Consider the following 130,402-nt stretch of genomic DNA (forward strand, 5'->3'; position numbering starts at 1 on the left):
CTGCACACATTGGATTAGGTGGCATTTCTACCTGCTATTTTTTGCAAAGAATTTCCTTCCTACTTATACGCTTTTCTTACAATACCTGTTTCCCTGCCCATAAGGGTTTGTACTCTGAAGGACATTAAATGCTATCTGTTGCTGAGGTTTCCTCCCTGAGTAATAAATGCTTGCTCTCCACCCACTTCTTTTCTTTTTCACATTGGAGGAAACCATTCGTCAACTTGGGCAGGGCAGGGAGTGGAGAAGGAGGGCAGAATATATGTTTTTTTCTCCCTTGTTATCTCCAGTACAGTTTTTCTGCCGATGTAAGAAAGTACTTATTTGCTGCTCTAATTATTAATTAGATCTTTGCTAAATTCTCACTCCCGCACACAGTGGTGGGATTCAACATTTTTTTACTACCAGTTCTGCGGGTATAGCTTGGTGAGCATGGCTTGGCGGGCTTGGAAGGGAAAGGATACTGTAAAATCTCCATTCCCACCCCACTCCAGGGGAAGTTTACTACAAAATCCCCATTCCCTCCAGATCAGCTGGGACTCGGGAGGCAGAGAATAGATGGGGGCGGGGCCAGTCAGAGGTGGTATTTAATTGTTCTCCAAACTACTCAAAATTTCTGCTATCGGTTCTCCAGAACTGGTTAGAACCTGCTGAATGCCACCTCTGACACTCACCATTCATACCCATACAGTTAAGATAGAGTCTTTAAAATATAATGTTTTTTTTAAGTAACCTTACATACATTTCTAGGGTGTACAGTCTATTAGTTAACTTAATGATGCCGAAGTATACAGTGTACCATATATTGGGTGCCACTCTACCAGGTTCCTAGATTTAGCTAAAAGCAAGTTGTAACAATTCTACATATGTGATGTACAATCAGCTCATTGCAGTTTTGCGATACTAGTAGAAAAATAAAGATAAACTTTTGCCGAAGTTGAGCTTGACTGTTGGGCAGAAAAGCCCAACATATTTTTTTTATTTATACCCTTTTTGAAATAAGTAGTGGCAAAGAGCAGAAAAGGAAAGAGATAAATTAAGGACACCTAGATGAATCTAGTTTATACCAACACCATTCACTGCATCTCTCCAAACTTTTCTGTCCTTGCAATCCATTACTTTCTCCCAACTCCATGCAGTCCCTGTTCTTTAAGTTTCTCACCTCTTTCTGAAGAAGGTATAAGCTCCATCTAACCACGAGTTTCTCACTCTTCCTCTCTTCTTCTTCTAACCATTTAGTCTCGCTTCAAATCCTTGTTTTGTAATTTAGTTCTCCTCCTCTATTTGAGTTCAAATATTGACTTTATTTGAATCCACAGACCTTCTGTTCTTCAATGTCTGATACAAATGGTTCTCAAATGATAGCTTGTTATTTCACAGCTTCACACCAGGTGGTTATATTTAACTTTTCTGCACTCTAAAAAAAAATCCCACTTCAATGTGGGGTGGGTTTTGGTGTTTTTTTTTTTGATAAACTATTCATTTTGTCATTCAACCTAATACTCATCACACACTAGCCTCATTCGTTTGTGGGTTTTTTAATGGCTTACTTTTTTGTACCATCTCCTCTTCTTCCAAACTACTTTTTCATGTCATGTGTGTGTACTGCTTATGTGTGTGTATGTATATACACATCCATATGTACATACTTATCTATCTAGTTCAGAGGTCAGCAACCTGTAGCTCTTTCATCCCTCTGCTGCGGCTCCCTGTCGCCGGTCAGCTCCACAATTGATAGGGCTTTCAGTTAGGACAGGTAGAGGAAAAAAATGTCATGCTAGGAGGAGACTCTATGGTGGGGGAACCGGACTTCCGGTCAGCTCCAGAATTGAACAGGGGGCTTCCAGTTAGGACCTTTGTGGCTCTTTGAGTGCTTAAGGTTGCCGACCCCTGATCTAGTTATATATACTACATATATTATTTGATGTACCAATATTAAAAAGTTTGCACTTCACACCTATATCTCAAAAAAAGAGAAGTCCACTGTATTATAGACTAGTTACCCCACACATTACTTACTATTTATAGTAAGTGGGACTGATATCAGTTGAGTCGCGACAATGTATACTATTATTATTATTCAATTTTGCAGTGGGACTCCAGTAGCAATCTATACAATGTAATTAAAACACATTCTGTTATGCTAATTCTTTATTATAGTTGCATCAAAACAATATAGTTTGATGTATATGTCCCAGATTCTTTGTTTTATAATATGTAAACATCACTAGATGTTGTATTTTCAATTTTGAAAAATAAGATTAGTGGCTATGTGGTGGCACAGTTTAGAGCCATGGTGGTGCAGTGGTTAGAATCCAGTATTGCAGTTTGACTCTGCCCATTGTCAAAAGTTTGATCCCAACCGGCTTAAGGTTGACTCAGCCTTCTATCCTTCCGAGATTGGTAAAATAAGGATCCAGATTGTTGGTTTTCAATCATCCAGGTCATGGTTGTCCCAAAGGTGCTTTTTCAAGAGGCAACTGGACTTTCCTTGTTTTTCCTTGAAGATGTTTTCAGAAAAATATCTGCCTCCACTAGGATCGAATTCACAACCACCTGATTGTGAGGCGAGAACTCCACATTGAGACCACTGCACCACTCCAATATTATACTGATCCTGAAACAGGATGTTTGCTGTTTGCTGCAAAGAGGCAAATTGCTGGGAGGCAGAGGCCAAAGGGTGGGGGCTGGCAGGTTGGTGTATAAGACACTCCCAAATTTTCACCCTCTTTTTTTTTGGGGGGGGGGAAAGTGTGTCTTATACTCCAAAAAATACGGTAAATATTGTAGTTGGGGATGGGGGGGAGGAGATAATAAGAGAGCACAAGAAAGAGAATAAGAGAGAGAAAGAGAGATTTAGCTGTATTTATTTATTTATTAAGATGTCATTGAGCCCCTTTCCATTGAAAAGCATACCTCCAAATCATGAACAATTTTAAAGCAGACTAATGCAATCAGAGCAAATTAAGTGCATATTTTAAACAAATTAGAAAGAAAATTAAACCTGAATGAAACAAAATAATTATCTCTCTTTTGGGAAAAGGTAACCAGAAAAAAGAAAAAAAATATTGGGTAATCTTTGATTTTCTCCCTGCAGTCTTCTCTGTCAAAACACTTTTCATTTCCCACAGAATTTGCTGCTTCTTGATTTCACATTATAAATCAAGAAAGCCCATTCAGATTTTAGTTTATAAGATAGTCATAATTGGATATGGTATGAGGAACGTAGTCCACATAGTTAGGTGTGTGGAACAATGTGTGGTCATTGCCATGGAATCATGATGTCATGCATTTATGTTAATTAACTAAAGAAGCCAATAAGACAGGTGAATTCTCATAAAGAGCATGCTTTTTTTAAAAAAAAAAATCATGCTTTTTCTCACGACCTTATAGAAACTTGTTTGCACCTCCATTTCATAATTTCCCTTTTTCTGCATTAAACTTAGAGCTCAAGGAACCAAAACGAAATTGTTTTTCCTATACGTGTGTGGTACAACCCTGTAAAAAAAAAAAACAACCCAGCTTTTGCTATAATAAATGTGATTAATGAAACTGCCTTAGATGGAATGATCTGGGAAATTGTTAAATTTTAGACCAAAGTCACCACTCCACCTATGTTAGGTATTTAATCTGGATCGTCCAGTTATGACTGTAGGCCACTTGACTCATCAGCGGCATTGCGTCTATTTTTGATTTATGGCTATAGCTATTCCTAATGTATTCTTAAAGCAAACTGTACCCAACACTTGCTTATTTAGTCTACTCAAAAGAAGGACCAGGGGAGACACGATAGCAGTCTTCCAATATTTGATGGGCTACCACAGAGAAGAGGGGGTTAAGCTATTTTCCAAGGCATCTGAAGGAATAATGGATGGAAGCTGATCAAAGAGAGATTCAACCTAGAAACAAGGAGACGTTTTCTGACTGTGAGAATAATCAACCAATGAAACAGCTTGCCTCTGGAGGTTGTGGGAGCTTCATCATTGGAAGCTTTCAAGAAGAGACTGGAATGCCATGTGTCAGAAATGCTGTAGGGTTTCCTGCTTGGTCGGGGGTTGGACTAGATGATTACAAGGTCCCCTTCCACTATGTTAATCTCTTAATTTACTTCTGCATTCAGTATTTATCTGGCTATACAATATTACTCAGGGGTGCTTGGGATAGGAGTGGAGCGTCTATGTTTGCTCCCTTGGACTTCTCCAATACATTCTCTAATTGATCCCAAAAGCTCAGCTGTGCAGTTAATTAGTATCAAGAAGATCTTTGAGTTAAGGTCAACTCCTGATTATTATGTTCTTTTTTTTTAAAGCAATAATACAGTGTTTCCCCGAAATTATGACATGTCCTGACAATAAGGCTATGCCATATTTTTCCTGTGGGCAAAAATATACGCCCTCCCCCAATAATAAGCCCCCTGGACAACCCCCCGCTCCAGCGAGGCAGAGCACCACTCACCAACCTAGCGATATCCAGAAGGCGCAAAGCCGCAGGAGCCAGGGGGAGGGGGGGCAAAGACACTCTCATTGCTTGACGCCTTTGGGATAACGCTAGGTTGGTGGGTGGCATTGTGTCCAGCTGGAGTGGAGGGTTGCCGGGAAGCTGCTCTCATGAGCAACCGCCGGGCAATGCTCATTTCCATCCAGGCAGAGCGCCACTCACCAACCCAGTAATATCCGAAAGGAGCTAAGCCGCGTGGCGCTCTGCCCAGCTGGAAAGTGCGAGCACTTGTTCTGCCTCCAGCTTGTATGCCTCCCAGCCTCACCATGCCCAGCTTTCCCTGTGGGACAGAGAGTCTTCCCACAGCCAGTCCACAACCAAAGAGTGTAGTCCCAGAGCGGCCGCTGCCGGAAGACTCGGCAGCGGATCTCCGGAGTTTGGAACCCGGTTATGCTCGGAGCATGGCGGCGGCAGCAGGGCTGCGGTAGTGGCGGTGGCAGCAGCAGGCCACGCTGCCGGCAGCATCCTGGCCCAGCCCTGCAGGGAGAGCTGGGCATGGTGAGGCTGGGAGGCAGAACAAGTGCTCGTCAACCTCTTTCCAGCCGGGCAGAGCACCATGCGGCTTAGCGCCTTTGGGATATTACTGGGTTGTTGAGTGGCGCTCTGCCCGGTTAGAAATGGGGGTTGATGGGTGGCTGCTCATGAGGGTGGTCACCTAATGGCAGCTTTGTTGCGCTGCTGCGACAGCGCAACATAGCCGTTTGACCCTGAGGCTGTGCCTGGCTCTTAGGGTGTCCGCTCGCAAGAGAGCAGCCACCCAGCAACCCCAAACCAATAAGCCCCTCCCCCCGATAATAAGGCCCAAGCAAAAAAATTTTGGGGGGTCAAAAGAAAATAAGACCCTGTCTTATTTTCGGGGAAACACGGTACAAATATTGCTTTTCTCCTGTACGTTTTCCCCCCCTTCAAATTCCCAGCATTTGAAATCAGCCAAATTTCGATTCGATGCACTAAGCAAGTTTAAAAAAATGTTTGCAAGCATCTCCCATACTGAACTGCAGATGACTATAGTTGAATATAGATAGCATGGGTGGGTGGAGAGCTCTAATCCCGATTATTTTGACAAAGGTAACCTTGTAAAAATATTGCTTTAGGTGGACCTACCTTTAAGATTTGTCTTTGGGATATCTTAAAGTTGAAACATTTCAATAATGTATTGGTTTTCATGAGTTGATTTTTGTACTGTTGAGATCCTTCCCTCCCTCCCTCCCTCCCTCCCTCTCTTCCTTATTGAACTATTGTTGCAACTGCCATCAGGCCTTTGATCTCCTGTTAGCATGTTATGACTTAATTTTCATCCCTCCATAAAAGTAGGCAGATTAAACACGGGACTCATATAAAGAAGGATTAGGCCGTTACTATTTAGGAAGTGAGAGCTTTTTAAACTCCTCTACCTGCACATTCTTGTATTTCAGCATTTCTGAGGTTTCATTCCAGTCTACTTAGAGATAAACTTGTATGGACGTTAATTTATCTTTGAGGTTGTTTGCAAACCCTCCTTAAGCCAACCACTGTTTTATTGCTTCACTGACAAGGTGTGCCAATACCTTCTCTGTTGTAACTTAAACAGAATTGTATGAACTTGCAGGAAATGACTGCACACGTCTACTTCACCGGGTGGAGCTTCTCATTCTGTGTCTGGTTAAGAAAGCACGTAGATCAAGTATAGGAAGACTATAGGGAACTTAAGGAAAATGTCTTTGGGCTTGTTTGCTCTTCACCATATTCCGCTAAAAAGGCTTTGAGGATCACATTTTGAAGAAATTTAATGAAAGGATTTCAAGTGACAACAAAAGGAAAAACATGGGGATACTATATTCACAGGTAAGTACTCTGTAGCCATTTACTACTATTTAAATGGGCGTCAACAGTAGCCATTAGGCACTGCAGCCAGTTTGATTTTGTTTTATCAAATTGAAGCAATCTGATAAATTGTCAAGTCTAAGGAATTGCATCTTTATAGAGAATCAGTTGTTAGTGGAATAATCAACAGTTTTCCATTAAAATATGAATTGAATTGAAGTTAGAAGGGGGAAATATTTGAAATTGGGTTGTGTGGCTTATGGAAATCAGAAAAAGTGGCTCATGAGACCTCTTGATCAGGGAGTTTGGAGCTGTTGGTTAAAGTTGGTAGTGGGAGATACAGCAATGAAAGTTCTATCAAGTGCTTGCTTGCTACCAATAAGAAAAAAGCAGATTTACATTCTCTGTATCTGTACAAATTAGTGAATGTTCTAATGACAAATCTAGTCTTTTTTTTTTAGTATAAGAAAGGGAATTAAAATAGAGCTAGATATTTAAAGCATATGCCAGTCCCTAAAATAGTCCAATAAGGACATAACCTGTTTAAAGCACTCTAACAGGAACAGCATGTTGAATTTGAGTTAGCAAAGAAAAATGTATAAACATAATAATGAAATATCTTGCTTCATCACCCTAACTAAAGGTTTCAGTTTACATTAGAAAGTATGAGCAGTATCTAAAACAGAAACTTAACTCCATGGTTATAGGTATATTGCCAAAACCTCTTCTAAGTTCCTATGTCTACATTTAATTCCAAACCTGATTATGTGCCATCAATTATGTATTCACTCTTAGCAGCCACAATGATATATTTTCTTCCTGATCCTTCACATTTTCCAATGGTGCACCCATTATTGCTTTAATGAGTCTTTCTTTATCTCCTTGTGAATAGTTGTCCTCTTCTCTTTCTCTCTATCTTTCCCATAACTATAGGCTTATCCAGAGTTACATCTTTGCATAATACGTTTCATATTATATATAGATATATATGTATGTATGTATGTATGTATGTATGTATGTATGTATGTATGTATGTGTGTTACAACCCCTGGTATGACTAAAAACAACTGATAAGGAACAGAGCCCGTGGCTTAGTGGCTAAAACTCCTGCCTAAGATATATACAGCCCGGGTTCAAATCCCAGTAAGGGTATGGCTAGCTGATGAGAGCTAATTAGCTCGAAATAGATCTATACTAGTCTCCCTTTATTTATTTATCAGTACAAATATAACACAAATTATATATATATATATATATATATATATATATATATATATATATATATATATATATATGTGTGTGTGTGTGTGTGTGTGTGTGTGTGTGTGTGTGTGTGTGTGTGTGTGTGTGTGTGTGTGTGTGTGTGTGTGTTTTCGTAGATTTTCACGGGTGTAGGTATGCTGGTTTTGTTGTATTCGGGTCTTTTCTCGTGTAAGGTTGAGATTGTCTTTGCAACGTTTCGGCAGGATCTCACCTGCCATCTTTAAGCTGTGGGCTTAAAATTTTATATTTTATATATATATTTGCATACTTTGTGCCTGGTCATTTGTGCTTTAAGTGAGGACTCTGATTATTCACTGTATATTTGCTATAGCTATATTTATATAGCTATCCCTGATATTCCCTGGAGTCTTCCTGGAGTCTTCTCCATTAATACAGTTCACAAGTATTCTTCCTTTTTAAAATCCAACTTTCACTTCCACAGAGCCTTTATTGATTACATCAAACTGGCTTACAATTCCAAGCTTAAAGAATAGTAAAAAGGTATGTGTATTTTGGGATTTTGTAATGATACATTACAAATCAGGGAAGCGGCGGCTCGGTGGCTAAGACGCTGAGCTTGTTGATCAGAAAGATTGGCAGTTCGGTGGTTTGAATCCCTAGCACCGCGTAACGGAGTGGGCTCCCATTACTTGTCCCAGCTTCTGTCAACCTAGCAGTTTGAAAGCATGTAAAAATGCAAGTAGAAAAATAGGAACCACCTTTGGTGGGAAGGTAACAGTGTTCTGTGCACCTTTGGCATTTAGTCCTGCCGGCCACATGACCACAGAGACATCTTCGGACAGCGCTGGCTCTTCAGCTTTGAAACGGAGATGAGCACCGCCCCCTATATTCAGGAGCGACTAGCACATATGCGCAAGGGGAAACTTTACCTTTTCCTTTAGTATGTGGCAATGATCTTGGGAGACACGAGGAAGAGCCACTGTCTGATAAATTAAATTTTAGTCTAAAAGAGGAGGTATGGTAAAAGAATCTCAGAAGGAACCATCCATAGTTTTTGGGAAAGTAAAAATGAGGGATGGAAGATGTGTTTTCAGACTTGCAAGATTCTGCTAATGCATTTTTACAATAAAGGTTAAGCTAAAATTCCTGGCTTTTTGCCTTGATTACCTCACAAGGTTAACAGATACAACTCTCTGTCGTTGTTCAAGGAAAATTAATTTTACATTTAAAAACTTATGAAAACTCTGTAACTAGGGGAGAAGATCCCTATTTGTTAAAAGTAATGAGAGAAAATCCAATTTGGATTCCGAAACCCACTTATCTATAAACACACCTGTTTGTAGTATACGCATATCCAGTTGAACTGCATTCCATTTCAGAAATGATTTGGATTTCTGAATCCTTCACCTGGGTTATTGTAGCTTTTGTTCATCCGCTGTCTTGAAATGCAAAATGAAGACATGCGGTGATACCAAAGCACAATCCATGCTGATGAAACTCTTGTATATAAAACATTCCCAGGTAAAAGAGACAGTCAGGATGATATAAAGATAAAAGTAAAGGATTCTGCTTGCACATATCTGCTAGTCGTTCCTGACTCTAGGGGTCGGTGCTCATCTCCGTTTCAAAGCCGAAGAGCCAAGGCTGTCCGTAGATGTCTCCATGGTCATGTGACCAGCATGACTAAATGCCAAAGGCGCACGGAACGCTGTTACCTTCCTACGAAAGGTGGTTCCTATTTTTCTACTTGCCTTTTTACATGCTTTTGAGCTGCTAGGTTGGCAGAAGCTGAGACAAGTAATGGGAGCTCACTCCATTATGCAGCACTAGCGATTCAAATCTCTGAACAGCTGACCTTTCTGATTGACAAGCTCAACATCTTAGCCACTGAGCCACTGTGTCCCAGGATGATATAAGTGTCCTCTAAATTAGAGGGGCCCACACCTTGTCACAAAGATGCCAGAATGATGAAACATGGTTTGTGTTATTATAATCCACCATTTCATATCAGTGTCATGACAAGGCACAGTAATACATAAGGAATGGACTTTATTTCCCATCGTTAGGCTATTCCAACAGTGGAGGTTTTTAAGAAGATGTTGGATAACCATTTGTCTAAAGTGGTGTAGGGTTTCCTGCCTGAGCAGGGGGTTGGACTAGGAGACCACCAAGGTCCCTTCCAACTCTGCTATTCTATTCTATTTCATTCTATTCCTGTTCCTGTTCTGTTCTACCATACTCTACTCTACCCTACCCTACCCTACTCTATTCTTAATTTTTGTTTCTTTGGAGCTTTGCCATTCTCTTCCACTCTCCTAGGAGAGAACATGCCACCAATATATCTTTATATCATGGCATAAAAAATAACCAGGATAAATGTTGCCTTTCTTTTTCTTTCTGTAAGAACATGCCATTGAAAAATGCTGCCACTAAGCAGTGTCACCGATTCATTTAAAGTATTTACAGCTGATGATTTTTCCTTCAGAAAAGTTAGTTACCTTTAGGTGGTCCTCGACTTACGACTACAATTGAGCCCAAAATGTCTGTTGCTAAGTGAGATAGTTGTTAAGTGAATCTTGCCCCATTTTATGACTTTTCTTGCCACTTTGTTAAGTAAATCACTGCAGTTGTTAAGTTAGTAACGCGGTTGTTAAGTGAATCTGATTCCCCCCCCCTTGACTTTGCTTGTCAGAAGGTTGCAAAAGGGGATCACGTGACTCTGGGACACTGCAACCGTCATAAATATGAATCATAAATATGAATTTGGATCATGTGACCATGAGGATTCTGCAATGGTTGTAAGGGCAAAAAACGGTCACAACTCACTGTTTTCAGTGCTGTTGTAACTTTGAACCATCACTAAATGAACTGTTGTAAGTCAAGGACTGCCTGTATAGTTCAAAATGAGATAGCCCTACGCTAAGAGGATGGAGAAAGAAAAAAAAAAGAAAACTGAGATTCAAGTTCTTCATCCTTGGTGGGATCTTATAATTGCTGGCATTACGGCTGAACTGAAAGTTATTATGACAATTGACTTGAATTTGAATAACTCATAGAGTCAAATTGCTCTGTTCTAGAGTTGCCTTTATGTAGTTTCCTCTTTTCTTTCTCTCACAGAGATGGGCAGTCCATTTTGGACTGAAATTACGCAATTTCTGAAACCTACCGTATTTTTGGGAGTATAAGATGCACATTTCCCCCCCAAAAAAGAGGGTGAAAATCTGGGTGCGTCTTATACACTGAATACAGAATTTTTTGCCTCCTGAAACCCCGCCCCCTTCAATAAAATGTCCGTGCAAAGCCTTTAGGAGGCTTTCAGAGTGCTCCTAGGAGCTGGGGAGAGCAAAAACAAATGAAAATGGGCTGTTTTTTGCTTGTTTTTGCCCCCCCCCTAGTCCCCGGGAGTACTCTGAAAGCTCCTAAAGGCTATGCATGCCCTTTATTTGGCAAAAAACAGGACCGTTTTTTGCTTGTTTTTTCCCCAGCCTCCAAGAGCACTTTGCAGGTCTCTCAAACTCTCTGCATGCCCCGTTTTTTTTCCACCAAAGAATGAGACATGAGAGGGTTTGGGAGACTGCAAAAACTGTTTTTTTAAATTTACCTTTTCAAAATCTTGGTGCATCTTATACTCCGAAAACTATGGTAAATATTATAGCCTTGGAGAGGAGAAGGACGGATGGGCGTTTACCTTTTGATTGGTTATGATAAAACAACAACAGTTCTCACGTAACTTACAGCCTTTTTCACCAGCCTTTTGTTAAGCAGTTTACATTCCTTAGAGGGCTGCCAATTTCATATTCATTAACATTAGAAGTCAGGGCTCTCTGCATGGCACAGCCGATTAGACTTACAGATCTTGGAAACAACAGTCTATGTGTATGAATTGGAGACTACAAATCTTCGTTATGGCACGTGTTGGCCAGATTATGCCTTGTGGGAATGGCAGCCATGCCAAGCCCTGAAGTTCATGTGTCTAGCTTGTTGCATACTTTCAAAGAATAATCCTCCTGCTGCTGCTGCTTTTAGCTATTGTATATCCACTGCAGGATGAATGCCTCTTCTGCATGTTTCCAGTGAAGAGGGTCCTGAGCTTTCTTTTACCAATCAGGCCTGCAATGTTTGCTGATGTCGTCAATCCCTCATTGAAATCCCTCTCTGTTTTAGATCTTTGGAAAAATAGTTGCCCTTAAATTAAATAGTTGCCCTTAAATTGATTCCAGATGGCTACCTGCTTGAGTTATCGAAACGATTTTGGGCCTCCCAATCAAGCGTATGTTCTTGATGATTTCTTGATGGTCTCTCCTCCAAATAATAACCAGATCTAACCCGGCTTACCCTGTTTCCCCCAAAATAAGACCTCCTGGGATAATAATCCCAATTGGGCTTTTGAGCGCATGCGCTAAAATAAGCCTTCCCCTGAAAATAAGACCTCCCTGAAAATATTGCAACGCTGCAGCAGCCATGAGGTGACCACACTCGCCACCTCCTGCACTTCAAAAATAATAAGATCTCCCTGAAAATAAGGCCAAGTGCTTATTTCAGGGCGTCAAAAGAAAATAATTATCCTGTGCTATTTTCAGGGAAACACGGTAGGTATCTTTTTTTTTCAAAGTCATCTCAGTGCTGCCCTTTGCCTTAGTTAACTATGATGGACCTTATATCATGATCAGTTGTACAGTTTGCAATAGTAGTTATTTCCCAAATGACTCAAGAATTCTTATTTGGAGAATGGATGCTAAAGCATGAAGATCTCACTGTATCCTGCCCATTGGGCTTTACAGTGGGGGGGAAATGATTCAGGAAAAAACAAGAGTGATTGGTAACTCAGAGGTCACACCAGTAATTTTAGATTAATTGTTAATGTATTGGCACCACTTTGTGGATTTAATGTGGAACTGCAGCCTTAGTGCAATACTTATTCAAGTGGTCCCTAAATTGCACACTTTTAAAAACTATTTTACTTTACTTTAACATGTATATTAATTTCTTCATTACACATTTCTATCCAGTGTGATCCCTATTTGCATTAATTCTCCTGTGATATTTCCAAAAGTGCTCATCAAGTGCTGTGCTGATTTAATTTGATTTTAAAATAAAACAAAACGATGAAATAGAAAACGGCATTTTGATAAGATGTTAACTTTATTTCCAAGACAGTGTTTGGATACCAACAAAGACCCCAGAGCCATTCTTTGGAAATAAAAAAAACAGGGATGTTTGCAGTTTATTTATTTATTTTTAATTTTTTTGGGGGGAGGGGGTTCACCAAGAATTTGTTGAAAGCTGCAATCCCTTTTCTCCTCTCTTTTGTTTCTTTGTCTACCTCCAAACGTTTAGGATGACCCTGCTTGGTGTAAATCAGTTTGGTGGTAGTGGTTAAGGCATTTGGCTAAAATTTGGGAGACCATGATTTCTAGTCCTGCCTTAGGCATAGAGCTAGCTGAGTGACCTTGAGCCAGTCACTTTCTCTTAGCCCTAGGAAAGAGGCCTCTTGGAGGGGGACATGCTGGTATCAGGGTTTTGAAAGTTAAAAAGCTTTCAAAAGAGCAAGTTGTATATGCGTGATAAGACCCATGTGTATTAGTTTATAGACACCAATTTGTTCTTTACCTCATGGAAGTGGTAAAGAACTTTCAACTTACAGTAATCATCTGTTGGTGAAAGTTCATTTATTTAGCCTGCATTAGAATTACAGGTACTGTATTTTTCAGACAATAAGATGCAGTGATGTATAAGATGCACCAGATTTTGAAGAGGTAAGTAAGAAAAAAAGTTTTTGTCCTCCCTGGCCCCCAGGAGAACTCTGCAGGCTTCAGCACGGCTGAGGGAAGGCAAAATGCCCCTGTTTTTCACCAAAACCTGCAGAGTGTTTTGGGGGGGTAGGGGGGAAAGGCAAAAACACCTCTGTTTTGGTGAAAAATGGCCCGTTTCCACCCACTTTTCACAAAAATGGGATGCGGGGGCAGGCCTTTGGGAGGCAAAAAATGGCTGCATTCATTGTATAAGATGCACCAACATTTCCACGCTCTTTTTGGGGTGGGTGGGGGGAAGGTGCGTCTTATACTCCGAAGAATATGGTAATGCTAAACTTACGACCACAGTTGAGCCCCAAATTTCTGTTGCTAAGCAAGATGGTTGTTAAGTGAGCTTTGCCCCATTTTACCACTTTTTTTGGCAGAGTTGTTGAGTGAATCACTAGAGTTGCTAATAAACCAGTTGTTAAGTGAATCTGGCTTCCCCATTTGACTTCGCTTGTCAGAAGGTCACAAAAATGGATCACATGGCCTGGAGACACTGCAACCATCATACATATATGCCAGTTGTCAAGAGTTTGAATTTTGATCATGTGACCATGGGAATGCAGCAACAGTCGTAAGTGTGAAAAATGGTCAAAAGTGCCATTGTAACTTTGATCAGTCACTAAATAAATGCTTGGAAGTCGAGAACTAAGTGTATGTTGAAAAAAGTATGTGTGTTACAATTCGAAAGGGTGGATGAATGTGATGAAGTAAAGGTAAAGATTCCCCTCGCACATATGGGCTAGTCATTCCTGACTCTAAGGCGTGGTGCTCATCTCCATTTCAAAGCAGAAGAGCCAGCGCTGTCCGAAGACGTCTCCATGGTCATGTGTCTGGCATAACAAAATCCCAAAGGTGAATGGAACGCTGTTACCTTCCCACCAAAGGTGGTTCCTATTTTTCTACTTGCATTTTTACATCCTTTCGAACTTCTAGGTTGGCAGAAGCTGGGACAAGTAACAGGAGCTCACTCCGTTATGCGGCGCTAGGGATTCGAACTGCCGAACTGCCTACCTTTCTGATCAACAAGCTCATCGTCTGAGCCATAACCAACAATATATTTATCGTTTTCTCTTAAATCAAAAATTGTTGAAACTCCTTACTGAGATTCTCCTGCCTTTCTCTCTTTCCTTCCCTCAGCCCATTTGCCAGGCAGCTTACAATAATGACTTCAATGAACTTCAGCTCCTATTGGAAGAAGACAGAAATAATTTGAATATCCAGGACTATTTTGGTGGAGACACACCGTTAATCTGTGCATGCAAAAAAGGGCACAACAGAATCGTCAGTTACCTTCTGAAAATGAATGCTGATGTGAACATAAAAAATAAGGTGAGAGCAGCTACTGCAATAGGACCTCTTATTAGGTTGTTAAAACCAGGACCGTTGTAGAAAGAGAATAGAGGAAGGGTATGCTAGCTGAGGAATTCTGGGAGTTGAAGTTCACACATCTTATAGTTGGCAGGTTTGAAAAACACTGCTTTAAAATCATCTCTAAGCAGTGGTGGGATTCAGCCAGTTCAGGAGAACCTACTGTTAACTTTCTGAGCAGTTTGATGAACTGATTGTTGGAAGAAATCATTAGGGCAGAGAACCGATTGTTAAATTATTTGAACCCCACCACTGCCTCTAAGTTTTGGGGGCATATAGATTTCCTTTCTGAGTTCTGAAAGGTGAGACAGGAAATCCAGACACAGGCAAAACAAAGAGACATAACTAATATGTGAGGGTTCCAAATAGCATCCAAAAGTAAATCAGACTCCGAGGCAAAGTATTGCTCAAGGTTCCAATTTATTAAGAGAGCCATGTGGGCACATCTGGCAAAACCCAAATCTGAAGGCTTCCCGGTTTTCTCCACCCAATTGAAAGTCCAAGATCTTGCCCCTACACCCATGATTCCATCACATGGTCCAATCTTCCACTGCCATGCTGGTAGTTCCACCCATCCAGTTCCGGTCAGGTGCAGAGGTGCAGAGACAAAGGATGACCTTGGCTTTCTAGAAAGAATTTTGTTATGGCTACATAGCATCAAACTCGGTACAATTTCCCCTCCCATTTCCCCACAATAGAAAATGCATAGTAGAGTAATAGAAAGTGTGGCAGGCCAAAGATCCAAAAGAAAAGATGGCTGCAGACCTGACATAATTTTTATGGTAACCTCTATCTTGGTTTATAGATAAGATATGAGAAGAAGAGATCATTTGTTGTATTTTAAGAGATGGCTACTAAAATTCTTTATTCGTTGTGAGGAAAGGGAGAAATCTTTTCTTTTTCTTTGCTGTATTCTTATTTTTTCTTCCTTTTCTAGTTTCTTTTCTTTTCTGCACCTTCTATTTTTTTCCTTTTAATTCTTTTTAGTTTGTAGTATTTTTCTATTGTAATTATAATTTCTAATCACATCGTTAAAAATATCTAGATTTGTACATGTAATGTACGTGAAGCTTGCAACAACCACAACAAAAAGAATAACGTTTCAATTATCCAATTGTGGCTTTCCAGCTTTATTTTTTTTAATTATGGTTTGATGCAGTCAGCCAGAAGTTTAATCTGCATTTGGCCTTTTTTGTCCATCTGCTAAGTCTTTCCCAAGGACCTGAGATAGTTGTTTAATAATATTAAAAGTATCATTGTAGGATGTCAGTGGTTCTGAGTAATGCTGTCTTTTGCAATTGACTGATGGTGATTTTTCTCAATGTTGATGGTGTTTTTGTGTGGTGCTCCAGGTGTTTTGGAATTGCAGCCAAAGTACCTATTACTATTGCTGTTATCCATTATTATTATAGATGGTTGCACAGTTAGCCAGATGTTTAGACTGGATGTGGGATTTTTATACATCTGTAGGGTTCTCCCTAGGAATCTAGGATAAACCGATATTGTTTGATGGTGTTAAAGATATTATCGCAGGATTATAAACTGTTCCAATTATAGCTGACATTTGCAATTGACTGCTGGTGATTTTGTCAATGTCAGCGGTGCTCTAGCAGATGTTTTAGAATATTTTTTGCTTTGTTTTGCTATAGTCATTCTATTTCTATTTGCAAGGCTTTGCATTTTGTGATTTACTCCAGTTGTGAAGTCCTGGATGTTTTGTGGAAGGTGCTTGTGTGTTTGAATTCTAAACCCCCACTTTTATTATTCCTTTCTTATGAATGTTTCTGGGAAACGGGGGTACAATATCATAACCAGCACTAACAAACATTGCGTTTTCACGCAGGTTATTGTGATGCCTTGTCTGCCTTGTCATAATTTCATTTTAATTATTTCATTTCTTACATTACCTGTCTTTTGGATATTAATGGTTTTGTGCCCCAGATAGAATCCATAGGACCTTATTTGTTGGACTATTGTAATGTGCTCTACATGTGGCTACCCTTGAAGAGTATTTGGAAGCTACAGCTGGTGCAGAGTGTGGCAGCAGAGGGATTTTTGCCCCCCCTCCCCCGAATGGCCCCTGTAACGCCATTCCTCCATGAGCTGCATTGGTTGCCCATCTACGTCCAGGTGCAAATTAAAGTGTCGGTGAATGTCTTCAAATGTCTTCATGGCATGGGCCTAGGTTTCTTGAGGGACCATCTAATCCCACTGGAAATGGCCCATCCCCCTACTGCTGGCAGAGGAGGCATTCTGTGGGTCCCATCAGACAGATTATTCTCTGCTGTTGCTCCTGCCCTCAAGAATATCTTGCCTCCATCCCTGATGTGATGTTGGCCCCATCCCCTCTCTCCTTTCGTAAGGACCTAAAGACATGTCTCTGCCAGTTGGCCTGGGGCCCCAATGGGGAAACAGCATAGTGGAGGTGGTTGATCGAATAACAATACATCCCATCTCCCCCTACTCTATTCTGCCCTCCCCACATTTTAATGCTTGATTTTAATTTACTTATGTTTTAATGTATGTGTATAGACACATTTTTATGATTGTAAGCTACCCAGAGTTACTCTATGGTATGAATGGGTGGCCAATATACTGTATTTTATAAATACATTTGCAGCTTTCAGAATTTCCTTTGGTTATGCAATCAAAATGTTTTAGTAAAATTCCAAGAATTGGCAGAGGGCTTTTGCTTTTAAGAATGATTTAAAGAGTTGTGCATTAAGACAGATGACAACGATAGGAAATGATTAAAAATTTGAAAGAGAGGCATTTATAAATCCCCCTTAAAGTTGATGTAATATTTGTACTATGTTGAGAAATAAATTCCATGGATGTGGAGTAACCATGGGAAAATCTTGGCTCTGGTGACTTGTTGGAGCTAAGCTTTGTAGGATCTAAGTGGGAGATGCTAATCTGCAAGAAGGCATTCTTCAGAGCTCCTGAGGTCAAATCATTTGAGGCTTTACAGATAATAAGAACTACAGAAATAAATCAAAATTGCAACCATGCTGCAACATGGTTACTATGGGGACCAATCTGCTGCAACACTGTGTACCAGCTGAAGTTCCAAAAACACGTAAGGGAAGCCCTACGTAGAACATAGTAGAAAAATAAAACTTGGAAGTTATCTGTCCATGCACTACTGTTTTAAAGCTAGTTGTATCTAGGAATGGGTGCAGCTATCACCCAATGAGTCTTTTGTTTCCTTCTGGGGGATTAGGAGAGATCTAGATTCAGAATTACTGCCCAAGTGTATATAATCTTTTAGGAGAGTATGATCCCATTGAGAAAGTTACTTAGTTTACTTGATAGTCATTGCACCTTGTACAAGGAAATTAAATGCCACCTTCAGTGTACGTTATACATAGAAGAATAAAGCACAAACAAACATCCTTCACATTCTATACAATTGAATTGAAAACCCCTGATATTGCATTAATATTGCACTCTGCAGTAGAATTCAATATAGTTATTGCTCTAGGATAGAAGCTGTTTTTCAGCCTATTTGCCCTTGTTTTTTTTTTAATCCGGTACCGTGTGCCAGATGGTAATAGTTTAAAAAAAGGGTGCCCACAAAGAGATAGATTTAAGAACAGTAGTGGGATTCAGAAAAATTTACTACCAGTTCTGTGGCTTGGTGGGTGCAGAAGGGGAAGGATACTGTAAAATCTCCATTCCCTCCCCACTCCAGGGGAAGGTTACTGCAAAATCCCCATACCCTCCTGATCAGCTGGGACTACAGAGGCAGAGAATAGATGGGGGTGGGGCCAATCAGAGGTGATATTTACCGGTTCTCTGAACTACTCAACATTTCCGCTACTGGTTCTCCAGAACTGGTCAGAACCTGCTGAATACCACCTCTGTTTAAGAATGTTTTGCGCTTTCTTAAGGCAGCAGGAGCTATGAAGCTCTTCCAAAGAGGCAAGAGGGCAACCAATGGTCCTCTGGGCAATGACGTTAACCCCCTGGAGCTCTGTCCCATCTGCCACTGTGCAATTAGCAAACCATACACAAGTGCAGTAAGTTAAAATACTCTCTATGGTGCAGCAGTAGAAGGTCACCAGGATAAAAATAAATAAGGGAATTTATTTCACTTATCTGAAGGGGATGGAATGTTAAGAAATATCATATGTATATGTATATGTATATGTGTATGTGTATGTGTATGTATACGAATACATGAATGAATGAATGAATGAATGAATGAATGAATGAATGAATGAATGAATGAATGAATTGGCTTTCTAGAGCCAATTTATTGCCCCTCATCCAGTCTATTATTTTAAAAAAGAGATTCTTGAGTCACATTATTGCCTGATGAATCTGGGAAAGAGATATTGCTTTGAATGTTATCATAGCACTCAGTGCAAACATCTGATGCTATCTCCAGCAGTTTCATATATACAGTATGTTTCAAAATATCAGGAAGAAAATAGCTGTCAGGCCTGTCTTGGCTTGGATATTCAGGAAAAGAAAGACCCTCGACTCCATTTTTAATGAAAGGAATAATTTTTACTGAAGACAAGTGGTTTCAATGTAGCAAAGCCAGATCTGAGGATTTTCTGCACAACCTTGGTGATTTTTCCTTCTCCCGCGCCCTCTCCCCTTGGTCATCTTGGCTGTATCCAATAAGATTCCTATTAGGTGTTTTGGTATCAGGTCCATATTTTACACCCCTTTGAATGGGCATTTTGCTTTCCCAGGCTTGTGTCCTTGGATCTGTCAATTGTTGTCTCTAGATACCGTCTCTGGATCTTGTCATTTCCCCCTCCCTACCTTCCCATTCCTCCTCGCCACATTTTATGGCAGGCTGCCATCAAAGCAAAGCAAAGCTGGGCTGAAGCAGTTTGATACCAGATCTGACAAAAGCTGCTAGGCGGGCCAACATAATCATACTCCTTCTTTCTCTCTCTCTCCAAATGAGCATCATACATCAAGATGATTAAGGCAACCTGAACCTCATTGCCTGCTAAAACTTGATTCCATCTAGCACTGCCTGATAATTGATTCCACCTAGTACTGCCTGAAACTAAGTAGACACCACCTTTGATTGCTTTGAAAACATGGAACTTTAGAAGCTCACCTTAATTACATTATTTAAGAGATTAAGTGAGGACTTCTTGAAGATGGCTTTTAAAAGGATGAAACCTCCCTTCCCTAGAGGAGATATTAATAATGTTTGTCAGGCCAACTCCCAGAGCTTTCTGGTAAATAGATACAAGCCATGTGAGGCAAGGATCAATATAATTGAAGTTGTGAATGCCCCAACACTGGAAGTCTTTAAGAAGATGTTGGATAGCCATTTGTCTGAAACGGTATAGGGTTTCCTGCCTAGGCAGGGGGTTGGACTAGAAGACCTCCAAGGTCCCTTCCAACTCTACTATTGTATTATTGTAATATGTGTGTTGTGACCCACCAGCGGCCAGTGGAGCTTGCAGCAGATTAGGACAGTGAGAAGGTTGAGGAGGAACATGGGCGGGGGAAGGAGTCTGGGGAAGGTTCTGATGATGGCTCTGTGCCGGAGGCAGAAAGGGGGCCAGAGCCGTATGCCAGTTATCAGCTGCCTTCAGAGTCAAACATCAGTGAGGCAGGTGAACAGCTGGAGCCCGTTCCCAGTGTGCACATGTGAAAAGTTGCCAGATGAAGAGAAAACAGCTAAAAAACAGGGGTTGACTTGGGAGTAAGGCCACAGGTGGACGATGAATGGCCCCTCCCAGAGGAAATAAAAGAGGAGCGAAGGGGGAGTGGAAATTGCAGGAGACAATTAGTTCACTTAATTGGTTCATGACTCTCCGAAACTCCTTGCCAAGTTTTGCAGATATTGGCCTATCAGCTCTCCAAGCCAGATAAGTTCTGTGACTGTAAATCCTCCCTTGAAAGACTTAGCTAGATGTGAATGAGCAGAATTCACAATAAATCAATAAAAGGGTTTTTTGTTGGGACAAGGAGTTTGCTCCATGGTCAGAACAATGTGGTAGATTTTAGTTCTCTGAATAAATTATCCAGGTCCTCAAAAACATGCAAATTTTAATTTATACATTATTCATGTATGAATTAGGAAAAAAGAAGAAGGCTGCAAGTGGGTCTATGAGAATTCACCACTGTCAATCCACCATGGCCAACTTGCCATGGCCAACTTGCCGCAGGACAGCTTGCCATGGCCATCTTGCCATAGGACAATTCAATGTGGGACAAGAGTTACACTCATATCAAAGAAATACTGGAATAGAATAAAAAAGAATGTAAAAAGAAGGACAGAATGAAATGTGAATGGCAAAAATTTATATAATTTTTATTTTAAGTAATTAAATAGAATTGTTCAATTGTCCTGCAACATGTTGGCCCATGGTGAGTTGGCCGTGGTGAATTATCTCACAGTGAGTTGGCCATGATGAGTTGGCTGCAGCAAGTTGGCCATGATGAGTTGTCTTGCAATGAGTTGGCCATGATGAGTTGGCCATGAGTTGGCCGCAGCAAGTTGACTGTGGCAAGTTGTCCCATTCCCACTGCAGGCTGATAATAATTCATGTAAGTTCTAGTCTTTCCTCGATTCCTTATTCCTTATTATTATTTTCTCAATCAGACCCTTATTTCTTTCCTTTTAACTGAGAGTAACTCTCCTGGAACCGAGAATATCCCCAGGGTAATTTCTGCAGTGGGAAAGCATCAAAAACCTTTCCAAACTGGCATCAAACAAATCACAAATAATTTATGGTAGATGGAATGAGAAACTGCCTTCAAACTCTTTCCTTTCTCTCTAGAAAGAAAGAACCTGTTTGCACTACGCAGTCAAAAAACGATTTGGTTTCCTTGATTATTTGCTCATCATACTTTTAATGCCTGTTATGCTACTAGGATATCTTCTCATGGTAAGTTCCAGGTCAAACAAGTATCAAATGATGTCTACAGTTATATCCGTGTGCCCTGTTCTGTCTACCACCTAATCATGGTTGTTGAAGTTACATGTTTTAGATTTAGATTCAACTCAGCAAGGAGTTTTGGTCTCTAAGGGTACCATAATTCCTTTTCCTGACTCAAAGAGGAAACTGTGATTTATCTCAATGAAGCACTTCATATTGTTTCCATGTGAAAATTAGTCCTTACACAATACAGTCAGTCCTCAACTTACCACCAACACCAAGCACCACAATTTCTGTTGCTAAGCAAGATAGTTATTAAGTGAATGTCACCCCATTGTACAACTTTTCCTGCAGTTCTTAAGTTAGTAACACAATTGCTAAATGAATCTGGCTTCCCCATTGACTTTGCTTGTCAGACATTTATAAAAGATGATTACAGGACCCCTGGGGCACTGCAATCCTCATAGGTGTGAGTCAGTATGTTTGAATTTCATTCATGTGGCCATGGAGATGCTGCAAAGGTCATAAGTGTGAAAAACAGTCACTTTTTTCAGTGTTGCTTTAACTTTGAACACACTGTTGTAAGTTGAGACTACCTGTAGTGAAAAATTATATGATAGCGTTGAAAAAGCAAAGAACAGATGGGAAGAAACCAGTCCACTCAAAAGACAGGGCTAGATAATCTGATATATAGGACAAGACTGAGAAAAAGGTTTTCTGGGAGATTGGGATTTTTTATATGTATATACTTCACTTTTGAAAGTTGCAGGGATTCTTGATAATGACTTTCTCATTTTTCTTATTGGAAGATATTGGATTGCAATGATCTTCTAATGGATTCTAATGATTAGAATTTTCTCTGCTTGGTAAAATCTGCCATTCAGCCCTCCCTAGAGTCTCTTATCTCTTGCTTCTGTCTCTGGCAAAACTCCCAAAAGGCTTTTTGTAGGAGCTGCACACTGTATTTCCACAGACTGTTCCCAGTTTTTTTTTAAAGCACCAGAAATTTAGAACAGCCTTAGAGCATCTTCTTAGCATTAGCCAGCTCTCTCTAAAATCAAAAGAGGTTCCTGGGCATACAGAGAAGACCAACAGTGATGATGAGGGTCTGAAGGCTGAACCATACAATGAATGATTGAGGGAACTAGATATGTCTAGTCTAATGAAGAAGAGGACTGGGGGAGATGTGATAGCAGTCTTCCAGTACTTGAGGGGCTGTCACAAACAAGAGAAAGTCAAGTTATCCCCCAAAGCATCTGAGAGCAGGAGAAGCAGCAACGGGTAGAAATTAATCAAGGACAGATAAACCTTGAACTAAGAGGTTTCTTGAGAGTGAGAATAATTACCGTATTTTTGGACTATAAGATGCACCTTTTTGTGAAAATGTCTGTGTGTCTTATAGACCGACTATTGCTGAAGCCCTGCCCAACCACCGGCCATTTATAGGCCTCTGAATGCCCTGTTTTCAGGCCTTTTATGGCCGTTTTTGAGGATTTTTGGGGGCGTTTTGGAGGCTTTCTCAGCCACTTTTTAAGGTTTTTTTGACCCATTTTGAGGCTTTTTTCGAGCCATTTTTGAAGCTTTTTTCAGGCTGGTTTTTCCCCCCCCCAAAAAAAAAGAAGCTGAAAATGGAGCTTGGGAGCCCTTTCTCACTTGCAGAGTGCTCCGGCCACCACAGGCACCCCCAACATGAGTAACATTGAGCTGGTCGTGACCCCCTGGTGTCCCCCCCCCCAAGATCAAACACAAACCTGATGTGGTCCTCAATGAAATTGAGTTTGACACCCCTGACCAAGATGTCCTCAGCTGGATTTGGATAAATGTATAAGAGAAAGTCTTTATTAGCTGACTGCTTGATATGACAATGTTACCCATTTCCCAATAATGTTCCATTTTTTTTCCTTTCGCACCCCTAAAATCTTCTAAACAGATTTCTAAAAGTAAGCAGAATGAACACCTCATCAAGATGCTGCTTAGAGCTGGTGCATATGTTAACGCTCAAGATGATGTAAGTGCATCTATTCATATACTTGAACTGTATCTAGATTACAGTTTGGGAGGTAGCTGGATGTGACACATAAAAATCTCTTTGTTTTCCTAAGGATGAGGCAGGACAGAACCATTTCCCCCCTATGATTTCCCCTATATCAGGCCTGTCAGACTGGTGGCCCACAGGCCTGATGCATCACGTACAGGCCACACCCACCCCAGCTCCGCAAAGGCAAAAAATGTTGTGATATGTCATGCTACATATCAGATGACACGATCGAGTTTGGCAACTGTGCCTTATATGGAGAGAAAATGCGAGCAATTGCTTCCTTCTTTTTGTCTGGAACCCAAGCCAACCAACTTACATGAGCTCAATCGGGTTCAAGTAGACTAAAATATTTCACCCTGCCACCTTTTCAGATTTTCTCCAACTTTGCCATTTCCCTGGCCCATTGTTCAGATGTTATTTCCCCCCCCCTGGTTTTTTTCCTTAAACCCCCCCCCTCCACAAAATAGAAAGCAACCAGGGAAAATGGGATCCAATTAGATCCAGTTGGCTGGCTGCCAGTTGTGCCCTTCCTCTTATCAACCAAGTGGCTCTGGGAGAAGTACATCAATCAAAATACTTGTGCAGTACTGCAAAATTACCACAGAGGGTTTGAAGTGTGAGACTGGTGCTATTAGATTTAACAATTTTATATGCAATAGGATAATTTAACATGTTTTCTCAAGGGCAATTAGATAGAATGAGGATGTCTTCCAAATACTGCAGAAGTCTACTAAATAGTCATGTAGTTAGGTTGCAGCAGAGGTGGGTTCCTGCTGGTTTGGACTGGTTCAGCCGAATAGGTAGTAACTCGACCAGACATGTGACCGTACCGGTTCTACCCTGGGCACCGCCATCTTTATTTTCTGTTTTGGCGCAGAACAATCTTCATTGAAAAAAAATGTATTTTTTTCTCTTTTTTAATGGTGTGCGAATGCGCAGACCTTTTAAAGTGCAAATGCGAACCCACCTGGAGCAAATATTTTTGGGCACCGAACCGATTGTAATGCTGGCAGGAACCTACCCCTGGGTTGCAGGTACTGTTCTTGAAAAAAAGAAAGTGCTAAGTTTCTTTTTCATTAAAACCCCAAAGCAAAACAAACAGAAGAGGTGGTGAAGAGTTCAGCTCTTTAGCAATTAATACTTGTCTCCTTGAACAAGTTTACTTCTGCTTGAACTGTGTGGCTTCACCTGCTCCAACTCTCTAATTAAAACCACACAATATTGCATAGTAGGATTATTCAAATCAGAGTCAAATCTTATTTTTATTTCAGTCTGGAAATAATATAAGAATATCGTTCAATCTGTCCTGGTATAATACTCAATTTCAGGACTATGATGAAACTCTCAAGGCAATTAAGGAATACAAGTTAACAGTTGCAGAAAATAATACAATTGAACTAATTCAAAAACAGTTGGCAGGCCATGTAAACTCATCCTTGGTTGCAATCTAATGCATCGTTTGAAGAAGTTGCTAAATTTTATTTTTAATTTTGCAGCCCAATGAAGACTGTTTAAATTCTGCAATATATATTAATTTTTTAAAAGTTTTCATTTTTTAATTTTTTTAAAAAATCTAGTTTATTTTATTTATAGAGCCATTTTGCAGTAGAGTAGAATAAAGTTACCTGCAATATATCAATGGCGAAACTAAAGGTGGATGAAACAATAGACCAAAAGTATAAATACATGATAATTCAAGAGCTTGTGTGAAAGAACTCCTTTTTTTTTAATTTTATACCTACTGAGAAGGATATTAGGGTAAGGGTACAACTTGTTCCTGAAGAATACTGTATGTATTATGTTTTTTCTCTAGTCAGGACGGACCTCTCTCCACTACGCTTGTGAAATGAAGAACCAATCCATCATTCCATTATTAGTTGAAGCAGGTGCTGATGTTTCCATAAAGGACAAGGTATGAAAAAGTAGTCTTATTACAATTTTGATCTCTAGCTCATCCTCTGTGATTTGGACTATTCCTCTACTAAGAAAGAGGAATCTATTTTTTTATTTTAGAAAAGAATATATAGATATAAGTGGGGTTCTTTTTTAATGGAGCAGTACGTTGGCTCAATGGTTAATGGTTAAGATGCTGGAAAGCTGACAGACAGGGTTGAAGAGCTGTGTGAGCTTTCATTTACATCACCCCAGCTCCTGCCAATTTAGCAGTTCTAAAGCATGCAAATGTGAGTAGATAAATAGGTACCACTTTAGTGGGAAAAGTTTTTCTGTTCTGTACTTTCATGCAGGCCACATGATGACAGAAGCATATCTCAGACAATGCGGGTTCCCTACACTGAGAATTAGAGATAACACAATTATGCAAACACAAAGGAAGTGGTTGTGTGATTAACAATAGATCCCACTTCTCCCACAACCTGCCCCTGTCCTCCCCATCTTTAATTGGATCATAGTGTTTGGCTTGTTTTAACTTACTTATGTTTTATTATGTTTATATTTATCATTCATGATTATAAGCTGCCCAGTTTCCTTGTGATTCGATAGGCGGAGAAAGAAAGGAAGGAAGGAAGAAAGGAAGAAAAAGTAAGAAGGAAAGAAAGAAGGAAAGAAAGAAAAAGAAAGATTGGTTATTACTTCCTCCCGGAACTCGTAACATTTGCTTCAAAAGCCATTATTGGATACTATCCAAAAAAAAAACCATTCTTCTTAAGTTACAATGAAATCTTGGCAATAGTACTCTTTCAAATATCTAAAGTTGGCCAAGTAAGATATCTGTGGAGATTCTCAGTCATCCAGGTCATGGTTATCCCAAAGGTGCTTTTTCAAGAGGCAACCGGACTTTCTTTGAGGACATTTTGCTTCTCATCCAGCACTGACTAGATGGGGGGAATGGAAGGATAGAAAGACACTATTCTGTTAGAATTGAAGAAGCTTGTTGGATGAGAAGTGAAATGTCTTCAAAGAAAAACAAGAAAGTCCAGTTGCCTCTTGAAAAAGCACCTTTGGGTCGGCCAAGTTAGATTTTATCTATGTTGATGGTTTCTTCATTCATTATTTTCACCTTTGTTCATTTTCTCTCTTTATTTCAGGATGGAGAGACTCCATTGGACATAGCAAGAAGATTAAAGTTCGTCAACATAGAACACATATTAAAGAAGGATTCTTAGATCATTACATCAGACATTGTTAGAAAAGCTGATTCATGGGGCCGATTCATTGCAATAAATGTAATTCCTTTTACAATTTCAAGTGACATCAAGCAGCTGATAAGCTTATGCAAAAGAATAGACTGCATTAAATCCTGTTGTTGAGGGTGATAAAATGAAAATGTGAGCATCAAAATGTTGTTTTTATTTTCATGATTGTTTTCTTACTAAAGTGCAACATTTGTAAGAATGTAAGTCAGTGTTTTCCAAACTTGGCAACTTTAAGATGTGTAGACTTCAATTCCCACAATTCCCCAGCTAGCGGAAATTTAAACAGTGGTTGTCAATTTGAAAACCATTGGTATAGTATAAGCCATATTATTTATTTCATTAGTATTAAAGTATGCTATTTATATGTGTTGCAATCCAAAACAGATTTAGCAATAAAGATTGTCAGCGTTCCAAAGATCTGTTGTAAGTTGACTTTTGGCTTGACAAAAGGCGTGTGTCTATTTTGTTCTGAATATATGGAATAGTAATGGAACAAGGAACAAAGGTAGAGAAGGGAACAAGGGGATCAGCCATATTGAACTTAATTCTCACTAACAAAGAGCAAATGATAGAAGGTGTTGAAGCTATAGGAATCTTGGGGGCAAGTGATCATGCAATACTGGAATTCAACATTATGCAAACACAAGTAGTAGAACAAAGTCAAACTAGAGTGTTGGATTTTAAGGGAGCTAATTTCAATAAACTTAGAGAGAGCTTGGGAAGGATTCCATGAATGAGAATCCTCAAGGGGAAAACAACTCAAGAAGCTTGGGAAATTTTGAAAAATGAGATTATAAAAGCCCAGTCTAGCACAATACCAATGAAGAAGAAAAATAACGGCTCCCTAAAGAAACCAACATGGCTGCAAATAGAACACTCTGACAAATTGAAAGACAAAAAGGATAAATATTAAAAGTGGAAAGAGGGGGACATAACTAAGGCAGAATATCAGCAAATAGCCCGAGCCTGTAAAGATGAAGTAAGGAAAGCTAAGGCTCACAATGAAGAAAGACTTGCCACAAAAGTAAAAAATAACAAAAAAGCTTCTTCTAACATGTTAAAAACAAGAAAAAAGTCAAGGAAACAATTGTTCAATTGCTGGGAGAAAGTGGCAAGAAGGTGACAAGCAACAGGGAGAAAGCAGAACTATTTAACTCATTTTTTGCATCTGTCTTTACACAAAGGGAAAAAACAGTCCAACCTACCAAAAACAGTACCACAAAAATCAGATTAGGAAAACAAGTTGAAATAGGGAAGAAAATGGTAAGTAAGCACCTGTCTACCCTAGATGAGTTCAAATCACTAGGACTGGATGAATTACACCCCAGGGTACTGAAGGAACTGGCAGTCGAGATCTCAGAACCACTGAACTATATCTTTCAGAGATCTTGGAGCACCTGGGAACTGCCACAGGACTGGAAAAGAGCTGATGTGGTTCCCATCTTCAAAAAAAGAAAAGAAAAAAAATAGATCCAGGAAACTATAGACCTATCAGCCTGACCTCAATACCAGGAAAGACTCTGGAAAAAATAATCAAGCAACGAATTAGCAAACACCTAGAAGTAAATAAAGTAATAGCCAAAAGCCAACATGGGTTTGTCAAAAAAAGATCATGCCAGACTAATCGTATTGCATTCTTCAAAAAAGTGACAAAATTAGTGGACCAGGGGAATGCCATCGGTATAATTTACTTGGACTTCAGCAAGGCATTTGATAAAGTAGACCATAACCTACTACTAGATAAAGTAGAAGAATGTGGGTTAGACAGCATCACTACCTGATGGATTCGTAACTGGCTGACCAACCACACCCAATGTGTAGTCCTCAATGGAACTGCATCTACATGGAGGAAAGTATGTAGGGGAGTACCCCAAGGCTCTGTTTTAGGCCCAGTACTCTTCAACATCTTCATCAATGATCTGGATGAGGGGATAAATGGGGAACTCATCAAATTTGCAGATGACATCAAGATGGCAGGAATAGCCAAACACTCCAGAAGATAGGCTTAAGATACAGAAGGATCTTGACAAACTTGAACATCGGGCACTATCTAACAAAATGAAATTCAATGGTGAAAAAAGTAAGGCTCTACATTTAGGCAAGAAAAACAAAATGCACAGATACAGTATAGGTCAGAAAAGGCGAACCTTTTTTGGCTCGCGTGCCACAAGTGGGGGGAGCGCAGGGGGGTCGTGTGCGGGCGTGCCACACCCATAATGCAACGTGCTATCCCCCCAGTGCGCATGCGCGCACAATGCGTGACCCCCACCATTTTTACATGCTTTTTTCGCCCTCCCCAGGGTCCAGAGGCTTTATAGGAGCCTGGGGAGGGCGAAAAGAGCCTCCCCGCCCCCCGAAGGCCCTCCAGAGGCTTCAGGAACCGTCCGGAGGCTTCCCTGAAGCCTTCGGAATGCTTAAAACCACCCTCCGAGCAAACCGGAAGTCACTTCCAGTTTGCTCGGAGGGTGGTTTTAAGCACTCCGAAGGTGTCAGGGAAGCCTCCGGACGATCCCTGAAGCCTTCGGAATGCTTAAAACGACCCTCGGAGGGTGGTTTTAAGCGTTGCGAAGGCTTTAGGGAAGCCTCCGGACAGTCCCTGAAGCCTCTGGAGGGCCTCCAGGGGGGCAGGGGGCTCTTTTCGCCCTCCCCAGGCTCCTATAAAGCCTCTGGAGCCTGGGGAGGGCAAAAAATGGTTTTTAAAAAGGTGAACTCAGCTGGCCAGCGCACGCATGCGCACTGGCCAGCTGACAGGGCAGAGCCCCGCGTGCCCTGACAAATGACTCCGCGTGCCACTTGTGGCACGCCTGCCATAGGTTCGCCATCACGGGTATAGGTGGTACCTTGCTCAATAGTAGTAACTGTGAGAGGGATCTTGGAATCCTAGTGGACAACCATTTAAATATGAGCCAGCAGTGTGCAGCAGCTGCCAAAAAAGCCAACACAGTTCTAGGCTGCAGAAACAGAGGGATAGACTCAAGATCCCGTGAAGTATTGATACACTTTATAATAGCTTGGTAAGGCCACACTTGGAATGCTGCATTCAGTTTTGGTCGCCACAATGTAGAAAAGATGTGGAGACTCTAGAAAGAGTGCAGAGAAGAACAAAGATGATTAGGGGACTGGAGGCTAAAACATGTGAGGGACGTTTGCAGGAACTGGGTATGTCTAGTTTAATAGAAAGAAGGACTAGGGGAGACATGATAGCAGTGTTCCAATATCTCAGGGGTTGCCACAAAGAAGAGGGAGTCAAACTATTCTCCAAAGCACCTGAGGGCAGAACAAGAAGCAATGGGTGGAAACTAATCAAGGAGAGAAGCAACTTAGAACTGAGGAGAAACTTCCTGACAGTTAGGACAATTAATCAGTGGAACAGCTTGCCTCCAGAAGTTGTGAATGCCCCAACACTGGAAGTCTTTAAGAAGATGTTGGTTAGCCATTTGTCTGGAACGATATACGGTTTCCTGCCTAGGCAAGGTCCCTTCCAACTCTGCTATTGTATTCTTGTAAGCAGTCTAAGTGCTTTCACTCCTGGGAGTTGCCAACTTCACATTGGAATGGAGACAGAACAGCCACACCGCACCAATTCCTTTTATCTTTGTTATTTATCATTTGAGCAAAATGGCACAATCTCTTTAAATGTTGCAGAATACTCAAAGGCACTCCAAGGGATATTGTTGAGATTTTACTGCTTTATCTTAGGCCTACTCCTTGGTTGCCAATTCATCTCCTGTTTCATTTCCCATTGTTAGTTGATGATCCCCCCCCCCCCCCATTTTGCAAACTGCTTTTCTAAGACTTTCTGGTTGTGGATGATAATAAAGGAATTGACATATTATATTAAGACAGGGAGAGATCCCAAGAAGTATTTGTGTTAGGCAGTGAGGCTGCACAGCAACATTTTTTTGCCGATTTATCACTATCTCCATCCGCATCTCCATTTCTGTCTTCATTTCTGTACAGGGTGGTTTGCATTAAAAAAAATGGAAAGCCTTTAAGTGTTAAACAGCTAAAGCCATAGTAAAACCAAAACTAATAAATGCAATGACTGAAAGCCTGATTAATTGTTGTGGCCCATCAGCTTCCAGCCCCTTCATCAGCCGTATCAGAAGAGGAGGAGGCATCGGACTCAGGATCAGCATCAAGGCAACTTGAGAGCTTGAAGAGGGAATGAAGCTTGCAGAGAGAGAGAGAGAGAGAGAGAGAGAGAGAGAGAGAGAGAGAGAGAGAGAGAGAGAGAGAGAGAGAGAGAGAGACGGAGCCTGGGCCGTCTGTCAGCTCTCAGATGGAGAGTCAACAGCCCCCAGGTGTGCCTGATGTGCAGATGCAAAGAAGGCAGAGGAGAGGAGAGCAGTGGAAATCTGTGGGCCGATCCTTGGGAAGGAAGAACCAGCACTGCTAGCGAAGCCCCTCCCTAGCTTTGGCGATAAAAGGCAGGGGATGGAAATGTATAGATGTGGCAGACAACTATTCATTTTCCTGCTGGACAGACTTGTTAGCTTGCGTTGAGAGACAAACCTTTTGCCGGGGCTTCCGCACTCCTAATTAATGAAATCTTTGAGTTCACTTCAGAGGGTTTGCCGTGTTTGGGGAGCTGGGTTGGAACACTAATATTATGAGCCTTTATAATTCTTTCAAAGACCTTTAAAGGAGATAGACTTTGATTTTCTGGTGGTTTCTGTTTCCAATATAGCTTACCTAGAGTAATTTTGGTATCAGGGTTTTCTAATTCTCATCAGTCGATCAATGAAAGCTGCAAGAAAACCCTTCCTGAATTTAGGGTAAAAAAATTAGAAGGCTTGTTCTCAAGTTGATGACAGATGTTCTGGGAACTCTTCTGATTCTTTTAACAAACACAGAGTTAACACAAATAAAAAAATTACCTTGCTACTTTATTTTTTTACCAAGAAGTATATTAACCAACTGTGATAAGTTCTTAAGCATAACAGCTTAAGAACAAACATCACACAGCCTCTCTTAACAGATCAATGTCGCTACTGCATCTTGAACTAACTTGTCACTGTGTTTATTTGGTTTGCCAGCTGTGCTTATATTCTGAGTTATATGGTAGAATGAACTGACTCTTATCTCTAAGCTTCACTGCGCATGTCACACATTCTACATTTTTTTTCCACTTTACTTTCTTTTGTTTGTCTGCCAAGGCAGACAGGAACTCTGCCAAAATGTAATAATTAGCTTAGTAAGTTTTGTTTTATTTTTCTTTACAATAAAAATGTTTTTCTTAGAATATATCTCGGGTTTATTTTGCTTATTTAAGAAGTATGCTTCAAGGAAATGCCACGATTCATACCTCGTTAATTACAGGGCTCAATTTACCCCTGACAAACTAAACTGTCCATGATATGTATTGTAATAGTCATATTGCCACTTTGTACAATGGTGTTTACTGTGTATGGACAGTCCTCGACTTACCACGCAATTGAGCCCAACATTTCTGTCATTAAGTGAGACATTTTTAAAGTGAAGTTTGCCCCATCTTATGAACTTTGTTGCCACTGTTGTTAAGTGAATCAGTGCAGTTGTTAAATTGGGTAACCTGGTTGTTAAGCGAATCAGGCTTCCCGCATTGACTTTGTTTGTCAGAAGGTCACAAAGGAGGATCACATGATCCCGGCACACTGCAACCATCATAAGGATGAACCAGTTGCCGAGCATTTGAATTGTGATCATGAGGATGCAGCAAAGGTCATAACTGTGAAAAACCATCATAAGTCACTTTTTCCAGCTCTGTTGTAACTTTGAATGGTCACTAAACAAACTGTTGTAAGCCGAGGACTACCTGTACACTGAATGAGTAAGAAAGAGAGTTGTGAAAATATCTACGGACCCCTCACATCCTGGACATAAACTGTTTTAACTTCTACCCTCAAGATGACGCTATAGATCATTGCACGCCAAAGCAACTAGACACAAGGACAGTTTCCCCCCGAATGCCATCACTCTGCTCAGGGGTGGGTTCCAGTAGGCACTACTGCCAGTTTGCTCATGTGCGCGCTGCGCATGTGTGCTTCATGTGTGCTGTGCGGGCATGCACAGTGCAATTAAAATTGTCCTGCACATGCGCAGAACCAAAAATCAAGATGGCGGCACCGACAGAGAATTGGTTTGGGGGCCATGGCAGGCCTGGGTCACTGCCAGTTCCAGAGACCCAGACTGCCAAACCACTGAACTGGGCCAAACTGGTAGGAACTGGTAGGAACCCACCACTGACTCTGCTAAACAACTAATTCCTACAACACTGTCTCATGCCCTGGAATGTCAAACCACCTACTAGAGCTATATTCCTATTATCCTTCTCATCTTTCCTATTACCTATCTCTTTAGCTTCTCAGGTCTATAACTTTGTTGTTTGTATCTTACAATTTATGTTGATTGCTTATTTAGTATCCTACAACTGCAAACTGAATGTTGTATCTTATGATGATGATGATTGTATTTTATGATTATGATTTATCACTTGTTGTTTGCACATACATTGAGAACTTAATGCACTGGAGGCAAATGCCTTGTGTGTGTCCAATCACACTTGGCCAATAAAGAATTGTACTTCTCCAGTATTTGAGCTAAAACCTGGTAAGCTTTTGCTCCAAATGTGCCATTTAATTTATTACTGCTACCCCATTTTGTTAGCGCTATAACTTAGTAGTGCTACTATAATGGGCATCGGAATAAAAAAAGGAAATCTCTTAATTGTCTATGAAAATTTAATTTATTTCTCAGTTACAGACGAATAAGGAAGAAATGGGAACAGCTTGAAGAAATGATTGGTTAATGTAAATATTATTTGGAGAAATAGTGCTAAGTCAGATTGCAAACTTCAAATAATTCATTGACTCAGCTGCATTAAGGTTTCAAAGCAGCCTTAAGGTGTGCTTTTAAATTGTCATCATTTCAAGGTGTGTTTATCATCACAGCCTTAAGATGTTTGTTTTTTTAATTGTCATTATGCAACATGATTTCTCTGTACTTTTTCATTATCTCAATGATAGGCATGGATGGATGGCAACCGACTAAAACTCAACCCTTCCAAGACGGAGTGGCTGTGGCTTCCGGCCTCCCGGTTCAACCAGGTACTTCCATCTCTGGCCATCGGGGGCGTCCAACTAGCCCCCATGGAACAGGTGCGCAATTTGGGCGTCCTCCTGGATGCCCGGCTGTCCATGGATAACCATGTAACAGCCGTGGCAAGGGGGGCGTTCCATCAGGTCCGCCTGATGCGCCAATTGCGCCCCTTATTGGACCGGGATGCCCTACGCACAGTCACCCATGCGCTAGTGACGTCTCGCCTGGATTACTGCAATGCTCTCTACATGGGGCTTCCCTTGAGATGCACTCGGAGACTACAGTTGGTCCAGAACGCGGCCGCGCGGGTGATTATGGGGAGGACTAGATTCTCCCCTGTAACACCTCTCCTGCGCGAGCTGCACTGGCTTCCTGTGGTCTACCGAGTGCGTTTCAAGGTTTTGATTATGATCTTTAAAGCGCTTCATGGCACAGGGCCTAGTTATATGCAGGATCGCATCCTGCCCCACACATCCCTACGACCAATTCGCTCACACAGAGAGGGACTTCTCCGGGTGCCGTCCGCCAAACAGTGCCGGGGGGCGACACCCAGGAGCAGAGCCTTCTCTGTGATGGGCCCAGCCCTGTGGAATGACCTCCCCCGTGACATCAGGATTACTTCCGATCTCCGCTCCTTCCGTGTACAGCTGAAGACCCACCTCTTTCAATTATCTGGCCTGGCTCAATCGCAATCGTAATTTTCTCATTCCTCCTAACTGTTTTTTAAATTGTTCTTAAATATTAATTCTTAACTGCATATTGGGTTTTTACAATTGGGGTATTTTAAAGCTGATTTTTAACTGTCTAATGATGTAATTTGTTTCCTCCTCCGTGTATGTATGTATGTGTGTTGTGTATGTATGTACGTTTTTGTGCTGTTATTTATCTTTTATGTTTTATGCTCCATTGTACGCCGCCCCGAGTCCTACTCGGAAAGGGAGCGGCTAATAAATCCAAATATTATTATTATTATTATTATTATTATTATTATTATTATTATTATTATTATTATGTACATAACCTCAGTTGCATCAAATCCCCAAATGTAATCCAGATGCTGCCATTCAGGAACATGTTGGTGATGTATGACATTACTCAGCCGTGCTATTAATGCCTGGAGGTCTTTTATGTTCACAAGTAAGTCATTTCCCCCAGACCAGAGTGCAATGGGTATTTTTATATCTTCAATCTTGCATACAGGAGGAGTCATCTGGGAAGAAAAGCAACACATTTAAACAATTAGTCAAAAACTGCTCAGGAAGAGATGCAACATATAAAACATTGCAAATTACCACTTTTAAAAAAGTCAGTGAGCAATCAAAGTAATAGAACTCAGTGCAAAGACTAAACCTGAGACGAAATTGAGGGTGTTATAGATTGAATGTGTTTTTTTTAACTCTAATGTTTGCCTTCAATACATAGCTGATCAGGTCAGAGCCTGTTATGACCCAGGTGATCAAGGAAATGCAAACCTTTAGAAAGTCCTTTTTTGCCCTCAAGACATGTTCAACAAATAGCCCTCCAATGGCCAGTAAGGCTCCACCCAGAGGTGGTATTCAGCAGGTTCTGGCCAGTTCTGGAGAATCGGTAGTGGAAATTTTGAGGAGTTCGGAGAACCGGTAAATATCACCTCTGACTGGCCCCACCCCATCTATTGATGGTGACTCTGTCTTCCGAGTCCCAGCTGATTGGGAGGAAATGGGGATGCTGCAGTAACCTTCCCCTGCAGTGGGGTGGGAATGGAGATTTTACAGTATCCTTCCCCTGCCCTGCCCACCAAGCCACATCCACAGAACCGATAGTAAAAAAATTTGAATCCAACCACTGGCTCCACCCCATGCTACTCTGTAGGCAGCTTCCCTCAGTCCCCCCAAACAACAGACCAAATATTACCAGGAAAGTCCACAAGGCAAAGTCCAGGCATAAGACAAATGGCAATTCTCAGGGCAAAAACAAGGTACAAGGCAAAGGCAGTTCTGAAGGTAAAGCAAAGAAAAGGGCAAAAGCAGGACACGAGGCAAGGGCAAGACCAACCGCAATCCTCGAAGCAAGGCAAAAAGGCATGAGTCAAAGTCGGGGCAGTATAATCCAAAATAACCAATTGTTCCTGCCAAAGACTAACTCCTCACGTCTTCTCCTTAAGTCATTCCACTCCAGGTGTTTTCCTTGTGATGAGGGATGGGGCGACCTTTTCCCATGTAGCCTTGCTACCCTTCTCTGAGCTGGCCACTCCGCTTTCCATGCATTTGGATGGAGCGGAGGATGCAGTTGTTCCTCATCAGAGGAGATCTGCTGCCTATCAGCACCACTGTCTTTCAGCAGCCGATCCTCCCCTGTGTCTATGAAGGCAGGCAGCTCTCCATCTGGTCAACCATCTCCCTCAATGCTCGAGGGGTCCGGGACAATATCGTCCTCAGACGCTGGCCTCTCCAAACATGCCAAGGGAGATGTGCCATCCTGTTAGATGGTCCCAGTTCCAACTCCTCCTTCGAATCAGGCTCCGATGGAGCCATGACAGAACCCCAGAAAGGAGAGGACATTCTACTATTGGTCCAAAAGAGAACATATTGGCTTACATTATTCATCTAATGCATTTGCTGATGTAAAGGAGCCTTGGTGCAGGCAAATTCTGATTTGACTCAGATTCCCATCCTTCTGAGGTTGGTAAAACAAAGACCCAGATTGTTGGGGACAATGTGCAAGTAATGCTTCTATATTTTAAACCACCCAGAGAGTCTGTAAAACACTATGGGGTGGTATATAAGTCTAAATGCTATTGCTATTTCATTGCTAAATGACTTGGCTGGGCAGGAAAGGTAGTCTCAAATTTAGGTGTTGACTGTCTTTAGATCAGGAAGGGCAAGAAATATTTCTCTGCACTTACAATCACTTTGATGACACTTTCCTTACTTTGCTCAACCTCAGCCTGCAAAGTTTGAAACAAGGTACAACCCCACCCCACCCTACCAATCTACAACTCATCTAAGAGGGAAACCATTCTGATCTAAAAGCTAGAAATGAGGAACAACATATTTCACATGAAAGCTGTTTTATTTTCATACCTGGTTATACCTCTCCGTATTCTTTTCCTTAGTGCCATAGTCATATGCTTGAAACACCTTTTTAGTATAGATCTACAATGAATAGTATGGAATTACAGAACTGAATAAAGGTATTACCAGTCATTTTGATAACATGATGCCACTTCTATAGAAGCTACTGTACATTGGCTTCCAGATGCAACTCATGGTGCTGGTTGTCTCCTTTATAAGTCTTCAAGGCTTGGGACTGAGTTACTTATGGGACCGTCTCTCCACAGTGGTCTCTATGAGGAGGGCCTGCTCTGGGTACCATCAGCTGTGGGCTGGATTGGTCCCAACCATGTAGATCTTCTGCAAGACTTTGAAAACTTGGTTTGCTGCCCAAGAGTGTAGTGCTGGGTGAGTGACATAATTCTGACTGTGCTGATAATTGTTTGGATAATGCTAATGTTAGGTGAGATATACATAGAGTACATACACACACCTGTCATTAGCTCAAATTTGTACATAAGCCAGAACAGGTTTATTGTATTACTTAAAATACTGTATATGTAATATTGTGCAATGAAACTGATCCATTGTAAGCAACCAAAACAGCAAGCTCAGTTCTTAACTATTTTTCATCTTTCAACCAGGACACTCTTAACTTGGAGACTTGCTATGGAAATAATAAAGATTGCAGCTTAAATAGAAAAGCTGTATGCTAACATCACATGCTGAATGAGCTCAATGTAGTTCCAGTTATTATAAGCTGCTGATTATTACCCCCAAAAAGCGGCAGTTTGGGGTAATGTCACAAACCTTGCAGTTCTAGGTTGCCTTCTCTGATCTAGTGCTGTTCTTCTAAGCCAGATTTTTACTTTAAATTAGTCAATAAGGCTTAATCAATTTTTAATTTAAAAAACCCCGTAAACCTTAAACGCCTCTGTGGACTGTATAGTTTCAGATATTCAATTTTTTTCCCCTTTCTGTCACCAGATGATCATGAATGGTTCACCTTAAGTATAATTTTATTATAACAAGGGAATTTATAAATCATATACTTAAATATATTTGTTTGGGAAGTTTCTTTTTCCTGACCCATTCTATTCCATTCCACTCCACTCATTAACTTCTTCTATATTTCATTAGTTCGAATTTGTACATAAGCCAGGCAGGTTTTATTACATAATACTTTTAAAGTAATACTTTGTAATGAAATTGAACCATTAAAAGCAACAAATACAGTAATCACTGTGATGATCATGAATGGTTCACTTTAGATATAATTTTATTATAACAAGGGGATTTAGGAATCATATGCTTAAATATATTTCTTTGGTGGGCTTCTTTTACCTGATCTGTTCTGTTCTGTTCTGTTCCATTCCATTCCATTCCACTCCATTCTGTTCCATTCCACTCCACTCCACCCTACTCATTAACTTGTTCTATTTGTGTCTAGTACTGCTAGCAAAATGGGGTTAATGTGTATGCATGTGATTTATCGTTTATGATTGTCACTGATGCTTGAAATGTTTAATAAATTCACACATGGCTCCACTGCATCCAGATTTAGTCAAAAGAAATCCACATATAGTACAATGATTAACAGATCTCTTTTATGTATGATTAGAACTGGATTCAATGTGTGGTACAAAAACCTACCTGTTTCCAGTGAAGAAGTTTCTGTACAGATGTTCCAGCAGGAGAATGTGCTACATACACGTCCATACGACTCTGAAATAAAACAATTGTTTATCTTAATTCCCTAATTAATTTCATCTGCTGTGTAGCAAAAAATCAATTAGAGTCTATTGTAAATTTGCGGGTCTACTTACATTCATGAGTAGACCTGATACAATAGATGAACATCCGCAATCCAGGATACTCTCTAGTAATGTGCAGTGCAGTAGATTTAATTTTCATAATTTGGCTGGAATTACTCTATTCATTTGCTATATCGTTACGTTGTATTTTGAAGTTGAATGCATATACATCAATAGTTTTGGATGATTAGAACCATTCGTTATCCTGCAGCTAGCCAAAAAGATAAAGGGGAAGCTCAGAATGCAATCTATGTACTTTGTTTATACATACCATGTTGATATTGGGAGTGTTAGGACCAGCTACAAAAGACATTAAAAATCCGCAGAGTTTAGGTTGAAAATTACAAAGTGCCACCATAAGTTTTTTCATACTGGTGGGATATTGCAAAAATCCTTTGTAGCCATACAGTGGCTGAAATATATTAATTAATTAATTAATTAAGCCAAATCAAATATCATCCCAACCCCACATCTGCTGTTAACCATAGGCAGTTTCTCTCCCACTATAAATTTAAGAAAAACTCTGAAGTTCAGGAATACGCAAATTGGATCTTTGTATGATACATGAGAGTTGAAATTCCAAAAGGTGGACAAGAAAAAATAAAAGCTGGTTTAATTTAGGTGATTGTAATTAGAACTATATTAATAAAACGTAAGTAATGTGAGAATCTTCACATATCATATCATGATTTTTTATTGTTTCTTCTTAAAAACAACCCATAGTCACTTTTGAAGCTTTTATCTCATTTTATTTTCTTTCAAACATTTATATAGCCACCATCTTTCAGCCAACTTTGGTGGCTCCCAGAGATTCAAAAACATAAAATATTTTTAAAAGTTTTTGTTTATTAGTTTATAATATAAAATACAAATATTAGGAAAATAAGGGAGGAACGGGAGAAGGGAAATGTGTGGGGCAAAGGAAAAAAATAAATAAAAGGCATTGACTTGTAGTAGAATAGCATCAAACTTCAACGTTTTACTTTTACAAAATAACATTTAGATTAATATACCACTTCACAATACTTTACAGCCCTCTCTAAGCGGTTACAGAGTCAACATATTGCCCCCAATAATCTGGGTCCTTATTTTACCGACCTTGGAAGCCTGAGTCAACTTTGAGCAGTGAGGTATCCTGTAGTACTGTATTCTAACCACTGTGTCATCACGGCTCTTATAATAGTATAAACTAGCCATTTCGATAACAACAAACCGATTAATCGGTAAAACCCAAAATCAAAGCCTCATTTTTTTCCATCTCAAGTGCAACGAGGTTTCCAAGTAGAAACAAGAGTAATTGTATTTTTTAAAAAATTTTATCAAAGCATTAAATTTATCCAAATTAAAAACATAAAATCTTGTTAAAAACTATAAAACACAACCAGTGAAAACATAAAAATGAATGCAATCCATGTTAACGAGCCATCAGTTAACCTTCTCCTGATGCTGGGGGGCGGGGGGGGGGGAGAGGCAGGTCTTTATGGCCTTAATGAAAACTAAAAGGGGGGCCCTTGAACTTCAGGTAGCAAAGCATTTCATAGGACAGGGGCTGCCACTGCAAAGGCCCATTTCCTAGCTCCCCTCTGATGGCAGTGTTGAAAGGATTCTAAGGGACCTGGTAGAATGAGTAGATGTCCTTAGGGAAAGGTAGTCCTGCAGATAGCCTGGCCCTGAGCCAAATAGGACTTTAAAGATGATGACCAGCACTTTGAATTGCACCCAAAATGAAACTAGAAGCTAATGCAGCTCTTACAACAGAAGTGTTACATGGGCGAACCATGGGGCTCCCATTATTTTGCATGCTGCTACATTCTAGACCAATGGAAGTTTCTAGATGAATGTCTATGCAGATTTTTCAATCATCCAGGTCATGGTTGTCCCAAAGGTGCTTTCTTTCAAGAGACAACTAGACCTTGTGGTTTTTCTTGGATTACGTTTCCTTTCTTATCCAAGAAGCTTCTTGAGCTCTGACTGGATGGTGGGAAATGGAAGGATTTATACTCCTTGCAGACAGCTGGTCATTTACATCTTTTCAGTGGGTCATTAAGATCACCTGAAGGTGTATCTGTGTCATCAGGATCACCTGAGTGGTGCAAATTGGTGTGGAGCTTTCTTGGAACTGTTGAAAGGACTGAGTTGTAGATGATGTTGTATCCTTCCCCCTCTGTTGAGAGAAGGCTATTCAATTTTGATATAGATGGCCTCTTTAACCCCTCTTGCAAATCAATAATCCTCTCCTATCCAAAATATGGACTTTATTGTCTTCATAAGAGTGGCCTTTGCCTTTTAAATGCAGATGGACTACTGAATCTAGTACTGATGTGTTTGTTCTCCTATGTTGTGCCATGCATTTATGAAATGGTTATGAAGTGGAACAAAACTTTCTTTTCTTGCCTTCTGGTGCTTTGGAAAAGATGTTGACCCCTTCTTCTTTGTAACAGTCCTTCAAATACTGGAATACTGCTATCATGTCATCCCTGGTCCTTCTTTTCTCTATACTGGCCATACCCAATTCCTGCAAACCATTCCTCGTATGTCTTAGCATCCAGGTGATCATGAGTAAGGCATCCTGATCAGGGGTGAAATGCTACTGATTCTGGCTGGTTCGCCTGAACCAGTAGTAAAAATGCTACTTGTTCGCCCGAACCGGTATTAAAAATGCTTTAAAAAGTAAAAAAAAAAGTTCTGACGATCAGCTGTGCGACAATCAGCTGTGCTGCATGATTGCTGGAACTTATTTTTACTTTTTAAAGCGTTCTTAAACTACCGATTCTCCTGAACTGGTAGTATAAAAATGCTTTAAAAAGTAAAAAAAAATCTGAAGATCAGCTGTGCAACAATCAGCTGTGCCGCACAATCGTCGGAACGTATTTTTACTTTTTAAAGCATTTTTAAACTATTGGCTTGCCTGAACCTGTAGTTAAAAAATGCTTTAAAAAAGTTTTTAAAAAGTTTGGCATGCAAGCAAACCAATAGCAGTCTTCAGAGCATTTCACCCCTGGTCCTGATCTAGGAAAGGGCAGAATTGGTACATCAGACAAATGTGTGCAAAGCCCTCCCAGCCAGGTTTTGGGAGGGAGGTACTACTTGTGCCTCCCTGTCTTAGACATCAATATCAGAAGAGGGTAGGATAATTGCCCTCCTTTCCAAGCTATACCTATCAGTAGCTTTCATTACTTTAGTGTAACTTTACCCAAAACACTTACCCGAAACACTGGACGATACAGCCAGATGTTTACTATTGGACTTGTAGCATATGTTACTGTGGCTACAGGTCCCATTCCAAAAAAGACCTTGATTTTTTCAGCCAGTTCTGGCCAAGAAGAGAATGAGATTAAACTTGGGGGGGGGGGAAAGCTTTTGCAAAGAAACTGAATCTCTTCAACTGTGTAGGAGAGCAAACAACTATTATTTTTGTTCTTGCTCCTGCATTTCAGAATTGTGCATTCTGTACACAATGCACAGAGGAGACTTGCATCTTTGGATTGCAATCAAAGAGCTGGATTGCATGATGAGTGTGAGATGCAGAGGAGGGAGAAATAGCTATTTCTTGTTCTCATTTTCACAATGGGAAGATGCATCACATGATTCAGGTGCCTTCATTGATCAGCCAGAAGAAAATTGCTGAAACACAAGACTATCACTTCATGCTAGGACACATTGTTTATATGCAAAAGTCATAGGCTTATCTTTGTGTAGAGTGTAGAAAGACTAATTGCAGAAAATTCTTAGCGAGGAAGACTGGGTTAAATGAGCCAAACATTTCAAAGTGGCTCATGATTCATAGAAATTCAAAAGTTGATTTGTTCAATTCTTCCTGCCTTGGCCTCCTCCATAAACTATTTGCCTGGAGAGATTCATTCTCAAATTGTTCACTGCAAGCTGCACAATTGAAATGTGTAGACTGTATTGGTTTTCCCCATTCATCCCTGCTCATGGATTTGCCTCTATAACTTACCAGCAGCTGTGCCTTCTGAATAGCCCACATAATAAAGCTGCTGCTGTTTGGTTTTGTTTAGGATAAAGTTTATGATGGCTGGAATGTCATAGTATCCCATCTCATGAAAACTAGGAAGAAACAAAGGAAGCACATTGCTTTAGAAATGCCAGCCTAGATCATCTTGCTCAGAAATTGGCTCAGTTGATCACATGGAAAGGATCACAGGGTAAAAAGCCATAAAGATATTCATGCAAATGTAAGAAGGATTTTACAAGAGGGAAATCAAGATCAGGTTGTTGGGAAATTTTTAGGAGAAAATAATAGCTTGCAAGACTACAGACCTTGTTGAACTAGTACTACCAGATTAATAGTAGAGGTGGTGTTCAACCAGTTCGGACCGGTTCATCCCACTTACCCTCTCCTGCGCTATGCCATCCTATTTAGGCATGTTTTCAAGCCACATTCATGCATGTAAACTGTGTGCATGAGCAAAGAGCATGTGCGGACTGCCGTATGCGTGCGCTCACATTTGCGAACCAGTAGGGAAAGTAAGTGAATACCACCCCTGATTAATACACTCAGCCCAGATCCTGATTTAGTTTAATCTTGGCACCAGCCAGTTCACAGAATATCACTAGATTGAATGTAATTAAAATGTTTGCTAAGAAGAATTGCTGAACACACAAGTGGAGGAAGGAAATATTTTAGAGTCCTTTTTAGTGGCAGGAAAAGCAAACCGCAGACAACTGTGCTTCCTGCCCAATGGAAAGTAAAGAGCATTTGAAAGTGACTTTCATCATTACATCTTTCCAAGATAATGTTAAAAACATTAAAACGATTAAAATCTGCAAATTCATGCATAGGTCAATTGCATAACTTAGCAAATATATTTACGTTATTTATCACTAGATATTGCAGCATTAAAAGAACTTTCTCTTTAGAAAAAGAGAACTTTCTCTTCTCTTCTTTTTTGAATCTGGTCTTTGTGTTCTCTGGAACCTCTGTTTGACTCTGAGTTTATATATTCTTTTGAGGAAAGAATGGAATAAGCTTAGTAGAATAAAACCCAAGAGATCAGCTTTAACCCCTAGTTCTACATTTTATTATTTTACTTTACTTTACTTTATATTTTATTTTATTTATCTTTTTTTTATCTTGTCTGGTCTAAGCATTTTATTTATTTTTATTTTATTTCATTCTTTTTTTTTTGTCCCTTCAAGTCATTCTTGATTCCAAGCAACTGTCTCAACGAGTCCCTAAAGTTTACTTGGCAAGATTTCAGAAGTGGTTTGCCATTGCCTGTATAAAAGAGACTGACTGGCCCATGGGCACCGGGCTAGATTCTTGCTCAAGATAGACTCCTCATACACTCCTGGTTTCCAGCCCGATGCCTTAACCACTGCAACAAACTGCTTCCTGCTTCTATCTTTTGAAGGTAATAATTAATCATAATCTGCTATCCCTTTTAGATTTTCTTACCTAAAGCTCCAGAATTCGTTCTGCCACAGCTTCAGGGTCTTATGATTTGAAGACCAGGTGTTTCCTCTCCTATTTCCAAGCCAAACATCATAACCATTATCTGCTAATATGAAACCAAAACTGTTGTGGGGCTGGTTAGAAATCCAGTGGGAACCATCTCCTATGATGCTATGTACCAAAAACACAACAGGTTGTGCAGCTGTAAAATTACAAGAGATGCTTTTTTAATGAGCCAGATCATTGAAGATTGCAAAATAATTGAAGTATAAGTTGCTAATAAAACTTGCAAGAATCAATATTTGTGGTACATTGTCACAAGGTAAGTTACACTGGTTGGAATGAGAGCATGATCATTATGTGGTTAAATCTATAGAGTTTAGGAATTGAGGTTTTATTGATTCAATGGATCTGTGTTCCAATATCTCAGGGGTTGCCACAAAGAAGAGGGAGTCAAACTATTCTCCAAGGCACCTGAGGGTAGAAGAAGAAGCAATGGGTGGAAACTAATCAAGGAGAGAAGCAACTTAGAACTGAGGATAAATTTCCTGACAGTTAGAACAATTAATCAGTGGAACAGCTTGCCTCCAGAAGTTGTGAATGCCCCAACACTGGAAGTCTTTAAGAAGATGTTGGATAGCCATCTGTCTGAAACGGTATAGGGTTTCCTGCCTAGGCAGGGGGTTGGACTAGAAGGCCTCCAAGGTCCCTTCCAACTCTACTATTGTATTGTATTATTACTTGCATAAGCATATCCAACTCCATTCCTTCGTCTCCAACATTATGATATATTCTCAACCGTATAATCTTCAAATTTAGAGTCTTATATAGAAAGTTTGTAGAACGCTTCTTCTTTAAAAGAGATTGACTAGATTGTTTATCCTATTGAATCATCCATTGTTTATAAACAGTATCATGATGTACAATACCTCAGGGTGCCTCATTATACCCACAAATTGAGAATATATTTTACTTACTCTTTCAAGACTCAGCCTATTTAAATTATGCATTGGACTACTAAGCAGGTTTAATAGCTAAAACTTTTTTCCCCAATTCTTCTTAAATGGGATTTGCCTTTGAACGTTTTTTTTAAAAAAAATCTTCACTGTTTATTTTTAAACATTTCTTTAATAGACAATTCCACAGATGTCTTCTTATGAGATTACTTTCCTGAATTCTTGATCATTTTTATTATAAACGATACAGGATTTCAGCTAAAATCAAGGGTAAAATAGTAACGCCAGCAATTAGAATTCAAAATATATATTGATTTTGATAGAAGCAGCACCTAATAGGGATTTACTTGTAAAGGTCTGCTATAGTTCTAGTAAAATTACAATTGTCACTCTATTTTGTCATCGGGTGGTTTTGTTCTTGGGAGCCTTAGTTTCTTTCCTGCAGCATCTGTTGCCATGATTTGTCACAATACTTTACTATTTTATGATACCATTCTTGCATTTAAAACTTTTTTTTATTGGAAAAAAGCAATGTAAGATTCTCAAAAATCTCAATTGCTGTATTTTTCAGAGTATAAGATGCTCCAAAGAGTAATACGCACCTAGCTTTTGGGGAGGAAAACAAGGGGAAAAAATCTGTCTCATTGCAGCAAGCAGCAAAGAGCAAACAGGCAGTTTCAGTGTCAATTTCAGTTGCAGTGGGCCTCCTGATGGTCAGCTGTTTCAGGCATGTGGAGGCAGCAATAGGCAATGGCAATCTCTGCAGCCTGAAACAGCTGATGGTCAGGAAGCCAATCCAACCGACAATCAGCTGCTTATGTTAATCAGGTTGTGCTGAAGCTGAAACTGGCTGTTTGCTGTTTGATTCAAGGAGGCAAATTGCTGGGAGGCAGAGGCCAAAGGGTGGGGGCTGGCGGATGTGCGGGGCTACATTCAGTGTATAAGACACACCCAAATTTTCATCCTCTTTTAGGGGAAAAAGTGTGTCTTATACTCCAAAAAATGCGTTATTCACTCAGTTGGTCTTTAAAAAAAAATGTTGTAATTGGGCTGTTTTGTTCTTGGTAGTTTCTTTCTTGCAACATCTGATGCCATGATTTGTCAGCTGGTCTCTTAAGCTTATAGGTCCTTCAAGACATTTTGACTGTCTCCTTTTCTAAGATATTGAAAGGAGAATGTTACAGTACAATTTCTTGTAACACCCAATACAAATGTCAGTGTTCATTCTGAAATTATCACATTTCATTTTGAAGAGACAGATCATTCCACCTTAGTTATTGAAAAGTATTCTCAGCCATGTTCTTTAAGAATCTTACACAAGGTCACATAGATTCGTCAAGAGTAGAATGGTCCTCCTCCAGAGCAAAGGTAGCTGGTTTGCCATTTTTTTAAATCCAACTGCCATTGGATGCCATTTGATTTGTCCCTGGTCTTACCTTTATTTGCATCATTATACCTTCCCTGTGGTATTCTGTTAATGGTAAGTATATATCCATCTTCTGTTTCAACATGATATTCCTCACTTGGATAGTTATGAAAATGGATAATTTCACTCTGTAAGTAGAAAAATAAGAAAACACAGCAAACTTTTCTGAAGTTATATTTTCTGAACACAAACGGACAAACAAGATGATGAATATTGTAGAAAGCTCAGGAATATTCTATTCCAACATCAAGGAGGTTGCCAAAAATATAGACTTTCAAAAGATGGAGCATAAGCGAATTCAGATTTATTTGTTGAGGATTCATCCCCAAAGTTAGTGGAATGAAAAGTTTTAAGAACATTAATAAACTTTTGAAGTACTTTGAATGACACAGACAAAAATAAAAGCAAGGGTTTTGTTTTTCATTAAAAGAATTGAGAATCCCAAATGCCTTCAATATGTGTTTCTTTTGACTTCTGTGTAGAATGGAGAGTTTTGCACAGAACCCCTTTTTACAGAATTTTTAAGTTTTTCTTTCTATGTAGATTCGTATAGAGGGAATTGTTTAACATGTGCAAAGCTCTTACTCTATGCTTAGCGCAAGAGTAATCAGAACCAACTTCGTAAAAAATATAGAATGTGAAATAGAAATTATATGGTTGACCTGTGATAAGACTGGCAAAAAAATAATTATTTGTAGGGCTCCTTACTAGGGGTTTAGATCTGGATTAGGGTGGTCCTGGAATTGATTTTTTTTCCAGAAAAAATAAAGTGCCTTTAAACATCATCTCTAAGCCCACAGATTTCTACAAAAATATTGCATAGTGAAGTTTTCTGTAGAAACAGTGTCTATTATTACATACCTTGCTTGGTTGTATGTAAAATATTGCACTGTTAATATTTAAAGATAAGTATTTCTATGCTAACCCAGATTGTATTTTTAATTAGATTTTTGGAGGCATTGCAAAGGATCATTTTATACCGTCTATATTGTCTACTGTTCAAATTTCTCCTAACCCTTTTCTTCATTATGGAGCCCCTTTAAATTCTATTTGTGGCCATGGACCAGGGCCAGAAAACCCCTTAACTCAAGATTTAAATCATAACCTTTCTTAAGCCTTTGTGGGCGCTCTGTGATGACATCACAGCCCCCCAATGTTCCGCAGACCATAGACTGAGAACCACTGAACCTGTTTGAAACATCTGGAATTGCTTCTCAGAATACTTTTTACGATAAAACCTTTCTTAAACCTTTTTCAAAGCTATCATTTCCATCAGGTTTTGGGGTCCTTTTTCGGCTCATTATAAATGAGCAAAACAAACTAAGCGGGTATGAAAAGAATCGATGTGGCTAATTTTCCTCTGTATCCTAAATTCATGTTCACAGAGTAAAAGACAGCCAGTTCCTCCCCACAGCAGGCCCCATTCTACCCAGCTCATTGCTGCAGCCTTCTCTACCATGTTTTCTGGGAAATCTTCTCTTCTCTACCATCTTCTGATCATTAACATCGAGGGATAAAGTTGGTGCAAAGAATTTTAAATTACATATACTTGAGACATCGAGTAAGACATTAACATCAAATCACAACTTTTTGCTTTTCCATAATAGTATGAACAAGTCATTTCTATAAAGATCTATCAGTCTAATCTGTAAAACCCGAAGTCAGACTTTTATTCTTTTCCACATCACGCACGGAGTTCAGAAATGGTCTCCATGTGGAAACAAAAGTACTTATGTTCTTTTCTTTAATCAAAGTGGTCAATTTTGCCATTTCACCTTCTGCATCCATTCGTCCATAGTAGGAATTGAACTGTCCTTCCATTATTGTGCATACTATACTGTTGCTGCTGTCAACATATATAATAACAAAGTTCCAATTTTTTTCTCCAGTTCTTTTCCTGTTAAACCCAAAAGGAAAAGTTCTGGTTTCAATTTTATCTCATTTTTTTAAAAAATGTATTAAAATATGAATCATATTCCTTTTTCTTTTTTGCTTTATCACATGTCCACCATATATAATAAAAGGTCCCCTCTTTACTTCTACACTTCCAGCATTCATTTGACATACCTTTGTACATCTCAGATAACTTACCTTGGGTTAAATACCAATGATTCATTATCTTATGAAATTTTTCTTTTAGATTGTAGTTTAATGTGAATTTTAAACCTTCATCCACATATTTTCCCATTGTCCAAACATCACATTATATCCAAAGTTCCTTGTCCACTGAATCCTACAATGTTTTACAAGTTATAGATTTTAGCAATATGATCATCATTGCCATATAATAAGATTTCCAATTCATTTTTAACAAAACCAAATCCACAACTTTTTAAAATCCAGTTTAAATCTTTTTTTCAGTTGTTGATAGGTGAACTAGTGGCATACGTAACTTTATCATTCAAGTTCATCTTTTTTTTAAAAAAAAAAAACAAAGTTTTATTGGTTTTTTTAAAATTTACAGGGAAAAAGGTAGTGGAAAAAGTATACAAATTTTGGCAGTTGCGAAGTGCGGTAGGTGCCCCCTCCCTCCATACTCATAATATACATCTAAACAAAAATCATTAATACATAGTAGTAAATAGTCAGCATATTAATTCAATTGGTAATTTCGATCAGTTTATGTCAAAAAGATTTTCTTGTTCATTTTTGTGATCTGAGCTTTCTTGGTATTGCCCCATCTCCCCCCGCTGACAGAGCTCCGGCCCCTCCCGTGTCCTGCATGTCTGTTGTAGGATCATCTGATTTTTCTAGGTGTGCTTTGTTTTTTTCCATAAAGGCCTGTGCCTCTATGGGTGTATTAATTCTAACTCTTGTCTCCTCCCAGAATATTAGCATACCTTCAGGCATCAACCATCTGAACCACACCCCCTTCTGGTATAATTTATTCACTAATTGCGAATAACTTTTTCTTTTTTCCCTCACTTTCTTGGGGATCTGCTTCAGAATGGTTATTTCCCTATCTTGGTATTTCAAAGCTTGCCCCCTTTGTGCACTCAGAATTTCATCTCTTGTACTTTTTCTGAGAAATTTAATGTGTACCTCCCTGGGTACGTTGTGTGTTCTAGCATAGGCTGAATTCACTCTATAAACCAGGTCTATCTCACACCCCATCTGTTGTTTTTCTTTCTGAATGTATTCAGCCAAAATGCTTGTCATGATGTCCCTTATGTTTTTATTATCTGCCTCCATCACGTTTTGGAATCTAAGGTAAAAGGACATTCTCTCAAATTCTATTTTCATCTGCTGGGTGTCAAGTTCTTTGTTTCCCTTCTGCACCCCTTCCACCCCCTCCCTCATCTCAGCCGTCCCACCCTCCAAAAGATCCAGTCTCTGTGAGTTCTTATTGATTTGAGCCTGATTCTCTTTAATTTCTTCTTTCATCTCCTTTAGTTGTTTCTTTATTTCCTCTTGTCCCTGTAAGAGTTGCTGAAACATTTGTTGAAATTCCGTCTCTGTACTTTTAGGTTGCATCAGAGCTGTTATTGTTGATTGTGTACTAGGACTGGAGGTTGCAGATGTCGGGGCAGAGGTAGCAAAGCCAGGCTTTCCAGGAGGTGGTCTTTTAGGAGACATTGTTTATAGAATAAAGAGTTCAGTCAGTGTAGAGAATGGTCAGTCAGAGTGGCAGAGCAGCCAGAAGAGTCCAGGGGGCAGAGGGTCCAGGCAGAAGAGAATTTCTCTAATCACCCTGGCAATAGAGCAAAGTTTTTCACTCCAGGGAGTTCAAAAGGTAGCAATCCACAAGAGATTTGTCTGAATAGCACGGAGACAAAGACCGGAAGCCTGAAGTTTTAAAGGTGGAGTCAGGTTTCACAGTTCATAAAGACAACGGAAGTGTGCCATCTTGCCCTGCCAGCTTCGGGTTTAGAGGCATAACAAAGTTTTCAAAGTTCAAAGTTCCCAAAGTTCCCAGATTATCAATATATTATAAGGTTAAGTCCAAGAAAATCACTTTTAGCAAGGGCGTGACATCATTGGTTGGCTCTCCCCCCTCCTCCTTCCCCTGGGGCTGAGAGCAAAATTGTTCCAAGCCGCCTGTCCGAGGGGGGGGGGAAATCCCCCTCCCTCCAGCCGTGCCTCTCCAAATCAGCCGAAAGGAAAAGTTTTGAGCTGCTGGCAGTTTCTCCTCCAAGTTAGTAAAGGGAATGTGTTAGGGTGTAACCAACAAGTTGGGTAGACAATATATTGCACAAGGCATGTTATGTATCTTTAAGAGAGGAGCTCTGCTAATTAGTAGATTACAGCATTTAAATTGCAGCTGATGTTGTTGCTCTCTCTCTCTCTCTCTCTTGATTGATGAATGATAACTGCTGTCTAACTGTTACTACTGTTGCTACTACTTACTGTGTGTAAGTTATTTGCTACTTGTATCCAAGTTATCTTGGTATTATTGGACTGTTTTTTTCTGTGTATGACTTTTTGGCTGTGTTTATGGATTTTGCTATATTCTTCAAAAAGTAAAGTTTATTTTGTTACTTTACTATCCATTATTCAGTGTGGTTGCTTTATCTATCGCACGCTGCGTATACTTTACAGGGTTGCTCTGTTATAACCTTGACCTGGGGTTCATTGCTAGTGCTTGATCGCACCAGTACCTTACATTGGTTATGGGCCCAGACGCCCTGCCTTAACCATAATTTTTTTTTTAAAGCACCACTTTTTGGATAGTTTATTTTTGTGAATATGGCACAAGAACAGTCTGCTGCACTCTCCATGATTACCCGGTTTGATGGAACCAACTATGTTTCCTGGTCCTTGAAGTGTTCCCTACTTCTGCGTAGAGAAGGACTGTGGTTTGTGGTTCAGAACCCACCAGATGTTACAGATTGGGATCCTGCTGATAATGAGGATGCGAAGAAGATTGCGCAGTTTAACAGGGACAATGAGAGAGCTCTCTGCATTATTGGACTAACACTGAATGACCAGCAACTGGTCCATATTCGTGGCGAAGAGTCTGCTGCTAGGTGTTGGAACACATTGCGGAGAATTTATGTTCGGGACAGTGTGGGTGCTCATATTCATCTCACACGGAAACTGTTTAGAGCCCGTTTGCAAAAAGGTAGTGACATGTTGGCTCATTTAGACTTCATGAAGAAAACTTTGCAGGATTTGCAAGAAAAAGAGTTGATTTTTTCTGAGCTTCAACAGGTGTATATTATTCTATCATCGCTTGATGAAAGCTACGACTCTTTTGTTTCCTCATTGGAAGTTCTTTCACGAGATGAACTGACATTATCTGAGGTTACCGGGAGATTGCTTGAAGAGTCCAGACGAAGAGAGGATAGAGTTCAGTTCAGAGACAATCAATCACAAGAAGAAACACAGTTTTCAACTGTAAATTTTGTTAAGAAATGTTATTCTTGTGGTGGTAAGGGGCATATTGCTAAGAACTGTAAAAACAGCAAGAAAAGGAGTGTTGCTAATAGTAAAAGAAAAAGCAACAATGTTACTGTAACTGTAGCTAAGGTAGATAAGGCTGTAAACCATAGTTTCTGGGTGGTTGACAGTGGCGCATCCCATTCTATAACTAAGGTTAAAGAAAGGTTTGTTACTATGAAGGCTAGCAAACAGCACATTTCCTTAGCAAATGGTTGGAAAATTAAGGCTTCAGGTGAAGGTACAGCTTATTGTCCATGTATTAATGAAAAATTGGAAATGTTATATGTACCTAAAATGAAATTTAACCTATTATCTGTAAAAGACCTTGTGAAATGTGGGTTTACAGTAACATTTAAGAATGATAGATGCATTATTGAAAAGGAAGGTAATAGTGTTATTGCCAATTTGGAGAATAATTTATTTATTCTACATGAGAACTCTTTAAATATTGCGAGTTCTGAACCTGGTTATAAGAATAAACAGCCCCATGATAACTGTATACATCTACTTCATAGACGTTTAGGCCATGTAAATTTTAAAATGGTACGTCAAACTGTTATTCTATCTAATGGAATCAATTTGAAACCTTGTTCAAAATATCTTAACTGTAATGCCTGTAACCAGGCTAAAAGTAAGGTTACCCCTGCAAACCGGTTTCAAGGATTCAAGACATCTAAACCACTGGATGTAGTGTTTGCGGACCTAATTGGCCCTAAGAAACCTAGCTTAGGAGGTGCCTGCTATATACTCAGCATTATGGACCATTATTCTAGGTATGGTTTCTGTTATGTAATGAAATCAAAGGCAGAAACTTTCCAACATTTTACTAAATGGTTAAAGTTTGTTGAACGTAAGATGGATAAAAAAGTACTTTGCCTAGTCACTGATAATGGGTCTGAATTCACTAATCATAGGTTTACATCAATGTTGGAGAATGCTGGTATAGAACATAGGCGTTCTGCCCCCTACAGGCCAGAACATAATTCATTTATTGAAAGACGTGGTCAATCATTGCAGGCAATGACCAGAACTATGCTGGTTGATTCTGGTTTGTCAGAAAAGCTTTGGGGTGAGGCTATAATGTGTGCAAACCATATTCTGAACATAGTAGTTAACTCAACTACTGGTAAGATTCCTTATACTCTTTGGCATGGTAGGAAGCCTGATTTGAGTTATTTACACACATTTGGTGTCCCTGCTTGGGTGCATATTCCCTCACAAACTAGACGGAAGGATCAAAGCAGAGCTAGGAAGATGGTTTTTGTTGGGTACAATTCCAATCATAGATCGTTTAGGTTCTGGGAACCTGGAACTCGGAGAATTATGCACAGTGCTAGTGCTAAATTTTCAGAACATGTTGGTTGGGATAAGCTAGAACAAGAGTTTCACAAGGTTTGTGATGATATAGATGTTGATCGTTTGGTTAATCATGATACACCAAATGAGCAGTTAGAGAATCAGGATGGTCCATCTATTACTCTGAAAAGGGAGGAAGATGTAGATGTAGAATCTACTCGTGAGGTGGAACAGGATGATTCTGCAAGTCCTGTATTGCCTAGGAGTTCTACTAGGGACAGGCATCCACCCGACAGATACCAAGCCAGTGTAGTATTGCAAGTTAGCATAGAACCTTCTAGTTTTGCAGAGTTAAGGCTGTATCCTGAAAAGGAAAAGAAATTGTGGAAAACAGCTATGGAGAAGGAGTTGAAATCCTTACAGGAATTGAAGGTTTATGAAGAAGCTAGGCTCCCTTCAGGGGAGAGTGCAATTGGCTGTAGATGGATGTTTAAAATTAAAAACGATGCTGCTGGCAATGCTATTTATAAGGCTCGTTTAGTTGCTCAAGGGTTTTCCCAAACTGAGAGGGATTACGATGAGGTTTTTGCTCTGAGCTTGAAAGCCTCTACGTTGAGGGCAGCATTGGTGTGGGCTGCTAAGTATCGGTGTAATGTTACCCATATTGATGTTGAAACAGCGTATCTGCATGCTCCATTGCAGCATACCATTTATATGAAGATGCCACCAGGTGTGGATTCTAATGGCCAGACTGGTTGTTGGAGACTTAAAAAGAGCCTTTATGGTTTAAAACAGTCCGGTTTTGAGTGGAACAGATGTATAGTAAATGAACTAAAAGCTATGGGATTTATTCCAGGTTTGGCTGATCCTTGTTTATTTAGACGGGTGAAAAATGGTTTGATCTCGTTGTTGCTTTTGTTCACGGACGATATAGCTATTATTACTAGGTCTGAGCAGGAAGCTATTGACATTTTTTCACAATTAGAGAGTAAATTTAAAATCCGGAATTTGGGTGAAATTAAGCATTATCTGGGCTTAGACGTGGTTAGAACCAGTAAAGGTTTTAAGCTGTCGCAGGCTGGTAAAATTAATCATTTACTTAAGAAATATAGCATGGAGCTATGTAAGACTGCAAAGACACCAATGGCATTGGAGTTTAAACCTGAGGTTACTGAGGGTACTGGTTTTGATAAGGGAATCTATCAATCTTTGATAGGTAGCCTAATGTACCTAAGTAATTGGTCTAGACCAGATATATCATTTAGTGTGAACCAACTGGCTAGATTCAATGATAGTCCTTCAGAGAGGCATTGGCAAGCAGCAAAGCGTGTGCTGCGTTATTTGAAGAAAACTATCCACTATGCATTATATTTAGAACCGAATAGGGATTTAGTTTTGACTGTGTATGCTGATGCGAATTTTGCAGCTGCTATAGATAATAGGAAGTCAACTTCCGGCATAGCCTTTATGCTAGGTGGTGTACTGATTGGATGGAAGTCGATACGACAGAAACACATAAGCTTATCCACAATGGAAGCTGAGTTTTCATGTTTGTCGTTGACGTGTACTGAGCTGATATATTATAAGCAGTTGCTTATAGATATGGGATTAAGTATCAATGAACCTTTTACTGTTTATGAAGATAATCAGGCAGCAATAAAAATGGCGACTAGTTTAGCTATTAAGACGAGATCGAAGTATACTGATTTGAGGTATCTTAATGTTCGACAAAGCATTAAGGATGGCCTGATAAAGTTGGAATATTGTTCAACTGAAGACAATTTAGCAGACAACTTCACTAAGGCACAAAGTTCAGTAAAACATACCTCATCATGTGAAGGTTATCATCTTACATTGTGAGTGGATATATTGATCTACCCAAAGGGGAGAATGTTAGGGTGTAACCAACAAGTTGGGTAGACAATATATTGCACAAGGCATGTTATGTATCTTTAAGAGAGGAGCTCTGCTAATTAGTAGATTACAGCATTTAAATTGCAGCTGATGTTGTTGCTCTCTCTCTCTCTCTCTCTTGATTGATGTATGATAACTGCTGTCTAACTGTTACTACTGTTGCTACTACTTACTGTGTGTAAGTTATTTGCTACTTGTATCCAAGTTATCTTGGTATTATTGGACTGTTTTTTTCTGTGTATGACTTTTTGGCTGTGTTTATGGATTTTGCTATATTCTTCAAAAAGTAAAGTTTATTTTGTTACTTTACTATCCATTATTCAGTGTGGTTGCTTTATCTATCGCACGCTGCGTATACTTTACAGGGTTGCTCTGTTATAACCTCGACCTGGGGTTCATTGCTAGTGCTTGATCGCACCAGTACCTAACAGAATGAAAAGGAGTCTACACCTCATCGCACCGCAGCCGCCGCCTTCTGCTTGCTCATTCTCCGCACAGCCTCGCAGCAAAGACCCCGGAGCGTCTCCCCAGTGCCTGGAGCGAGGCGGGGGGCCCCCCACTGGCCGCCGCCGATCCCGGGGATCCCCCACGGTGCCGCCCCTCCGGCAGGAGCCTCTACGGGGCATCCTGTGCCCCCCAAGGAGTGGGGAGCCCACCGGGGAAGCGCGGGGCAAGCAAAGCTTGCCCGTTGCCGTCAGCCGCCTGAACCGGAAGTCATCATTCAAGTTCATCTTGAATCATTCTGATTCAATCAGAACATCAAATACAAGCTGGGTGGAAACGATCTAAAAGATGAGCCACATCTGTCCAAGACCTAGGAGTGTTCATTTCGAAAGACCTAAGCCCCAGAGCTCACTGTTACAACATTGCCACAAAGGCATTCAGAGTTGTCAACCTTATTTTATGTAGTTTTCTCTCTGGTAACAGTAGGTTGCTAACTAGGGCATACAAAACCTTTGCCAGACCTAGAGATATTTTGCAAGAAGAATAGTCAACTCCTCTGCTCCTAATAAAATTCCATATATCACCAGGCTTGAAATTTTAGCCCTGGATAACCTTGAACTACTCTGTATACGTTCCGTCCTGAGCTTAGTGCACAAGATAATCTGCCATGACGTCCTACCTGTTAATGACTACTTTTGCTTCAGCTGCAAATAACAGACGGGCTATCAATAGATACCAACTAAATGTAATACGTTCTAATGCTGATTGCAAGAAAAACGATTTCAGCAATAGAGTAGTAAATAGGTGGAACACCCTACCTGATACTTGTTGTTAGTTCCTCTAATCCCAATATCTTTTATCTTAAGCTGGCTACCATGGACCCTACATGTTTCTTAAGAGGTCCGTAAAGGGGGTGTGCATAAGTGCACCAGTATGCCTACCGTCCCTGTCCAACTATCCCATTTATATGTACTCTTTTTATGTGTTTATGGCCATGTTTTGCTCATTTATATCCATTTATTTGTGCCACTTTTTCATGTGTTTTCATACTTGTTTCCTTGTACTTGTTGACAAATAAAAATAAATAAATGAATAAACATAAATAAATAAACATTCTTTCCTTGGCTTTATTATTATAGTTGGATTCCATAATCTTAACCATAGGCTATGCCAAATGGTGCTAAAGGTTTTGTACAAAGGTCGCTTTAGCACAAGTGGCAGGTTCCTACCGGTTGGATCCGGTCCAGCCCAACCGGTAGTGGTATAGTGGCCTGAGTCGCTGGAACCGGCAGTGACCCAGGCCTGCCACACCCCTGAAGCAGTTTCCCGGTAGCCGTCATTGTCACTGCCATCTTGCTTTTGAGTTCTGCACATGGGCAGAACAATTTTAATTGAACTGTGCATGCATGCATAGTACGCATCCAGCAAGCACGCATGAGCAAACCGGTAGTAAAGCTGGATGGAACCAGCGGTGAGTTGCAGGCGGTAGGCCTTGGTACAGGCATACCAGTGCCTGCTGGGAGCACTGGGTACCATTCCGATATGGTGTTCCAGAGGGCCCACCCATCCACCCGCTGTTCTTACCTGTATTAGAGCTCTTTTATGCTTCCGCACACGTGTACGGAACGTACGGCGCCTGCGTGACACTCCGCCAAGCAACTGGAGCATTGTGGAGGCATTGTAGAGTGTTGCATGAGGTAAGGATTCCTCCCCGCGTGCTGTGCACATTCATGTGGTGGATGCCGGGCCTCGTTGCACCGTTGCACTCTTGCACCATTGCACCATTGCACCGTACCAGTTGCAATGGGATCCAGAACCCACCACTGGATGGAATCTATCCCTGTTTGGCACTCATTGTTAATTGGTTCCAGGAAGCATAATGATTTTGTTTGTTTGTTTGTTTATTGGATTTATATGCTGCCCTTCTCCCAAAGGACTCAGGGTGGTGTACAACATTAAAAAACACATATCACAAAAGTTAAAGGGAAATTTGAAACAATCCAAAAACCAAACCCAATTAATATAACAATAACATTTTAAAAATTAGATAAAGTTAACAGGCCAGGCTGGCTTGCTGGAAAACCCAACTTTTTAGGGCGTGTCGGAAGAACTGGAGGTGGGGATTATGCAAAGCTCTGGGGGCAGCTCATTTCAGAGCTCCCACAGAGAAGGCTCTCCCCCTTGGGGTCACTAGCTGACACTGTCTGGCCGACGGCACCCTGAGGAGGCCAACTCTGTGGGAATCACACTAGATGGTGGGAGGCTACTGGTGGCAGTAGGTGGTCTCGCAGGTACCCTGGGCCTAAGCCATGGAGTGATTTAAAGGGCATTATTAGTACCTTGAATCGCACCCGGAAAACAACCGGCAACCAGTGCAGGCCGCCTAAAAGGGGTGTAACATGGGAGCATCTAGGTACCCCATGATAACCCACACAGCCACATTTTGGACCAGCTGAAGCCTCCGGATGCTCTTCAAGGGCAGCCCCATGTAGAAAGCATTGCAGTAGTCCAGGCGAGAAAGGATGAGGGCATGAGTGACGGTGCATAGAGCATCCCGATCCAGGAAGGGGTGCAACTGACGTACCAGGCGAACCTGGTAAAATGCCCCCCTGGTCACGGCCATCAGCTGTTCTTCTAAATTAAGCCATGTGTCCAGAAGGACTCCCAGATTGCGGGCCCTCTCTGAGGGGGCTAAAATTTCTCCCCCTATCATCAAAGATGAAACAAGATGCACAAATTGGGATGACGGAAACCACAGCCACTCAGTCTTGGAGGGATTGAGCTTGAGCCTGTTCCTCCCCATCCAGATCAGCACAGCCTCCAGGCATTGGGACATCATGTCGAGGGCATCATTTGGGTGGTTTGGGGTAGAGATGAAAAGTTGGGTATCGGGACTTCCGGTGGCACCATAGGTGTTGAAGGACATTCCTTTGGGAACACGAGACTCGTGATCGCGTTTAAGCTGCTAGAACAGTGTAAATCAGCTGTCAAGCGGCTTGAAAAATTTCCCCTCGGAAAAAGAGGGGGAGGAGAGTAGCTGGGCAAGGGTAGAGCTCCCCATAGACCCCCAGGAGCAATTCTGGGGCTCGAAGGGTGAGAGCCCCCCAGCAACCCGACAAGGCTCCACATCTCGGGACAACAAAATGCCACGACCACCCCTGCAATCAATGTTTTAATCTACAATTGAATAAGAAGGAGTTATTTAACTAGGTGAGTGAAGTTCAGAAAGATTTGTTTTCATTCACTATTTTATTGAAAGAAGGCACCAATATTTTTTGAACGGGAAAACAAATCCAGTGTGTAGATTCATTTAAATGAATTTAACAAATAGGGGATTTCTTAATTTCCTAGCCATTATATCATCTCTCTAGAAGGCTCAGTCAAAGCTGAATCTGTGGAAGGAGTCAATGTTGCTCTGATGACATCACCGTCTCTGAATATCTATGAATTTGGCATTTATATCTGCTGGGGGGAAACTTTGCTCATGAGGTTTTCCTTACAGCCGTTTTTCTGTCCATAGACATAGAATTGCCGGCGAGAATGTTCTCAGTGGGTGATCCTTTTGAACAGCATCAACAAGGGAGGAATAGCTAATGGAATTGGTGGAAACCAGTGCTTCCCTTAAAATTAAAGCAAGATAATGAGGACTGATAAAAAGGAAGCCAAAATACAATTCCTTGTGGAGCTGTCAGTTCTCACCAGAAGGAATATTGGTTTCAGTCATGTGAAGTTCTAATTTGGCAGTATCCCCGAGGTGTTTTTTTCAAAAGGCAACTGGACTTGGTTTTCCTTGAAGAATTTTTGTCAGACTTGCCCCAGTCAGATCCCTTAGGAAAGAAAGACCCTTGACTCCATTTAACTGATAGACTCTTTTACTAAAGGTTGTGGTTGCAGTAAAGCCAGAATGAAAGGTTCCTGTGCAAGAGGTTATAAATTGTTTTCCTCATCCCAGCCCTTCCCTCTTTGACCAATTCATCTTCAGCCAATGGAAAGTCATCTAGGTGTTTTGAGAATCACTGAGATGTTTGGAGCAATCCCCATTCCATTCTCAGGATTTGTGGCCTTGAGTGGTGGCACAAACTGGTTCTGTACTGCCCTGGTCTTTGTCAAGCTATCATTCTGCCCTCCCTATTTCCCATCACAACCTCATACATGTTTACTGTCTATTTGTCCTCCCTTGCTCCCTCTGATTCGCTCTTGATGTCAAGGTACTGGCAACCCAGGTACTGACAACCTTGCGACCCAACATCCTGCATCCTGCCAAAAAACCCTCCCATAACTCCCTTCATGATTATTTACTTAGCATTGTTAACCCAGTTCATGGCATGGCATATAACCATGAGTACCATGATGTAGGTGACATTTTCTTGCCTTTTGGTACTTCAGTAGGATTGGGCATATCCTTTGCACATTAGTATCAGATGGAACTCCTTTATTAGATCTTAGGGATCTCTTAGATTTTAATTCTAACTCTTGTTCTTACTATATGGCAGCAGCCCCCTCTGAATCATAGATCTGGGTGCATTAGGAAACTTTGACTGGTTTGCACCATCGTCTGAATCCCACAACTTATTTTGGCTTATCTTTTCAGAAATATTTCTTCATTAAAAGGAATAACACTCCCTGTGTTTACTTCTCCAGGATTTAAATAAAAAACCTGGTAAGCTTTTGCTCCAAATGTGCCATTTAATTTATTCTTTTTTCTTTAGGGATATGCAACCAAATGCCTTTAGTGGACTTGCTCCCCTTCCATATATTGAATTTTCCTGGCTTTGTGAAGTTCTTCTTTCCCCTAGAATGTATCCAGCAAGTTTTGCACCCAGCAGAAGGCTATTAACATGTTTAACAAACATTGATCCTTTCTATTGCTACCCAATTTTGTTGGTACTATGACTTTGTATTGCTGCTTTGATGGGCAGCCACATTTTAAAAAAGGAAATTTCCTGACTGTCTATGAGAATTTAATTTGTTTCTCAATTGTAGAAGAGTCAGACAAAGAATTCAGAAGAAATGGGATCAGTTTGAAGAAGTGATTTATTAATGTAAATACTAGTTGGAGAAATAATGTTAAGTCAGGCTGCAAATATTTCTTCAGCTAATTTATAGGTTCAGCTGCATTAAAACTTCAAGGTGTATTTTTCAATTGTCATGATAGCTTTAATGTGTGTTTTTAATTGTCCTCATACAACATGGTTTCTCTGTACATCACTGCTTAAGGATCACGTATATTTTTTCATTATCTCAATGATAGGCATGTACATAACCTCAGTTGCATCAAGTCCCCAAATGAAATCTAGATGTTGCCATTCTGGAACATGTTGGTGATGTATGACATTACTAAGCCGTGCTATTAATTCCAGGACGTCTGTTATGTTCACAAGTAAGTCATTTCCACCAGACCAAAGTGCAACAGGTATTTTTATATCTTCTATCTTGTATACAGGAGGAGTCGTCTGGGAAGAAAAACAACAAATTTAAATAATTAGTCAAAAACTGATAGGAAGATATACAACATATAAAACATTGCAAATTACTACAGTAAGAAAAGCTGGCGAGCAAGCAAAGTAGTAGGACTTTCTAGAATTCAGTGCAACCACTATACCTGTGATGAAACTGAAGGGTGTATTTGTGTGTGTGTGTGTGTGCGTGTGGATTACATGTGGTTTTTTAAAAACTATGACATTTGCCTTCAATACATAGCTGACCAGATCAGAGCTCCAGATAAGACAGAACATTCTGCCATTGGTCCAAAAGAGAACATGCCAGCTTAAATTAGTCTTTTGATGCAATTGCTGATGGAGCTCTGGTGTATGGTGGTTAACGTGCAATATTGCAAGCAAAGTCTGCCCGCAGCCTGGAGTTTGATCCTGATGGGGCTCAAGGTTGACTCAGACTTCCGTCGTTCTGAAGTTGGTAAAACAAAGACCCATATTTTTGGGGGCAATGTGCCAATAATGCTTCTATATTTTAAACCACCCAGAGAGTCTGTAAAACTCGCTGGCCATAGGGGGCGAACAACTGTCCCCTGTGGAGCGGGCGCGCAATTTGGGCGTCCTCCTTGATGCCCAGCTGTCACTGGAGGACCATGTGGCAGCCGTGGCAAGGGGGGCGTTCCACCAGGTTCGCCTGGTGCGCCAATTGCGCCCCCTACTGGACCGGAGTGCCCTGCGCACGGTCACTCATGCGCTGGTGATGTCTCGCCTGGACTACTGCAATGCCCTCTACATGGGGCTTCCCTTGGGACGCATCCGGAGACTGTAGCTAGTTCAGAACGCAGCCGCGCGGGTTATCATGGGGAGTACACGTTACTCCCATGTAACACCGCTCCTGCGCGAGCTGCACTGGCTACCTGTGGCCTTTCGGGTGCATTTCAAGGTATTGATCACTATCTTTAAAGCGCTCCATGGCATAGGACCTAGATATCTGCAGGATCGCATCCTACCACACACGTCCCTGCGACCTATTCGCTCACACAGGGAGGGACTCCTCCTGGTGCCGTCCGCTAGGCAGTGTCAGCGGGCGACACCTAGGAGTAGGTCCTTCTCTGTGATGGGCCCAACCCTCTGCAATGACCTCCCCCCCGACATTCGAACCACCACCGACCTCCGTTCCTTCCGTCAAAAGTTAAAGACTCACCTATTTCAATCAGCTGGCCTGGCACTTTCTTAGTTTTACCTCCCGGGGATTTATTTTAATTGGGTTTGGGTTTTTAATTGGGGATGTTTTTAGGGTTTTAGAATATATTTATTTCTTGTACAGCCTATCTCCTCCATCCAAATGCATTTAATTGTTTTATGATTGTATTTTTATCTGCATTGACTGTACACCGCCCCGAGTCCCTTTTTGGGAGAGGGGGCGGTCTAGAAATCCAAGAAATAAATAATAATAATAATAATAATAATAATAATAATAATAATAATAATAATAATAATAATAATAATAATAAAAAATAAAAACACTAAGGGGTGGTATTGGTATATAACTCTAAATGCTATTGCTATTTCCACTGCTGAGTGGGTTGGCTAGGCAGGAAAGGTAGACAGTCTTAAATTTAGGTGTTGACTATCTTCAGGCCAGGAAGGGCAAAAAATATTTCTCTACACTTACAATCTCTTTGATGACACTTTTCTTACTTTGCTCAACCTCAGCCTGCAAAATTTGAAACGAGAAACAAACAAACAAAAATTCCTACCCAACTAGAACACATCTAAGAGGGAAACTATTCTGATCTAAAAACTACAAATGTGGAACAACGTATTTTACAGAAAAAATGTTTAATTTTCATACCTGGTTATACTTCTCCATATTATTTTCCTTGGTGCCATAGTCATATGCTTGAAACACCTTTTTATTATAGATCTACAAAGAGTAGTATAGAAATACAGAACTGAATAAAAGAATTACCAGTCATTTTGCTAACATGATGCCACTACTATATAAGCTACATTGGCTTCCAGATGCAATTCAAGGTGCTGGTTGTCACCTTTCAAAGTCTTCATGGGTTGGGACTGAGTTGGGACCAGTGGTCTCTGGACTCGTTCTGAGGGCTGGTTTGATTGCATCCATGCTGATCTTCTGCAAGACTTTGAAAACTTGGATTGGTGCCCAAGACTGTAGTGTGTCAGCATTCCAAATATGATCTCCCCACCCCATCCACAAGTCCATAACATAGTCTAATCTTCCACTGGAACGCTGACATTGTGCTGGGTGAGTGACATAATTCTGACTATCGGGTGCGTTTCAAGGTGTTGATCACCATCTTTAAAGCGCTCCATGGCACAGGACCTAATTACCTGCGGGATCGCATCCTACCCCATACATCCCTGCGACCAATTCGCTCTCACAGAGAGGGACTCCTCCGGGTGCCGTCCACTAAGCAGTGCCAGCGGGCGGCGCCCAGGAGTAGGGCCTTCTCTGTGATGGGCCCAGCCCTCTGGAATGACCTCCCCCCCCGACATTAGGACTACTACTGATCTCCGCTCCTTCCGCAAGAAACTCAAGACCCACCTGTTCCAACTAGCCGGCCTGGCTCAACTATAGCTCTATCTTCTAATCCCCCTGGCAATTTTTAAATTTTAGGGTATTTTTAATGTTTTTAATTCTATTATTATAGTTTGTTTTATGAAATGTAATATTGGTGTTGTAAGTTTTTTATACCTCCTCCATGCAACTTGTAACATGCATCTTTGATTTTGTACGCCGCCCCGAGTCCCTTTGAGGAGACGGAGCGGCTTATAAGTCTAATAAAATGAAATGAAAATGAAATGAATGACTGTGCTGATAATTGTTTAGATAATGCTAATGTTTTGTGTTATGTGTTATTGTGTTTGTTTTATATATGTACATTTGTGTGTGTGTGTGTGTGTCATTAGCTCAAATTTGTACATAAGCCAGACATATTTTATTGTATAATATTGCATAAGTAATATTGTGTAATGAAATTGAACCTTTCCAAGCAACCAATATAGTAGGTTTTGGTGGACTTATTTTACCTGCTCTGTTCTGTTCTGTTCCCTTCCATTCCCTTCCACTCCACCCTACTCATTAACTTGTTCTATTTGTGTCTAGTACTGCTAGCTTAATGGGGTTAATGTGTATGCATGTGATTTATTATTTATGATTGTCACTGATGCGTGAAATGTTTAATAAATTCACACATGGCTCCACTGCATCCAGATTTAGTCAAAAGAAATCCACATATAGTACAATGATGAACAGATCTCTTTTATGTATGGTTAGAACTGGATTCAATATGTGGTACAAAAACCTACCTGTTTCCAATGAAGAAGATTTTGTACAGATGTTCCAGCAGGAGAATGTGCTACATACACGTCCATACGACTCTGAAATAAAACAATTGTTTATCTTAATTCCCTAATTAATTTCATATGCTGTGTAGCAAAAATTCAATTAGAGCTTATTGTAAATTTGCAGGTCTATTTACATTCATGAGTAGACCTGATACAATAGATGGACATCCCCAATCCACGATGCTCTCTAGTAATGTCCAGTGCAGTAGATTTAACTTTCATAACTCAGCTGGAGTTACCCTGTTCGTTTGCTGTATAGTTACTTCTTATTTTGAAATTGAATGCATACATCAATAGTTTTGGAGGTCTAGAACCATTTGTTATCCTGCAACTAGCCAGAAAGATAAAGGGGCAGCTCAGAATGCAGTCTATGCAGGGCCGGATTTTCCTATAGGCTAACTAGGCTTCAGCCTAGGGCCTCAAGATCAAGAGGGGCCTTTTATTTTTATTTATTATCCGTGCCACATTTTTTATAAAGGTTAGTACCAATTACAACATGTTTCATTTACTATATTGATATATATCACAGTAATGATGTATTTTATTATCTCTCATGTAATTTACAAACTTAAAAATGGGAGGTGAAAGGGCCCCATAAGTGGAATAGCCTAGGGCCTCTTTTCATCTAAATCCGGCCCTGAGTCTATGTGCATTTTAGTTTTAGTTTTCAAACAATCCTCATTCCAGTTTGCCGATTCTTTATACAATCCATTAGCTTTTGGAACAATCGTGGTGTTTGATTCTTCAGTTTCATTGGCATGACATTTGGTAAAAGCAGCTTGGAAAGTTCCCACTTCCAATATAATGAACACAGTTACACCTACTATTCTAAACCTTTTGTGCAGTTAACTCTTTCTTCCAGGAAATCTTGAAATGCAAAGGTTAAAAGTCAACCTTGTCTTATTTAAAATTTAAGAAAGGCTTTAATCTAAGGGTTGGCAAACCTTTTCTGTAAATGGCCAGATTCTATCCCCTCCCCCATATGAGTGGCTGACAGGTCTGCAGGCTAAGGAACACATCGGCCCTTGGACAATGCTGGCCCAGCAAGGGCTCAACAGATCGACCACTGCTGCCCAGAATTTCCTACCCTTGTCCCTTGGCTCTTTGCCAAACCTTCATCTGAAGCTCATCTGAGTCTTGGGCTTTGTGATCCGCTGCCCACCCATACATACATCCTTAGCTCGGAGGCCATATAAAAACAGGTGGCCGGTGAGATTTGGCTTGTGGGCCATACTTTGCCTTAATCTAAGAAAAAAGTGTTATTTTGCAACCGACATTGCAAACATATGAATAGAAAACAAGCCTTAGTCATTTTCCCTTTATACATACCATGTTGTAATTGGGAGTGTTAGAACCAACTATTAGAGACATACAAAATTCGCAGAATTTTGGTTGAAAATTACAAAGCGCAACTTTTAGCTTTCTCAGAGTACTAGGATCTTGCAAAATTCCTTTGTAGCCAAACAGTGTCTGAAATATATCAATTAATTAATTAATTAGAAGTGATGCAATTCAGTCAAATCAAATGTCATTCCAAACCCATCTCTGCTGTAAATCCTAGATGTTTCTCTGCTACTATATATTTAAGAAGAAACTCCTTAGTTCAGGAATACACAAACTGGATCTTTGCATGCTACTTGTGAGTTGAAATTCCAAAAGGTGGACAAGAAAAAAAAGTTTAATTTAGGTGATTTTAATTAGAACTATTTTAATAAAATATCGGTAATATGATAATATTCACATATCATATTTAGATTTTTAATGATTTTTTCCTAAAAGCAATCTGTAGTCAGTTTTGAAGTTTTTATCTTATTTTATTTTATTTCAAACATTTACATAGCCACCATCTTTCAGCCAACTTTGGTGCCTCCAAGAGATTAAAAAACAAAATATATTTTTAAAACTTTTGTTTATTAGATTATAATATAAAAAGCAAACATTAGGAAGTGAAGGGAGGAAAATGAAAGGGGAAAGTGCGGGGAAAAGGGAAAAAAGAAAGAAAAGGCATTGACTTGCAGGAGAATAAGATATTAGCATCAAACATCAACTTTTTACTTTTACATAATAGTATAAAGTAGCCCAGTGAAAGTGAACCTTTTAGAGACCAAGTGCCCAAACTGCACGCATGCAAGTGCCCAAAATGAAAGTTGTGTGTGTATGCACAAACACATGTGGACATGCGCGGATGCACATAAATGCACATGTTGATATGCATGCATGTGGAGCAGACACCCAAAGACCAGCTGACTGGGGGGAGGTGGAGCATCTCAACACCAGAAGCATGGCAAGAGGTAAGAGCTTCCCCTTTCATGAGTTTCTATTTCATTGTTTGCAGGGAAACAGAAGCTCATGAAAGAAACATCACGGAGATCTGACCAGTGGCAACGGTAAGTCTGCCAGCAGAGAGGCTCTGCCTACCACCTCTGGCACGCATGCCATAGGTTCACCATCATGGAGCTAGCCATTTTGATAACTACAAGCCAGTGGTGGGTTCTGGCAGAGACTACTGCTGGTTTGCTCAGGGGTGCGCCGTGTGCGTGCACTTGCTTGATGCATGTTGCGTGCACATTTACAGTATAACTAAAATTGCTCTGCGCATGCACAGAAGCAAAAAACAAAATGGCAGCACCTATGGTTCAGGAAAACCGTTTCTAGGGCATGGCAGGCCTGGGTCACTGCTGGTTCCAGCGACCCAGGCTGCCAACTACTACTGGTTCGGCCAAACCAGTCCGAACGGGTAGGAACCCACCACTGCTACAAACCTATTAATCGGTAAAACACAAAATCATCGTTTCATCTCCTCAAGCACAAAGTCCAGAAGAGGTTTCCAGGTAGAAACAAAAGTAATTGTATTTTTTATTTTGATCAAAGCAGACAATTTGTCCAAATTAAAAACATAAAATCTTGTTAAAAACTAGAAAACCCAACCAGTGAAAAGATAAAAACTGGCACAGCCCATGTAAACGAGCCATCATTTAATCTTCTCTCAATGCTCTGGAAACAAGGCAGGTCTTTAGGGCCTTAATGAAGGCTAAAAGGCTGCCCCTTGAACTTCAGGCAGCAAAGCATTTCATAGGACAGGGGCTGCCACTGAAAAGGCCCACTTCCTAGCTCCCCTCTGATGGCAGTATTGAAAGGAAGGGACTAGGGGGCTCTAAGGGACCTGGTAGAATGGGTAGATGTCCTTAGGGAAAAGGGATCCTGCAGATAGCCTGGCCTTGGGCCATATAGATGATGATCAGCACTTTGAATTGCACCCAAAATGAAACTGGAAGCCAGTGCAGCTCTTACAACAGAGGTGTTCCACGGGAAACCCCGGGGCTGCCATTACTTTGAGTTCCACCACATTGTGGACCAATTGAAGTTTTTAGCTGGTTTTCAAGGGCAGTCCCCTGTGTATCATGTTTCTGCAATCCAGACAGGAGGTGAACAGGCATGGGTTAATCTATTCATTAATTAATCAATCAGAATAGAACTGGAAGCGACCTTGGAGGTCTTCTAGTCCAACCCACTGCTCAAGCAAGAGATCCTGTACCATTTCAGACAGGTGGCTGTCCCGTCTTTCCTTAAAAATCTCCAGTGATGAAGCTCCTATAGCCTCTGAAGGCAAACCCTTCCACTGGTTAATTGCACTCACTGCTAGGAACTTTCTCCTGAATTCCAGGTTGCCTCTCTCCTTGATTAATTTCCCTCCATTGTTTCTTGTCTTGCTTTCTGGTGCTTTGGAAAATAAGTTGACCCCCCTCTTCTTTGTGGCAGTCCCTAAAATTCTGGAACACTGCTGTCATGTCACCCCTAGACCTCCTCTTCTCTACACTGGCCATACCCAATTCCTGCAACCATTCTTCATGTTTTTGTCTCCAGGTGCACCATGAGCAAGGCCTGCTGATCCACAAGAGGCACAATTGGCACATTGGACAAATCTGTTCAACCCCCCCCCAGGCAATTTTGGTCAGGAAGTACAATTTGGGCCTCCCTGTCTTAGAGATAAATATCAGGCTAGGGTAAGATGATTGTCCACCTTTTCGAGCTATGCCCAGTTTTTATTACTTTCTTTGGAATAAGGCATTTGACTAGATTATGCATCAACAGAGCCCAAAAGCACATACCTCTATTAGCAGACGATTGAAAAAGATTTTCAATAGAGGACATGTAGTATATGTTAATGTGGCTACAGGTCCCATTCCAAAAAAGACCTTGATTTTTTCAGCCAGTTCGGGCCAAGAAGAGAATGAGATGAAACCTGAAAAAAAGAAAAGGTTTTGCAAAAAAAACCCTGGATCTCTTCAACTGTATAGGAGAGCAAAGTTTTGCACTAAACAATTATTATTTTTCTTCTTGCTCCTGCATTTCTGCAGGGTATACAATAATTGTGCATTCTGTACACAATGCACAGAGGAGAATGCATCTTTGGATTGCAATCAAAGAGCTGGATTGCATGATGAGTGTGAGATGCAGAGGAGGGAGAAATAGCTATTTTTTGTTCTCATGTTCACAATGGGAAGATGCATTACATGATTCAGGTGCCTCCATTGATCAGCCAGAAGAAAATTGCTGAAACACAAGACTATCACTTCATGCTAGAACACATTGTTTATATGCAAAAGTCATAGGCTTATGTATAGAGTGTAGAAAGGCTAATTGCAGAAAATTCTTAGAGAGGAAGACTGGGTTAAATGAGCCAAACATTTCAAAGTGGCTCATGATTCGTAGAAATTCAGAAGTTGATTTGTTCAATTTTCGCTGCCTTGGCCTCCTCCATCAACTATTTGCCAGGAGAGATTTGTTGTCAAATTGTCCACTGCAAGTTGCACAATTGCAACACATAGACTGTATTAATTTTCCACATTCATCCCTGCTCATGGATTTGCCTCTATAACTTACCAGCAATTGTTCCTTCTGAATGGCCCACATAATAAAGCTGCTGCTGTTTGGTTTTGTTCAGGATAAAGTTTATGACGGCTGGAATGTCATAGTATCCCATCTCATGAAAACTAGGAAGAAACAAAGGAAGCACATTGCTTTTAAATGCCAGCCTAGGTCACCTTGCTCAGAAATTGGCTCAGTTGATCACATGGAAAGGATCACAGGGTAAAAAGCTGTAATAATATTCTTGCAGGTGTAAGAAGGATTTTACAAGAGGGAAATCAAGATCAGGTTGTTGGAAAATCTTAGGAGAAAATAAGATGCAATCCTACAGAACTTGCTGAACTAGTATTACCAGATTAATATCCACAGCCCAGAATCTAATCTAATCCTGGAAGTAGCCAGTTCACTGAATATCAAATAATTTAGCAAATATATTTATTTTATTTATCACTAGATATTGCAGCATTAAAAGAACTTCCTCTTCAGAAAAAGAGAACTTTCTCTTCTCTTCTGTTCTCCTCTCCTCTCCTCTTCTCTTCTGAACCTGGTCTTTGTGTTGTCTGGAAGCACATGGCCAGGAAGCCCTGTTTGACTCCAAGTGAGTTTATATATTGTTTTGAGGAAAGAATGGAAATAAACTCAGTAGAATAAAACCTCAGAGATCAACTTTAACCCCTAGTTCTATATTTTATTTTATTGTTTTGTTTTATTATATTTTATAACACATTTTATATTTTTATTATTTTATTTTATGTTTGATTTCATATTTATTTCATTATTTTATTTTTTGCACCCCTCAAGTCAATCTTGATTCTGAGCAACTGTCTGGACAAGTCCTGAAGTTTACTTGGCAAGATTTCAGACGTGGTTTCCCATTTCCTGTATTCTAGGATTAAGAGAGACGGACTGGTTTCGTGCCCAAGATAGAATTAGAAGTCATAGTCACCTGGTTTCTAGCCTGAAGGACAAACTGCTTCCTGCTCCTATCTTTTAAAGTGGATAATCCATTATAATCTGCTATCCCTTTTAGTTTACCACCACCACCACCACAGTGATAGCGATTGCTATCGAGGCACTGGGTACCATGTCCAAGAATTTTATAAAACACATCAAGAAATTGCAGCTTCCTGCAATAACACCAACAGAACTCCAAAAAAATGCACTACTCGGACATTATATACTATTTTAAGAATATACTTGCTTGATACCTAGGACACTGGCAGCAACCCATATTAACCATTAGCACCAGTCAATGGTATTTGTGATGCATTTTTTAATGTTCAGTTCATCGAGTTTCACATTTAATGAATAAAGTATAATAACAATACAATAATAATAATCTGTTACCCCCTTTAGATTTTCTTACCTAAAGCTCCAGAATTCCTTCTGCCATGGTTTCAGTGTCTTATGATTTGAAGACCAGATATTTCCTCTGCTATTTCCAAGCCAAACATCATAACCATTATCTGCTAATATGAAACCAAAACTGTTGTGGGGCTGGTTAGAAATCCAGATGGAACCATCTACAAGGGCACTATGTACCAAAAACACAGCAGGTCTTGAAGCTATAAAATAAGAAGAGATGCTTTTTTAAAATGAACCAGATCATTGAAGACTGCAAAACAATTGAATTATTGGTTTCAAATAAAACTTTCAAAGAATCAATGTTTGTGGTTCATTGTCATAATCTCTTATTAGAAATAGTATATTTTACCCTGGCTGGAATGAAAGCATGGTCATTATGTGATTAAATCTATAGAATTTAGGAACAGAGGTTTTATTGATTCATTGGATCTACTTGCATAAGCATATGCAAATCCATTCCTTTGCCTCCATCATTATGATATATTCTCAACAGTGATAAAATCTCCAAATCTCATATGCCAAGAATGTAGAACTTTTCTTTTTTAAAAGTAATTGCCTAGAATGTTTATCTTATTGGATTATCAATTGTCTTAGAAACAGTATCATGATGTACAATACCTCAGGATGTCTTAGTATACCCACAAATTGAGGATATATTTTTCTTAATCTTTCAAGACTCAACCTGTTTAAATTATGCATTGGACTATTAAGGCAGATTAATAGCTAAAACTTTTTCCCAAATTCTTCTTAAATGGGATTCACCTTTGAACATTAAAAAAAAGTGTATAATTGGGTAGCTTTGTTCTTGGTGGTTTCTTTCTTGCAACATCTTGCCATGATTTGTCAGCTGGTCTCTTAAGCTTATAGGTCCTTCAAGACATTTTGACTATCTCCTTTTCTAAGATATTGAAAGAAGAAGGTTACAGTACAATTTCTTGTAACACCCAATACAAATGTTGGTGTTCATTCTGAAATTATCACATTTCATTTTGAAGAGATAGATCATTCCACCTCAATTGTTGAAAAGTATTCTCAGCCATGTTCTATAAGAATCTAACACAAAGTCACATAGATTCGTCAAGAGTTAAATGGTCTTCCACTTCAGATCTGAAGAGAAAAAGGTGCTTCCCAGGTATGGAGTGCAAAGGTACCCTTCTGCAATTTCTTAAATCCAACTGCCATTGGATGCCGTTTGATTTGTCCCTGGTCTTACCTTTATTTTCACCATTATACCTTCCATGTGGTATTCTGTTAATGGTAAGTATATATCCATCTTCTGTTTCAACATGATATTCCTCACTTGGATAGTTATGAAAATGGATAATTTCACTCTAAAAGGAGAAAAATAAGATAACAGAGCACACTTGTCTGAAGTTAGTTTTTTTGAACTTAAACGGGCAAACAAGATGATAAATACTGCAGAAAGCTCAGGAACAACAAGGAAGTTGCCAAAAATATAAATCTTCAGAAGGTGAAGCATAAGCAATTTATTTGTTGAGGATCCATCCCCAAAGTCAGTGGAACAAAAAACTGGTGTTTTAAGAACATTGAAAATCTTCTGAAGTACTTTGAGTGACACAGAGAAAAATAAATACTAGGATTTTTCGTCTTCTTTAGGAGAATTGAGAATCTCAAATGCTTTTAATATATATAATATATTTAATATAGATATAATTATTATGAATAATAATAAATGTATTTTGGCTTCTTTGTAGAGCACAGTGTCCTGCACTGACATTGTAGATAATTGTCTTCCTTTTGGTGTAGATGGAATTGTTTAACATGTGCAAAGCTATTACTCTATGCTTAGTGCAATAAAATGTGAAATAGAAACTATATGGTTGACCTGTGATAAGACTGGCAAACAATTTAATTTGTAGGACACCTTATTAGGGGTTTAGAACTTAAGATCTGGATTAGGGTGGTCCTGGAATTGATTATTTTTTTCTCAGAAAAAATAAAGTGCATTTAAACATCATCTCTAAGCCCACAGATTTCTATAAAAAATATTGCATAGTGAAGTTTCCTGTAGAAACAGTGTCTATTATTACATACCTTGCTTGGTTGTATGTAAAATACTTTAAAGATCAGTATTTCTATGCTAACCCAGATTGTATTTTTAATTAGATTTTTGGAGTCATTGCAAAGGATCATTTTATACCGTCTATATTGTCTACTGTTCAAATTTCTCCTAACCCTTTTCTTCATTATGGAGCCCCTTTAAATTCCATTTGTGGCCATGGACCAGGGCCAGAAAACCCCTTAACTCAAGATTTAAATCATAACCTTTCTTAAGCCTTTGTGGGCGCTCTGTGATGACATCACAGCCCCCCAATGTTCCGCAGACCATAGACTGAGAACCACTGAACCTGTTTGAAACATCTGGAATTGCTTCTCAGAATACTTTTTACGATAAAACCTTTCTTAAACCTTTTTCAAAGCTATCATTTCCATCAGGTTTTGGGATCCTTTTTCGGCTCATTATAAATGAGCAAAGCAAACTCAGTGGGCATGAAAAGAATCGATGTGGCTAATTTTCCTCTGTATCCTAAATTCATGTTCACAGAGTAAAAGACAGCCAGTTCCTCCCCACAGCAGGCCCCATTCTACCCAGCTCATTGCTGCAGCCTTCTCTACCATGTTCTCTGGGAAATCTTCTCTTCTCTACCATCTTCTGATTATTAACATCGAGGGATAAAGTTGGTGCAAAGAATTTTAAATTACATATACTTGAGACATCAGCATGATGAAAGACAGCTGGTCAGTTACTCAATCCAACTCATCTCCCTGAGTAATTGTTGTTGGGAAAATAAGAGGAAGAAGGAGTATTAGATTAAATTTCAGTGGTGGGATTCAATATTTTTTTATTACCGGTTCTGTGGGCATGGCTTGGTGGACGTGACATGGCTTGTGGGTGTGGAAGGGGAAGGTTACTCCAAAATCCCCATTTCTTGCGGATCACCTGGGACTCGAGAGGCAGAGAATAGATGGGGGCGGGGCCAGCCAGTATTTACCGGTTCTCTGAACTATTCAATAGTACTGCTGCTGGTTCTCCAGAACTGGTCAGAACTTGCTGAATACTACCTCTATTATATTTGTCCCCTTGAGTTATATAGAAAAATACAGGTTGGATATAAAAAACTAAATAAAGAATTAAAAAATGTTCTTGATTTTACTTTTTTCTCCTTATTTAGTGAATTTTATATTGTATATAATACCATTTAGCCTTAAGCATTTCTACATCTTACTGGAGTAAATATAATAAATAATCCTTTGAGGGCTATAGACTTGGCAGTGATGCCTCTTTGGCATTTCTTTTGTGCATTTGGCTTCACCTATCAAAATATAACAGTCAAAATGAATTTAACGTACGATATTCATAAAACACTCAGGGTCCACATTATAGTTAGTGTCAAGACTTTCTGAAGTTTCCACTTCTTCCAAGCTGAGCATTCCATGGCACAAATAAACCATTATGATGAAACTCCTCATCTTCATCCTATACGAAGCAATTTAGTCATTGATTAACCTTTTAGAAACATGAGCTTCCTGAAGATACAAAGCACCACTTGCCCTGAAATATCTTCTGCTATCTGTTGCAAACAGCCCATTGTGCAGAATTTTACTTCTAAAGAGAATGGGGATAAGTTAACACCAATTAGAAAATGGCTTCAATCTGAATGAGTGCTGTAAAATAATTAAACTCACTTCAGCAGTGGATTAAACAAATAGGTAGCCAAGGATCTGCATCAAGATTAAGCAATAGAGAACCTACTGGTTAGGATTTATACATATCTTTTTCTCATGTTCCCATGTTACCTGTTTCACCTATGGTACCTCCATTTTGAATTAAATGATATGAAAAAGGACTCTAGGATGAATTTTCCAACCAAACAAAAGTAGAGGCCATCTGCTCAGCTCTCCTTGGATTGCCAACTCATCAAATAATGTAGATTTTGCCAAAGAAAGTTGCATTCCATAATCTTTTGTTGTTGTTGTTGTTGTTGTTGTTAACATTTTTTGTTGAGTTATGAAGTATTTTAAAATATCAAATAGAAAAGTAAAGAGAAAAACAGTGGGGCAGAGAGAAAGGGAAATGGAAGTGAGGGTGGGGGGAGAAAAGAAAAAGAAGCATTGGCTTCTGACTCTCTCTGTTGCAGTAAAGTAAGACATTAACATCAAATCACAACTTTTTGCTTTTCCATAATAGTATGAACAAGTCATTTCTATAAAGATCTATCAGTCTAATCTGTAAAACCCGAAGTCAGACTTTTATTCTTTTCCACATCACGCACGGAGTTCAGAAACGGTCTCCACATGGAAACAAAAGTTCTTATGTTCTTTTCTTTAATCAAACTGGTCACTTTTGCCATTTCAGTGAACTCCATCAGCTTCTGCAACCATTCGTCCATAGTAGGAATCGAACTGTCCTTCCATTATTGTGCATGCTATACTGTTGTCAACATATATAATAACAAAGTTCCAATTTTTTTCTCCAGTTCTTTTCCCATTAAACCCAAAAGAAAAAGTTCGGGTTTCAATTTTATCTCCATTTTCAAAAAAAAAAAAAAAATGTATTAAAATATGAATCATATTCCTTTCTCTTTTTTTTGCTTTATCACATGTCCACCATATATGATAAAATGTCTCCTCAAAGAAAAATAAATAAATGAATAAACATAAATAAATAAGGGTTCTTTCCTTGGCTTTATTATTATAGTTGGATTCCATAATCTTAACCATAGGCTATGCTGAATGGTGTAAAGGTTTTGTACAAAGGTGCTTTGGCACAAGTGGTAGGTTCCTACCGGTTGGATCCGGTTCAGCCCAACTGGTAGTGGTATAGTGGCCTGAGTCGCTGGAACTGGCAGAGACTCAGGCATGCCATGCCCCCGAATCAGTTCCCTGGTAGCCATCGTTTTTACCGCCATCTTGCTTTTGAGTTCTGTGCATGTCCAGAACAATTTTAATTGAACTGTGCATGTATGCATAGTACGCATCCAGCAAGCGTGCATGAGCAAACCGGCAGTAAAGCTGGATGGAACCAATGGTGGGTTGCAGGTGGCATACCAGTGGCATACCAGTGCCTGCTGGGAGCACTGGGTACCGTTCCAATACGGTGTTCCAGAGGGTCCACCCGCCCGCCCGCTGTTCTTACCTGTATTAGAGCTCTTTGATGCTTCCACGCACGTGCATGGAATGTACAGCTCCTGCCCGATGCTCCGCCAAGCAGCTGGAGCATTGCAAAGGCATTGTGGAGTGTCGCAGGAGTTAAGGATTCCTGTGCACGTGCTGTACAGATTCATGTGGTGGATGCCGGGTCCCATTGCACCATTGAACCGTTGCACCGTACCAGTTGCAATGGGATCCAGAACCCACCACTGGACGGAACCCACCCCTGTTTGGCACTCATTGTTAATTGGTTCCAGGAAGCATAATGAATACCAAAAACAACGAGTACCAAACAATTCCCCCCCCCTAAGGAATCAAGTAGTGAATCACAAGGTAGCTGATATCAAGAAGGTGTAGGGTTACCAAACAAATGATGTGTACCGGATCAAAAATTAAGAGAGAGAGAGACAGAGAGAGAGACAGAGATGGAGACACATAGGGGCAATGGAATTTAACACTTCAAAACATGAGAGATAAACAGTGAACAAAGTATGTAAACAAAACAGGAGCTTGCCTGAGAAGGTTGTTTTTAATAGAAGCTGGCAGAAGATGCGTCTAAATCCAATCCAGGGTCCAAGAGCCAAGTCAGGGTTGTCATCCAGTCAAAAGGTCAGAGATCCAGATGGAAGCCACACACAAGTATCCTATAAGAGCGAGAAATCAGTCTTTGTTTCCCAGATCCAGGAAAGGCATCAGGCATCAGAACTGCTTCTTAAATAAGGGTACAGTCTGCTATCCCTAATCAAGGGATTCACTCCCTTGTTTTGCAAGAAGCCTAATAGAATGTTTCTGCCTTGATCTCTTCTCTACTCATTGAGTCCATGTATGGGAGGCCTTATGGGAGGATGGATGGGAGGGTACTTATTCAGCCTAACAGAAATAGGAAAAGAAATTACCACATGTCTATCAGATCAGTTTCAATTGGAGGAAACCTTTGTAAAATCCAATGTGTTGCAAGTAAATATATTAAAAACCCTGACAAAGTGGAGCTATAATTATTGTTTGGAAAATAAAGTGGCCAGGAAACAAAGAAATAGGTAATATGTCCTTCAACATTGGTCCAGCATATCTAGCAGGCATCAGATTGGTAAAACCGGATAAAACTTTTCTGGATATTTGTTTCTTAAATAGCTGCCTTGCCCTGTTTCCATATGTGGATTCCTCCCATTAGAGATAATGCATAGTTCTCTTACAGAACTATGGCCTGGCAATTGCATTTATGCTTGATAGGGCATGGATAGGGCTCTATTGCATCCTCCACCATCTAAACATAAAAGCAGATTGTAATGTAGAAAAAAAGAGGTTTCAGAATATACCAAAGCCTGTGCAGTACAGTGAAAGGTGGTGAGGAGACCAATATTTTTATCCAGCCTGGGTAGAACATGAAAGAGTGCCCACTGGAAAATATAGGGCCTGAGCAGAACTATAAATTTGTAGAAGGGGTGGGAAAACCTATGACAAATAGAGTGCATTGATGTTTCTGGCCATCATTAGATGAATTTCCAGATAATACAGGGAGAGGTAGATCGCAATTTGACTAGGTGAGTGAAGCTCACAAAGATTTGTTTTCATTCACTATTTTATTGAAAGAAAGCACCAATATTTTTTGAACGGGAAAACAAATTCAGTGTGTACATTCATTTAAATGAATTTAACAAGTAGGAGATTTCTTAATTTCCTAGCCCTTCTATCATCTCTCTAGAAGGCTCAGTCAAAACTGAATCTGTGGAAGGAGTCAATGTTGCTCTGATAACATCACCCTCTCTGAATATCTATGAATTTGGCATTTATTTATTTTTTATTGCAAAATTTTTATTGGTTTTAAAATATATGGGGAAGAGTAAAAGGGTGTACAGAAAATTTTTTGCAGCTTCCACACTGGTGGTGAAAATCCCCCCAAGATACTCACAGATTTAACAATCTTAAAAATAAAATAGAAAAGAAAGCATCAGAACAAATTTAACCAATATTATCAAACATGTACTCTACTATTTTTTCTCTGTTACTTTTTGTAGTATCAACAATTACAATTATTCCAAATACATTCATTTTTGTGATCTAAGCCTTTTCGATATTGCTTCTTTTTCCCTGCCCCCCGGAGGGGCCTCAGCGCCCCCCTCCTTATCTTGCGTCTTGCCTACTCCCACTAAATTCATCCTCTGGGGGGGAAAGATTCTTTTTAATAAAGGCTTCCGCCTCTTGAATTGTATTAATTCTGATCCTATTTCCCTCCCAGAAGACCATCATCCCCTCTGGTAACAACCACTTAAACCAGACCCCCATGTTGTATAATTTTTTTTGATAAGGGGGAATATTTCCTCCTTCTCTCTCTTATTTTTTGGGGGATCTGTTTAAGAATGGTGACCTGTTCCTCTTTGTATTTCAATGGTCTCTCCCTTTGGGTCGCAAGCACCTCATCCCTTGTGGATCTCCTGACAAATTTAACATGTACCTCTCTGGGAATGTTGTGACTTCTGGCATATGCTGAGTTTATTCTATATGCTAGATCCATATCCCACCATAATTTTTTCTTATCTCCCTTAATATAATCTGCTAAAATTGTGCTCATAATCTCTTTAAGATCTTCATTTTCTTCCTCTGGCAGGTTCTGGAATCTAAGAAAAAAGGACATTCCTTCAAATTCTATTTTTGTCAGAAAATTTTCTACATCTGCGTTTCCCTTGCGTGTTGTTTTAAGCTCCTCCCCCATCTCCACCGCTCTCTCCTCCAACACCATAATTCTTTGCTTATTCCCAGCAATATGTTCTTTAACGTCTCTGAGCTCTTCTTTGACCTCTGCCATTTCTTTCCTCATTTCATTCTGTCCCTTCATAAGTTCTTTAAACATTTCCATAACAGATAGTTCCTTTGTGTCCTCTCCAGCCCCACCTTTCTGCAACAATGAGGTGATCTTAGACTGTTGCATTGTGGGGCTGGGGGCAGCAGATGACAGCACTGAGTGTGCCTTGTCAGTCGGTGGTTTTCTTGCAGCCATTGGTTATGTTCAGAGATACAAATCCTTTCCAGAGAAAATGGTGTCCGGGGATTCCACAGCGGAGCTGGCCTCAAAAGGCAAATAAAAGTGGGGAAACCCACAATTCCAATAGAGAGATAAACCAAGAAGTGATTCCAATAATCAAAGCTCAGAAGAGCCACAGAAAGAGGTCCCAGCTTCCCTTTGAGAGAGTACAGCAAACAATCTACTTTTCTTTACTTTCTCTTTGGGAGCAGTTTCAAAGGATAAGTTTCATTCATATGTAGACAAAGGGAGGAGGGCGGGCGCCATCTTGGCCCTCCCTTCCGCAGGGAGAGAAGTCACAAAAAGTTTTTCTTTCCCTGTTTTTTAAAGGCAAAGGTCAGCTTTAGAATCATTTCTGGCAATTGTAAAAAGCCATTCTCATTCACTGTCCAAGTAACTAATCAGTCATTATTCTGTCTCGAGAGAGAGTCCCTTTAAAGGCCGCTTATTCCGAGGGGGGGGTAATAGAGGAACCACCCCCTCTAATTTCCATTTCAAAAGCCAGAGCACACCAACTCACGCACATCTGTAGCTTTCTTTCAAAGTAAACAAAGAGCACCAGGTGGGATCCGCGCCTCCAGCCTTCAGCCACGCTTCTCCTTTAATCTAAAACCTCCCAGGGCCATCCGGCGAAGAGGCAACATCACTCGCCCCCCCCCCCCACTGCTCCCTGGCGCGATGCGAAGCTGGGAAAACACCCCCACCAGCTGCCACCTCTATGGGGGGTCCCAGCAAGCTGCCTTTTGGCAGGAGACCCTTTGTTCGAGTCTTCTGTGCTCCTTTCGGAGCCCGCCAAGGCAGCGATCGGCAGACTACACGTCCATCACCATTCGATCCCGGAAGCGGAAGTCTATGAATTTGGCATTTATAGCTGCCAGGGGAAAACTTTGCTCATGAGGTTTTACTTACAGCTGCTTTTCTTTCCCTAGACATAGAATTGCCTGCGAGAATGTTCTCAGTGGGTGATCCTTTTGAACAGCATCAACAAGGGAGGAATAGCTAATGGAATTGGTGGAAACCATTGCTTCCTTAAAATTAAATTCAGATAATGAGGGCTGATAAAAAGGAAGCCAAAATACAGTTCCTTGTGAAGCTGTCAGCTCTCACCAGAAGGAATATTGGTTTCAGTCATGTGAAGTTCTAATTTGGCAGTATCCCCGAGGTGTTTTTTTCAAAAGGCAACTGGACTTGGTTTCCCTTGAAGAATTTTTGTCAGACCTGCCCCAATCAGATCCCTTAGGAAAGAAAGACCCTTGACTCCATTTAACTGATAGGCTCTTTTGCTAAAGGTTGCTGGTTGCAGTAAAGCCAGAATGAAAGATTCCTGTGCAAGAGGTAACAAATTATTCTCCTCATCCCAGCCCTTCCCTCTTTGACCAATTCAACTTCAGCCAATGGAAAGTTATCTAGGTGTTTTGAGAATCACTGAGAAGTTTGGAGCAATCCCCATTTACCCAGCAGAAGGCTATTAACATATTTAGCAAACATTGATTCTTTTCTATTGCTACCCAGTTTTGTTTGTATTATGACTTTGTATTGCTGCTTTCATGGGCAGCCACATTTTTTAAAAAAAGGAAATTTCCTGGTTGTCTATGAGAATTTAATTTGTTTCTGAATTGTAGAAGAGTGAGACAAAGAATTCAGAAGAAATGGGAAGAGTTTGAAGAAGTGATTTGTTAATGTATATACTAGAGAGAGAAATAGTGTTAAGTCAGGCTGCATGTATTTTTTCAGCTAATTTATAGGTTCAGCTGCATAAAAGCTTCAATGTTGTATTTTTCAATTGTCATTATAGCTTTAATGTGTGTTTTTAAATTGTCCTCATACAACGTGGTTTCTCTGTACATCACTGCTTAAGGATCACATATATTTTTTCATTATCTCAATGATAGCCATGTACATAACCTCAGTTGCATCCAGTCCCCAAATGAAATCTAGATGTTGCCATTCTGGACCATGTTGGTGATGTATGACATTACTAAGCCGTGCTATTAATTCCTGGACGTCTTTTATGTTCATAAGTAAGTCATTTCCACCAGACCAAAGTGCAACAGGAATTTTTATATCTTCTATCTTGTATACAGGAGGAGTCATCTGGGAAGAAAAAGAACAAATTTAAATAATTAGTCAAAAACTGATAGGAAGATATACAACATATAAAACATTACAAATTACCACTTTAAGAAAAGCCGGTGAGCAAGCAAAGTAATAGGACTTTCTAGAATTCAGGGCAACCACTATACCTGTGATGAAACTGAAGGGTGTATTTGTGTGTGTGGATTACATGTGGTTTTTTTAAACTATGCCATTTGCCTTCAATACATAGCTGACCAGATCAGAGCCCCAGATAGGACAGGACATTCTGTCATTGGTCCAAAAGAGAACATGCTAGCTTAAATTAGTCTTTTGATGCAATTGCTGATGGAGCTCAGGTGTATGGTGGTTAAAGTGCAATATTGCAAGCAAAGTCTGCCCGCAGCCTGGAGTTTGATCCTGATGGGGCTCAAGGTTGACTCAGACTTCCATCCTTCTGAAGTTGGTAAAACAAAGACCCAGATTGTTGGGGGCAATGTGCCAATAATGCTTCTATATTCCAAACCACCCAGAGAGTCTGTAAAACACTATGGGGTGGTATTGGTATATAACTCTAAATGCTATTGCTATTTCCATTGCTGAGTGGGTTGGCTAGGCAGGAAAGGTAGAAAGTCTTAAATTTAGGTGTTGACTCTCTTCAGACCAGGAAGGGCAAAAAATATTTCTCTACACTTACAATCCCTTTGATGACACTTTTCTTACTTTGCTCAACCTCAGCCTGCAAAATTTGAAACAAGAAACAAAAAAAAATTCTTACCCAACTACAACACATCTAAGAGGGAAACTATTCTGATCTAAAAACTATAAATGAGGAACAACGTATTTTACAGAAAAATTGTTTGATTTTCATACCTGGTTATATGTCTCCATAATTAGAGGCAATGTTCCCTCTAATTTTTTTTCAGTGTGTGCAGAAAAGTATAGTGTTTGATCGGCACATTTTCATGCCTGAGCACCTGAATTTTTTTCACAGGTGTCACCCAGGACAACAACGAAATCAGTGTTATTTGAAACTCAATTCTACCATGTAAATATCAATCAAATAAAGAAATCTCCCTATACAGGTAGTCCTGAATCTATGACCATAATTGAGCCCAAAGTTTCTATTGTTAAGTGAGTTTTGCCCCATTTTACAACCTTTCTTGCTACAGTTAAATGAATCACTGTGATTAAATCAGTAAGCTGGTTGTTAGGTCAATCTGATTTTCCCACTGACTTTGCATGGCAGAAGGTTGCAAAAGGTGAATACATGACCCCAGGACAAGGACACTGCAACAATCATAAATATGGGGCAGATGCCAAACATCCAAATTTTGATCATGTGGCCATTGGGATGTTGCAATGATCTTAAGTGTGTGAAGAACAGCCGTAAGTCACTTTTTTCAGTGCTGATGTTACTTCAGTCATTAAGTGAACTGTTGTACATTGAGGACTACTTGTATTCAAGTTCAATGGATGACTCTCTATGGGAAAAGGATCAAAACTTCCCTCTATCCACATTTTCCACACTATGAATTACTTTATATACTTTAGAATTTCCCCCTTAGTATCCAATAGTCTGCAGTGATATTAGCAAGTTATGAATAAGTTACCAATTGATGTAGATTAGCAATTGGGGTACATAAAGAAACAAACAAGGAGGGGAGAGGAGGGAGGGAGGGAGGGAGGGAGAGAGAGAGAGAGAGAGAGAAATGAAAGAGGAGAAAGAGAAGGAGAAAAAGAAAGGGGAGGGAGGATAAGAAAAAGAGGCAGAAAAAAGAGAGAGAAAGAAAAAGAGGAAAGAAAGAAAGAAGGAAGGAATTTTGACTTTCCGGTCCGGGCTGACCAAAAAGCCTCTATTTTCTTTTTCTTTTCGAGCAATAAAACCAAATAAAATCCACAGAGCACCAGCTCGACTCCCTCTTCCTGCGAAAAAAATCTCGAGCCCCAATGCTCCGAACGCAGAGGCTGGATTCAGACAACATGTGCACACCCAGTGTGGGTTTGCACTTGCTTGAGTGGCCGAGTGCCTCTCACACACCCACATCTCGGAAGCGGAGCCAACGGCGGGGAGCCCAGCCTTGGGGACTTAGCTGACAAACCGTGATGGAGGCATGCTCCGCACATCCCCCGGAGAGTTGGCTGCCACTGCTGCTGCTGCCCCCCCTCAGTAACTTTGATCCAGGAGGGAACAGCCTCTCTATCAATCAGCAGTGCGCTGGCAGAGGGAGCTCAATCATAACCCTACGCAGCCACATTTCTGTTGGCCAAAGGCCCATCCCCTTCTGGGCGTGGCCAGGCATTATAATATCCAGGCTCAGCTGACAGAATCCTCTGAGCCGCCTGCAGACTAAAGTCCATTATGCTAAAGATCACTGCATGGCAGTTGGAAACTGCTGCACGGTGTTTCGTTGCTACCTGTGCGGGCACGCAGCCATGCACTTTAGAGGGAACATTGCCTGAAGGCCTTCCATTGAGAAAGCGGCGAGCTTGCGTGAGCTAGCCTCTTCCCACAGCCGCTGCTGCCTCGCCCACCTCTGAAATGCCAAGTGGTGTACACTAGCTTCCCGAGCGAAGGCCTGAAGGCCTTCCCTGGCAAAAGTGGCGAACTGGCGTGAGCTAAACTCTCCCCCCACAGCAACCGCCTGCTCCCACCTCTGAAAGGCCATGCGATGTATGCCAGCTCGCCGCTTTCACAAGGGAAGGCTTTCAGGCAATGTTCCCTCTAAGGTGTGTTGCTGCGCCATGCTATTAATGTCTGGACATCTGTTATGTTCACAAGTAAATCATTTCCCCCAGACGATTCCACTTCTGGTTTCTGTGGACGACGGACATGTTGTCTGCCGCTAGCCATCCTGGTGGCCTCCCCTGACTTACGGGGGGGACAGGGTGCCTTGCAGGGGCGTCCTGCCAAGGGGGCGGCTTGCTGGAGCCCCCTGGAGCGGCAGCAGCCGCACGGGGGCTGCCAGCTTTGCCCTAGGCACTGAAAGGCTTTTGGGGGGTGCGCTTGCCATGCGCGCCTTCGTCCTGAGGAGATCGGAAGAAAACGCTCCATGTGAAGGCAACAGCAGAAATGCGGTGAGGGGGGAATTCCCCCGGGGTCTTTTCTTTACTTCTTTGAACAACTAAGTAAACAAGGATTAGCAGCTTTCTTAAGACTCTTTGACCTCGGCAAAGTGTTAAGATTGGAGAGGGGGGTCTTTCTTCCCCCCCCTCTCGGAAAAGCGGCTTTAAACGATCTCTCTCTCGGAGGAGAGAGAGAGAATTGGGAAAAAACTCTTTGATATTCACTTCTTTCAAGCAATGGGGTATGACTCTTTGGAACAATTGCGAAAGAAAGAAAGTGAACTGACCTAATAAACTATGAATGGAAACTTTTTGAATGATTGCTCTCCGACCCCCTGAGAGGTCTGAGGCAAAATGGCGCTTCTTCCCCCGTTTTTGCTGCCGTTACAAATGAATTGTTGTCTTTGAAAAATCTTCTGGGTTGGAACTATAAAACCCTGGTGAACTCTAGAGGAATCTCTCTATATAATCTCCCTTGGATTGGGGAAACTTGACCACAACTAGAGGGGAGCTGTATTGAAGATTGATATCCCACACTGGACCCTGCCTGTCTCTAGACCTCGCCTGGCAGCGTGCTCCTGTAGACGCCATCTTTTCTGTCCAGACTTATGAACTTTCTTTGAACTTCACAATGCCTGCAAAAAAGGCCCCCATTCCTAGACCAGCCTCGGCTCTGTCTTCTTCTGTTTCAAGTCCTGTTCCACAACAAACGCAACTATCTTCCTTTTTACAACCAAAGGCCCCCGAGGGAGGGATATGGATTTGATATATAGAATTAACTCAACATATGCTAGAACACACAATGTTCCAAGGGAAGTTCATGTTAAATTTTTTAGAAAGACTACAAGAGATGAGATTCTAGGAGTTCAAAGGGGAGAACCTTTAAGATATAAGGACAAAGAAATAACCATTCTGAAACAGGTACCAAAAAGAATAAGAGATAAGAGGAAGAAATTCCTCTTTCTAACTAAAAAATTATATGATAAAAATATCTAGTTCAGGTGGTTAATTCCAGAAGGCTTGTTGATTTTCTGGGAGGGGGGGTAGAGTGAGAATTAATACAGTAGTGGAGGCAGAAGCCTTCATGGAAAAACACAAGAACCTCCTAGACTAAACAAGAGACACTGCACAAGACATGAAGGGCGAGGAGCCATGGCTCAGCCAACAGACAGGGGAGAAGAGACAGCAATGAGACTTAGGTCACATAAATGATTTAAAAACAAATTGCAATTGTTAATAAATGAAATGGTTAGAAGTGATATAAAGTATGGTTGAAGATATTAAAGAATCTGAAGTAAACCTAAACTGCTAATATGTATGTAATAATGATATTTTGATATATATAAAATAAGAGAGAGATGTACGACCCCGGGGAAGTACCACCTTCCATATGATGTAGCTGTCAAAGATTTTCTCCACATTTATGTACCCTTTTCCCCAAAATACTTAAAAAAAACAATAAAACTTTTATATATATATATTTAAAAAAATCATTTCCACCAGACCAAAGTGCAACAGGTATTTTTATATCTTCTATCTTGTATACAGGAGGAGTTGTCTGGGAAGAAAAGCAACAAATTTAAATAATTAGGCAAAAACTGACAGGAAGATATACAACATATAAAACATTGCAAATTAATGAAGTAATGGAAGTAATGGACTCAAACTCAACCCGTCCAAGACTGAGTGGCTGTGGCTACCGGCGCCCCGGTTCAACCAGCTTATTCCATCACTGGCCATTGGGGGCGAACATCTGGCCCCCGTGGATCGGGTGCGCAATTTGGGTGTCCTTCTGGATGCCCGGCTGTCCATGGATGACCATGTGACAGCCGTGGCCAGGAGGGCGTTCCACCAGGTTCACCTGGTGCGCCAATTGCATCCCCTATTAGACCGGGCGCCCTTCGCACAGTCACTCATGCGCTTGTGACGTCCCGGCTAGACTACTGCAACTCTCTCTACATGGGGCTCCCTTTGAGATGCACCTGAAGGCTACAGCTGGTTCAGAATGCGGCTGCGCGGGCAATTTTGGGAGTCTTTAGCTACTCCCACGTAACACCTCTCCTGCACGGGCTACACTGGATGCCTGTGGCTTTTTGGGTGCATTTCAAGGTGTTGACCATAATTTTCAAGGCGCTCCATGGCACAGGACCTAGTTATTTGCGAGATCGTATCGTGCCCCATACATCCCTTCGGCCTATCCGCTCACACAGAGAGGGACTCCTCCGGGTGCCGTCCACTAGGCTGTGCCAGCGGGCGACGCCTAGGGGAAGAGCCTTCTCTGTGATGGGTCCGACCCTCTGGAATGACCATCCCCCTGACATTAGATTGACTACGGATCTCCGCTCCTTCCGTCAGAAACTTAAAACCCACCTGTTCCAGCTAGCCGGCCTGGCCTAATTCCAGCCTTCCCACGTCAGTTTTGGTTTTTAAATTTTATGATTGGTTTTATGGGTTAGTTTTAATTTTTATAAATTGTACAGGGGTTATTTAATCTAATTTTAACGATGTATATTATTGTTTGGATGGGTTTTTAAATTTATACCTGTACACCGCCCCGAGTCCCTCCGGGGAGAGGGGGCGTCTAGAAATCTAAATAAATAAATAAATAAATAAATAAATAAATAAATAATTACCACTTTAAGAAAAGCCGGTGAGCAAGCAAAGTAATAGGACTTTCTAGAATTCAGGGCAACCACTATACCTGTGATGAAACTGAAGGGTGTATTTGTGCGTCTCTGTGCGCGCATATGGATTACATGTGGTTTTTTTTTTAAACTATGCCATTTGCCTTCAATACATAGCTGACCAGATCAGAGCCCCAGATAGGACAGGACATTCTGTCATTGGTCCAAAAGAGAACATGCTAGCTTAAATTAGTCTTTTGATGCAATTGCTGATGGAGCTCTGGTGTATGGTGGTTAAAGTGCAATATTGCAAGCAAAGTCTGCCCGCAGCCTGGAGCTTGATCCTGATGGGACTCAAGGTTGACTCAGATTTCCATCCTTCTGAAGTTGGTAAAACAAAGAACCAGATTGTTGTGGGCAATGTGCCAATAATGCTTCTATATTTTAAACCACCCAGAGAGTCTGTAAAACACTATGGGGTGTGTCACGATGTTAAAAAGTTTGCTAGGCCTGAACTGACATTCAAGAGTTAAACTAAGAAAGCTTTATTGCGCAGGTCATAAAACAAAATGTTATCTGAAAGTGATTTATTGCGCATGCGTCACACATTCCAGAATTCTCTTCTTCTTTGTTCGGCTGCCAACTTGGCAACCGGAGCTTTTATTATCAAAATGTAACCAATTAGTTATTTTCTGTTTCATTTACTTTTATTATTTTCGTATTAAAGTTTGTTTATTAATTAGAATATACTTGTCAAAGACTTTTATTTTATTTTCTTAATATCTCAAAAGATATGCGGAAGGGAATCAGCCCGGTCCATTGATCTCAAATTTCTCCAGGGCATTTTTTCCCCTGACAACTTGGTAGCAGAGGATGGTTGATGATACCAGCTGAGATGGCTACAATTTATGGCTGTATTTTCCCTTCGCGCTATCTTATGATAACCGACTAAAGCAAATTAGCAATGTCGGAGAAAAAGAAAAAGAAAAAAAAAGAAAGATGGGGCAAGCACAGATGGATCAGCTTCTTCTGACAAGGAGGCTCCCTCGGACACAGAGAAGCAAGATCAAAACGTGCTTCAGGAACAACAAATTCCTTCAGGTACCGAGCCAGATGTGGGGGAAGGAGCTACAGGACGCGACATCCACGAAACGAGGTCAGTGGTTCCTCCTTCTAAAATATCTCCAGGAGATTATGAATTTTTGGGGGCCAAGCCAAAACTTCCCACTCTGCCAGAGCCACTCCATTCCCAGACCCTCGCAGATTATCAAACAATTGATGAATGGCAACTGCCGGCAGAGAAAAAATCCTCCCACGCAGAAAGCAGATTTTATGAATACCCCCCAGATGATGACGAAGAAATGCAAAGCTATCTTGATCAATTAGAACGTTTTGAAAAATATGCTAGGGACGCGAGAGAGTGCTTTGAGGAGATGAAGAGGAGTAGGAGGAGCTCCCCCACTCCCAAAATGTCTGAGGACGCCATCTTGTCTTCAAAACAACAGCCTAAGACACACCCAACAGAGTTCATTGGTCAATTAGAACAAAGAGACATGTACGCGTCACCGAGGTCACGTGGTCCCTTTGAGTCAACTGAACTTCCGCACATGTATAGACGACTGCAGCCAAAAAGTGAGGCTGCACTGCCATCTGCTGGCAGAGAAAAATCATTAGAGCAAAAGATGAAGCAGCTGCACCAGAGTTTTAAAGATTTAGCTATGAGCCCTTTAGAAGCCAAAACTTTGCCTCCAAAGGTTAAGTCTTCAACACCCCCTGGCGGTGCGGAATCCTCCCTAGATGGAAAAAGGCAAAGCCAAAAGCGAATTCGAGGAAGCCAATTTGATGTTGCCACGCAAAGGCCAATGATGCAACCCCAGCATCCCCTGGTTCAATAACCAGCTTTGCAACCAGATCAACAAATTGTTCCGATGCACATTCCTCAGCAGGTATTCACAGTCACCCCCTTGACTGGTGAGTCCAAATTAAAGGAGTCAGGAGAGAATTATAAAACCTGGGTCAGTGAAATTGCGCTCTTGCTTCGAAGAGAAGGCACACATTCCATGATTTTTAATCCTCCTCCTCAGCCCTGGACACCTGCAATGAGAGACCTGGAAAATAGAGCTATCACGACTTTACTCATGTCAATGGAAATTGAGATCCAGGGTATCTTTCCGCCTGATGCAACTGCCCAAGAAATTTGGGCTATTTTGGAAGATTGCTACAGGCCCGTTTCAATTGAATCTTCATGTTTGCTCATGTCTGAGTTCCATGGTTCGAAGTTGAAACCTGGTGAACGAATTGGTGGACATTTGACCAAACTGAAAAGAATGAGAAGTGAATTGAGACAAAATGGCCATGTAATCGATGATATCCAAATGATTAGCATCATCATTAACTCATTGAATTATGAATGGAAAGATGCTGTTGCAAAGATTAACTACGTGCCTATTGCTCAACGCACAGTTAACCACGTTTGCAGACTTTTAGTGGAAGAGGAAGCTATCAGGTTAGCTACACCACATCTGCAACGACCTCCAGCATCGAAGGCTCCAGCCAGACGTCCCTTCCGAGGAAGAGGCTACGCTCCAAGGATGCCAAAATGCTACACCTGCAACCGTGTGGGACATGACACCCGGGATTGTCCCCAACGAGTTCCAGCTCCCGCCACGTACCAGCCCAGAGGAACAGATTCCAGAGGCAGAGGTAGAGGCGGAAGACAAGGTCGTCGTGGTCCAAGGCGTGATCCACAAGCTCCACTTGTAACACTGGCCATAACCAACGTTCCACAACGTGATCCAAAGTTCGACAGACGTCTTTTGTGGACTTTAGATAGTGGAGCAGCTGTGCACGTTACCCACAGAAGGGATCTTTTCACAGAGATGGGCGAACCAGAGCCCGAGTATCGAGAACTGTATTCTTTCACCAACCACACTTGCAAGGTTATGGGAAAAGGAACTGTTTACATTGAAGAACTCGATACACACATCCCTGATGTTTATTACATACCTTCAGCAACCAGTAATTTGCTTAGTCAAAGTCACTTGTCTAGAGAGTTAAAGTTCCAGGTTCACCACCTCGAAAAAGCAAGTTACTTAGTTAAAGATGGTGATATTGTTGCTGAAACCATGCTGATTGGTGGTGTTTATTACTTAAAGCCAAAGCCTAAAGGGCAAGCACAGGCAAGTATGCAAACTCCAAAGAGGCACAACGCGAACCCAGAGAGAGTTGTCCCAGAGAGAGAAAACGTTACTGTGCCAAAGGCTCGTAAAGCCAACAAACAGACAAAACAAAAACGGGTTGCTCAGAGCAAGCCTGAGGGTCCTCATGAAACTGTTAATGTTGAGAATTCACTAACTGGTAAACCTTTCCATTCCAGGTGTATTCACAAGTGGCACAGAAGATTGGGACATGCCAGTTTCCGTGTTCTTAGAAAGATGCCGGAGTTCGCAAAAGGTTTGGAGCTAAAGGGGTGTAAGGTGTTTTTGGATTGTGCAGTTTGCAAAAAGGCTAAATCCAAGGCAACTGCAATTCCAAAACACACTACACGCCGGTCAACACGCATTTTTGATTTGGTACACACTGACATAGTGGGTCCTTTCCCACCAACACTTGGTGGCAGAAAGTATTTTTTAACAATTGTAGATAATCATTCTAGATATGGATTTGTATATCCTATGAAAGAGAAATCTGAGACCTTTCAGATCTTTAAAGACTTTGCAGCGTTTGTTTCTACACAATACCAAGTTCGCATCGCCAGAATCCAGAGTGACCGTGGTGCAGAATTCATGTCTCAGCGTTTCCAGGACTGGATGCGTAAGAATGGAATTCTTCATCAGACATCTGCTCCATATACACCGGCTCATAACGGAGTCGTAGAAAGAAGACAAGGGGTTCTACAAACCATGATGCGTTGTCTTCTAGAAGATGCCAATCTCAGTAACACATACTGGGGTGAAGCAATCAAGTATGCAAATTATATTGTCAACCGTACTTGGAGCAGTGTAATCAATCAAACTCCTTTCTACATGCTGTATGGCTACAAGCCTGATCTCAAGAACCTCCACATTTTTGGTTCATATGCTATGGTGAACACTCCCTTAAGTCAAAGAAGAAAGGGAGGTACAGTAGCAAAGAGACTGAGATTTATGGGTATTGATGATAATTCAAAATGGTACAAATTCATTGATACTAAACATGTGATTGTCATTTCACAATCTGCTAATTTTGAGGAAGATATTGACTGGTCCAGGATTCATTCCAATGATCCTGAAGTTTATTTTCCTAGAGATGGTGTTCCAGATGCCACGCAGCCTGATGACAATTCACAGGCAGATATTCCTTCTACCAGTTCTTCACAACCTGATGTTCCGTCTTCGCAAGCCGCGGATGCTGATGCTAGCGACGAACGTGAGGACGAGGATGATGATGATGATGAAGAAGAAGAACACTGGACTGATGTTCCTAGACGTTCCAAGAGGGCCACAAAAGGAATCCCTCCACAACGTTATTCATGGCAACTGACAAAGTCACCATTACCTTTGATTTGCAACGTTACTCTTCCTCCAGAGACATTCACACAAATCAAACAGCTTCCTGATTCAGAACAAGACAAGTGGTATGATGCAATGCAGGATGAAATGGACAGTTTAAAGAAACTTAATGTATTCACACCTGCAAAACCTCCAGCAAACAAGAAAGTCATTGGCACCCGATGGGTCTACAGAATCAAGAAGAAACCAAATGGTGAGTCTTTATACAAAGCCAGACTTGTAGCTCAGGGTTTCGCTCAACGTTATCCTGAGGACTACACAAACACTTACTCACCAACAGTCAGAACTGAAAGTGTAAAAATTGCTTTAACCACTGCAACTATTCTTGGTTTAGAAGTTTTCCAATTTGATGTGGACACAGCTTATCTACATGCAGACCTAGATGAAGAGATCTACGTGAGAAGCCCTCCAGGATTCCGAAAGCAAGAAGGAGATACCTGGTTCCTGAACAAAAGTCTTTATGGTCTGAAACAGTCAGGTTTAATGTGGTATTTATGTCTTACTGACAAACTAAATTCAATGGGCTTTATTAAGTCCGAAACTGATGAATGCGTGTTCACAAAAAGATCTAACAATGCATATGAGATAATTCTTGTTTATGTTGCTGATATTGTTTATATTGGTCCAAATAAGAAAATGAGTGAGATTTTTGCCAAAAGTTTGCAGAGATACTTCACACTAAAATCTTTAGGACACATTAGCACTTATTTAGGTGTTCAAATTGAAAAGACACAGAAGGGGTTTAGTCTTTCACAAGAAGAGAAAAGTGACCACATTCTACATCATTGCAACATGAAAGATGCTAGCACAACAAAGACACCCATGCAAACAGATTTTCACAACTTAACACATGAACCAAATCCTGAGTTCGAGGATCAAACACTTTATCGTTCAGTTATTGGTTCACTATTATACATTAGTAGTTGGACCAGACCTGACATCGCACTTAGTGTTAATCTTTTATCACGACACGTAGGTAAGGCAACACAATTTCATTGGTCATGCATTAAGAAGTTGTTGAAATACCTAAAACACACTAAACACATGAAGTTATTGCTAGAACCAACACACACTGATCAACCAAAGTTGATTTGTTTTTCTGATTCCGACTGGGCGAGCGACAAGAAGTCACGCAAAAGCACTTCTGGTTACATGATGTTCCTAAATGGTTGTCCTGTTTACTGGCAAGTGAGAAAACAGAGTTTTGTTTCATGTTCATCTACTGAAGCTGAATATGCTTGTGTTTCAGATGCTTGTAATTCTCTAACGTGGTTTGATGCTTTGATCACAGATATCTGGACACGTCCGATTCGACCAATCACCGTGATGGAAGATAATGTATCTGTTGTTTATATTTCTGAGTCACATTTCACAGGTTCTAGGTCCAGACAAATTGACATTCGTTATCAAAACACAAAGCAATTAGTTAAGCAAGGTTTTGTTAAATTGCAATATGTTTCTACACATGATCAGATCGCAGACATGCTTAACAAACCACTTGCCGCAAATCAACACGAGTATCTGCGAAAGAAGATGTGCCTTAATTGATGATTTGATGACGTCAGCCCAGACTAGCAAAAGAAGGGGTGTCACGATGTTAAAAAGTTTGCTAGGCCTGAACTGACATTCAAGAGTTAAACTAAGAAAGCTTTATTGCGCAGGTCATAAAACAAAATGTTATCTGAAAGTGATTTATTGCGCATGCGTCACACATTCCAGAATTCTCTTCTTCTTTGTTCGGCTGCCAACTTGGCAACCGGAGCTTTCATTATCAAAATGTAACAATTAGTTATTTTCTGTTTCATTTACTTTTATTATTTTCGTATTAAAGTTTGTTTATTAATTAGAATATACTTGTCAAAGACTTTTATTTTATTTTATTAATATCTCAAAAGATATGCGGAAGGGAATCAGCCCGGTCCATTGATCTCAAATTTCTCCAGGGCGTTTTTCCCCCTGACAGGGTGGTATTGGTATATAACTCTAAATGCTATTGCTATTTCCATTGCTGAGTGGGTTTGCTAGGCAGGAAAGGTAGACAGTCTTAAATTTAGGTGTTGACTCTCTTCAGACCAGGAAGGGCAAAAAATATTTCTCTACACTTACAATCCCTTTGATGACACTTTTCTTACTTTGCTCAACCTCAGCCTGCAAAATTTGAAACAAGAAACAAAAAAAAATCCTACCCAACTACAACACATCTAAGAGCGAACCTATTCTGATCTAAAAACTACAAACGAGGAAAAACGTATTTTACAGAAAAAAATGTTTAATTTTCATACCTGGTTATACTTCTCCATATTCTTTTCCTTGGTGCCATAGTCATATGCTTGAAACACCTTTTTATTATAGATCTACAATGAATAGTATGGAATTACAGAACTGAATAAAAGAATTACCAGTCATTTTGATAATATGTTGCCACTGCTATAGAAGCTACTGTACATTGGCTTCCAGATGCAACTCATGGTGCTGGTTGTCTCCTTTATAAGTTTTCAAGGCTTGGGACTGAGTTACATATGGGACCGTCTCTCTTCAGTGGTCTCTATCTGTCATCCAGCAGGAGGACCCATTCTGTGGGCTGGTTTGATTGCATCCATGCTGATCTTCTGCAAGACTTTGAAAACTTGGATTGGTGCCCAAGACTGTAGTGTGTCAGCATTCCAAATATGATCTCCCCCCCCCCCACAAGTCAATCACATAGTCCAATCTTCCACTGGAACGCTGACATTGTGCTGGGTGAGTGACATAATTCTGACTGTGCTGATAATTGTTTAGATAATGCTAATTGTTTAGATAATGCTAATGTTTTGTGTTATGTGTTATTGTGTTTGTTTATATATATATATATATATATATATATATATATATATATATATATATATATATATATATATATATATATATATATATATATATATATATATATATATATATATATATATATATATATATTTGTTTTCGTACATTTTCACGGGTGTAGGTATGCTGGTTTTGTTGTATTCGGGTCTTTTCCCGTGTAAAGTTGAGATTGTCTTTGCAACGTTTCGGCAGGATCGCACCTGCCATCTTCAAGCGTGGGCTCAAAATGTGGGCTTAAAATCTACCAATCATGATACAACCACACAACCAATCATTCCACTTACTGAAACAAAGCCAGCACCCCATCCCATCCCACCAAGACTTACAGAAAGACGGCAGCTCCGTTCCCATTTTAAGCCCACATTTTGAGCCCACGCTTGAAGAAGGCAGGTGCGATCCTGCCGAAACGTTGCAAAGACAATCTCAACTTTACACGGGAAAAGATCCGAATACAACAAAACCAGCATATATATATATATATATATATATATATATATATATATATGTATGTATGTATGTATGTATGTATGTATGTATGTATGTATGTATGTATGTATATGTATATATATATATATATATATATATATATATATATATATATATATATATATATATATATATATAAATATATATAATTAACTCGAATTTGTACATAAGCCAGACATGTTTTATTGCATAATATTGCATAAGTAATATTGTGTAATGAAATTGAACCTTTGTAAGCAACCAATATAGTAAGCTTTGGTGGACTTATTTTACCTGCTCTGTTCTGTTCTGTTCCCTTCCATTCCCTTCCACTCCACCCTACTCATTAACTTGTTCTGTTTGTGTCTAGTACTGCTAGCATAATGGGGTTAATGTGCATGCATGAGATTTATTATTTATGATCATCACTGATGCTTGAAATGTTTAATAAATTCACACATGGCTCCACTGCATCCAGATTTGGTCAGAAGTAATAATAATAATAATAATAATAATAATAATAATAATAATAATAATAATAATAATAATAATAATAATAATAATAATTTTATTTGATTAGCCGCAACCCTCTCCCGAAGGAGTCGGGGCGGCGTACAATCAAAAACAGATAAAAATACACATAAGACAAACATAGATACAAAAAGAACAGAGACATATACATATGTGCATGGAGGAGAGTTGACTTATAAGTGAAAGACAATTAAAAACACAATTTAAAATCCCCTTAAATAAAATTACTAAGTTAAAAAACCCATCAGGAGCGTTACGAAGTTATGGTTGAGCCAGGCCAGCTATTTGGAAAAGGTGGGTCTTGAGCTTGACACGGAAGGAGCGGAGATCAGTAGTGGTCCTAATATCCGGGGGGAGGTCATTCCACAGGGCTGGGCCCACCACAGAGAAGGCTCTGCTCCTAGGCGCCGCCCCATGGCACTGTCTGGTGGACGGCACCTGGAGAAGTCCCTCTCTGTGCGAGCGGATGGGTCGTATGGATGTATGTGGCAGAATACGATCCCGCAGGTAACTAGGTCCTGAGCCATGGAGCGCTTAAAGATCGTAATCAAGACCTTGAAACGCACTCGATAGACCACAGGAAGCCAGTGCAGCTCGCGCAGAAGAGGTGTCACATGGGAGTACTTAGTACTCCCCATAATCACCCGCGTGGCCGCATTCTGGACCAACTGCAGTCTCCGAGTGCATTTCAAGGGAAGCTCCATGTAGAGAGCGTTACAGTAGTCCAGGCGCGACGTCACCAGCGCATGGGTGACTGTGCGTAGGGCGTCCCGGTCCAATAGGGGGCGCAATTGGCGCACCAGGTGAACCTGGTGGAATGCCCCCCTGGCCACGGCTGTCACATGTTCATCCATGGACAGCCTGGCATCCAGGAGGACGCCCAAATTGCGCGCCCGCTCCACGGGGGCGAGTTGAATGCCCCCAATGGCCAGCGATGGAATTATCTGGTTGAACCGGGGAGCCGGAACCCACAGCCACTCCGTCTTGGAAGGGTTGAGCCTGAGTCGGTTGTCATCCATCCAGACCCGTACGGCTTCCACACACCGGGACATCACTTTGACGGCCTCGTTGGGGTGGTTCGGGGTGGAAATGTACAGCTGAGTATCATCAGCGTACAGATGATATCCCATCCCGAAACCACGGATGATCTCACCCAGCGGCTTCATGTATGTGTTGAACAGGAGTGGCGAGAGGACCGACCCCTGTGGCACCCCACAAGTAAGGGGGCTTAGGGTCGACCTCTGCTCCCCTGCCAACACACGTTGCGTCCGGCCGGAGAGGTAGGAGCTGAACCACCGCAAAACGGTGCCCCAGACCCCCAACCCCTCCAGTCGGTGCAACAGGATACCATGGTCGATGGTATCAAAAGCCGCCGAGAGGTCTAATAGGACCAGGAGAGAGGAACAACCCCTATCTCTGGCCCTCCAGAGATCATCTACCAACGCGACCAAGGCCGTCTCTGTGCTGTGCCCAGGGCGAAAGCCAGACTGGCGCAGGTCTAGATAATCATTCTCCTCCAGATGTCGTGGAAACTGAGAAGCCACCACACTCTCTACAACCTTCGCCAAAAAGGGAAGGTTGGAGACAGGACGATAATTGGCCAGCTCCGTAGGGTCCAGGGAAGGCTTCTTGAGCAAGGGTCTCACCACCGCCTCTTTCAAGGCGGCCGGGAGAGACCCCTCACCCAACGAAGCGTTCACTAGGCCCAGGAGCCAGTCGCGTGTAACCTCCCAGGATGCCAGTACAAGCCAGGAGGGACACGGGTCCAGCAAACATGTGGTAGGTCGCAGTCGTCCATGCAATCTGTCCAAATCCTCGATGACAACCAAGTCAAACTCCTCCCAAAAAGGTTTCTCAAGACTCGCCACTGGCGTCTCGACTGGGCCACTGAAGGGGACCCAATCCTTCCGGATTTGAGCGACTTTATCCTGCAGATATTTCCCAAACTCCTCTGCCCTACCCTGTAAAGGGGCCTCCCGCGGCCTCTGAAACAGAAGGGAGCGGGACACCCGAAACAGGGCGGCAGGGCGGTTCTCTGCGGATGCAATGAGAGCGGCACAATATTGACGTTTGGCCGTTCTCAATGCCACTAGGTAAGTCCTTAAATGGGCTCGTACCTGTGCTCGGTCAAATTCGGATCGGGAGGATCTCCAATGACTCTCTAGGCATCTCTTGCGGCGCTTCATCACCCTTAGCTCCTCGGTGAACCAAGGAGCCAGGGTGGATCGTTGCCGCCGGAGAGGCCGCAAAGGCGCAACCCGGTTCAAGGCCCCGGTAGTCGCATTATTCCACGCGGCCACCAGGTCCTCTACCCGAGGGCGGGTCAGGGCTGCAGGAGGCGGCCCAAGCTCCGTCTGGAACCTGTCTGGTTCCATCAAGCGCCTGGGGCGGAACCATCTAGAAGTAATCCACATATAGTACAATGATTAACCAATCTCTTTTATGTATGGTTAGAACTAGATTCAATCTAGTACAAAAACCTACCTGTTTCCAATGAAGAAGATTTTGTACAGATGTTCCAGCAGGAGAATGTGCTACATACACGACCATACACCTCTGAAATAAAACAATTGTTTATCTTAATTCCCTAACGAATTTCATGTGCGGTATAGCAAAAATTCAATTAGAGCTTATTGTAAATGTGTGTGTCTATTTACATTCATGAATAGACCTGATACAATCGATGAACATCCCCAATCCAGGATACTCTCTAGTAATGTGCAGTGCAGTAGATTTAATTTTCATAACTCAGTTGGAGTTACCCTGTTCATTTGCTGTATAGTTACTTCTTATTTTGAAGTTGAATGCACATACATCAATAGTTTTGGATGACTAGAACCATTTGTTATCCTGCAACTAGCCAGAAAGATAAAGGGGCAGCTCAGAATGCAGTCTATGTGCTTTGTAGTTTTCGTTTTCAAACAATTCTCATTCCAGTTTGCCGATTCTTTATACAATCCATTAGTTTTTGGAACAATCGTGGTGTTTGATTCTTCAGTTTCATTGGCATGACATTTGGTAAAAGCAGCTTGGAAAGTTCCCACTTCCAATATAATGAACACAGTTACACCTACTATTCTAAACCTTTTGTGCAGTTAATTCTTTCTTCCAGGAAATCTTGAAATGCAAAGGTCAAAACTCAACTTTGCATTTTTTAAAATTTAAGAAAGGCTTTAATCTAAGGGTTGGCAAACCTTTTCTGTAAATGGCCAGATTCTATCCCCTCCCCCATATGAGTGGCTGACAGGTCTGCAGGCTAAGGAACACATCAGCCCTTGGACAATGCTGGCCCAGCAAGGGCTCAACAGATAGACCACTGCTGCCCAGAATTTCCTACCCTTGTCCCCAAGCCCTCATCTGAAGCTCATCTGAGTCTTGGGTTTTGTGATCCCACCCATACATACATCCTTAGCTCGGAGGCCATATAAAAACAGGTGGCAGGTGAAATTTGCCTTAATCTAAGAAAAAAGTGTTATTTTGCAACTGACATTGCAAACATATAGAATAGAAAACAAGCCTTACTCTTTTTCCCTTTATACATAGCATGTTGTAATTGGGAGTGTTAGAACCAATTATTAGAGACATACAAAATTTGCAGAATTTTGGTTGAAAATTACAAACCGCACTTTTAGCTTTCTCAGAGTACTAGGATCTTGCAAAATTCCTTTGTAGCCAAACAGTCTGCCAGCAGAGAGGCTCTGCGTACCACCTCTGGTATGCATGCCATAGGTTCACCATCATGGAGCTAGCCATTTTGATAACTACAAACCAGTGGTGGGTTCTGGCAGAGACTACTCCTGGTTTGCTCAGGGGCACACTGTGCGCATGCACTTGCTTGATGCATGTTGCGTACACATTCACAGTACAACTAAAATTGCTCTGCGCGTGCACAGAAGCAAAAAACAAAATGTCAGCACCTATGGTTCAGGAGAACCGATTCTGGGATGTGTCAGGCCTGGGTCACTGCTGGTTCCAGCGACCTATGATACCAACCACTACCAGTTCAACCAAACCATTCTGAACTGGTAGGAACCCACCACTGCTACAAACCTATTAATTGGTAAAACCCAAAATCAATGTTTCATCTCCTCAAGAGACCAAATGAAGTTTTTAGCTGGTTGTCAAGGGCAGTCCCATGTGTATCATCTTTCTGCAATCCAGACAGGAGGTGAACAGGCTAGGAAGTTTCTCCTGAATTCCAGGTTGCCTCTCTCCTTGATTAATTTCCATCCATTGTTTCTTGTCTTGCTTTCTGGTGCTTTGGAAAATAAGTTGACCCCCTCTTCTTCATGGCAGTCCCTCAGATACTGGAACACTGCTGTCATGTCACCCCTAGACCTTCTTTTCTCTACACTGGCCATACCCAATTCCTGCAACCATTCTTCATGTTTTTGTCTCCAAGGGCACCATGAGCAAGGCCTGCTGATCCACAAGAGGGCACAATTGGCACATTAGACAAATCTGTTCAACCCCCCCTCCCCAGTCAATTTTGGTCAGGAAGTACAATTTGTGCCTCCCTGTCTTAGAGATAAATAGGCTAGAGTAAGATGATTGTCCACCTTTTTGAGCTATGCCCAGTTTTTATTACTTTCTTTGGAATAAGGCATTTGACTAGATTATGCATCAACAGAGCCCAAAAGCACTTACCTCTATTAGCAGACGATTGAAAAAGATTTTCATTAGAGGACATGCTAGCCTCTCCACCACCACTGCCGCCGCCTCTGTCCACCACCGAAAGGCCAGGTGGCATACGCCAGCTCGCAGCTTTCGTGAGCGAAGGCCTGAAGGCTTTCCCTTGTGAAAGCAGCGAGCTGGCATGAGCTAGCACATCCCCCCTGCCGCCACCTCCTCCGCCCACCTCCGAAAAGCCATGTGCCGTATGCCAGGTCACCACTTTCGTGAGCGAAGGCCTGAAGGCAATGTTCCCTCTAATTTTTTTTCAGTGTGTGCAGACCAGTATAGTGTTTGAGCAGCACATTTTCATGCCTGAGCACCTGAATTTTTTTCACAGATGTCACACAAGACAACAACGAAATCAGTGTTATTTGAAACTCAATTCTACCATGTAAATATCCATCAAATAAAGAAATCTCCCTATACAGGTAGTCCTGAATCTACGACCATAATTAAGCCCAAAGTTTCTATTGCTAAGTGAGACATTTGTTAAGCGAGTTTTGCCCCATTTTACAACCTTTCTTGCTACAGTTAAATGAATCATTGCGGTTAAATCAGTAACCTGGTTGTTAAGTCAATCTGACTTTCCCACTGACTTTGCTTGGCAGAAGGTTTCAAAAGGTGACTACATGACCCCAGGACAAGGACACTGCAACCATCATAAATATGAGGCAGTTGCCAAACATCCAAATTTTGATCATGTGGCCATGGGGATGCTGCAATGATCATAAGTGTGTGATGAACAGCCGTAAGTCACTTTTTTCCGTGCTGATGTAACTTCAGTCATTAAGTGAACTGTTGTACGTTGAGGACTACTTGTATTCAAGTTCAATGGATGACTCTCTATGGGAAAAGGATCAAAACTTCCCTCTATCCACATTTTCCATACTATGAATTATTTTATATACTTTATACTTTCCCCCTTAGTATCCAATAGTCTGCAGTGATATTAGCAAGTTATGAATAAATTACCAATTGATGTAGATTAGCAATTGGGGTACATAAAGAAACAAACAAGGAGGGGAGAGGAGGGAGGGAGGGAGGGAGAGAGAGAGAGAGAGAGAGAGAAATGAAAGAGGAGAAAGAGAAGGAGAAAAAGAAAGGGGAGGGAGGATAAGAAAAAGAGGCAGAAAAAAGAGAGAGAAAGAAAAAGAGGAAAGAAAGAAAGAAGGAAGGAATTTTGACTTTCCGGTCCGGGCTGACCAAAAAGCCTCTATTTTCTTTTTCTTTTCGAGCAATAAAATCAAATAAAATCCACGGAGCACCAGCTCGACTTTCTCTTCCTGCGAAAAAAATCTCGAGCCCCAATGCTCCGAACGCAGAGGCTGGATTCAGACAACACGTGCACACCTGGCGTGGGTTTCCACTTAGTTGAGTGGCCGAGCGCCTCTTGCACACCCGCATCGGAAGCAGAGCTCCTATCTTTTAAAGTGGATAATCCATTATAATCTGCTATCCCTTTTAGATTACCACCACTATACAGTGATACCGATTGTTATCGAGGCAATTGATACCATGTCCAAGAATTTTATAAAACACATCAAGAAATTTCAGCTTCTTGCAATAACACCAATGGAACTACAAAAAACTGCACTACTCGGACATCATATACTATTTTAAGAAGATACTTCCTTGCCCCCCACCCCCACCCCCACCCCCACCCACCTAGCCATGCCCATAGAACCCAGTAAGAAAAAATATGTGTATAAACACGAGAAGGGCTCATGGTGAATGCTGTGGCACAGAGAATCTGAACTTTTCTCCCTCCATTAACAGTGCAGCTACTGCTCCCTTTATGGGGCCCTCTGGCCCCCTCTCTCCCAGGGGTCAAAGTACGTTAAAGGGACAGGTTGCAGCAGCTATGCTGTAAATGAAGGGAGAAAATTTCAGATTGTCTCTGCCACAGAATTCAGTTTAAATGAGGCAGAGAGAATCCAAACCTTTCTCCCTCCATTCACAGCAGAGTTGCTGCAGCCTGTCCCTTTAAGGTAGTCCCCAGGAGGGAGGGGGCTGAGGGGGACAATAAAGGGAGCAGTCGCTTTTCTGTGAATGGAGGGAGATTATGTGGGTGGGTCGAGCAGCCAGAAAGGCTGAGCAGCGACAGGGCGATCGAGTAGGCGAGCAGATAGGCATGGGCAGGGCCAACCGGGGGTGATTTCTACCAATTCAGGGAACTGATTCAAATTGTCCCTTCTGGTTCACCCGAGCCAGTCCAATCCCATCTAATTTCACTCCTATAGAGGATATATTTCACTATGTGACCAAACAAATGAATGGGAGCAGCATGTTGTATTTTTCTTTTCACCCATGTTCAATGAAAAATTGGTTCTTTCAAACCAATTTTCTTTTCGTGGTTCTTCCAAACTTGATGGTTAGCACATATACATTTCTTCTCTCTGATCACATGTGGAAGGCGCTTAATATCTAAGTGCTCCAACCTGTAGTTTTCTGAATGATGCTATACTAATTTGACGCTTGCTTTTTTAACTGCGTGCAACACCCCTTCATGGTTATTTATTTAGCATTTTGTTAACCCAGTTTATGGCATGGCATTTAACCATGAGTACCATGATGTAGCCTACGCTTTCTTGTCTTTTGGTAGTTCTGTGGGATTGGGCAGATACCTTGCACATTAATATCAGATAGAATTCCTTTATTATTTTGGGTTATCTTTTCAGAATTATTTCTTTGTTAAAAGGAATAACACTTCCTGTTTTTACTTCTCCAGGATTTGAATCTAAAACCTGGTAAGCTTTTGCTCCAAAGGTGCCATTTAATTTATTCTTTTTTCTTTAGGGCTATGCAACCAAATGCCTTTAGTGGACTTGCTCCCCTTCCATATATTGAATTTTCCTGGCTTTGTGAAGTTCTTCTTTCCCCTAGAATGTATCCAGCAAGTTTTGCACCCAGCAGAAGGCTATTAACATGTTTAACAAACATTGATCCTTTCTATTGCTATCCAATTTTGTTAGTACTGTGACTTAGTATTGCTGTTTTGATGGGCAGCCACATTTAAAAAAAGGAAATTTCCTGATTGTCTATGAGAATTTAACTTGTTTCTCAATTGTAGAAGAGTCAGACAAAGAATTCAGAAGAAATGGGAACAGTTTGAAGAAGTGATTTGTTAATGTAAATACTAGTTGGCGAAATAATGTTAAGTCAGGCTGCAAATATTTCTTCAGCTAATTTATAGGTTCAGTTGCATTAAAACTTCAAGGTGTATTTTTCAATTATCATTATAGCTTTAATGTGTGTTTTTAATTGTCCTCATACAACGTGGTTTCTCTGTACATCACTGCTTAAGGATCATGGATATTTTTTCATTATCTCAATGATAGGCATGTACATAACCTCAGTTGCATCAAGTCCCCAAATGAAATCTAGATGTTGCCATTCTGGAACATGTTGATGATGTATGACATTACTAAGCCGTGCTATTAATTCCCGGACGTCTGTTATGTTCACAAGTAAGTCATTTCCACCAGACCAAAGTGCAACAGGAATTTTTATATCTTCTATCTTGTATACAGGAGGAGTCATCTGGGAAGAAAAACAACAAATTTAAATAATTAGTCAAAAACTGACAGGAAGATATACAACACATAAAACATTGCAAATTACTACATTAAGAAAAGCTGGTGAGCAAGCAAAGTAGTAGGACTTTCTAGAATTCAGTGCAACCACTAAACCTGTGATGAAACTGAAGGGTGTATTTGTGTGTGTGGATTACATGTGGTTTTTTAAAAACTATGACATTTGCCTTCAATACATAGCTGACCAGATCAGAGCCCCAGATAGGACAGGACATTCTGCCATTGGTCCAAAAGAGAACATACTAGCTTAAATTAGTCTTTTGATGCAATTGCTGATGGAGCTCTGGTGTATGGTGGTTAAAGTGCAATATTGCAAGCAAAGTCTGCCCGCAGCCTGGAGTTTGATCCTGATGGGGCTCAAGGTTGACTCAGATTTTCCATCCTTCTGAAGTTGGTAAAACAAAGACCCAGATTGTTGGGTCAATGTGCAAATAATGCTTCTATACTTTAAACCACCCAGAGAGTCTGTAAAACACTACGGGGTGATATATAACTCTAAATGCTATTGCTATTTCCATTGGTGAGTGGGTTGGCTAGGCAGGAAAGGTAGACAGTCTTAAATTTAGGTGTTGACTATCTTCAGACCAGGAAGGGCAAAAAATATTTCTCTACACTTACAATCCATTTGATGACACTTTTCTTACTTTGTTCAACCTCAGCCTGCAAAATTTGAAACGAGAAACAAACAAACAAAAATTCCTACCCAACTACAACACATCTAAGAGGGAAACTATTCTGATCTAAAAACTACAAATGTGGAACAACGTATTTTACAGAAAAATTGTTCATACCTGGTTATACTTCTCCATATTCTTTTCCCTGGTGCCATAGTCATATGCTTGAAACACCTTTTTATTATAGATCTACAAAGAGTAGTATAGAAATACAGAACTGAATAAAAGAATTACCAGTCATTTTGATAACATGATGCCATTACTATATAAGCTACACTGGCTTCCAGATGCAACTCAAGGTGCTGGTTGTCACCTTTCAAAGTCTTCATGGGTTGGGACTGAGTTGGGACCAGTGGTCTCTATCTGTCCCATCCAGCAGGAGGAACCATTCTGAGGGCTGGTTTGATTGCATCTATGCTGATCTTCTGCAAGACGTTGAAAACTTGGATTGGTGCCCAAGACTGTAGTGTGTCACCATTCCAAATATGATCTCCCCACCCCACCCACAAGACCATCACATAGTCCAATCTTCCACTGGAACGCTGACATTGTGCTGGGTGAGTGACATAATTCTGACTGTGCTGATAATTGTTTAGATAATGCTAATGTTTTGTGTTATGTGTTATTGTGTTGTTATATATATGTACATGTGTGTGTGTGTGTGTGTCATTAGCTCAAATTTGTACATAAGCCAGACATATTTTATTGTATAATATTGCATAAGTAATATTGTGTAATGAAATTGAACCTTTCCAAGCAACCAATATAGTAGGTTTTGGTGGACTTATTTTACCTGCTCTGTTCTGTTCTCTTCCATTCCCTTCCACTCCACCCTACTCATTAACTTGTTCTATTTGTATCTAGTACTGCTAGCATAATGGGGTTAATGTGTATGCATGTGATTTATCGTTTATGATTGTCACTGATGCTTGAAATGTTTAATAAATTCACACATGGCTCCACTGCATCCAGATTTAGTCAAAAGAAATCCACATATAGTACAATGATTAACAGATCTCTTTTATGTATAGTTAGAACTAGATTCAATGTGTGGTACAAAAACCTACCTGTTTCCAATGAAGAAAATTTTGTACAGATGTTCCAGCAGGAGAATGTGCTACATACACGTCCATACGACTCTGAAATAAAACAATTGTTTATCTTAATTCCCGAATTAATTTCATGTGCTGTGTAGCAAAAATTCAATTAGAGCTTATTGTAAATTTGCAGGTCTATTTACATTCATGAGTAGACCTGATACAATAGATGAACATCCCCAATCCATGATGCTCTCTAGTAATGTGCAGTGCAGTAGATTTAATTTTCATAACTCAGCTGGAGTTATCCTGTTCGTTTGCTGTATAGTTACTTCTTATTTTGAAGTTGAATGCATACATCAATAGTTTTGGATGTCTAGAACCATTTGTTATCCTGCAACTAGCCAGAAAGATAAAGGGGCAGCTCAGAATGCAGTCTATGTGCTTTTTAGTTTTCGTTTTCAAACAATCCTCATTCCAGTTTGCCGATTCTTTATACAATCCATTAGTTTTTGGAACAATCCTGGTGTTTGATTCTTCAGTTTCATTGGCATGACATTTGGTAAAAGCAGCTTGGAAAGTTCCCACTTCCAATATAATGAACACAGTTACACCTACTATTCTAAACCTTTTGTGCAGTTAATTCTTTCTTCCAGGAAATCTTGAAATGCAAAGGTTAAAAGTCAACCTTGTCTTATTTAAAATTTAAGAAAGGCTTTAATCTAAGGGTTGGCAAACCTTTTCTGTAAATGGCCAGATTCTATCCCCTCCCCCATATGAGTGGCTGACAGGTCTGCAGGCTAAGGAACACATCGGCCCTTGGACAATGCTGGCCCAGCAAGGGCTCAACAGATCGACCACTGCTGCCCAGAATTTCCTACCCTTGTCCCTTGGCTCTTTGCCAAACCTTCATCTGAAGCTCATCTGAGTCTTGGGCTTTGTGATCCGCTGCCCACCCATACATACATCCTTAGCTCGGAGGCCATATAAAAACAGGTGGCCGGTGAGATTTGGCTTGTGGGCCATACTTTGCCTTAATCTAAGAAAAAAGTGTTATTTTGCAACCGACATTGCAAACATATGAATAGAAAACAAGCCTTAGTCATTTTCCCTTTATACATACCATGTTGTAATTGGGAGTGTTAGAACCAACTATTAGAGACATACAAAATTCGCAGAATTTTGGTTGAAAATTACAAAGCGCAACTTTTAGCTTTCTCAGAGTACTAGGATCTTGCAAAATTCCTTTGTAGCCAAACAGTGTCTGAAATATATCAATTAATTAATTAATTAGAAGTGATGCAATTCAGTCAAATCAAATGTCATTCCAAACCCATCTCTGCTGTAAATCCTAGATGTTTCTCTGCTACTATATATTTAAGAAGAAACTCCTTAGTTCAGGAATACACAAACTGGATCTTTGCATGCTACTTGTGAGTTGAAATTCCAAAAGGTGGACAAGAAAAAAAAGTTTAATTTAGGTGATTTTAATTAGAACTATATTAATAAAATATCGGTAATATGATAATATTCACATATCATATTTAGATTTTTAATGTTTTTTTCCTAAAAGCAATCTGTAGTCAGTTTTGAAGTTTTTATCTTATTTTATTTTATTTCAAACATTTACATAGCCACCATCTTTCAGCCAACTTTGGTGCCTCCAAGAGATTAAAAAACAAAATATATTTTTAAAACTTTTGTTTATTAGATTATAATATAAAAAGCAAACATTAGGAAGTGAAGGGAGGAAAATGAAAGGGGAAAGTGCGGGGAAAAGGGAAAAAAGAAAGAAAAGGCATTGACTTGCAGTAGAATAAGATATTAGCATCAAACATCAACTTTTTACTTTTACATAATAGTATAAAGTAGCCCAGTGAAGGTGAACCTTTTAGAGACCAAGTGCCCAAACTGCACGCATGCAAGTGCCCAAAATGAAAGGTCTGTGCGAATGCACAAACACATGTGGACATGCACGGATGCACATAAATGCACATGTTGATATGCATGCATGTGGAGCAGACACCCAAAGACCAGCTGGCTGGGGGGAGGTGGAGCATCCCAACACCAGAAGCATGGCAAGAGGTAAGAGCTTCCCCTTTCATGAGTTTCAATTTCATTGTTTGCAGGGAAACAGAAGCTCATGAAAGAAACATCACGGAGATCTGACCAGTGGCAACGGTCAGTCTGCCAGCAGAGAGGCTCTGCCTACCACCTCTGGCACGCATGCCATAGGTTCACCATCATGGAGCTAGCCATTTTGATAACTACAAACCAGTGGTGGGTTCTGGCAGAGACTACTGCTGGTTTGCTCAGGGGTGCGCCGTGTGCGTGCACTTGCTTGATGCATGTTGCGTGCACATTTACAGTATAACTAAAATTGCTCTGCGCATGCACAGAAGCAAAAAACAAAATGGCAGCACCTATGGTTCAGGAAAACCGTTTCTAGGGCATGGCAGGCCTGGGTCACTGCTGGTTCCAGCGACCCAGGCTGCCAACTACTACTGGTTCGGCCAAACCAGTCCGAACGGGTAGGAACCCACCACTGCTACAAACCTATTAATCGGTAAAACACAAAATCATCGTTTCATCTCCTCAAGCACAAAGTCCAGAAGAGGTTTCCAGGAAGAAACAAAAGTAATTGTATTTTTTATTTTGATCAAAGCAGACAATTTGTCCAAATTAAAAACATAAAATCTTGTTAAAAACTAGAAAACCCAACCAGTGAAAAGATAAAAACTGGCACAGCCCATTTAAACGAGCCATCATTTAATCTTCTCTCAATGCTCTGGAAACAAGGCAGGTCTTTAGGGCCTTAATGAAGGCTAAAAGGCTGCCCCTTGAACTTCAGGCAGCAAAGCATTTCATAGGACAGGGGCTGCCACTGAAAAGGCCCACTTCCTAGCTCCCCTCTGATGGCAGTATTGAAAGGAAGGGACTAGGGGGCTCTAAGGGACCTGGTAGAATGGGTAGATGTCCTTAGGGAAAAGGGATCCTGCAGATAGCCTGGCCTTGGGCCATATAGATGATGATCAGCACTTTGAATTGCACCCAAAATGAAACTGGAAGCCAGTGCAGCTCTTACAACAGAGGTGTTCCACGGGAAACCCCGGGGCTGCCATTACTTTGAGTTCCACCACATTGTGGACCAATTGAAGTTTTTAGCTGGTTTTCAAGGGCAGTCCCCTGTGTATCATGTTTCTGCAATCCAGACAGGAGGTGAACAGGCATGGGTTAATCTATTCATTAATTAATCAATCAGAATAGAACTGGAAGCGACCTTGGAGGTCTTCTAGTCCAACCCACTGCTCAAGCAAGAGATCCTGTACCATTTCAGACAGGTGGCTGTCCCGTCTTTCCTTAAAAATCTCCAGTGATGAAGCTCCTATAGCCTCTGAAGGCAAACCCTTCCACTGGTTAATTGCACTCACTGCTAGGAAGTTTCTCCTGAATTCCAGGTTGCCTCTCTCCTTGATTAATTTCCCTCCATTGTTTCTTGTCTTGCTTTCTGGTGCTTTGGAAAATAAGTTGACCCTCCTCTTCTTTGTGGCAGTCCCTCAAATACTGGAACACTGCTGTCATGTCACCCCTAGACCTCCTCTTCTCTACACTGGCCATACCCAATTCCTGCAACCATTCTTCATGTTTTTGTCTCCAGGTGCACCATGAGCAAGGCCTGCTGATCCACAAGAGGCACAATTGGCACATTAGACAAATCTGTTCAACCCCTCCCCCCCCAGTCAATTTTGTTCAGGAAATACAGTTTGTGCCTCCCTGTCTTAGAGATAAATATCAGGCTAGGGTAAGATGATTGTCCACCTTTTTGAGCTATGTCCAGTTTTTATTACTTTCTTTGGAATAAGGCATTTGACTAGATTATGCATCAACAGAGCCCAAAAGCACATACCTCTATTAGCAGACGATTGGAAAAGATTTTCATTAGAGGACTTGTAGCATATGTTACTGTGGCTACAGGTCCCATTCCAAAAAAGACCTTGATTTTTTCAGACAGTTCTGGCCAAGAAGAGAATGAGATGAAACCTGAAAAAAAGAAAAGGTTTTGCAAAGAAAATCTGGATCTCTTCAACTGTATAGGAGAGCAAAGTTTTGCACTAAACAACTATTAGTTTTCTTCTTGCTCCTGCATTTCTGCAGGGTATACAATAATTGTGCATTCTGTACACAATGCACGGAGGAGAATGCATCTTTGGATTGCAATCAAAGAGCTGGATTGCATGATGAGTGTGAGATGCAGAGGAGGGAGAAATAGCTATATTTTGTTCTCATGTTCACAATGGGAAGATGCATTACATGATTCAGGTGCCTCCATTGATCAGACAGAAGAAAATTGCTGAAGCACAAGACTATCACTTCATGCTAGAACACATTGTTTATATGCAAAAGTCATAGGCTTATGTATAGAGTGTAGAAAGGCTAATTGCATACAATTCTTAGAGAGGAAGACTGGGTTAAATGAGCCAAGCATTTCAAAGTGGCTCATGATTCATAGAAATTCAGAAGTTGATTTGTTCAATTTTCCCTGCCTTGGCCTCCTCCATAAACTATTTGCCTGGAGAGATTCGTTCTCAAATTGTTCACTGCAAGTTGCACAATTGCAATGTGTAGAGTGTATTGGTTTTCCCCATTCATCCCTGCTCATGGATTTGCCTCTATAACTTACCAGCAATTGTGCCTTCTGAATGGCCCACATAATAAAGCTGCTGCTGTTTGGTTTCGTTCAGGATAAAGTTTATGACGGCTGGAATGTCATAGTATCCCATCTCATGAAAACTAGGAAGAAACAAAGGAAGCACATTGCTTTAGAAATGCCAGCCTAGGTCATCTTGCTCAGAAATTGGCTCAGTTGATCACATGGAAAGGATCACAGGGTAAAAAGCCATAAAGATATTCATGCAAATGTAAGAAGGATTTTACAAGAGGGAAATCAAGATCAGGTTGTTGGAAAATCTTAGGAGAAAATAAGTTGCAATCCTACAGAACTTGCTGAACTAGTATTACCAGATTAATATCCACAGCCCAGAATCTAATCTAATCTTGGAAGTAGACAGTTCACTGAATATCAAATAACTTAGCAAATATATTTATGTTATTTATCACTACATATTGCAGCATTAAAAGAACTTTCTCTTCAGAAAAAGAGAACTTTCTCTTCTCTTCTGTTCTCCTCTCCTCTCCTCTCCTCTTCTGAACCTGGTCTTTGTGTTGTCTGGAAGCATATGGCCAGGAAGCCCTGTTTGACTCCAAGTGAGTTTATATATTGTTTTGAGGAAAGAATGGAAATAAACTCAGTAGAATAAAACCTCAGAGATCAACTTTAACCCCTAGTTCTATATTTTATTTTATTGTTTTGTTTTATTATATTTTATAACACATTTTATATTTTTATTATTTTATTTTATGTTTGATTTCATATTTATTTCATTATTTTATTTTTTGCACCCCTCAAGTCAATCTTGATTCTGAGCAACTGTCTGGACAAGTCCTGAAGTTTACTTGGCAAGATTTCAGAAGTGTTTTGCCATTGCCTGTATTCTAGGATTAAGAGAGACGGACTGGTTTCGTGCCCAAGATAGAATTAGAAGTCATAGTCACCTGGTTTCTAGCCTGATGGACAAACTGCTTCCTGCTCCTATCTTTTAAAGTGGATAATCCATTATAATCTGCTATCCCTTTTAGTTTACCACCACCACCACCAGAGTGATAGCGATTGCTATCGAGGCACTGGGTACCATGTCCAAGAATTTTATAAAACACATCAAGAAATTGCAGCTTCCTGCAATACAAAAAACAACAGATGGGGTGGGAACTAGATCTGGTTTATAGAGTGAACTCAGCCTATGCTAGAACACACAACGTACCCAGGGACGTACACATTAAATTTCTCAGAAAAACCACAAGAGATGAAATTCTGAGTGCACAAAGGGGGCAAGCTTTGAAATACCAAGATAGGGAAATAACCATCCTGAAACAGATCCCCAAGAAAGTGAGGGAGAAAAGAAAAAGCTATTCGCAATTAGCGAAGAAACTATACCAGAAGGGGGTGTGGTTCAGATGGTTGATGCCTGAAGGTATGCTAATATTCTGGGAGGACACAAGAGTTAGAATTAATACACCCATAGAGGCGCAAGCCTTTATGGAAAAAAATTAAGCACTCCTAGAAAAATCAGATGATCCTACAACAGACATACAGGACACGGGAGGGGCCGGAGCTCTGGCGGCGGGGGGAGATGGGGCAATACCGAGAAAACTCAGATCACAAAAATGAATAAGAAAATCTGCTTGACATAAATTGATCGAAATTATTAATTGAACTGATATGCTGACTATATATTACTATTTAGTAATGAATTTTGTGTAAATGTATATTATGAGTATGGAGGGAGGGGGCACCTACCGCACATCGCAACTGCCAAATTTGTAACCTTTCCACTACCTTTTTCCTTGTTATTTTTCAAAAAAAAAACCCAATAAAATTTTGTTTAAAAAAAAAAGAAATTTCAGCTTCCTGCAATAACACCAATGGAACTCCAAAAAATGCACTACTCGGACATTATATACTATTTTAGGAAGATACTTGCTTGATACCTAGCACACTGGCAGCAACCCATATTAACCATTAGCACCAGTCAATGGTATTTGTGATGCATTTTTTAATGTTCAGTTGATCGAGTTTCACATTTAATGAATAAAGTATAATAACAATACAATAATAATAATCTGTTATCCCCTTTAGATTTTCTTACCTAAAGCTCCAGAATTCCTTCTGCCATGGTTTCAGTGTCTTATGATTTGAAGACCAGATATTTCCTCTGCTATTTCCAAGCCAAACATCATAACCATTATCTGCTAATATGAAACCAAAACTGTTGTGGGGCTGGTTAGAAATCCAGATGGAACCATCTACAAGGGCACTATGTGCCAAAAACACAGCAGGTCGTGCAGCTGTAAAATAAGAAGAGATGCTTTTTTAAAATGAACCAGATCATTGAAGACTGCAAAACAATTGAATTATTGGTTGCAAATAAAACTTTCAAAGAATCAATGTTTGTGGTTCATTGTCATAATCTCTTATTAGAAATAGTATATTTTACGCTGGCTGGAATGAAAGCATGGTCATTATGTGATTAAATCTATAGAATTTAGGAACAGAGGTTTTATTGATTCATTGGATCTACTTGCATAAGCATATGCAAATCCATTCCTTTGCCTCCATCATTATGATATATTCTCAACAGTGATAAAATCTCCAAATCTCATGTGCCAAGAATGTAGAACATTTCTTTTTTAAAAGTAATTGCCTCGAATGTTTATCTTATTGGATTATCAATTGTCTTAGAAACAGTATCATGATGTACAATACCTCAGGATGTCTTAGTATACCCACAAATTGAGGATATATTTTTCTTAATCTTTCAAGACTCAACCTGTTTAAATTATGCATTGGACTACTAAGGCAGATTAATAGCTAAAACTTTTTCCCAAATTCTTCTTAAATGGGATTCACCTTTGAACATTAAAAAAAAGTGTATAATTGGGTAGCTTTGTTCTTGGTGGTTTCTTTCTTGCAACATCTTGCCATGATTTGTCAGCTGGTCTCTTAAGCTTATAGGTCCTTCAAGACATTTTGACTATCTCCTTTTCTAAGATATTGAAAGAAGAAGGTTACAGTACAATTTCTTGTAACACCCAATACAAATGTTGGTGTTCATTCTGAAATTATCACATTTCATTTTGAAGAGATAGATCATTCCACCTCAATTATTGAAAAGTATTCTCAGCCATGTTCTATAAGAATCTAACACAAAGTCACATAGATTCGTCAAGAGTTAAATGGTCTTCCACTTCAGATCTGAAGAGAAAAAGGTGCTTCCCAGGTATGGAGTGCAAAGGTACCCTTCTGCCATTTCTAAAATCCAACTGCCATTGGATGCCATTTGATTTGTCCCTGGTCTTACCTTTATTTTCACCATTATACCTTCCATAAGGTATTCTGTTAATGGTAAGTATATATCCATCTTCTGTTTCAACATGATATTCCTCACTTGGATAGTTATGAAAATGGATAATTTCACTCTAAAAGGAGAAACATAAGATAACAGAGCACACTTGTCTGAAGTTAGTTTTTTTGAACTTAAACGGGCAAACAAGATGATAAATACTGCAGAAAGCTCAGGAACAACAAGGAAGTTGCCAAAAATATAAACCTTCAAAGGTGAAGCATAAGCAAGATCCAATTTATTTGTTGAGGATCCATCCCCAAAGTCAGTGGAACAAAAAACTGGTGTTTTAAGAACATTGAAAATCTTCTGAAGTACTTTGAGTGACACAGAGAAAAATAAATACTAGGATTTTTCGTCTTCTTTAGGAGAATTGAGAATCTCAAATGCTTTTAATATATATAATATATTTAATATAGATATAATTATTATGAATAATAATAAATGTATTTTGGCTTCTTTGTAGAGCACAGTGTCCTGCACTGACATTGTAGATAATTGTCTTCCTTTTGGTGTAGATGGAATTGTTTAACATGTGCAAAGCTATTACTCTATGCTTAGTGCAATAAAATGTGAAATAGAAACTATATGGTTGACCTGTGATAAGACTGGCAAACAATTTAATTTGTAGGACTCCTTATTAGGGGTTTAGAACTTAAGATCTGGATTAGGGTGGTCCTGGAATTGATTATTTTTTTCTCAGAAAAAAAAATGCATTTAAACATCATCTCTAAGTCCACAGATTTCTATAAAAAATATTGCATAGTGAAGTTTCCTGTAGAAACAGTGTCTATTATTACATACCTTGCTTGGTTGTATGTAAAATATTGCACTGTTAATATTTAAAGATCAGTATTTCTATGCTAACCCAGATTGAATTTTTAATTAGATTTTTGGAGGCATTGCAAAGGATCATTTTATACCGTCTATATTACCTACTGTTCAAATTTCTCCTAACCCTTTTCTTCATTATGGAGCCCCTTTAAATTCCATTTGTGGCCATGGACCAGGGCCACAAAACCCCTTAACTCAAGATTTATATAATAGCCTTTCCTAAGTCTTCATGGGCGCTCTGTGATTACATCACAGCCCCCCAGTGTTCCGCAGACCACAGGTTGAGAACCACTGAACCTGTAGAAAGGTTCCTCTCTTTCTCTGTTGCAATTGAAACATCTGGAATTGCTTCTCAGAATACTTTTTACGATAAAACCTTTCTTAAAACCTTTTTCAGAGCTATCATTTCCATCAGGTTTTGGGATCCTTTTTCAGCTCATTATAAATGAGCAAAGCAAACTCAGTGGGCATAAAAAGAATCGATGTGGCTAATTTTCCTCTGTATCCTAAATTCATGTTCACAGAGTAAAAGACAGCCAGTTCCTCCCCACAGCAGGCCCCATTCTACCCAGCTCATTGCTGCAGCCTTCTCTACCATGTTCTCTGGGAAATCTTCTCTTCTCTACCATCTTCTGATCATTAACATCGAGGGATAAAGTTTGTGCAAAGAATTTTAAATTACATATACTTGAGACATCAACATGATGAAAGACAGCTGGGAAAATAAGAGGAAGAAGGAGTATTAGGTTAAATTTCAGTGGTGGGATTCAATTTTTTTTATTACCGGTTCTGTGGGCATGGCTTGGTGGACTTGACATGGCTTGTTGGGTATGGAAGGGGAAGGTTACTCCGAAATCCCCATTTCCTCTGGATCACCTGGGACTCGAGAGGCAGAGAATAGATTGGGGCGGGGCCAGCCAGTATTTACCAGTTCTCTAAACTATTCAATATTACTGTTGCTGGTTCTCCAGAACTGGTCAGATCTTGCTGAATGCCACCTCTATTATCTTTGTCCCCTTGAGCTATTTAGAAAAATACAGGTTGGATATAAAAAACTAAATAAAGAATTAAAAAATGTTCTTGATTTTACTTTTTTCTCCTTATTTAGTGAATTTTATATTGTATATAATACCATTTAGCCTTAAGCATTTCTACATCATACTGGAGTAAATATAATAAATAATCCTTTGAAGGCTATAGATTTGGCAGTGATGCCTCTTTGGCATTTCTTTTGTGCATTTGGCTTCACCTATCAAAATATAACAGTCAAAATGAATTTAACGTACGATATTCATAAAACACTCAGGGTCCACATTATAGTTAGTGTCAAGTCTTTCTGAAGTTTCCAGTTCTTCCAAGCTGAGCATTCCATGGCACAAATAAACCATTATGATGAAACTCCTCATCTTCATCCTATACGAAGCAATTTAGTCATTGATTAACCTTTTAGAAACACGAGCTTCCTGAAGATACAAAGCACCACTTGCCCTGAAATATCGTCTGCTATCTGTTGCCTTAACTAGAAACAGCCCATTGTGCAGAATTTTACTTCTAAAGAGAATGGAAACAAGTCAACGCCAATTAGAATATGGTTCCAATCTGAATGAGTGCTGTAAAATAATTAAACTCACTTCAACATTTAAACAAATAGGTAGCCAAGGATCAGCATCAAGGTTAAGCAACAGAGAAACCTACTGGCTAGGATTTATACATATCTTTCTCTCATGTTCCCACATTACCTGTTTTACCTCCAATTTGAATTAAACGATATGAAAAAGGACTCTAGGATGAATTTTCCAACCAGTTCCCTGGTAGCCATCGTTTTTACCGCCATCTTGCTTTTGAGTTCTGTGCATGTGCAGAACAATTTTAATTGAACTGTGCATGCATGCATAGTACGTATCCAGCAAGCACGCATGAGCAAACCGGCAGTAAAGCTGGATGGAACCAGTGGTGGATTGCAGGTGGCATACCGGTGCCTGCTGGGAGCACTGGGTGCCGTTCCGGTAGGGTGTTCCAGAGGGTCCACCCACCCGCCCGCTGTTCTTACCTGTATTAGAGCTCTTTGATGCTTCCGCGCACGTGCACGGAATGTACAGCTCCTGCGCGATGCTCCACCAAGCAGCTGGAGCATTGCAGAGGCATTGTGCAGTGTCGCAGGAGTTAAGGATTCCTGTGCATGTGCTGTGCAGATTCATGTGGTGGATGCCGGGTCCCGTTGCACTGTTGCACCGTTGCACCGTTGCACCGTTGCACCGTTGCACCGTTGCACCGTTGCACCATTGTACCGTACAGGTTGCAATGGAATCCAGAACCCACCACTGGACAGAACCCACCCCTGTTTGGCACTCATTGTTAATTGGTTCCAGGAAGCATAATGAATAACAAAAACAATGAGTACCAAACAATTTCCCCCCCCTAAGGAATCAAGTAGTGAGTCACAAGGTAGCTGATATCGAGAAGGTGTAGGGTTACCAAACAAATGATGTGCACCGGATCAAAAATTTAGAGACAGATAGACAGAGAGAGAGAGACAGAGAGAGAGACAGAGATGGAGACACACGCAGGGGCAATGGATTTAACACTTCACAACATGAGAGATAAACAGTGAACAAAGTATGTAAACAAAACAGGAGCTTGCCTGAGAAGGTTGTTTTTAATAGAAGCTGGCCGAAGATGCGTCTAAATCCAATCCAGGGTCCAAGAGCCAAGTCACGGTTGTCACCCAGTCGAAAGATCAGAGATCCAGACGGAAGCCACACACAAGTATCCTATAAGAGCGAGAAATCAGTCTTTGTTTCCCAGATCCAGGAAAGGCATCAGGCATCAGAACTGCTTCTTAAATAAGGGTACAGTCTGCTATCCCTAATCAAGGGATTCACTCCCTTGTTTTGCAAGAAGCCTAATAGAATGTTTCTGCCTTGATCTCTTCTCTACTCATTGAGTCCATGTATGGGAGGCCTTATGGGAGGATTGATGGGAGGGTACTTATTCAGCCTAACAGAAATAGGAAAAGAAATTACCACATGTCTATCAGATCAGTTTCAATTGGAGGAAACCTTTGTAAAATCCAATGTGTTGCAAGTAAATATATTAAAAACCCTGACAAAGTGGAGCTATAATTATTGTTTGGAAAATAAAGTGGCCAGGAAACAAAGAAATAGGTAATATGTCCTTCAACATTGGTCCAGCATATCTAGCAGGCATCAGATTGGTAAAACCGGATAAAACTTTTCTGGATATTTGTTTCTTAAATAGCTGCCTTGCCCTGTTTCCATATGTGGATTCCTCCCATTAGAGATAATGCATAGTTCTCTTACAGAACTATGGCCTGGCAATTGCATTTATGCTTGATAGGGCATGGATAGGGCTCTATTGCATCCTCCACCATCTAAACATAAAAGCAGATTGTAATGTAGAAAAAAAGAGGTTTCAGAATATACCAAAGCCTGTGCAGTACAGTGGAAGGTGGTGAGGAGACCAATATTTTCATCCAGCCTGGGTAGAACATGAAAGAGTGCCCACTGGAAAATACAAGGCCTGAGCAGGACTATAAATTTGTAGAAGGGGTGGGAAAACCTATGACAAATAGAGTGCATTGATGTTACTGGCCATCATTAGATGAATTTCCAGATAATACAGGGAGAGGTAGATCGCAATTTGACTAGGTGAGTGAAGCTCACAAAGATTTGTTTTCATTCACTATTTTATTGAAAGAAAGCACCAATATTTTTTGAACGGGAAAACAAATTCAGTGTGTAGATTCATTTAAATGAATTTAACAAGTAGGGGATTTCTTAATTTCCTAGCCATTCTATCATCTCTCTAGAAGGCTCAGTAATAGCTGAATCTGTGGAAGGAGTCAATGTTCCTTCCGTCTCCGTCAGAAACTTAAAACCCACCTGTTTCAGCTAGCCGGCCTGGCCTAATTCCAGCTTTCCCACCTCAGTTTTATTTTTAAATTTTTATGATTGGTTTTATGGGCGAAGTTTTTAATTTTTATAAATTCGTACAGGGGCTATTTAATCTAATTTTAGCTATGTATACTATTGTTTGTATGGTTTTTTAAATTTATACCTGTACACCGCCCTGAGTCCCTTCGGGGAGAGGGGGCGGTCTAGAAATATAAATAAATAAATAAATAAATACATACATACATACATACATACATACATACATACATACATACATACATACATAAATAAATAAATAATGTTGCTCTGATAACATCACCCTCTCTGAATATCTATGAATTTGGCATTTATAGCTGCCGGGGGAAAACTTTGCTCATGAGGTTTTCCTTACAGCGGCTTTTCTGTCCCTAGACATAGAATTGCCTGCGAGAATGTTCTCAGTGGATGATCCTTTTGAACAGCATCAACAAGGGAGGAACAGCTAATGGAATTGGTGGAAACCAGTGCTTCCCTTAAAATTGAAGCCAGATAATGAGGGCTGATAAGAAGGAAGCCAAAATACAGTTCCTTGTGAATCTGTTAGCTCTCACCAGAAGGAATATTGGTTTCAGTCATGTGAAGTTCTAATTTGGCAGTATCCCCGAGGCATTTTTTTTTTCAAAAGGCAACTGGACTTGGTTTTCCTTGAAGAATTTTTGTCAGACTTGCCCCAGTCAGATCCCTTAGGAAAGAAAGACCCTTGACTCCATTTAACTGATAGGCTCTTTTACTAAAGGTTGCTGGTTGCAGTAAAGCCAGAATGAAAGATTCCTGTGCAAGAGGTTACAAATTGTTTTCCTCATCCCAGCCCTTCCCTCTTTGACCAATTCAACTTCAGCCAATGGAAAGTTATCTAGGTGTTTTGAGAATCACTGAGATGTTTGGAGCAATCCCCATTTACCCAGCAGAAGGCTATTAACATATTTAGCAAACATTGATTCTTTTCTATTGCTACCCAGTTTTGTTTGTACTATGACTTTGTATTGCTGCTTTCATGGGCAGCCACATTTTTTAAAAAAAGGAAATTTCCTGATTGTCTATGAGAATTTAATTTGTTTCTCAATTGTAGAAGAGTAAGACAAAGAATTCAGAAGAAATGGGAACAGTTTGAAGAAGTGATTTGTTAATGTAAATACTACTGAGAGAAATAGTGTTAAGTCAGGCTGCAAGTATTTCTTCAACTAATTTATAGGCTCAGCTGCATTAAAACTTTAAGGTGTATTTTTCAATTGTCATCATAGCTTTAATGTGTGTTTTTAAATTCTCCTCATACAGCATGGTTTCTCTGTACATCACTGCTTAAGGATCACGTATATTTTTTCATTATTTCAATGATAGGCATGTACATAACCTCAATTGCATCCAGTCCCCAAATGAAATCTAGATGTTGCCATTCTGGACCATGTTGGTGATGTATGACATTACTAAGCCGTGCTATTAATTCCTGGACGTCTTTTATGTTCACAAGTAAGTCATTTCCACCACACCAAAGTGCAACAGGTATTTTTGTATCTTCTATCTTGTATACAGGAGGAGTCATCTGGGAAGAAAAGCAACACACTTAAATAATTAGTCAAAACCTGACAGGAAGATATACAACATATAAAACATTACAAATTACCACTTTAAGAAAAGCCGGTGAGCAAGCAAAGTAATAGGACTTTCTAGAATTCAGGGCAACCACTATACCTGTGATGAAACTGAAGGGTGTATTTGTGTGTGTGGATTACATGTGGGTTTTTTTAAACTATGCCATTTGCCTTCAATACATAGCTGACCAGATCAGAGCCCCAGATAGGACAGGACATTCTGTCATTGGTCCAAAAGAGAACATGCTATCTTAAATTAGTCTTTTAATGCAATTGCTGATGGAGCTCTGGTGTATGGTGGTTAACGCGCAATATTGCAAGCAAAGTCTGCCCACAGCCTGTAGTTTGATTCTGATGGGGCTCAAGGTTGACTCAGACTTTCCATCCTTCTGAAGTTGGTAAAACAAAGACCCAGATTGTTGGGGGCAATGTGCCAATAATGCTTCTATATTTTAAACCACCCAGACAGTCTATAAAACACTATGGGGTGGTATATAACTTTAAATGCTATTGCTATTTCCATTGCTGAGTGGGTTGGCTAGGCAGGAAAGGTAGACAGTCTTAAATTTAGGTGTTGATTCTCTTCAGACCAGGAAGGGCAAAAAATATTTCTCTACACTTACAATCCATTTGATGACACTTTTCTTACTTTGCTCAACCTCAGCCTGCAAAATTTGAAACAAGAAACAAATCAAAAATTCCTACCCAACTACAACACATCTAAGAGGGAAACTATTCTGATCTAAAAACTACAAACGAGGAACAACGTGTTTTACAGAAAAAAATATTTAATTTGCATACTTGGCTATATGTCTCCACAATTAGAGGCAATGTTCCCACTAATTTTTTTTCAGTTTATGCGGAAAGGTATAGTGTTTGAGGCGGCACATTTTCATGCCTGAACACCTGAATTTTTTTCACAGATGTCACCTAAGACAACAATGAAATCAGTATTATTTGAAACTCAATTCTACCATGTAAATATCCATTAAATAAAGAAATCTCCCTATACAGGTAGTCCTGAATCTACGACCATAATTGAGCCCAAAGTTTCTATTGCTAAGTGAGACATTTGTTAACTGAGTTTTGCCCCATTTTACAACCTTTCTTGCTACAGTGAATCACTGCGGTTAAATCAGTAACCTGGTTGTTAGGTCAATCTGACTTTCCCACTGACTTTGCTTGGCAGAAGGTTGCAAAAGGTGACTAAATGACCCCAGGACAAGGACACTGCAACCATCATAAATATGAGGCAGTTGCCAAACATCCAAATTTTAATCATGTGGCCATGAGGATGTTGCAATGATCATAAGTGTGTGAAGAACAGCCGTAAGTCACTTTTTTTCAGTGCTGATGTAACTTCAGTCATTAAGTGAACTGTTGTACGTTGAGGACTACTTGTATTCAAGTTCAATGGATGACTCTATGGGAAAAGGATCAAAACTTCCCTCTATCCACATTTTCCATACTATGAATTACTTTATATGATTTATACTTTACCCCTTACTATCCAATAGTCTGCAGTGATATTAGCAAGTTATGAATAAATTACCAATTGATGTAGATTAGCAATTGGGGCACATAAAGAAACAAACAAAGAGGGGAGAGGAGGGAGGGAGGGAGGGAGGGAGGAAGAGAGAGAAATGAAAGAGGAGAAAGAGAAGGAGAAAAAGAAAGAGGAGGGGAGGGAGGGAGGATAAGAAAAAGAGGCAGAAAAAAGAGAGAGAAAGAAAAAGAGGAAAGAAAGAAAGAAGGAAGGAATTTTGACTTTCCGGTCCAGCCTGACCAAGAAGCCTCTATCTTCTTTTTCTTTTCGAGCAATAAAACCAAATAAAATCCATGGAGCACCAGCTGGACTCCCCCTTCCTGCGAAAAAAATATTGAGCCCCAATGCTCCGAATTCAGAGGCTGGATTCAGACAACACGTGCACACCTGGCGTGGGTTTCCACTTGGTTGAGTGGCCGAGCGCCTCCCACACACCCGCATCTCGGAAGCAGAGCCAACGGTGGAAGCCCAGCCACGGGGACTTAGCTGACAAACCGTGATGGAAGCATGCTCCGCACGTCACGCGGAGAGTTGGCTGCCACTGCTGCTGCTGCCCCCCTCTGTAACTTTGATCCAGGAGGGAACGGCCTCTCTGTCAATCAGCCGCGCGCTGGCGGAGGGAGCCCAATCGTAACCTTACGCGGCCACATTTCTGTTCGCCAAAGGCCTGTCCTCTTCTGGGCGTGGCCAGGCATTATAATATCCAGGCTCAGCTGACAGAAGCCTCCAAGCCGCCTGAAGTCCATCATGCTAAAGATCACTGCACGGCAGTTGGAACCTGCTGCGCGTTGTTTTGTTGTTACCTGAGTGGGCGCGCAGCCGCGCACCTTAGAGGGAACATTGCCCAAAGACCTTCCCTTGCTAAAGCAGCAAGCTGGGGTGAGCTAGCCTCTCCCCACTGCCGCTGTTGCCTCCGCCCACCTCTGAAAGGCCACACAGCGTACACTAGCTTGCCGCTTTCACGAGCGAAGGCCTGAAGGCCTTCCCTTGCGAAAGCAGTGAACTGGTGTGAGCTAACCTCTCCCCCCACCGCCACTGCCTCCGCCCACCTCCGAAAGGCCACACAGTGTACTCCAGTTCACTGCTTTCGCGAGGAAAGGCCTGAAGGCCTTCCCTCACCAAAATGGCGAGCTGGTGTAAGCTAGCCTCCTGCTGCCCAAGCCACCCTCCATCACACTTAGTTACTTACCTGACAGAAGCAGCAAGCTTCTGGAAGGTGAAGGGAAACAAAATGAAACGAAGGGAGGACCAGGTCAGCAAGTGTGATGCGACAGCTGCTCGGGAATAGAATCTTTTCAAAGGAGAAGGACTCTTTTCAAAAGAGGAATGTTGGCCTCTGGTGCCGCGCTTTTAAACGCTTTTAAGACTCCAGCCCGCTCACTGATTGGCTGGACTCTCTTCAGACCAGGAAGGGCAAAAAATATTTCTCTACACTTACAATCCCTTTGATGACACTTTTCTTACTTTGCTCAACCTCAGCCTGCAAAATTTGAAACAAGAAACAAACAAACAAAAATTCCTACCCAACTACAACACATCTAAGAGGGAAACTATTCTGATCTAAAAACTACAAATGAGGAACAACGTATTTTACAGAATAAATGTTTAATTTTCATACCTGGTTATACATCTCCATATTCTTTTCCTTGGTGCCATAGTCATATGCTTGAAACACCTTTTTATTATAGATCTACAATGAATAGTATAGAATTACAGAGCTGAATTAAAGAATTACCACTCATTTTGATAACATGATGGCACTACTATATAAGCTACATTGGCTTCCAGATGCAACTCAAGGTGCTGGTTATAACCTTTCAAAGTCTTCATGGGTTGGGACTGAGTTACTTATGGGACCGTCTCTCTCCAGTGGTCTCTATCTGTCCCATCCAGCAGGAGGACCCATTCTGAGGGCTGGTTTGATTGCATCCATGCTGATCTTCTGCAAGACTTTGAAAACTTGGATTGGTGCCCAAGACTGTATTGTGTCAGCGTTCCAAATATGATCTTTCCCATCCACCCGCAAGTCCATCACATAGTCCAATCTTCCACTGGAACACTGACATTCTGCTGGGTGAGTGACATAACTCTGACTGTGCTGATAATTGTTTAGATAATGCTAATGTTTTGTGTTATAGTGTTTGATATATATATTGTTTTCGTAGATTTTCACTTGTATGTGTAGGTATGCTGGTTTTGTTGTATTCTGGTCTTTTCCCGTGTAAGGTTGAGATAGTCTTTGCAACGTTTCGGCATCTTGAAGATGGCAGGTGAGATCCTGCCGAAACGTTGCAAAGACAATCTCAACCTTATACGGGAAAAGACCCGAATACAACAAAACCAGCACATATACATATACATATACATATACATATACATATACATATACATATACATATACATATTTATATACATATATATATATATATATATATATATATATATATATATATATATATATATATATATATATATATATATATATATATATATATATATATATATATATATATATATATATATATGTCATTAACTCAAATTTGTACATAAGCCAGACATGTTTTATTGCATAATATTGCATAAGTAATATTGTGTAATGAAATTGAACCTTTCCAAGCAACCAATATAGTAGGTTTTGGTGGACTTATTTTACCTGTTCTGTTCTGTTCTGTTCCCTTCCATTCCCTTCCACTCCACCCTACTCATTAACTTGTTCTATTTGTGTCTAGTACTGCTAGCATAATGGGGTTAATGTGTATGCATGTGATTTATCATTTATGATTGTCACTGATGCTTGAAATGTTTAATAAATTCACACATGGCTCCACTGCATCCAGATTTGGTCAGAAGAAATCCACATATAGTACAATGATTAACAGATCTCTTTTATGTATGATTAGAACTAGATCCAATCTAGTACAAAAACCTACCTGTTTCCAGTGAAGAAGATTCTGTACAGATGTTCCAGCAGGAGAATGTGCTACATACACGACCATACACCTCTGAAATGCAACAATTGTTTATCTTAATTCCCTAACGAATTTCATCTGCTGTGTAGCAAAAATTCAATTAAATTTGCAGGTCTATTTACATTCATGAGTAGACCTGATACAATAGATGAACATCCCCAATCCACGATGCTCTCTAGTAATGTGCAGTGCAGTAGATTTAATTTTCATAACTCAGCTGGAGTTACCCTGTTCGTTTGCTGTATAGTTACTTCTTATTTTGAAGTTGAATGCATACATCAATAGTTTTGGATGTCTAGAACCATTCGTTATCCTGCAACTAGCCAGAAAGATAAAGGGGCAGCTCAGAATGCAGTCTATGTGCTTTGTAGTTTTCATTTTCAAACAATCCTAATTCCAGTTTGCCGATTCTTTATACAATCCATTTGTTTTTGGAACAATCCTGGTGCTTGATTTTTCAGTTTTATTGGCATGACATTTGGTAAAAGCAGCTTGGAAAGTTCCCACTTCCAATATAATGAACACAGTTACACCTACTATTCTAAACCTTTTGTGCAGTTAATTCTTTCTTCCAGGAAATCTTGAAATGCAAAGGTTAAAACTCAACCTTATCTTATTTAAAATTTAAGAAAGGCTTTAATCTAAGGGTTGGCAAACCTTTTCTGTAAATGGCCAGATTCTATTCCCCCTCCCCCATGAGTGGCTGACAGGTCTGCAGGCTAAGGAACACATTGGCCCTTGGACAATGCTGGCCCAGCAAGGGCTCAACAGATAGACCACTGCTGCCCAGAATTTCCTACCCTTGTCCCCAAACCCTCATCTGAAGCTCATCTGAGTCTTGGGCTTTGTGATCCGCTGCCCACCCATACATACGCTGCCCACCATACATACGCTGCCCACCATACATTCGCTGCCCACCCCTTCAGGACTTCCCTAGCAAAAGCCATGGGCTGGCGGGGGCGCTGGGGGCCATGGGAGGCTAGCTTTCATGAGGGAAGTCCTGAAGGCCTTTCCTAGCAAAAGCCGCAGGTTGGCGGGGAAAGAGGGGATGGCGGGGGGGGGGCGGAAGGCTAGCTTTCACTAGGGAAGGCCTTCAGGACTTCCCTAGCAAAAGCCGCGGGCTGGCGGGGGCGTTGGGGTGGCGGGAGGCTAGCTTTTGCGAGGGAAGGCCTTCAGGACTTCCCTAGCAAAAGCCACGGTCTGGCGGTGATGGCGTAAGCAGCGGGAGGCTAGTTTTCACGAGGGAAGGCCTTCAGGACTTCCCTAGCAAAAGCCGCGGGCTGGCGGGGGCGGTGGGGGAGGCGGAAGGCTAGCTTTCACTAGGGAAGACCTTCAGGAATGCCACGCAGCCGAAAGCTCCCCCCCCCCCAGCCTGGCAACCTGCTTAGTGACAACCCTGGCCTTGTCCCTCTAGTTCAGTGTCTTACCTGTCCTGCTGCTCTCTGCCTGCCTGCTCCCTGTTGCATCCGTCCATTGCATCGGAGTCAGATTCATCGCATCGGAGTGCTGCTGATTCTGCCTGCTGGTAAGTGACCCGGGTTTTTTCTTTATTTTTTTTTAATATATTTTAAAATAATATTTTATTTATTGTGCATAGAATTTTTTAAAATAATTTTACTTAAAAGTATTGAGTATAGAATATTTTAAAATGGTTTACTTCAATTTATTGTGTGCGGATTCTATTTTTAAATTGTCTTAGACTATTTATAAAAAGATTCTATCCAAAATAAATTAAAATAAACAATTTTTAAAAATTCTATACCCAATACTTTAAAATGTATTGTGCATAGAATTGTTTTAAATCATTTTATTGTAATTTATTGTGTATGGAATATTTTTAATGGTTTCATTTTAAATTATTGTGTGTGGAATAGTTTGAAATGGTTACAGTATAAATTATTGCTATACCCTTAAAATGGTTACAATATAAATTATTGCTGGTGGAATAATGGTTTCAGTATACTATTGCTGGTACAATATCTTAAAATGGCTACAGTATAAATTATTGCTGGTGGAATACTTAACAATGGTTTTTAAGGATTTTTTTATTTATAGAGTATCTTTTAAAAAAATATTTTTAGGGCATTTTTATTTTTTAATTGTTTATAAAATATATTTACTACAAGAAATGTTATTCCTTTTTGCAAATGTTTTCTTTGTGATGCAACATGTTGCTTTTAAGTGTTCAGACCAGGTTTATGTGTCTCAAAGTGGCTGCTTTTCTATGGGCAGGCCAGGTTGGTGCAAGGCAGCTTCACCAGATTTTGTGTGTTTCACCCTCGTTATTTAGATAATTCTGAGGTGGTTGCTGGTTATATGAGCTTCCTGGCACTGTCCTTTATAATTTCCCACAATGCTTTGATGGTTTTTATTCCAGTGGTTTTGTCTTTCCTGTCCTTGTGGGTTAGGGGTAAAAAAACTGGTTTCATTTGCAGTCTTTTTTGGGGGGGGGATTCTTATTTTTTGGTGTTTTCCTGGTACTGTCATAGTTGGTGTGGGTGTGTAATGTCCCGCAGTTATCTACGCATTAATAATGATCTAGTAATATTTCCTTATATATTTTAGTGACCTTTCTTTACATAATTGGTGTTTTCTTTCATACTTTTGGATTTCTAATTTCTGTTTCTTTTAGTTAGCAATTGCTAAAACAAATCCCACGTGAAAAAGTATTCAAAGCCTATTTTAAATGTCAATTTATTTATTCCTGCACATTGTAATATTTATTCATTTTCATATCTCTGTTTTTCCACTGTTGTGCAAACACAATTCCAGCAGCTGCTAACATGTGTAAAATTAAATATATATTGTACTCCCTTTCAAATAGCCAACAAAATATTTCTGGGTTTAATTCCATATCTTGCTTTACCATTGCTTCTAACCACTAACTTCTGAATAGCTACTTGGACCGACCTAAGTAGTGAACCTAATTCATATATTCCTGTTTTTTGGAACTGAGAACTAAATTTCAGAAAAAGGAAATAAGGTGGTGTGCAGAAGACCACCAAGCCAGTGAGATCCTTCCTCTATCTTTAGCTGTCTTTATTGCTGGGTGTGCTCTGTGCTAGGTTCATTCTTGAGATAGTAAAGTCTTGCTTTCTGTGTCTCTCCTTTGTGCAGGTTATTGGAGCAAGGTGGTGAGTGGTCGTCAGAAGATGCAAAAAAGGACAGTAATTTTCCTTTTCTATTATTTTTTGTGCTTGTTTCATCCTAATGCAGTGCATATAATTAAAGTCTTGCTTTCTGTGTCTCTCCTTTGTGCAGGTTATTGGAGCAAGGTGGTGAGGTGGTGGTGCAGAAGACCAGCAAGGCAGTAATCTTCCCTCTGTAAGTAGCTGTCTTTATTGTTTTGTGTGCTGGTTTCAATACAGTGCATGCAATGAAAGAGTTCATTTCTGTGTCTCTTCCTTGTGCAGCCCATTCATTGGAGTCAGTTATACTGAAGACTGGCAAGAACAGTCATCTTCCTTCTGTAAGTTGCTCTTTTATTATTTTTGTACTTATTTTAATCTTATTGTAGTTCATCCATTGGGGCAAAGAATTCAGTGACATCGTCTTGGCCACTCCCACCCAGTCACATGGTTGGCAAGCCACTCACACCGGTCACATGGCCAGCAAGCCATTCCCACAAAGCAGGCCACACCCACAGAGTAGGTTCCAAATTTTTTTGAAACCCACTACTGACAAACTGCTTCCTGCTCCTATCTTTTAAAGTGGATAATCCATTATAATCTGCTATCCCTTTTAGATTACCACCACTATACAGTGATACCGATTGTTATCGAGGCGCTTGATACCATGTCCAAGAATTTTATAAAACACATCAAGAAATTTCAGCTTCCTGCAATAACACCAACGGAACTACAACAAACTGCACTACTCAGACATCATATACTATTTTAAGAAGATACTTGCTTGACCCCCCACCCACCCACCCACCTAGCCATGCCCACAGAACCCGGTAAGAAAAAATGTGTGTATGAACACGAGAAGGGCTCATGGTGAATGCTGTGACAGAGAGAATCTGAACTTTTCTCCCTCCATTCACAGTGCAGCTACTGCTCCCTTTATGGGCCCCCTCTGGCCCCCTCCCTCCCAGGGGTCAAAGTACGTTAAAGGGACAGGTTGCAGCAGCTATGCTGTAAATGAAGGGAGAAAAGTTCAGATTGTCTCTGCCACAGAATTCAATTTAAATGCAGCAGAGAGAATCCAAACCTTTCTCCCTCCATTCACAGTAGAGTTGCTGCAGCCTGTCCCTTTAAGGTAGTCTGCAGGAGGGAGGGGGCTGAGGGGGACAATAAAGGGAGCAGCAGCTTTTCTGTGAATGGAGGGAGAAACATTTGGATTATGTGGGTGGGTCTAGTAGCCAGAAAGGCTGAGCAGCGACTGGGCGCTCGAGTGCGCGTGCAGGTAGGCATGGGCAGGGCCAACCAGGGGTGATTTCTACCAATTCAGGGAACTGATTCAAATCGTCCCTTCTGGTTCACCCGAGCCAGTCCAATCCCGTCAAATTTCACTCCTGTAGAGGATATATTTTACTATGTGCCCAAACAAATGAATGGGAGCAGCATGTTGTATTTTTCTTTTCACCCATGTTCTTTCAAACCAATTTTCTTTTCATGGTTCTTCCAAACTTGATGGTTAGCACATATAAATTTCTTCTCTCTGATCACATGTGGGAGGAAAAGGCTATCTTAATATCTAAGCGCTCCACCTGTAGTTTTCTGAATGATGCTATACTAATTTGATGCTTGTTTCTTTAACTGCATGCAAAAAAAACCTATCATAACACCCCTTCATGATTATTTATTTAGCATTTTGTTAACCCAGTTTATGCATGACATTTAACCATGAGTACCATGACGTACGTAGCCTACGCTTTCTTGTCTTTTGGTAGTTCGGTGGGATTGGGCAGATACCTTGCACATTAATATCAGATGGACTTCCTTTATTAGATCTTAGGGATATTTTAGATTTTAATTCTGATTCTTGCTCTTACAGTATGGCAGCAGCCCCCTCTGATTCATAGATCTGGGTGTTACTAGTAAACTTAGGCTCAGGGGGTGGGATTTAGCCAGTTCACACCTATTCAGAAGAACCGGTTGTTAACTTTCTAAGCAGTTTGGAGAACCAGTTGTTGGAAGAAATCACATTTTGTTTTTTTCCACTTTTACAGGGCTAATCCCTTAAGGAAGGCAGGAAGAAAACAGTCTGGGGTTGTTTCGAGCTTAATCTTTATTGCCATGCTTACAGAAACAGCTAAGGCAAAGCACCCATTGACATGAGTGACATTGAGTTGGCCACGCCCACCCAGTCACATGACCATCGAGCCCTGCCTAATGAGGGCAGAGAACCGGTTGTTAAATTGTTTGAATCCCACCACTGCTTAGCCTGGTTTGGACCATCGTCTAAATCCCACAACTTATTTTGGGTTATCTTTTCAGAATTATATCTTTGTTAAAAGGAATAACATTCCCTGTGTTTACTTTTCCAGGATTTGAATCTAAAACCTGGTAAACTTTTGCTCCAAATGTGCCATTTAATTTATTCTTTTTTCTTTAGGGATATGTAACCAAATGCCTTTAGTGGACTTGCTCCCCTTCCATATATTGAGTTTTCCTGGCTTTGTAAAGTTCATCTTTCCCCTAGAATGTATCCAGCAGGTTTCCACCCAGCAGAAGGCGTATTAACATGTTTAGCAAACTTTGATTCTTTTCTATTGCTGTCCCATTTTGTTAGTACTATGACCTAGTAATGCTGCTTTGATGGGCAGCCAAATTTTTAAAAAAGGAAATGTCCTGACTGTCTATGAGAATTTAGTTCGTTTATCAATTGTAGAGGAATAAGGCAAAGAATTCAGAGGAAATGGGACAGTTTGAAGAAGTGGTTTTTAATGTAAATACTATTTGGAGAAATAGTGTTAAGTCAAGTTGCAAATATTTCTTCAATTAATTCATTGGGTCAGCTGCATTAAGACTTCAAGGTGTGTTTATCATCACAGCCTTAAGATGTTTTTTTTAAAATTGTCACTATGCAACATGGTTTATCTGTACATCACTGCTGAGGAATCATGGATATCTTTTCATTATCTCACTTATACGCTCATACATAACCTCAGTTGCATCAAATCCCCAAATTAAATCTAGATGTTGCCATTCCAGAATATGTTGGTGATATATGACATTACTAAGCCGTGCTATTAATGCCTGGACGTCTGTTATGTTCACAAGTAAGTCATTTCCACCAGACCAAAGTGCAACAGGTATTTTTATATCTTCTATCTTGTATACAGGAGGATTCGTCTGGGAAGAAAAGCAACACATTTAAATAATTAGTCAAAAAGTAAAGGAAGAGATACAACATGTAAAACATTGCAAATTACCACTTTAAGAAAAGCCGGTGAGCAAGCAAAGTAATAGGACTTTCTAGAATTCAGTGCAACCACTATACCTGTGATGAAACTGAAGGGTGTATTTGTGTGTGTGGATTACATGTGTTTTTTTTTAAACTATGCCATTTGCCTTCAATACATAGCTGACCAGATCAGAGCCCCAGATAGGACAGGACATTCTGCTATTGGTCCAAAAGAGAACATGCTAGCTT

General features: G+C 40.5%; 3 protein-coding genes across 3 annotated transcripts; 1 reads left to right on the top strand and 2 right to left on the bottom strand.

Moving 5' to 3' along the window:
* Positions 1-6,089: 6,089 nt before the first annotated feature.
* ANKRD22 (ankyrin repeat domain 22) lies at positions 6,090-27,164 on the top strand. The gene is made up of 6 exons (XM_081955687.1): positions 6,090-6,321; positions 14,463-14,654; positions 21,458-21,565; positions 23,487-23,564; positions 25,408-25,506; positions 26,642-27,164. The coding sequence occupies exons 1-6, from the start codon at positions 6,301-6,303 to the stop codon at positions 26,717-26,719; spliced, it is 576 nt and encodes a 191-aa protein (XP_081811813.1). The 5' UTR covers positions 6,090-6,300; the 3' UTR covers positions 26,720-27,164.
* A 6,235-nt stretch (positions 27,165-33,399) lies between these two features.
* On the bottom strand, positions 33,400-74,051 carry LOC309392654 (lysosomal acid lipase/cholesteryl ester hydrolase-like; the record flags this gene model as incomplete). The annotated part of the gene is made up of 10 exons (XM_081954084.1): positions 33,400-33,418; positions 34,846-35,039; positions 36,892-36,963; positions 38,515-38,586; positions 38,947-39,087; positions 41,882-42,014; positions 42,630-42,743; positions 44,095-44,293; positions 46,484-46,601; positions 73,926-74,051. 10 exons carry the CDS (start codon positions 74,049-74,051, stop codon positions 33,400-33,402), a joined length of 1,188 nt encoding a protein of 395 aa, XP_081810210.1.
* Positions 74,052-102,895: 28,844 nt separating this feature from the next.
* LOC309392655 (lysosomal acid lipase/cholesteryl ester hydrolase-like) lies at positions 102,896-115,157 on the bottom strand (the record flags this gene model as incomplete). Its single annotated transcript, XM_081954085.1, has 9 exons — positions 102,896-103,129; positions 103,974-104,045; positions 104,924-104,995; positions 106,017-106,157; positions 108,801-108,934; positions 109,575-109,684; positions 111,658-111,856; positions 112,870-112,987; positions 115,032-115,157. The coding sequence occupies 9 exons, from the start codon at positions 115,155-115,157 to the stop codon at positions 102,896-102,898; spliced, it is 1,206 nt and encodes a 401-aa protein (XP_081810211.1).
* Positions 115,158-130,402: the final 15,245 nt, after the last annotated feature.

The sequence above is a fragment of the Natrix helvetica genome (genome assembly GCF_964273705.1).
Source record: "Natrix helvetica genome assembly, chromosome: 5".
NCBI classification, from domain to species: Eukaryota; Metazoa; Chordata; class Lepidosauria; order Squamata; family Natricidae; genus Natrix; species Natrix helvetica.

What these genes read in the sequence shown, in the direction of transcription:
- ANKRD22 (XM_081955687.1), top strand. Translation starts at nt 6,301, where the DNA reads ATGGGGATACTATATTCACAG. An exon ending in ATGTTAACGCTCAAGATGAT is followed by an intron (nt 23,565 to 25,407) that starts GTAAGTGCATCT and finishes TTTTTTCTCTAG; the next exon opens with TCAGGACGGACCTCTCTCCA. An exon ending in ATGTTTCCATAAAGGACAAG is followed by an intron (nt 25,507 to 26,641) that starts GTATGAAAAAGT and finishes TCTTTATTTCAG; the next exon opens with GATGGAGAGACTCCATTGGA.